The sequence below is a fragment of the Meles meles genome, chromosome 3, assembly GCF_922984935.1.
Source record: "Meles meles chromosome 3, mMelMel3.1 paternal haplotype, whole genome shotgun sequence".
Taxonomy (NCBI): domain Eukaryota; kingdom Metazoa; phylum Chordata; class Mammalia; order Carnivora; family Mustelidae; genus Meles; species Meles meles.
In genome coordinates, this window is record NC_060068.1 from 112167032 (window position 1) to 112308327 (window position 141296).

Genomic DNA, 141296 nt, shown 5'->3' on the forward strand with positions numbered 1-141296 from the left:
GACTCGGGGCATCGACGTCAGCACCGGGAAGCCGGTCTAGGGGGCTCAGGGTTCGATCAGACCCCGGCCAGGGGCGGACAGCCTGAGCCCCGTCACCTGAGCCCCAGAACCGGTAGATCCGGCTAGGCCCGTCCCCGCCCTTCCGAACCTCGGTAGCGGCTACGTGCACAGGAGGGTGTGATCTGCAGGCCGGGTCCTGCCCGACCGCCCTGCGCCGCGCGGCCACGGAACTCGGGCCTAAGCCACCCGGGCCGGTGCTTCCGCCTGTCCCGGGTCGTCCGACCCGACAGCCGCGCAAGTCACCGCCCCGTGTAGCCTCCCGTCACTGCAGGCCCCGCGGCCCCGCAGCCCCCAGCTTTTCTGGCGGGGAGGGGCGCGGCGTCGCCACGTGACGCCTCGCCCCCGCCCGGCCCTGGTCACATGGGTGGCACGGCCGCTGCGTCAGTCACAGTCCTGGCTGCGGGAGCCGAGTCGCCGTCGCCGCCGCCGCCTCCAGCGGACGGGGCGGGGATCCCGGTGCCAGGTCCTCGTCGGCCCGCCCCTGCCGCCTGAGTCGGCCGTCCCGGGCTGGGCCCGACCGTCATGGAGCGGGGCGGGACCTCCGCCTGTTCCGTGTGAGGCGCGTCGCCGCCGCCCCCGCCTGCTCCTTTCCAGACCTCCCGAACCTTCGCCTCCGCCCGGAGCCCCTTGCCCTTGGCAGCCTGTCGCCGCCCCCCGGGCGGGCTCGGATGCGCGTCGGGTGAAGGTGCAGGCCGGGTGCCGCCGCTGCCGCAGCTGGGAGATGGTTCGGGCCTAGCGGAGCAGGGATTGGAGGTGAGAGGGGCCGACGGAACTGACTGAGGGCCGGGCCTGGTTTGGCCGCCGGGTGGGGGTGGGGAGACGGAGAACCGGGTCCGCCTGGGGGCTCGGGGAGATCTTCCAGGCCCGGGCAGCTCGACCCGGATTCGCCTCTTTTTCCCGTTTCACCGCCCCCCTCCCCCGCCCTCGGACAAAAAAAAAATATAAGGCTAACCTATCCTAACAAAAATTCCCAGAAATCCATCTTTTCGCCTTTCTCCTCTACGCTTTCGTTTCTTAATCCATTCCTTTCCTCAGAAATTCCAGCGACTGATTTGTTACTTTTTAATACCCTCTTCATGGGAAGTTATTTCTAGTTAAAGAGAAAATAGGCCCAGATTCTAGCTATCATTACCCAACTAGTTCTCGCTTTCCTTCTCGCGATCCTGCGCACGTCTCCCCCCACCCCCACCTTCTCTGCAAAAAAAAAAAAAAAAAAGGAAAAAAATTTTCCACCTTCGTCTAGGGAAGGGGGTTGACTAGAAATGGGAATATGGGGGGTGTAATACTTGAGTACCCCCCATAACTTCGCAATCTGTCTGTTAGCTAGTTATCCCGATAGCCCGTATTTGGATATTGATGTTTAGGCCTTTCCTCCAGCTGCCTGTGCCCGGGGTTAATCTCGTAATTGACGTCAGTGCTTTGTTCCTTCCACTTTGCTGTTCCTTCCACTCTTTGAGGATGGATCATGGGGTATAGGACTTTGAGGAGTACCTTCATTGCTTTTTCTCTCACAATGGATATTATTTATAGGAAGTTGAAAGTACAGATCTGAAATGCTCGTGTATGGAGTTCAAGTGAGACGAAGAGTTCGATTTAGGGTTCTCGCAGTCAGTTGCAATTCAGAATTGTAGGATCTCTTTCCTGATGGCCTTATGGAAATTTTAACCTAAGGCCAGCCCCTTTTCCAGTGACCGGTATTTGTCTTGACGGCATCTAAGCTCTAAGTGTCTGTGAATAAGATGTTTGTAAATGTGACGTCTAAAATACGTGTTGATTTTTAGGACTCAGGTATTAAAAGCTCAGAGCTTTGTTTCCATATTGATTCTGCAAAGCTTTGTAAAGTGCTTTTTTTATTTAACTGTACTTAGACTTATCAAAATTGAAAATTTATGGGAATTTTCTTAATTTGGCATTTGGTAAAGAGTCTTTGTGGCCTGTGAATCTCCTTGGAATCATCTTTGGTCCTATATGCATAAAGAAGTGTTGGCAAGTGGCCACTTGGTTTTTAACAAAGCTGGCTTCTTTAAATTTCTCAGGTTTATTTTCCTTATTCATCACTGCATCCTTAATTCTCTAAATATTAAAAAAAAACCTCAAGAAGTTATTTTTACTTATCTTTTAGAGTCACTTTACCTGGACGCAATATATATACATACATATTTCTTAATGTCAGCAGTTTCATTCAGTTTGTGGTGGCTTGCATGCTGATAACTTTGGCTTCTTTGTTAGCTATGCAGGAACCGTACGCAAATTCTACTTTAAATAAAATTTTGAGTCAAGTGGGGACAAGATAGCAGGTCTGTGAATGACCCAACCTTTACTGCCTGACTAAAAAAAAAAAAAAAAAAGAGCTTAACTGTGTTAATTGGAAAGTGCTCGACAGTTTTGGGGTGTAAAGATGATTGTACAGTGCTTTGGTGAAGCTCTGTTATTAAGAATTACTAAAGATAGAATATTTTCTTTTTTTTTTTTTTTTTTTTTTTAAAGATTTATTTATTTGACAGATAGAGATCACAAATAGGCAGAGAGAGAGAGAGGAGGAAGAAGGCTCCCAGCCAAGGAGAGAGCCCGATGCGGGGCCCGATCCCAGGACTCCGGGATCATGACCTGAGCCGAAGGCAGTGGCTTTAACCCGCTGAGCCACCCAGGTGCCCCAAGATAGAATATTTTCATTTGATTCACTTTCTGCTTGTCAGATGACATAGATTATCTGTGTTCTTGAATTATTGTATGGCTTTTGTAACAGTTGGTATGTTCTTTTGTATTGTAATTTTCTTTTTTTTTTATTTTTTTTATTTTTTTTTTAAGATTTTATTTATTTATTTGACAGATAGAGATCACAAGTTGGGAGAGAGGCAGGCAGAGAGAGAGAGAGAGAGAGAGAGGAGGAAGCAGGCTCCCCGCCAAGCAGAGAGCCCGACGCGGGACTCGATCCCAGGACCCCGAGATCATGACCTGAGCTGAAGGCAGCAGCTTAAACCGCTGAGCCACCCAGGCGCCCCGTATTGTAATTTTCTTATAGGTCTCTTGTAGTGTGCTTAGAACAAGAACTATATTATATTTCTCCTGTCCTCCCCAGTATTTTACACAACTATTAGATTGAATTTGAATATGATACCCAACCTAAGATTGCACAAAAGTATAATCTAAAGAAAACTGTATGAACAAGTGATCAGTATTTGAAGGGGAAAATGTGACTGTCAGCTGCAGAAGACGACAGAAGATGAAGGCTTCTAAAAGTTCTTTATCTTACCTTTTTTGAAGAGTTAAGGTAAATGTCATGGCTTTATGTGTACCTGAGAGAAACAAAGAAAACAGGTATTTCTTCTTTTGTGGCCGTCTACTGGTTTGGAATGGAGTCCAAAATGTATAAGGTCTTCTCTTCAAAGTGTTTTTCATAAAATCAGAGAGGTGTTCTTATAGGTATAGAAGACACACCTGAACAATGATCCAGAAGTGCCATGTGGGTTATAAAAGTTGAAGTTTTATTTTTTATTTTAGCTCTATGCTCCAGGTAGCTTACTATTAAAACTTTCCTTGTGTCAAATATACTAAAAAAAAAAAATTTTTTTTAACTTTCCTGTATAATGTACAGGTTTCCCAGCTTTTGAACTCCCAGTCCTCATTATATTTACTCATTTTCTTTTTCATTTCCTCTGATAAGTTGGAATGATTATGCTTGATTTCTGGGAGGGTGTGTACCATTCTCCGTTATTGTGAAATAAGGTGTAGTCAGTGATTAAAGACTGCTTAAAGGCCAACCTCACTTTGCTACTTGCTTTAAGAAAAGCACCTCTACTTGTAGTAAGTTTTTATATTCATCTTGGTTGTTTGAAGTGATACTCTAGTACATGAGGAAGATGTAATAAACATGACAGCTACTGAGTTTTGGCTGATCATCTGCATTCCTGTTTGTCTTGATGTTCATTTTCACTGGCATCAGATCTGAAGAATTTTAATGGTATTGGCATACAGAAAATATTAGAACCTCTGAATTCATTTCCAAAGTATTCCGGAAGCATTTTAACATTGAGACTATTTATTGTTTTCTTTTATAGATTTTATTTATTTATTTGACAGAGAGAGAGATCACAAGTAGACAGGCAGGCAGAGAGAGGGGGGGAAGCAGGCTCCCCGCAGAGCAGGGAACCCAATGTGGAGCTGGATCCCAGGACCCTGCCTGAGATCATGACCTGAGCTGAAGGCAGAGACTTAACCCACTGAGCCACCCAGGCGCCCCATTAATTCTGTTTTTGAAGGAAAAAAAATTCCTTAATTTCTCTCTTCTTCATGTGGCTGAAATTCAAAAGTCAAGTGTTGGTGAGGATGTGGAGATGGATGAACCCTTGTGTGCTGTTGGTAGGAATGCCAACTGGTACAGCCAATTAAAAGTAGAACTATCCTACAATCCAGTAATCACACTATTAGGTATTTACCCAAAGAATATGAAAACACTGATTCAAAGAGAGATATATCTATCTATCTATCTATCTAGATATACCTATCTATCTATCTATATAGATATATATATATACCCCTAAACAAAGGGATATATATATATCTATAGATATAGATAGATATCTATAGATATATCTATCTATAGATATATCTATCTATATCTATAGATATATATATATATCCCTTTGTTTATTGCAGCATTATTTGCAATAGCCAAACTATGGAAGCAGCCCAAGTATCCACTGATATTCACACACACAGACACACAAACACACACAGGAGTATTACTTGGTCATAAAAAGGAACGAAATCTTGTCATTTGCAACATGAATGGAGCTAGAGAGGATAATGCTAAGCGAAATAAGTCAGAAAAAGACAAACACCATTTGATTTCACTCGTGTGGAAATTAAGAAACAAAACAAATGAACAAAGGAAAGAAAAAAAAGACAAACCAGAAGACTTTTAACTCTGGAGAAGAAATAGATGGTAACCAGAGGTGGGTTTCAGGAATGGGTAAAATAGGTGAAGGGGATTGGGAATGCATTTGTCTTTTTAAAACATTTTTATTTTAATTCCAGTATTGTTAACATATAGTGCACTTGCACAGTGCACTCTGCAAGAGATGTGCACTTGTCTTGATGAACACCTGAGTAATGTATAGAACTGTTTGATCACTTACTGTATACCTGAGGTTAATATAACATTGTATATTAACTGCAGTAGAATTAAAAAAAGAAAAAGAACTAGTTGATACAATCAAAAAATTAAAAAAAAAAAACGAAATCTACCTCCTTTATCAGTTATACTTTATTTAAAAATCTGTAACCTGAGGAATGTTCTGAGGGAAGGCATTTCATGTAACTTTATCTGTGTTGGAATGCCAAATAGACCATGGTGATGGCTTTTAGGCCAGTAGACAAAGCTTATTATTGGGTATCATTTTAAACTAATTTTTTCAATTATTTCCTAGGATGAGTTAAAGAACCTTATGCAGGGCGCCTGGGTGGCTCAGTCATTAAGTGTCTGCCTTTGGCTCCAGTCATGATCCCGGTGTCGTGCGATTAAGCCCTGCATCCAGCTCCCTGCTCTGAGGGAAGCCTGCTTCTCCCCCTCCCACTTCTCCTGCCTGATCTCCTCTCTCAATGTCTCTCTCTCTCTCTGTCAATTAAATAATTAAAATCTTAAAAAAAAAAAAAAGAAATTGTGCATTAGTTTTCCAAAGTTATGTGTGTGTGGCAGGAGAAATCAGGGATTGACATGAATAGAGTGCCCTGAAAAGCCACTATGGTTTCACTACCAGTTACTGTCATGATCTATCCTGGGACTGTGTTCCCTGTGGCTGCTTAAGGGCTGAATGGCTGTCATCATTTTCTTAAGTTAGAGATGCCTAGTGGGTTATGATTTTTCACTTTGACTTTTCCGTTTCTTGTCATCTTATGGTAGCACCAGTTTTATGGAGTGGTGAGTGCTCTGTATTGACAGGCCTTCCCACCTCTTTGCAGTTGCTTCCATTTCTTCAATCTGGAATATCACTTTTCCTTTCTTGTTCCATACCTGTTAAAATTTCACTGTTTTTTAAGGCCTAGGGCAGGTACTGTTGCCTTCCTAAAGTTTTGCTTGACTCCTCTTGCTACCCCATTTGGCACCTACCCTCTTTGAATCTCTGCATCACTTTTGTCATCTCTCTTGTTTGTTTTGTTAACTATGGGACTATATAGCCTGCTGGGTGACAGTCAGCACAGTGTCTCAGGGAAAACATCTTAGACTTTCTAATACTACTTCAAAATGTATTTCTAAAGAATAAGGATTAAAATAATAATCCCACCTTTCACTGAAGAGATTTACACTAATTCCATAGTCTCATCATGTATCTAGTCAGTGTGCAGATTTCCCTGATCACGGTTTTTAACAGTTTGTGTGAATTAGGATCCAAATGAAATTGTATCTTTTTGTTCTTATTCTTGTTTCTGTACAATTTGTTTGTTAAAGAAGGCACATCTTTGCCCTATGAGAATTCTCACAGTCCAGATTGTGCTCATTGCATCCCTGTGGTTTCATGTAATATGTTCCTCAGTCCCTTTTTTCCTATATATTAGTAGTTACATACAGAAGCTTGATCCGATTGAGGCTTGGATTTTTATTTTTAAGTAAACTCTGTGCCCAGCCTGGCGCTCGACTTCATGACCCTGATATCAAGAGTCACATGCGCTACTAACTGAACCAGCCAGGCTTGAATTTTTTTTTAATGGCAAGAGTACTTCATGGGTAGTGTTGTGTACTTCCTCTATACTCTTAAGCCTTCACCCTGGCTTCTCATCCTGCCAGTGAAGTTGCGTATCAAGGCCACCTGTGACTTCTGTATTTCCAAATTTTATAATCATTGCTTACTCCTTTACTTCTTCTCTACGTGCTTTTGTTTGTTTTGTTGTAAAGATTTTATTATTTGACAGAGAGCGAGAAAGAGAGGAGAGAGCACGAGTGGGGGGAGGAGCAGAGGGGCAGAGAGAGAAGCAGACCCCCACTGAGCAGGGATCCCAACGACAACCAGAATCCTGGGATCATGACCTGAGCTAAGCCACCCAGGTGCCCTCTGCTTGCTTTTGTTAACCATTTTCTCCTTGATACTGTTTTCTTCCTTGAGTTTTATGACTCTCTCCCTTTTCTGTCTTTCTGCCTATCAGTTGCTTTTTTACAGACTGTTAATTCTGCTAATCTCTTGATAGATCTGGCTTTTAGACTTGGCATTCTTGTTTTCACTCTTGCGGATGATCTCATCCATTTGTATTGCTTCAGGTACCATCTCTGAGTGTTGTTGTCTTTTTAAAGATTTTATTTATTTATTTGACAAAGAACACAAGTAGGCAGAGAAGCAGGCACAGAGAGGGGGGAAGCAGGCTCCCTGCCGAGCAGAGCGCCCAACGTGGGGCTCGATCCCAGGAATCTGAGATTATGACCTGAGCCGAAGGCGGAGGCTTTAACCCACTGAGCCACCCAGGTGCCCCGTCTTTTAAGTGTTTTGTGGGAACCAGAATGCTTTCATTCAACTGAATACCTCCCTTTAGGTTGCTTAGTAGGGACTTTGTTTTAGTTACGAGAGTGACATATGTTAAGTTAAACAAAAAAGAATTTGTTGAGAACATAATCAGATATCCGATGAATTCTAAGAAAGGCAATCAACGCAAAGGAGGACAGCTAGAACTCAGGAACAGGTAGATACAGGGGCTGCAGATGTGGTTAGGAATATCTCTTTATTGCTCATTAGATGCTCTTTGTGTGTTCAGTTTTCCCTTGCTACAGACCAGCTTTAACACTTAATGTCTTTTGAGTTGTAAATTTTACATCTTCTGCTATCAGAGAACAACTGCCTTGACTCTCAGTCCCAGTTCCAGGAGAAGAACTCATTTGGTTATATGTCCACCTCTGGACCATTACATTGGCTAGGGGGCTACACGATAATAACATGCTCTAACTGTAGCATTCCAGAGTTGTGGAATAAAAAGCACTCTAAAACATAGTTGTCATCCTCATTTATTCCATGGCTATTTAGTACACACACAGTCCTACTTTTTCTTATATTTAGTATTTTTATTATTTATTTATTTATTTTTAATTTTAATTTTTTTAAAAGATTTCATTTATTTATTTGACAGACAGAGATGACAAGTAGGCAGAGAGGCAGGCAGAGAGTGAGAGGGGGAAGCAGGCTCCCCACGGAGCAGAGAGCCTGATGTGGGGCTTAATCCCAGGGCCCCAGGAGCATGAACAGAGCTGAAGGCAGAGGCTTTAACCCACTGAGCTACCCAGTCGCCCCTAAATCTACTTTTAAATAAAGATTTATTTATTTAAGAGACAGGGAGAGAGACATAGAATGCGCACAGTGGGGAGGGGCAGAGGGAGAGGGAGAGAGAGCTCACAACACTGAGATCACAACCCGACCTAAAACAGCTAGATGCTTGGGGGTAGGGAAGGAAAAAAATGAAACAAGATGGGACTGGGAGGGAGATAAACCATAAGAAACTCTTAATTTCACAAACAAACTGAGGGTTGCTGGAAGGTTTGGGGGATAGGGATGGAGTGGCTGGGTTATGGACACTGGGGAGGGTATGTGCTATGGTAAGTGCTGTGAAATGTGTAAGACTGATGATTCACAGACCTGTACCTCTGGGGCAAATAATACATTATATGTTAGCAAAAATAATTAAAAAACAAAAACAAAAACAGGAGGGGCGCCTGGGTGGCTCAGTGGGTTAAGCCTCTGCCTTCGGCTCTGGTCATGATCTCAGGGTCCTGGGATCAAGCCCCGCATGAGGCTCTCTGCTCAGCCGGGAGCCTGCTTCCCCCTCTCTCTGCCTGCCTCTCTGCCTACTTGTGATCTCTCTGTCAAATAAATAAATAAAATCTTTAAGAAAAAAAAAAAGGAAAAAAATTTTAAAACACAGTTGGATGCTTAACCGACTGTGCCGCCCAGGCACCCCTCAAAATATTTTCTAATTCAGACTTGTAATATATTTAAACAGAATTCAGAAGGAATTCTGAAAACTTTACAATCCTGATTTTAAAACTTATCTCTTCAGTATAGGCCTATACTATATATAAAAATACATGTTAACATTCTAGTTCATTCAATAATTACTGAACAATGTGTATACCGTGCCAGACACTGTACTAATGTCAAGGATATAAAAAAAAATTAAAGTAATCCTCATGTCCAAGATTTGGTTGCAGCTAGCTTGACTAAAGAAAAATGGCCAGAGGGAAGAAGAAAAGCAAGGTGCGAAGAAGGGTATAGAAGGAGGGAGGTTGGTTCTAAACAGAGAACAAATGTACAGGCCAGAAGAGAGAGCACTGCATACACAGAGAAAAGAGGCAGATCAAGTGTACTTGGAAAATAGGGTTGGGAGAGTGCAAAATAAAAGATAAGACTGGAGAGACACATGGGATCAGAGTAGACCTGTGGGGTTTGTTTCTCAGATCTGAAAGTTATAAAGATACCTTTTCAAAGAAAATTAACTTTCCTAGATCTTGAATGAGGACTTTATTCTGTTAATAATAGTAAAATATAAAATTAGGTATGAACTCATTATGTTTATAGCTCTTATGTAACTATAAAACTGAAACTTTAAAAGTTAAATACACAATAAATTTAAAATAATGTTACTGTAACAGATTATGTTGTTTTGCAGAAACTAGACCAATGATACATTCAATCCTAGAAATATGACGTCTCAAGTCTGGTTCTACATTATTAAACCACTTCTATAACATGACTTCAAGAATACTAGTGCAGAAAATGCTTATAAATGTGTTATACTAAATGGATTTAAGAACTGGCTCAGTGGATTAGGCCGCTGCCTTCGGCTCAGGTCATGATCTCAGGGTCCTGGGATTGAGCCCCGCATCGGGCTCTCTGCTCCGCGGGGAGCCTGCTTCCTCCTCTCTCTCTGCCTGCCTCTCTGCCTACTTGTGATCTCTCTGTCAAGTAAATAAATAAAATCTTTAAAAAAAAAAAAAAAAAAGAACTGCAAATGTTTATTTGCTAGTTCAGGGAAATACAACCATATACTACCATACCAGCTTGCAGTCCATAAATGTCAATTTTAAAGAAGCTTCACTTGTTAACTCTGGCAAACTTGTCCTTTTGTAGTTTAGTACCTTATTAAAATCTACACTAGGGGCGCCTGGGTGGCTCAGTGGGTTAAAGCCTCTGCCTTCGGCTGGGGTCGTGATCTCAGGGTACTGGGATCGAGCCCCGCATCAGGCTCTCTGCTCGGAAGGGAGCCTGCTTCCTCCTCTCTCTCTGCCTGCCTCTCTGACTATTGTGATCTCTCTCTCTCTCTGTCAAATAAATAAATAAAATATTAAAAAATAAATAAAATCTACACCAAGTGTGTGCCTAATATGATCACTGCTGAGGTTTGGAACAAAACACTGACACTGGAAACAGACTGTTTCATATTGGTTAATTACATAGATGGGATCCAGCAGATACATTTCACACTGAAAACATGAGACTAAGTACATGCCAAGGTTCTTTTGGGTTTGGCCTACCTGTATTACCAACCTACTATGACATGATCCAGTTTTACTTAACCATCTTTTCTTGTCTGAGCCACTGCAAAATCATCAGTACAATGCATTATAACTTGGCACAAACACAATAATAAACAAAATTTAAACACAGCAACAAACTCCTAAGGGAGTAGCTGGCTACAAAGCACTGCTTCAGAAGTTACATAAAACTCATTAATGTTGGAAGAATCCCTAGTTAGAAGAAGACTATAGAAAATCAAACACTACAAAGGAGTTTTAGGAAAACAAGTGACAAAATCAGATTCATATTTTAGAGGAAAAAACTACTATGATACAGGGTGGAGTAGATTATTTTACTAGAAGTAAGGAAGCAAACGAGAGGGCTGTTGGAATAATCAATCCTGGTGAGAAATGAAAGCCTGGATTAAGGTAGTTAAAACCAGGAATGTAGATATTGTAGAGAAAGGGTTTAGATTCAAAGATGTTAAGGCTACTCAGTGGGGAGCCTGCTTCTCCCTCTCTCTCTCTGCCTGCCTCTCTGCCTCCTTGTGATCTCTGTCTGTCAAATAAATAAATAAAATCTTTAAAAAAAAAAATACTAAATAGGGGCACCTGGGTGGCTCAGTGGGTTAAAGCCTCTGCCTTCGGCTCAGGTCATGATCCCAGGGTCCTAAGGAGCTATAAACAATATAGAAACAAATGGGTATCTAATCTGTGTCCCAATAAAACTTTATTTATGGACACTGAAATCTGACTTTCCTGTAATTTTCACAGGCCACAAAATATTGAGATTTTTTTCTCACCACTTAAAAATGTAAAAACCATTTTCACCTCACAGGCCATACAAAAGGGTGTACAGGGCCTACTAACCATAGTTTACTAATCCTTATGCTAAGGCAACACAGAACTGCCTTCCCAAAAGACTCCTTCCAGATGTCCTCAGTGTTATAACTTAAGACAATACACAAGGAAAATAATCCTAGTTGACAGAACTGAAAATCTTCATTTGGCTTACCAAAGAACTCACTCCATTTGAAAGAAGTAGGTCAACAAATGAAAGCCCATGTAACTGGCTGCTTTTGCCATCATTTACCTTAACACTGTACCTACCCAGCAAGATATGGTACAAGTTTCGGAAAAATGATACTTTCCTCTCCCCTCCCATCCCCTCTTAAGATTTTTACTTTTGTTGTTGTTGTTGCTGTTGTTATTTCTTCCACAACTGTGTATCAGCTATGTCAGGGATGATTAAATTTAGTATTTAGCCCATAATTTTCAGCCACTGACAAAGCATATCTAGGACCAATTAACAAAGGACAGTCCCAGAGAACAATGATCTCTGGACGTGTTGGCCAAATAGAATTTGGGTTGTCTCCATCAAAGAGTTAGGTGTATTTGCTAATATATACAGATAGTTAGACTATGTTTTAAAAATACTTGGGGCGCCTGGGTGGCTCAGTGGGTTAAAGCCTCTGCCTTAGGCTCTGGTCATGGTCTCCGGATCCTGGGATGGAGCCCTGCATGTGGCTCCCTGCTCAGCGGGGAGCCTGCTTCCTCCTCTCTCTGCCCGCTTGTGATCTCTGTCTGTCAAATATAAATAAATAAATAGATAGATAGATAGTAGATTTACTCTTATCAATCACAATTTGATCTTTCAAAGTAAATATTCTTGGTGCCATAATAAATAACTCATAATTTATGAGTTTCTATTCTAGTGATTAAAGAGCAGTCATTTATTTAAATGATTAACCCTTAAATGGCCTTAAAGTTCTTAAAGCAGTGTTCCTGTGTATTTTAGTAGAACCTTATTAACAGGATATAGGGTAGTTGGGCCTGGGGCTGATTTAAATTCATAAGCCTTTAGTATTTTGCTTTCAACATTTTTATAGTATTCTGAGGAACTAAATGTATTTCAAGAAATCCAGGTACTGGGGCGCCTGGGTGGCTCAGTTGGTTAAGTGACTGCTTTTGGCTCAGCCCCACATTCCCACATTGGGCTCCCTGTGTTCGGGGAACCTGCTTCTCCCTCTCCCTCACCTCTCACTCCTCCTCTTGTGCGCGCGCGCTCTCTCTCTATCAAATAAATAAATAAAATCTTAAAAAAAAAAAAAAAGAAAAAGAAAAGAAAGAAATTCAGGACTTTGTTACCACCTGTCTTTCAGATGTGTGAATAATGATGAAATTATTGAGGTAATTCCTTTTTATTGTAAACTCTAAGGAACCTTTGCTGTATAGTGTTTTTAAACTTTTGTTTAATATGCTATCTGCATTTTTAAGTAGAAAAAATGCTTTTATTTTGCAGTTTGGATTTGTATTACTTTCTTTTGGCTTCCTTAGGTACTACAAATCTAAGTAGCCTCATAGTGCTCTGTTGAACAATAATTTCTTAATGGATTTTGTAGACTGAAACATTCAGTTTTTACACCTCAGTTTGCCAAGTATGATTCTGAGATTTTACAGTCTAGCACTTACATTTGGTGAACATTTCAGAGTACAGGGTTTAAGTAAAAATAGAAATTGATCATTTCTGTACATGTGTTTTTTTTCTTGAACATATGTTGTTTTACTTTTAGATAACTCCTGTACAAAAATTGCTTTCAGAGGAACAGAACTCATTTAGTATCAGTATTAATCCTTTTATTGGGTTGATAATATAGTGGATGCGGTAAAAAGAAGACCTGTTCTTTTCTTGGTACCAGATATAACCAAAGTCTTAGGGAGGAAATGGGAGACTGACTGTGGGTAGAAAACGAGGGGCAACATCATCTTCTGAAACCCAGTGTTTAGTGAGTATTCCCACTGACTGACTCTTGGGGCAGTAATACAAGATCACAGTTGTAATCTTTATAAAATTCATCATGTTTTGAGTATCTGTTGTATGCCTGCCACTGTGTAAAGCACTGGAGGGGAAACGGTAAGTCCAGCGATATCTATAGTTCTTACTCTCTGGAGGCTTATAATAAGGAGGTGACTAGGGAGAGCAGATGGAATAACAAAAAATAATCCTAATGTAAGGCAAGTGTTAAGTGCCAAATGAGATACAAAGAAATGCTTTGGGAAGTACATAACTTTAGTGATAGGGGAATCTTGGAGGGCTTTATTTATTTGACAGGCAAAGATCGTAAGCAGACCCAGGCAGGTGGGGGGGGGCAGGGGTTACGGGAGCAGGCTCCCTGCTGGGCAGAGAGCCTGATGCGGGACTCAATCCTGGGATCCTGGGATCATGACCTGAGCCGAAGGCAGAGGCTTAACCCACTGAGTCACCTGGGCGCCCCTTGGAGGGCTTCTTGAAGGACGTGGGATACGTGGTAGACTTTAAACGGTATGTATTTAGAAATGTGGAGAAGGAAGGACATTCTAATTAGAAGGACTAGTTTGAGTAAAGATCTGGATCTGGATGTGTGTAGGTTATTTTCAGGTTCAGGTAAACCCTGAAGGTTTAATAGAAATGGCTGAGAATTGAACTGTGTATAGTTTTACATCCTGGGATGAGAACTATGGACTTATATTTTTCATAGAGGTTCGAGTATTGATGACTTCTAAGCAGAAGAATGTCTTAAGTAGGTCTGTTTTATGAAGATAATAAAATTGCCAATGCATACGTTACAGAGGTTTCCAATAAGAGACCTTTGTAGGTTTTAGATATTTGCTTGCTTTTAAAGTAAGAAACTGAGTCAAAAGATTGTTTTCTTCTTTATAAAAAGAACTGTAAACTCTCAATTTTAACCATTCTCTCCATTCATATATTCATCTTCCAAGATAAAAATAGACGTCTCAATTTATTTATCCATATGCTTTAAGAATTTGTGGTAACAATTTTTGAGATAAGTTTAAACTAGTTAAATTTCGTTTGAATATATCTCAAATATTAGTAAAAGAACAAGAAGTATATTTGATTTGGTTTTGATTCTGAAATAGCTACATGGCATGTAAAACTGTGTAGGACTACTGGGAGGAGGAGCATTTAGTAGTAGTATTTAGAAACATTTTCTAAAAGGAGGCAGTTGTTTACAAGTAATATGAATACTCATATTCTTATGTTTACCCTTAAGTGTAAGTATATTTGTGTATGTAATAAACATTTATTTTCTTGAATTAAGTCTTAAATTTGTCTAATATTTTTATTTTAAGTAGGCACCACATCCAACATAGGGCTTAAACCCACAGCCCTGATATTAAGAGTCATAGTTGCTACCACCTGAGCCAGGGAGGTGCCCCTGTCTAGTGTTTCAAAAAGAACAAGTTTATTATTAATTAGTTTAAAAAATACTGTTTCAAATTAGTTGTTGAACAATCGAGTGTCTGTTTAAAGACATAGTAAACATTGATTATGGTATTGTTTGGTCCCTAAGGTGAGGAAATAACGTTTTGCTATATCAGCAAAAGTTTCAAGAAGAATTGAATTGAGTTATAGTTATAAAATCAGGTTGTATAGCTTGATAGATTAGTAAAGAAATGTGTTTCAATTTTGATCTAAAATAATGCAGATATGTTAAATGTCTACTGAATTAAAATTTGTTGCAGATGGTGTCTGATTTTAGTGTAATATGAGTATTGGTTATTCCAATTTTGAAATACTGATATTTTGTGGTATTAGGTAAAGACTGTCATGATCTTTAGGTATTATTTTGTAGTAAGTTAGATAACTCTTCCTTTCTAATCAGACTGTGAAGTTCATTAGTTTACCTACTGAAGTGATTGCCACTATGTTATATTCTAGGTATGCATTGCTGCACAAAACACACATTCCCTGATTTTCATCTAGTGGGAAAGGAAATATTAACGACCATCAAAAGAAGTGTGTAGTTAATTGTGATGAAGTACTATGAAGGAAAAGGCAATTGTCTACATGATTTTCCTGAGGCCAAAAAGAGCACGACAAGTTCCAAGAAGCCCCCCCCAAAATAATAATAATAATAATAAAGAAAAAATAAAGACCCTTGGTGGGAACTAGGAAAGGAGGGTAGTAAGATGTAAAATAAATATGATGAGATAGGTGGGAGTCAAATCAAGTAGGAAGTGAGATCGTTGCTTTGTAGGCCATACCGTATCAAGGACTTGAAGTTTATCCAAAGATAAATGGAAAGCTTATTTAAAAAATTTTTAAGCAGGGGTTGGGTCACAAGATCTGGTTTGTGTTTTAAAAAGATTACTTTGGCTGCTGTATGAAATATGGATTAGTGAGATGAAATACAGATTAGTGAGAGGACAGGGGAACCAAGACTCTAATTAGAAGGCTGTAGCCTTTGTTCAAGCTGTAGATAAAGTGATGACTTGTTTTGAACAGTGGCTGTGGAGAAAGTAGTAAACATATATTTAGTAAATATATATTTAGTAAAAATATATTTAGGGAGGGGACTCCTGGGTAGCTTAGTTGGTTAAGTGTCTGCCTTTAGCTCAGGTCATGATGCCAGGTCCTGGGGTCAAGTCCCACATGGGGCTCCTTGCTCGGTGGGCAGTCTGTTTCTTCCTCTGTCTGCCACTCCTCCTACTTGTTCTCTCTCTCTCTCTGGCAAATAAGTAAAATCTTAAAAAAAAATTCATATATGTATTTTTTTCCGGGTAGAGGGGAGGCTATGGTTATGGATTGGATGTGGAGAGAGGTTAAAGGGAAGATTGAACAAAAGCAGTTGGCTTATACAGTGAGGATTACTTTACCAGGAGTTGTTGTCAATAGGGGAAAACAAATGAGGGAATCAATTTGGGATTTATTCAAATTGAGATCCCTCAAAGAACACGAGCAAACAGGTTCTCTATCTCAAAAGAGAAAGTGTAATATGGTCCGTATTTGGGTATTTGTATTAGAGGTGTATAGATAGTATTTTAAGCCACGAGATTGTAGGGAAAGAATGTGGACTGAATCAGAATAAGACCCATGGCTGAGCATAGAGAATACCAACTTCTAAGAAGTCTGGTAGGTAGAATGGGAGGAGACAGAGGTGATGGGATAACTGGGTGGGCTAGAGTTACAAAAGCCAAGAGTATATGAAGGAGGGAGCCTGGGTGTTTACACCCTGCCTTTGATGCTTTGTTGTGGTCCAAGTTGAGTGAGCTTCAGAGGTATCCAGAGGAATTCCAGTGTTTGGTGCACTAACTTCATCAGCCTACCAAGAGGGTAAACATTTGACTTCCACTTGAAGTAAATTGGATTTTTTTTTTAAGATTTTATTTATTTATTTGTGAGAGAAGGAGCACGAATAGTGGAGGGAGCAGAGTGAGAAGCAGACTCCCCACTGAGCAGGGAGCACAGCTGGGGTGGCATCCCAGGACCTTGAGATCATGACCTGAGCCAAAGGCAGACTGTTAACTGACTGAGCCACCCAGGCGCCCCAAAGTAAATTGGATTTTTTGCATAAGGAATTTGCTGTACAAAATTATAGCTGAAGAAATGTATGATATATTTGGGAAATATGGACCTATTCATCACATTTGATTGGGGAGCACACCCAAAACTAGAGGAACAGCTTATGTAGTCTATAAAGATTTCTTTGGTGCCAAGAATGTGTGTGATCACCTTTCAGAATTCAATGTTTGTAACAGATACTTGGATTTGTACTATAATACCAAGGGCAGTTCAGACAATGGACACAAAAGAGAAGGAAGACCAGTTGAAGCTTCTCAAGGAGAAATATGGCATCAACACAAATCCACCAAATTAAACATCTCCTGCATTTTCATAAATGACCCCCATAAATGACCCCCATAAATGACCACTATCACCCCTTTTTTTTGTTTGTTTTTAATTAATACAGAATGTTACGATTTCTTTGAGTTTCAGAACAATGTGTGTGATCTTGGCAAAGTGGAGTGTGGGAAGTTGACAACAGAAATGTTGGGAAGTTGGAAAAATAGAATGTTGAATAGTGATTGGATACATTTTGGAAAGCAGTTTGTCTGTGTCTGTTATAATTGCAGATGCTCATATCCTGCACCCTAGTAATTCCACTTGTAAGTGTCTACTCTAGAAAAACTCTCATTGGTATAATGAAAAATGCACAAAAAAATGATCATTACAGCACTGTAGTGGCAGAAAAAGGGGAAACTAAGCTAAATATCCATCAACTGGAGAGTGGTTCAGTAAGTTGTGTGGATACACAGCAGTGAAAGTAAATGAACTATAGCAATAGGTATCAACATGGATGAACCTGGTAATGTAATGCTGGAAATTAAAAGGTTCAGTCTTTAGAATATACCCTTTTGTAAAATAAGCAGAACAGTTCAGTGTCTTGTTTAAGGATGCATACATAAATTATAAAAATATAAAGGGATTTATGAGAATGATTATTGCCAAAATCAGAAGAGCTGATACTACCAGTGAGGTAGAAGGAGCACAGAAGATGTGGTCCGGGGAGGGTATGCAGTAGCCTTTCCCTATGTTGGCAGTGCTGTATTTTGTAAGGTGGTTCATGGGTTACACAAGTGTTGACTGTATTGCTTCAGGTAACTTTTATACGAATTGTTGGAGAGAAGTAGAGAATCACCAAGAGTCCTTTTGAGAAGCTTGGCCATGAACAAGAGCAGAGAAGAGTTAGAGTGGTATCTGGAGAGAGATACAGGGTTAGGGAAGTCTTTTTATTTTTATAAAGAAGAATATGCTTCTTTTTTTTTTTTTAAACGAAGAATATGTTTGAATGCTCCTGGAAAGGATTCACTAGAGAACTAGAGAAGCAGAAGTTGAAGTTGCTAGAGAGAAATCAGTAATTGTTAAAGGTCTAGGAGAAGATAGCAAAATGGGCATTCTTGTTCTTTGACAGGAAAGAGGTAAGTTCTCTCTCTCTCTCTCTCTTTTTTTTTTTTTTTTAAGATTTTACTTATTTATTTGAGAGAGAGAGAGAGAGAGACAGCATGAGAGGGGAGAGGTCAGAGGGAGAAGAGACTCCCCACTGAGCAGGGAGCCTGATGAGGGACTTGATCCCGGGCCTTCAGGATCATGACCTGAGCTGAAGGCAGTTGCTTAACTGAGCTACCCAGGTGCCCCTAAGTTCTCTCTTTTTTTTTTTTTTTAAAGATTTTATTTATTTATTTGAAAGACAGAAATTACAAGTAGGCAGAGAGGCAGGCAGAGAGAGAGAGGAGGAAGGAGGCTCCCTGCCGAGCAGAGAGCCCGATGCGGGGCTCGATCCCAGGACTCTGGGATCATGACCTGAGCCGAAGGCAGAGGCTTTAACCCACTGAGCCACCCAGGCGCCCCTAAGTTCTCTTTTTTAACCAGAGGAAAGAAGAGAATGGATGCAGATACTGGTAGTTCCAAAGTTGATGGTTGATTGCTGAGAGGATTTCTCTCTTCCTTTTTTTTTTATTATTATTATTTTTTTAATGGAGAGAGAAGAGGGGAGGGGCAGATGGAGAGGGAGAGAGAGAAAATGTCAAGCAGGCTCCACATTCAGTGTGGAACTTGACACCAGGCTAAATCCCACAGACCTATGAGAGCATGACCTGAGCCTATATCAGGAGTCTGACACTTAACCAACTGCACCACCCAGGCATCCTTCTCTCTTTAATCTTTAATATTCTATTTTTAGTCTTTGTCCAGTAGGACAAGGTCATTTGTGGAATGCAAGTTAGGAGAGAGAGTGCTAGGACTCCATGAAAATATTTGTGAGGAATAGAAAAGAGCATCCATCTGCAAAAGATAGTATTATTTTGGGAAGCTTTGAGGGCCTAGTTGAGAGTGAATTATGAAAAATGATTATGGGAAATTCAGATAATATATAAATATACAATGCGGAAAGCACAAGTCGTTTGGAACTATCTTTGCTTCCATGTGTTTCCTGACGTTTTTTAAACCCAAAGGCTATGAAATTCACTACTGATTTGGGGGCAATAGTCCTGTGTAGTATCTTTGTTTCCCTGCCTTTTAGGAATTAACCTCTTCAGATTTGTTGTGGTCTTAGCTCAAGTCTCATTTAGACTTTTGGAGTTTAAATTATTTGATAATCTGGTAGTGGAATGACTGTGTTTGTCAGCAGTATAGTTGTTCTAAGACAGTAATTAAAAAAAAAATTGTCAGTTCTGAACACCACTTGTAAGAAGCAAGTGAAAAGTCACATTTTACTTTTTAAATTTTTCAAAATAAGAAGATTTAAAGAAAGCCTGGGTGGCTTAGTTGGTTAAGTGCCTGACTCTTAATCTCAGCTCAGGTCTTAATCTCAGGGTTATGAGCATAGAGATTACTTAAAAAATTAAATTTGGGGTGCCTGGGTGTCTCAGTGGTTAAGTGGCTGCCTTTGGCTCCAGTGGGATTGAGCCCTGCATTAGGCTCTCTGCTTAGCGGAGAGCTTGCTTCTCCCTCTCTTTCTGCCTGCTGCTCTGCCTACTTGTGCTCTCCCTCTCTTGTCAGATAAATAAAATCTTTAAAAAAAATTAAGCCTGGGTGGCTCAGTGGGGTAAAACCTCTGCCTTCAGCTCAGGTCATGATCTCAGGGTCCTGGGATCAAGCCCCGCATCGGACTCTTCTGCTCAGCAGGGATCCTGCTTCCCTTCTCTCTCTCTGCCTGCCTCTCTGTCTACTTGTGATCTCTATCTGTCAAATAAATACATAAAATCTTTAAAAACAAATTAAATTTAAAATGCTATAGACTAACACATGTATTTTTTAAGAGATTATAGAAGATGAACTTCTGGTTCATTGGGAATGTACATTAAAATTTTACTGTGTGCTTACTGTAACTTTTGTTGTGGTAAAATATAAATAACAAAATTTATTATTTTAATCATTTTAGGTGTACAACTCAGTGGCATTAAATATATTCAGTGTTGTGCAACCATCACCATTGTCTTTTTACAGAAAATTTTCATCATCCCAAACAGAAACTGCATTCCCATTAAACCTAATTCCCCATTTCTTCCTCTTCTTTTTTTTTTTTTTAAAGATTTTATTTATTTATTTGACAGAGACCACAAGTAGGCAGAGAGGCAGGAAGAGACAGAGAGAGGAAGTAGGCTCCCCACTGAGCAGAGAGCCCGATGCAGGGCTCAATCCCAGGACTCCGAGATCATGACCTGAGCCAGAGGCTCAGCCAAAGGCCGAAGGCTAACACTTTAACCCACTGAGCCACCCATTTCTTCTTATACCCAGCTCCTGGCAACCACAACTCTACTTTGTCTGAATTTGCCTTTTCTTTTAACCTCATATAAGTGGGATCCTATAGTATTTATCTTTTTCTGACTGGCTCATTTCACTTTGTGTAATATCCTTAAGGTTTTCCATGTTGCAGCATGTCAAAATGTCATTCTTTTTTAAGGCCGAATAATGTTCCACATTTTGTTTATCCATTCATCTTTCAGTGGGTACTTGGGTTACTTCTACCTATTGACTGTTGCGGATAGTGCTGTTGTGAATATGGGTATACAAATACCTGAGTCCCTGCTTTCAGTTCTTTTGAGGTTTTCTTTTATTTCTTTGATTTTATACTTTTCAGAGTATGGTTTCTTGTTTTTTGTTAAATTTATTTCTGAATATTTATTCCTTAAGATAATATCGTACTTAAGAAGAATGTATATTCTGTCATAGTAGAGTGTTGTATATGTATCTGTTAAGACTTGTTGGTTTATTATAATGTGTTCAAGTTCGATATATCAAATTTTGAGAGACTATAATGTTTGTCTTTATTTATATCCTTTATCTCTTGAGTAACACCAGATTTTTTTTTTTTTTTTTAGATTTTATTTATTTATTTGACAGAGAGAGAGAGAGGGAGAGCACAAGCAGGGGGAGTGGCAGGGAGAGGGAGACGCAGGCTCCCTGCTGAGCAAGGAGCCCGATGAGGGGTCTTGATCCCAGGATGCTGGGGTCATGACCTGAGGTGACGGTAGATGCTTATTTGACTGAGCCATCCAGGTGCCCCAACACCAGATTATTTTAATGATAATGAGACCTCATTTGTTTCTAAGAGGGAGAAGGCAGTTTAAGCAGGAGGTGAGGAGCCTGAATTATTTAAGGAAATGCACTGGTCTTCAGGCTATTAGTAAGGTCTTGAAGATAGAGGAATAGTTGACAAATGGTAGTAATCAAGAATCCTTTTCAGGCTGTTAATATTCTTTTATTCTTTCTTAAGAACAGCTTTATAGAGATAAAATTTCATAAAATTCACTTGTTTTTAAGTGTATAGTTGAGTGATTTTTAATCAGTTTATTGAGTATGCAGCTATCATCACAGTTTATTTTTAGAACATTTTCATCACCCCAGAATGATCTTTGTGCTCATTTGCAGTCACCCTTCATTCTTTGTTTTATAGAATTTTTTATAGCTTTTTTTAAAAGATTTTATTTATTTATTTGACAGACAGAGATCACAAGTAGGCAGAGAGGCAGGCAGAGAGAGAGGGAGGAGCAGGCTCTCCACTGAGCAGAGAGCCAGATGTGGGGCTCGATCCCAGGACCCTGGGGTCATGACCTGAGCCGAAGGCAGAAGCTTTAACCCACTGAGCCACCCAGGCGCCCCACCCTTAGAACATTTTTTTAAAAAGATTTTAATTTATTTGAGAGAGAGAGAGATCATGAGCACAGGAGGGTTAAAGGGAGAAGCAGACTCCCCACTAAGCAGGGAACCCCCTGCAGAATTGGATCCCAGGACCCTGGGATTATGACCTGAGCTGAAGGCAGACACTTAACTAACTGAGCCACCTGGGTGCCCACCTCTGGAACTTTTTATATAAAACATTCTTTTCTCATTGAATTTGACTTGTTACCTGTTAAAATTCCATGTATCTTTGATTCATTTCTGGTTTCTAATTTGAAGATCATTTTGTTGATTTCTTGTTGTAGTACCATGCCATTTGGATAATGATGATGGTTTTATAGTAAATATTAATATCTGCTATGACAAATTCTTCTTGTTCTCTCTCCAGTACTAAGTATATGATAGGTGCTTATTGCATATTTGTTAAGTTAACAAATAGACTTAATAAATATTAAATATTAAACCTTTCCTTAGTTAAATTTGGCAAGCCTCTTTACTTTAGGGAAGCTGAAGCTTGGCATGTTGCTGGTGTCCCCTGCTAGCCAAGAATGGTATTACACATTTTGAAGTGTAATACACAGTGACGTAGAGGAGGAGTTGAGAATTGGATGATCACTTTAAACATGGAGATAGGAAGGGACACATGTTAGACATGACAGAAATACTTTAGGCCCTGAGAAGAGACAGTTTGATAATAAATCCCAAGGCTGAAAAATGCTAGAAAGTACCCATAGTGCTCTACTACATAACCTTTATAACTCTTTTCCTTCTGTCTTTTATTTTAAGAAATTTCAAACTTGGGGTGCCTGGGTGGCTCAATGGATTAAAGCCTCTGCCTTCAGCTCAGGTCATGATCCCAAGGTCCTGGGATGGAGCCCCACATCGGGCTCTCTGCTCAGCAGGAAGCCTGCTTCCCTTCCTCTCTCTCTGCCTGCCTCTCTGTCTACTTGTAATCTCTGTCAAATAAATAAATAAAAATCTTTTAAAAAAATTTTCAAACCTATAATATAGTGTATGTCCATATTCCTTCAGTGGATATACCATTTGTCAGTATTTTTGCTGTAATTGTTGCAGCTGCTCCACTGTTCTCTTGTCTGTCTGTCCTCTCCCTCCTTCCTACTCTCCCCACCCTCTCTGCATGCAAGCACACACACATATACTCTTCCTCTCTTTCTATCATTCACTTACTATCTACACATACTAGATCTGTATTCAGATGGGTGCTGAACCATTTGAGAGTTGCAGATCTAATGATGACATTTTATCCATGTATGTTTTGTACATCCTGAGAACCCAGAACATTCTGTATAACCAAATAGAATTATCATAGTTCAAAAACTAAACATTTCATATGATTATCTGAAATACCGTTCATATTCAGATATCCCTGAGTTTCCCTATAATACCCTTCACAACCAGTTTTTTCTCCCCAGATCCAGTATGTGCATCATGCATTGCCTTTAGTTGTTGTTTCTCCTTGAATGTAGGAGAATATAGAAGTAATCCCTAGCCTCTTTTTTGGTTTGTTTTCATGATACTAGCATTTTTGAAGAGTCCAGGCCAATTTTTGCAGACTTAAGGTTGTCCACTTATACCTGATTAGATTCATTTTAAATTTTTAGCAGAAAGAATACCTTGGTGGTGATATATCTTTAGTGCATCTCATTAGAAGACATCATGTCATTTTATCCCATTACTGGTAATGTTAAGTCTGATTGCTTGATTAAGGGTATTGTTTACTGCACTTCTCTATTTTAAAGTTTTTTTCCTAATAGTCTGTGGCCTGATACTGAAGATTCCATTCCCCCCAACTTTTTGCCCAGTGGTTTTAGCATTTATTGATGATTTTTTTTTCTGTTAATGATTCTTGTCTCAATTACTACTTTAATGGTCACAAAAAAAGTGATTTTCTAATTTTTTATTTCTTCTGCATTTATTAGTTGACATTCTTCTCTAAAGAAGAACATTTACTCCCTGCTTTTTTTCTCTTTTATTTTTTGCTATCATCACTCTGAACTCAGGGATTTGTGTTTTTTGGAGTTTTTTTGTTTGTCTGTTTTTTAAGATTGTATTTATTTATTTGAGAGGAAGAAGGAGAGCGTGCACGAAAGAGTGAGCATGCGTGGCACGCCAGAGCACAAGAGCAAGGTGAGGGAGAAGCAGACTCCCCGCTGAACAGGGAGCTCCATGCGGGGCTCAGTCCCAGAATGCTAGTATCTTGACCTGAGCCAGAGACAGCTGCTTAACCTACTGAACCACCCAGATGCCCCTGTTTTTTGTTTCTTTTTTTTAACAAGACTCCACACCCAACATGGTGCTTGAACTCATGACCCCAAGATCAAGACTGGCATGCTCTACTGACTGAGGTAGCCAGGGGCCCCTCAGGGACTTTTTTTTACTCATTTGGTTATATTCCATTCTTGTCTTCATTTTGATGCTCATGTTTCCAAATCTGACTGGTGAGACTGGTTGGCATGCCCTTTTGATGCTGTCATCTGTTGTTGTGCATTTTCTTGCTGTTAAGATGTTTTAAGATCTCTTTGTACTTCCTCTGCTGCAGCCTTGGAATGAACTATTTCTCCAAGAAGCCCTATTCCGCTTTAATAGGAAATGATATTAGGAATCAGAATTTGAGTGCTGAGGCTGCTTCCTTCTTCTAGTATGTTGCTGCTCCTAGACTCTTTCATTGTACAGAAATGGAGAGTTTGTCTGTGTCTGTCTGTCTTGATCAGTAGACAGATTGATAGGTAGAGATTTTTTAAAAATAAAAGCATGTGTTCATAGTACTACTTCTAGGTCCTGATCCCCAAAGGTTCTTTTTCTCCCTATTTCTTTGTATATTTGTACCTCTCCTCTCTCATAGTAACATGCCTGGATCCCCCAGAATCTCAGTATATTTACTCATTTGCTCCATTTTGTAGCAATGAAATTGCTATACCATTATGCTACACCATAGAATGTTCTTAATGTATCAACTTAACATAAGTACTTGATGGGTACTTGAAACAGTTTACCGTAGGTAATTAAAAATTTTTAGGTGGAGAACTCTCCTTTCTACTTGTTAATACTCTTTTAAAAATTATTTTTTTTTGGCAGTCCCATGGATTTTGTTTTGATGTAGCAATTAGCTAATTTTAACCAAATTCTTTTTCAGTATTGCAAATGTCCTGAGGGAAATGCTGTGAAATAGGTTTGTCTCTACAACAAAGATATACTTCAAACTGGCTTATTTAAATTTTATGTTAATTTTAGGGGAGCTCAAATTGATTGCTGGAATTATTACCTTGGGGGGAACTTTTTTTTTCTTTATTTATTTTTTTAGCATAACAGTATTTGGGGGGAACTTTATCTTAGGCAGAGATACTGATGTTTAAAGACACAGGAGAAAAATGTGAATCTGATAAATTAGATGTGAAAATAAGGTAGAGCAGAAAGAAATTTAGAGAATGAGAGCTACCCACCTGGGATATTAGTTCTTATAAATAGTCATTTAATTTTTTTTAAAGATTTTATTTATTTATTTGACAGAGAGAGAGAGAGAGACAGTGAGAGAGGAAACAAGCGGGGGGCATGGGAGAGGGAGAAGCAGGCTTCCATCTGAGCAGGGAGCCATACGCAGGGCTTGAACCCAGGACCTCGGATTCATGATTTGAGCTGAAGGTAGATGCTTAACTGACTGAGCCACCCAGGCGCCCCAGCACTCATTTAATTTTTGTTTTTCTTCTTGGCAGTCTTGTTAAAAGGAAATAGATGACTTTCATTGTTTAAGAAAAGAAAACGCTTTTTTATTGGACTATAGGAGGAATTTTATTGTGGGAATCATATCTATTTCTACAATAAATGTACAAGTGTTTCTTGCATGATTATTTTAGTGGTTTAATTAGTATATGTGCTGCTGAAGTGAGTACTTTAGTGCTTTAATTAAATCATAGTTTAAGGAAGGTGTTTCTTTTTTTAAGGAATTAAATGTAGGAAATGTAAGGAAATTAGTATTTTACATACTCCTTAGACTCTTAGGATACAAATAACTTCATATGTAGCAGCACCATAGTTGTAGAGGTCTATCTGAAACCTGATTGTTAGTGATAGACATTTATTAGTTGGTTCAAGTGTACTGGAGGGTTATATAGGTTCTTTGGTTTTACTCTCTAAATACCAAAGTGTAGATATTTTTTAGTGTTTATTAAAGAAGGAATCAATCATACTTTTTAAAAAGATTTATTTATTTATTTTAGTGAGAGAGAGAGCATGAGCGCACAAGTGGGCATGGGGAGGGGAGGGAGGGGCAGAGAATCCCAAGCATAAGTGGGGCAGGTTTCACGAACCTGAGCTTGGATACCCAACCGACTGAGCCACCCAGGCACCCCGAAAGAATCAAATACTTTCTATGCTTCTTTTAAAAATATTTATTTATTTATTTATTTATTTGAGAGAGCACGAGAAGGGGGAGGGTCAGAGGGAGAAGCAGACTCTCTGCTGAGCAGAGAGCCTGATGTGGGACTCGATCCCAGGACTCCCGAGCCAAAGTCAGTTGCTTAACTAACTGAGCCACCCAGGTGCCTCACTTTCTGTGTTTCTGTGTGGTGCTAAGTACCAGGGAGACCAAAGAAAGCACATACTATTTCAATACCTCAAAATAGCTTATATTCTTGTCTAAGTTTGTTAGAATATTACACAAATAGAAAAAATCTGAACTTTTCATTTGGAACACTTGGAATATATATTTTTTAAGATTTTATTTATTTATTTGACAGAGATAACAAGTAGGCAGAGAGGTAGGCAGAGAGAGAGGAAGGGAAGCAGGCTCCCTGCTGAGCGGAGAGCCCAATGCAGGGCTCCATCTCAGAACTCTGAGATCATGACCTGAGCCAAAGGCTGAGGCTTTAATCCACTGAGCCACCCAGGTGCCCCTAGAATATTTTTTAAATACTAAATTGCTTTGATAGTAAATTTTTATTTTTGAATGTTTACTTGCACTGTTCTAACCACATAAAAATTCTCGAGTATATTGGTTTTGGTGTCCATTCTTTTTTTTTTTTTTTTAAGATTTTATTTATTTGAGAAAGAGAGGGTACATGAATGGGGTAGGGGTTAGTGAAGAGGGTCAGAAGGAGAGGAAGAAACAGACCCCCCACTGACCAGAGAGCCCTAATACGGGCCTCAGTCCCAGGATTCTGAGATCAGGACCTGAGCCCAAGGCAGGCCCTTAACTGACTGAGCCACCCAAGAGCCCCTGCTATCCATTCTGACTTTACAATTACAATTTCTTTCCAATCTTGATTTATTTTAACTTTCTGAATAGTTTTATGAATCATAAGGCTAGAAATGCTCAGCAAGTATAACCTTGTTTTTTCCCTTGGGTATCCAACAGAACTCTCTGCATCCCCATTCCCCACAACCCCCTCCCCAAACAAAACCAAGGTAAATGGTTTACTCTCTCCAGGGAAGAATGTTGCTGGAGTCCCTGGCAATCCCTTATCCCAGGGTTTAACAACCTTTTTCATTGTTATCCGTTTAACCATAAGTCCCTGCTGCTATAAAGAAACTATCTTCTTTGGTTTGTTCTTAGTAAAAATATGACATGCTGTAATGTTTATAGAAATGACACCCTTATTTTCCCCTCCATTCCAAAAGACTTTCTTTTTCAGTACAATTTCCACTACTATTACTAACCCAAGTTTATTTTAGATTCTATTATTGAAAGCCTCAGTTTTGCCATTTATTGAGGTATTAATTGAAATATTAATGTATTTAGAGCAGAAATGTCGTTTTTTAGGGTATCTAGAGCAACAGCAAAGCTGAGGTCAAACTGCCATAAGGATGGACACCAAGGAAGCTGTGTTTGGGACAAAAAGAAATCAAGATAAGGTAGATGCAAAGTAGAGAAAAAGCACTGGACCCTGGGGGGGCAGGGAGGGAGTGGTAGGCGGGAGTGGGTTTGTGCCCCTCTAATGGCAAAGAATAGTTAGATTTTTGAAGAGGAAGCCATGAAAGGCTTATAGGAAATCTTAAGGATTTGGGTTTAAGTACTACCTTCTATCTATCTGAATGTATAAGTTTTAACTCACTTTTAGCCAGGTGAATACCTTAAAAACTGGTAAGGTTAAATGTTTCAGTGGGGTGGATCCTTCCTACTACTGTGGGCTAGTGTTTACTGTCTCAATAGTTGTGCAAGACACTACTGGTATTAGTTGGTAAAACCATTACTGGTACCCAGCTTCAGCACTAATGTCTGTTACTACTTGGAAGTCGGAAGGGAATCTCCGAATGAAACATTAAACTCAAAAAATGAGTACAGAACGTTTAATTTTAACTTTCCTTTTTGTGATACAAATATTGTGTTTCTCTTCTTAGCAACATGAACCGTGAAGACCGAAATGTGCTGCGTATGAAAGAACGGGAAAGGCGGAATCAGGAAATTCAGCAGGGCGAAGACGCCTTCCCACCTAGCTCTCCTCTCTTTGCGGAGCCATACAAAGTTGTAAGTAGTCCTGTGAATGGTTTTTCCCTCAACAGTGTGGCATTTTTGCTTTTCAAGTGTTTAAACTTGAATTTTTGTAGTAGAAAAGAGTTACTCTTATATATACGATTTAACATTTTTCCTTTCCTCTAATTAAGAATGTACGATTTGGGGGTAAACTTATTTTTAGAGTATAACATACTTACAGAAAAGTACACAAAATGTGTGTTTCAGCTGAAAGAATTTTCACAGCATGAACAACCTTATGTAATCAGTTCCCAAATCAAGAAACAGTATTATAAAGCATCCTAAAGTCATCCTCAAACCCAAACTTACTCCCCTCCCTCTGTTGCTATTTCATATTCTTGAAGATGTAGTCTGAATTAGCTCAGACATCGGTCTCTATATCCCAGGCTCTAACAGTAACCCTGGGCAGGTATTTCACCCTTCTGAATTAAATTAAAATTTTGTAAATGGGTATGCATTGTGTATTGTTTCCTGGGTTCTTATGGGTATAAAGTCAATCAAAGACAAATATTTCAGAGATTCTTTGTTTTTTCTCCTTATTTCTTGCCATTTGCTTTCTTAGTTTACTAAGTATCAGTGACTACTACTAAATTTGAATAAAATGTATCTTCAGTATCAGTCTGGTTCCTTTGCTTTTTATGGGGCTTAATGAACAATATCCAATTTAGAGTAAAGGTAGTTGTCAGAGGGGCACCTGGGTGGCTCAGTGGGTTAAAGCCTTTGCCTTTGGCTCAGGTCATGATCTCACGGTCCTGGGATCCAGCCCCGCATCGGGCTCTCTGCTCAGCGGGGAGCCTGTTTCCTCCTCTCTCTCTCCCTGCCTCTCTGCCTACTTGTGATCTCACTCTCTGTCAAATAAATAAATAAAATTTAAAAAAAAATTTTTTTAAATTAAAAAAAAACACAAGAAAGTGAGAGATACTGCAGTACAGATTTCAAAAAAAAAAAAGCTAGTTGTCAGAGATGTTCAATAAAGTGAACCAATTGCTATTTTTTTTTTTTTAGATTTTTTTGTTTGTTTGTTTATTTGACAGATCACAGGTAGGCAGAGAGGCAGGCAGAGAGAGAGAGGAGGAGGCAGGCTCGGGGCTCGATCCCAGGACCCTGGGACCATGACCTGAGCCAAAGGCAGAGGCTTAACCCACTGAGCCACCCAGGTGCCCCAAATGATAACACTTTTGACAACTAACATGGCTGTAGTGGCCACAAGTGTCTCTGATGTTTGATTTGGCTTTCGATCATTTGATATTCTCTTACATTTTAAAGGCTTGTACTGTGTATAATGGTATTGCAGCAGTAATGGCCATTGTTGGTTTATGGTGTGAGACTGAGAGTGCATTAGACTTTTTCTGATAATATAAATATGACAGCATATTCTAAGTTTACCCTTATAACATTTGGTGTTTGTAGAAGCTATTTATGAGATCTGTAAAAAGCCATTTTTTTTTTTTTTAAATATTTTACTTATTTGACAGAGAGAAATCACAACCAGGCAGAGAGGCAGGCAGAGAGAGAGAAGGAAGCAGGCTCCCTGCGGAGCAGAGACCCCGATGTGGGCCTCGACCCCAGGACCCTGGGATCATGACCTGAGTCGAAGGCAGAGGCTTTAACCCACTGAGCCACCCAGGCGCCCCTGTAAAAGCCATTTTTTAAAATTTTATTTATTTATTATTTGAGAGAGAAAGAGAGACAACACAAGTGGAGGGGAGAGGCAGAGGGAGCGGGAGAAGCAGACTCCCCACTGAGCTGGGAGCCCAACGTGGGACTTGATCCCAGGACCCTGGGATTAGGACCTGAGCCAAAGGCAGATACTTAACCAACTGAGCCAACCAGGCACCCCTATTAAAGCCATTTTTAAAAGTTTTTAAGGATTTTCATTTAAAGGCAGTTAGTTACACTGACATTATTTATATGCATGTAACACCAATCACGCAAACCTGGGGTTTGGGATTAGATTAAAGGCATTCCAAAAAAACCCCAGGAGTTTGATCCAGAATGTTTAAGACATACTACCATTTATTTTGTAATTACATTGTAATGAATTGGATTTGATTCCTAATCTTGATGTTGTCTATGAATTGCTTTATATTTCTCACTCTTGTTTAATAGGGGCAGACTGATTTTCAGATAATCTAAAGTCTATCTGTTCATGCCAACCTCAAAATATGTAGTGGTTCTGTCTTGATTTTTTCTTTAATGCAATTAGTAAGCTTACTCTCTTCCATGTTTGTGAACATCAAAGAGTCCTAAAGCTTGTAGACATCTTGGACTTTCTTATTATCCCAGAATGATTTTCCAGACTTACAGTCTGTACCATTAACTTCAAAACTTGGAGTGTTTCTTGGTCAGAGTTAATAGAATGAATATTTGACACTATCAGTGGATTTTCCATTCTTAGTTTGTTGTTGACTTTTATTAACTTAATTAGTCACAGTAACAGAAGGAATTAAAATTTTTTAAAAAGTCATTTGGGTGTAACATGTTTCATTAATTTTTTGTTTCTCCTTTTTTTTTTTTTTTAAGATTTTATTTATTTATTTGACAGACAGAGATCACAAGTAGGCAGAGAGGCAGGCAGAGAGAGAGGAGGAAGCAGGCTCCCCGCCGAGCAGAGAGCCCGATGTGGGGCTCGATCCCAAGACCCTGAGATCATGACCTGAGCCAAAGGCAGAGGCTTAACCCTCTGAGCCACCCAGGCACCCCTTGTTTCTCCTTTTAGCTATAACATTGAACGCCAAGAATATAATGTTTTCCTGCATTGCCAAAATAATGAGTGTTGGCTAATCTGCTCACCTACAACTTAACTACATAAAGACACATTACTTTTCCCACTCTTTAAAAGACTTTTACTACTGTTTCAATATATTTATTGGTGAATTTTTTTTTTCTCCCTCTCCTGGAATCTTTTGTACATACATAAGATAAATATCTCATAGGATATTTGTTTTTCCATGAATGTTTTTCACTTTCAGTGCATTTTTTTCACTATAAAAATTAAATTTAGAGTTTGCTTTTTTTTTTTTAATATTTTATTTATTTATTTGACAGAGATCACAAGTAGGCAGAGAGGAAGGCAGAGAGAGAGAGGAGGAAGCAGGCTGTCCGCAGACAGAGAGCCCGGTGCGGGGCTCGATCCCAGGACCCTGGGATCATGACCTGAGCTGAAGACAGAGGCTTTAACCCACTGAGCCACCTAGGCGCCCCTGGAGTTTGCTTTTGAGATTAACCTTAATATATGAGATGAGGCCTCCCTTTGAAAAGTCCCTTTGCATTTGAAGGTTGGGAAGTCCATTTAGAAGCATTTTTTATTTCTTTTTTTTTAATCTCTTATTTCCAGTTCTGCTAATTGTATCATTTTATTTTACAATTTTTTATAGACTAGCAAAGAAGATAAGCTGTCAAGTCGTATTCAGAGTATGCTTGGAAACTACGATGAAATGAAGGATTTCATAGGAGACAGATCTATACCAAAGCTTGTTGCAATTCCCAAGCCTACAGTACCACCAACAGCAGATGAAAAATCTAACCCAAATTTCTTTGAACAGAGACATGGGACCTCTCATCAGAGTAGCAAATGGACTCCAGTAGGACCTGCACCCAGTACTTCACAGTCTCAGAAACGGTCCTCAGGGTTGCAGAGTGGACACAGTAGCCAGCGGACCAGTGCAGGTGGCAGTGGTGGCACCAGTAGTAGTGGCCAGAGGCATGACCGTGACTCATACAGCAGTAGTGGAAGCAGTAGTCGGAAAAAAAGCCAGCATGGATCGGAACACTCCAAATCACGCTCTTCCAGCCCTGGGAAACCACAGGCTGTTTCTTCATTAAGCTCCAGTCATTCCAGGTCTCATGGGAATGATCACCATAGCAAGGAACATCAGCGTTCCAAATCACCTCGGGACCCTGATGCAAACTGGGATTCTCCTTCCCGTGTACCTTTTTCAAGTGGGCAGCATTCAAATCAGTCTTTCCCACCTTCATTGATGTCAAAGTCCAGTTCAATGTTACAGAAACCTACTGCCTATGTACGGCCTATGGATGGACAGGAGTCCATGGAACCAAAGCTGTCCTCTGAGCACTACAGTAGCCAGTCCCATGGCAACAGCATGACTGAACTGAAGCCCAGTAGCAAAGCACATCTCACCAAGCTGAAAATACCTTCCCAACCATTGGATGTAAGTTACACATTTAGAGCCTTTAAAAAAAAAATTTATCCATTTATTTTAGACAGCAGGAAAAGGGGTAGGGGGAAGGGGAGAGAGAATCTCCTGCCACCCCAGGATCTGGACCTGAGCCAAAATCAGGAATTGGCTGATAAACTGACTTGAGCCACCCAGGAGCCCCTTAGAGCATTTAATATTAATACTCTATGAAGCAGTTTACTATGAAATTATAATTGAACTTGAATTTTGTCTGTTTAATAATAAGGTATATATAAGTTTTAAAAAAAGACTTGTCATTGACTCTGAAGTGGATCAGTAGACCTGTTCACTTCCCCTGTTGGGCAATAGAGAAAATGTCATTCACTGTTTTGAACTATTCCGATGACAGGTTATAGAATAAATAGAATAAAAGAATAAAATAGAATAAAAGCATGATCTGTGAAATTAATACCTTAGATTTCCTCCTTTGATTTTATGAAGGAATATGTCTTGTGTTCTTTTGTTTAAAAAATTAACTTGTATTCTCATTGTGATACCATGAATGTGATATGGGCTGTGGTTAATTATAGTAAATGTTGGGATTTTGGTGGGGGGGGGTCCATCAAGATGGTAAATGTTGTATGGTTTGGACTCCATGAGCTTTTTCTCTGTTTACACTTAAAGGTTTGAGACAGCTGCTCTAGATTCATAGTGGTGGTTTGACATTTACAGTATTAATAACTGCATATCAAAGCATCAGTAACTAAAGAAATTGAATATTCTCTGTGAAATAGTTTAAGTTTTATCTTCTAAGATAAAAAAATTTTAAAATGGTGTTTGTAACTGAAAATCATAGTTCACAGCTTAAAATGGTGGTGGAAGGGATCAAGAATAGGTAAAATGCTATTTTAAGAACATTTAAACATTTTTCCTATGGCCTTGGGAAACTCATTGTTCATGGCAGTTGTCATCTAATTACTCCTCTGAAGAGAACAGTGAAGCAATTGTTTTTTCTTCAAACAACTTGATCCTTGGAGATAGAGTTGAGTTCAGACTCTAGCTCTTCAATTCCTGATTGTGCTTTAGCATAAGCAACTTTTCTATGATTCAAGGAAAGCTGTGTAAAATGTCCACCATGTTCCAGACAAGTATTCTTTCAATAATGTTGGTTTTATTCTCTTTGTTAGTTTATGTGAAACATTGTATTTCAGTATCATGGTATATTTTTGTATCAATAAACTCAAATTTTTGACAAGTTGCTCCACCTGCAAAATAACGTTTAAAAATTTATTTCTAATCTAAGATTTTTCAAAACTTTTGATAAATACAAAGTTCTTTAAATCCTTGTATAGTTGGTGACTAAAATTTTTTAGAGCTTGAAAAATTTGCATTTAAGGAAATTTGTCAAAGATTAATTAATATTGCGGTTTAAAATAGATCATAATTATGCCTTTAAATTTAATTCATTTTCTAATAGTTTCATTGAATCTGTGCAACAAATGATAAAAATCTAATAATAAATTACCCCAAATCTAATGTGTGTTTCTTTTCCTTTTAAGGCATCTGCTTCTGGTGATGTGAGCTGTGTGGATGAAATTCTTAAAGTAAGTCACTGTTATTGTTTTAATACTTTCTATCTTTTTTGTTTATGATGCTCTGGTATCTTCTTATCCTCTTCCCCCCTGGTATTTCTCAAAGGATCTGGGGCAGCAGATTGCTTGTATGTGAAATGTCATTATGTCTATAAAAAATAATTGACTCTGTTATGCTTATTTTCATATTTAGTTTCTGAGTCATTGGGTTTGTTTACTACCTGCCCTCAAAGAACTGGTTTTGTTTGTTTTTCATTTTTAAGTAAATCAAATTCCAGTCATAATAGTTTGCCTTGAGAAGAGGAAGAAAGCAAATAAAACAGTACTTTGTAAGACTTATTAGTAATTACCAGTCAAACAGTTTCATTGAAAAAAAAAAAAAAAGTTTCATTGAAAATAGCTTGCTTTGTAATTCATTTATATCTACTGGTCAGTTCCTACAATGAAAGAACTCCTCTGAATACTGCTCATTCTGAGTGTTGGATGAAATATGTTTAAAATTGACACATGACCAAAATGTGTATTCCTCTTTTGGGAAAAGAGAAAGTTGCCAGCTCTAAAAAGGGAAGGTCTAGTGGATTAGTGAGTGACAGTGACTGCTTTTGTTTCAGTAGAGAAAAACCGTCAGTCACGTATTACTTGTAATTTTTGCATAAGCTCCTGATTTTTTGTGTCTGTACCTGCATTTCACTGTGGATACTTCTGAAAGACTATTGTGTTGCTAGTTCTACTTCATTCTCTCCTTTCTTTCTTCAGCCCAGTGCAGTCTCTCATTTGTCTCTGTCATTTTGCTGAAGCTGTTTCGCTAAGCTCATGATCTCCCTTCACTAAGGGCTTCATTTGAGTTCTCAGCTCTTTCTACCGTTCTCAAGAATTTTCAGTTTTTCCTTCTAGAAACCTCATTCTTCCTTCCTTGACTATTATTATGCTTCACTGTTTTTATTTCCATCTACCTTTCTTATCTCTCATTCTCTGCCTTTTGGGAACCTTGGTGTCTTCTCTTTTAAATATGGGTCTTTTTTCTAGCTTCTCTGTTTTTTTCTGCTCTATTTTGATTTTCCTCTATTGTTACAGCTTCACCTGTTAACTCTTCAGTCTTACTCACCTCTTTGGCCTCCTCTGAGTTGTGGTTTATGTCTCTTCCTTGCTGTGTGTCCATTTGCGTATCTCCCTGCTTCTTTAGACTCAACATATCTAAAGGCAGAATTATCAGACCTTCCTCTCTTAGTAGTACTACCAATCTTCTGTGCTTCTCAGCGTAAAATCCTAAATTTCTCTCATATTCTGTTTAATCACAAAACTGCATGTACGGTTTGAATTTTCCTTGAAAATACATTCCTTTATTTCCATTTCTGCCACCTTGAGCTTCAAGAATTGCAGTCTACAGTCCTTGCTTTGCTCATCTGTCTTTTGCATTGCTGGCAGATTCTTTAATCCACCGTCTTCATAAATTAATTTCTGTTTTCGAAATTTCAGTGGCTCTCTCTCTGAGCCCCATAGATAAAATAGTGTCCAAGTTCAACATTCTAGACCTTTCACAGACTGCTTCTACCTCTCTATTAATTCTCCACTTTTGTCAAATTGGTTTCACTAAGCCCTACACTTTCTTTCTGTTGTATCTTTTTAAATAAACTTTCATGAACTATATTTCTCCTTTGTCTTTAGTCATATACAGATTCTGTTTTTTCTTAGAATCCCAATGAAATCTTTCTTTCCCCTATGTCAGACTATCAGAGTACAATGATAACTCTTTCTTTTGAATCTCATATAGCATGCATTTTTCAGTTCCCATGTATATAAAAAGTGTAATGGAGCTTTATCTTTTCTCTTTGAATCCTCAAGGATACATGGCCTTGTAATACCTGGAAGAATTTTAGGTATTCTCACATTTAATTATCTCTTTGATGGTACTGACCATTTAGTCTTCATTTTATATATACAGGGCTTGGCACATGGCCTTGGGTGTAACAGGTGCTAAGTCATTTAATGATGGAGTTACATAGATTGTCTATTGAAAGTACTTTGGTATTTGAGGTGTAAAATGCCAACACTGAAAACCTAGAGTATCTGAGTTTGTTTCCTTCCCCTGTATGCAGTGCATAAGGAACTGCAGGTCCAAATTGCCTTCATGTTTTCTTGAGATTTGTAGTCGTACTATTTCTAGGAACTCCATCATAAACTTAAAGAAGAAAATTTTAATCTAAAAGTGGTAGCCATTTATTGTAAAAGAGTAGTTCACAGCCTGCCTGTGTCAAGCTCTTTGGATACAGTGGTGATAATGATAGTGTTGCACCCTTTGAGCTGACATTCTTGCTGAATATTGGAAATAATCAACTATTTAATATTATTTCAGAAAGTGAAATGCTGTGAAAAAACAAAGTATTATAAGTAGATAAAGAGCAATTACAGTGCAGGTGGCTATTTTACGAAGTTCTCATAGTAGAGACTGTATCAAGTGCCCAGGTCTCTTTCTCCTTCTGTCATTCTGTTGTCCAGAGGTAGCCAGAGATTTTTTTTCATGAATATTTTTTCATGTAAAGACATTTACTAGGACATAGACTATGATTTCTGTTTATCACTTTACAGTATATTGTGGACAACATTTCATATCAGTAGTTAAATTCCTCATTTTACTGTCTGCTTGGTGTCCCATTGTATGGCTGTCTGGTAATTATTTAATTATTTTGTGCTGTTGGATATTTAGGTTGTTTCTATTTTTTAAGTGTAGGCCCCTTGAACATGTATCTTTATGTAGCTGTGTGGGTATAGCTAAAAAGTAAATTCCTAAAAGTTAAACTACTTTTAATTTATTGTATTTTCTCAGTCTACCTAATGACTTACTTTGAACTAAATGCCAGAAATAAAACACTCCTTCTTTATTCTAAATCTGATGTCTCTCTTTCCCCTGCTCCTTTAACATAAACATTGTGATCTTATCCAAATCTCCACTTGAACATAGTTGACATGTGATTAAAATTCACTAAATATGTGAACAAAATCATACTTACAGCCTTGCTTGTCTGTCTTCCTTCTCATGGGCTTTTGATATCTCTCTTCTGATTTCCTCCACCTGACTAAAAACTTCTATCAGCCATTGAGCTCTGCAGCCAGACTTCCTGAGATGAAATTTGGTGTCCATTTGTGTCCACGAATGTTTGGCCTTTAATAAATAACTTTTGTGTTTCAGTGTCATCCTACATAGAGTTAGGATAATAATGGTATCTACCTCCTAATATCATTATGAGTACTAAATGAGTAACAGACCTGTAAAACAACACAGCATCTGGCCCAGTAAAGGTACACAGTAAATGTTAGCTCCTTTTCTTACTATTACCTGCCCCTCCCGCTCTCACAGCACGCTTTTCTTCAGTAGTGTTATACTGTGTACCTTGTATTTGATTATAGGCTGATTTCTGTGGCGATTCAGAGGTTTCATCTTAGCTCCACGCTCCTTGAAGCCAGGGAGTGTGTATTATTTATCTATTTCCTGCCCCATAGTGCCTTGCACACAGTTGTGCTTAATTAATATTTATTGATTAAATATATATACTTTGGAGGACCTATCATGAAACCAGCATTTATAATACAAATCTGGTTTTTAGCTATGTAATTTTTGTCCTTGAACTGGTTGAAAACAAACTGTAATAATTACATTTCAGGAGATGACGCATTCATGGCCTCCCCCTCTAACGGCTATTCATACACCATGCAAAACAGAACCTTCCAAATTTCCTTTTCCAACTAAGGTAAGTAAATAACATGTGTCTTTGATACTGTTAGAAAACTATAAATGGCTTGACTAAAATCACATGCATTCAGAGTTGTCTTGCCATTCCCATTCTAGTGGGAGACAGACAATAAATACATAATTTCAAATAGTGATCATTGCTATGAAGAAAATAAACCAAGATAATGGAATCAAGAGCGACTTGGATTAAGAGGTTCTTGAAAAAGTTTTGAAGGCAATTGGGAAGAGAATTAAAGTGTCAGTGTTTGTTTCGGTGTTCTAGGCTGCAGGTGGTAAGGGTTTCTCAAACTCTTACCTGAGGAACGCCTTTCCATTGGACTTAGCAGTCATACTGACGTGTGTGGAAAGAGGTTCCTCAGACAAAGGTTCAGGTTCAGCTACCATCAGCAGATGTGCTTTTTTTTTTAAAACATTAATTTATATTTACACTAATAATAGAAGAATATATTCTTCTTGTGGAAGTTTGACCAGGACCCCTAATAATAGCCTTTCCCAGTGTTGTCTCCTCCATCTCACCTCCATGCATACCTTTGCAAGTCTTTTCACATGCATTTGCAAACATACATATGTGATCATTACATGTAAGCACTCTCTCTTTGATTTTATTTCTGCCCAGATGTATTGTTCTGGATTTTCAATCAGCAACAGGTCTTAGAGACCATTCTATAGTTACTCTCTGTCTTTATTATATATAGATAATAGATTACATATAGACGTATTTCATTTCTTTTATATGCATCCATAGTATAAATGTATTTTAGTTGAATTATTTCCCTTTGATATTTAAGTTGTTGTAAAGTTTTCATTTCCATAGATATTGCTTGTGTGGGTATCTTTTTCATGCCTGTGAGTTTCATCATCATTAGTTTCATGCATATGAGTTTCTTTTGTGTAAAGTAGGAAGTAGAATGGTTGAGTATTGAGATGGTGTATTTAATATATTCTCAGATTCCCTCTTTATCGGTTGTACCAGTCAGTACTCCCACTTGTATTCCTCCTGATTCCTCACGTGCACATCACCATTTGTTATTTGAAGCACCAATCTTCTGAGTGCAGAATGGCGTTTCATTTCTTAGATTGCTAGCTAGGTTTATCATCTTTACACATTTGTCATCCATGTTACTTCTCTGTAGCTAAGTATACCTGTTTACTCTGCTCTTGGGGTTGCATCTTTCACCTAATGAGTTTCAGGAGGATTTCTTTTTGTGTTCTTTTGTTTGAATTCTGGATTATATTAATTTCTTCTGCGTGCTATAAACACATCTCCCAGTTAGAGTTCTGTTAAGTATTATGGTCTAGAAGATTTTAATTTTGATGAATAAGTAGATCGTTCTCTTCTATGAAGCTACTTTTTAATGTCTTTTAAAGAAGCTTTTTCCTTCCCTAGGATCATAATCATACCCTCTTATTTTTTTACTTTAATGTAATTACAATTTTGTTTTCTGTGTTTATCTTTAGCCCAATTTATTTTTGTGAATAATGTGAGGTAGGCCTGTAACTTTCTGCCTGTATGTGTGCCATCACACTCTTATACTTTTAAAATCAACCTACGCACACCTAAAAAACATACAGTTGGATTTGGTAGGTATATATACCTGTGTAACCACCACCCTAATCAAGAAATAGAATATTTCCGTCACCACCCAAAAGTCCCCTCGTGGATCTGTGCAGTCTACCTCACCTCCACCACTGGCCCCTCATAGTTACTAAGTTGTTCTATGACAGTATAGATAAGTTATACTTTTTCTAGAATTTCATGTGAATGGAATCCATACAGTGTGTACTCCATTTGTGTATATGTTTGCCTTCTTTTGCTCAGCATATACTTTTGGAATTCTTCTGTGTTCAGGAATGTATTGGTAATTTGTTCTTTTTTATTCCTGAGTTCTTTTTATTTCTGTTGTTTGAAAATATCAACATTTATGCACCCAGATACCTGTTAATGAACATTTGGAGTTTTTTCCAGATTTGGGCTAAGAAGAGAGTATCTGTAAATATTCACTAAAAAGCCTTTATGTAAACTTAAGTTTTATTTTTTCAAGAATAAATATTGGGTTATATGGTAAAAAGTAGAATTATTCAGTCATGTGTTGAGTTCGTACTACACTAAAACTATTTTCCTGAGCTACTCTGTCATACTCCTAGCTCGCTCCGCTCCCATCCCTCAGCGGTATATGATAGTTTGATTTGTTCTACATCCTTGTGTACATTTGGTATTATCAGTTTTTTTTAGTTTTGGCCATTTTCCTGGGCACATAAGGGTATCTCATACTGCTTTCAGTTTGTGATTCCTTGATGACTAATGGCGTTGAACCTCTTCTTATGACCTTATTGACCATTCCTCTTTTTGAATATCTGTTCAAATCTTAGGACTTGTGTGGGGGTGGGGGTGGGGGTGGTGGTGGTGTCAGGATTAGGAGATGTTACTTGTAGTTTTCTTGTCTTTGGTTTTGGTATCAGGGTAGCTCTGGCTCTTTAAAAGGAGCAGGGAAATGTTCTCTTCATTTATGTTTCCTGAACTGGTGTGTGGAATTTAGTTTCAATTCTTCCTTGAATGTGTTTGTTGGGTTTTTTTGTGTGCTTTTTTTTTTTTAGATTTTGTATTTATTTGAGAGGGCGAGGGACAGCAAGACAGAGCGTGAGTTGGTTGGGAGAGGCAGACTCCTTACCAAGCAGGGAGCCTGACACACAGGGCTCCATCTCCAGACCCTAGGATCATGACTGAGCCAAAGGCAAATGTTTAACCCACTGAGCCACCCAGGCACCCTTTGAATGTTTTAATATACTTCAACAGTGATGCCATCTGGGCCCATAGTGTTCTTTATTGAAAGTATTCGATTATAAATTCAAGTTTTTCAGTAGATATAGAGCTATTCAGATTTTCTATTCCTTGTGTCAGTCTTGTAATTTGTTCATTTCATCTAAGTAGTCAAGTTTATTGGCATAGAGTTATTTATAAAATAAATACTTATTCTTTTAATGTCTGTAGGATCTCTAGTAAAGTCATTTTCCCCCTGAAATTGGTGATTTGTATTTTCTCTTCATTTTCTTTGATTAATATACTAGAGTTTTGTCAGTTTTATTGATCATTTCCAATAATTACCTTTTAATTTTTTCAGTTTTCTATTTCCTTGGTTTTTCCTTTATTGTGGTTGTTGTCTTTTTTCTACTTATTGTGGGATGTAGGCTTAGGTCATTAATCGTAAACATTTCTTGTTTTCTGTATTTAAAACTATCAGCTTCCCTCTGAGCCCTGCTTTAGGTGTGTCTCAAAGATAGCGATACATTGTGATTTTATTACCATTTAGTGTATGATATTTCCTTATTCCCTGTGTGACTTCTTCCTTGATCCATGGAAGCACATGGTTTCATTTTCAAATACTTGAGGATTTTCCATTCTATTACTGATTCTAATTTATTTATGTTCTTGTTTGAGAATATAAGCTGTATAATTTGTTTTTAAAAATTTATTTAATGTTTTTATGGCCAGTTTCCATGTATGCTAAATAGAATATGTTCTTTTCTTTTTTTTTTTTAGATGTTATTTATTTAATAGAGACAGTAAGTGAGTGAGCACAGTAGGGAGGAGGGGCAGAGGGAGAGGAAGAAGATCTTGACTGGATCTTTTGTATCTAGCATGATGTTTTAAAGTTTCATTCATGTTATGTTACCAATATTTTCCATTTTATAGCTAAATATATTCCATTTTATGATTATATCACATTTTGTTTATCTGTTTACCAGTTCATTGACATTTGGGTTGTTTTCACTTTGAGGCTCTTATGAAATTTGCTGCTGTAACATTAGTATAGAGATGTGTTTTTGGTTCTCTTGGTTATTCCACCTAGGAGTGGAATTCTTGGGTCATATAGTAACTATTTAATCTTTTGAGGAACTGTCTGATGGTTTCCCACAGTGTTTGCTACATTTTGTATTTCCACCAGCAGTGTATGAGAGCTCCAGTTTCTTCAAATCCTGGCCAAGTTGTTGTTATCCTTCTTTGTGAATAAAGATACTTTAGTGGCTGGGAAGTGGTTTATCATTGTAGTTTTGATATTAATTTCTCTGATGGCTAATGATGTTGACAGTATTTTCATGGGTTTATGGGCCTTTGTATATCTTATTTAGAGAGAGATCTATTCAGATATTTTGCTGATTTTTTTAAAGTTTTTTTTGTTATTTTGCTGGTTTTTAAATTGGGTTGTCTTTTTATCATGAAGTTATAGTGTTTGTATATCTCAGAGTCCCTTATCAGATGAACGATTTGCAAAAATTTTCTCCCATACTGTGAGTTGTCTTTTTTGCCTTTTTTTTAAAAAAAAGATTTTATTTATTTGAGAGAGTGTGTGTGTGCACAAAGCAGGAGAGGGGCAGAGAGAGAGAGGGCCAAGACGACTCCCTGCTGAGCAGGAAGCCGACATGGAGCTTGATCCTTCTCTCCCTATCCTCACTTGTTCTTTTTTTCTCTTTCTCTCTCTGTCAAGTAAATAAAATCTTAAATTTTTTAAAAAAGATTTTATTTATTTATTTGACAGAGATCACAAGTAGGCAGAGGCAGGCAGAGAGAAAGGAAGGGAAACAGGCTCTCCACTGAGCGGAGACCCTGATGTGGGGCTCGATCCCAGGACGCTGGGATCATGACCTGAGCTGAAGGCAGAGGCTTTAACCCACTGAGCCACTCAGGTGCCCCAAATCTTAAATTTTTTTTTAAAAAATTCCAGTGTAATTATCATAGTGTGTGGTATTAGTTTCAGGTATACAGTATAGGGATTCAGCAGTTCTGTACATTACTCAGTGCTCGTCATAAGTGTACATACTCTTAAACCCTTTCATCTATTTTTACCTACCCCCCCCCCCCGCCACCTCTCCTCTGGTAACCATCTGTTCTCTATATTTCAGAGTCTCGGTTTTTTTATTTGTCCCCTTTTTCCTTGTTTGTTTGTTTTCTTAAATTCTACATAATAGGTGAAATCATACAGTACTTTGTCTTTTTCAGACTTACTTACTTCATTTAGTATTATACTCTAGATCCATCCCTGTTGCAAATTGCAAGATTTTACTATTTTTTATGGCTGAGTAATATTTTATTATGTGTGTGTGTCTGTGTGTCTGCTTGTGTGTATCACATCTTATTCTTCCGTTCATCTGTTGATGGACACTTGGGTTGCTTCTGTAATTTGGCTACTGCAAATAATCCTGTAGTACACATAGGGGTGCTTGTATCTTTTTGAACTAGTATTTTCATATTCTTTGGGTGAATACCCAATAGTGCAATTACCAGAACATAGGGTAGTTCTATTACTAATTTTTGGAGGAAACTCCATACTGTTTTCCACAGTGGCGGCACCAGCTTGTGTTCCCACCAACAGTGTATGAGGGTATTTTTTCTCTGTATCCTCGCCAGCACTTGTTGTTTCTTGTGTTTTTTTATTTTAGCCATTCTGAGAGGTATGAGGTGAGATCTCATTGTGGTTTTGATTTGCATTTCCCCGATGATGAGTGATGTTGAGCATCTTTTCATGTGTCTGTGGGCCAACTGTATGTCTTCTTTGAATAAATGTATGTTCTTGTCTTTTGTCCACTTTTTAAGTTATTTGCTTTTTTGGTGTTATGTTGTATAAGTTTTTTATATATTTTAGATACTAAGGCTTGTTGGATATATCGTTTGCACATATCTTCTCCCATTCATTGGGTTGTCTTTTTGTTTTATTGTTTTCTTTACTGTGCAGAAGCTTTTTATTTTGATATAATCCTAACAGTTTATTTTTACTTTTGTTTTCCTTGCCTTAAGAAACATTTAGAAAAATGTTGCTGTAGCCAGAGAAATTACTGCCTATGCTCTCTTCTAGGATTTTTATGACTTCAGGTCTCTCATTTAAGGCTTTAATCAGTTTTGAGTTTATTTTTGTGTATAAAATGAAACTGGTGTGAAAGTGATCTATTTCATTCTTTTGCATGTAGCTGTCTAGTTTTCCCAACACCATTTGTTGGCAAGACTTTTTTTCCCATTGCATATTCCTTTTTTTTGTTGAAGATTTACTTATTTATTCTAGAGAAAGAAAACGTGTGCAGGAGTAGGGGGAGGGGAAAGAATCTCAGGCAGACTCCCTGCTCAGTGCAAAGCCCGATATGGGACACAGCCTCACAACCCATGAGATCATGACCTGAGCTGAAACCAAGACACCCAGCTGATAGAGCCACTCAGGTGCCCCCTTTCATGCACCCTTTGTTGTAGATTAATTGACCGTATAATCATGGGTTTGGTTCTGCATTCTCTGTTCTCTTCCCTTGATCTATGTATCTTTTTTTGTGCCAGTGCCAAACTGCTTTGATTACTACAACTTTATGTAGCATATCTTGAAATCTGGGATTTTGATACCTCCAGTTTTTTTTTTTTTTTTTTTTAAGATTTTATTTATTTATTTGACAGACAAAGATCACAAGTAGGCAGAGAGAAGAGGAAGCAGGCTCCCCGAGGAGCAGAGAGCCCAAAGCAGGTCTTGATCCCAGGACCCTGGGATCATGACCTGAGCCGAAGGAGAGGCTTTAACCCACTGAGCCACCCAGGCGCCCCAGTTTTGTTCTTTTTTAAGATTGCTTTTCAGGGGGCACCTGGATGGCTCAGTGGGTTAAGCCTCTGCCTTCAGCTCAGGTCATGATCTCAGGGTCCCGGGATCGAGCCCCACATCGGGCTCTCTGCTCAGCGGGGAGCCTGCTTCCTCCTCTCTCTCTGCCTGCCTCTCTGCTTACTCGTGATCTCTCTCTGTCAAATAAATAAATCTTTTAAAAAAAAAAAAGATTGCTTTTCAGGGCCATTTGTAGTTCCATACAAATTTTAGATTATTTGTTTTAGTTCTGTGAAAAATGGGGTTGGTATTTTGATAGGGATTGCATTAAATCTGTAGATCGTTTTCCATAGTATGGACGTTTTAACAGTATTTGTTCTCCTAATTCATGAGCATGGAGTTTCTTTCCATTTGTTGGTGTTGTCTTCAGTTTCCTTCATCAGTGTTTTGTAGTTTTCAGAGTACAGATCTTTCACTTCCTTGGTTAAATGTATTCCAGGTATTTTACTGTTTTTGGTGTAATTATAAAGGGGATTGTTTTCTTAATTTTTCTTTCTGCTACTTCATTTTTAGTGTGTAGAAATGCAACAGATTTCTGTATCTTAATTTTGTATCCTACGATCTTACTGAATTCATTTATTAGTCCTAGTTTTTTGGTGCAGTCTTCTACAATTTTCTATATGTGGTATCATGTCATCTGCAAATAGTGAAAATTTGACTTCTTCCTTATCAATTTGGATATCTTTTATATTTTTTTTTTTTCTGTCTGATTGCTGTGCCTAGGATTTGTAGTATACTGTGTTGAATACAAGTGGTAAGAGTAGACATCCTTATCTCGTTCATGATCCTAGGAGGAAAGCTTTTAGTTTTTCCCATTGAGGATGATGTTCACTGTGTGTTTTCCATGTAGGGCCTTTATTATATTGAGGTATGTTCCCCCTAAACCTACTTTGTTGAGGATTTTTATCATAAATGAATGTTGTAATTTGTCAGAATCTTTTTCTGCATCTTTTGAAATGTTCATACGGTTTTTATCTTTCCTCTTGTTGATGTACCCCAAATGTTTCCTTATGATCCTTTATAATGTTCTCTTCCTATAGTCTCTGCCCTTCCCATCCCTAGGCAACCGCTAATCTGATTTCTGTCACTGTATATTAGTTTGCATTTTTGAGAATTGCATGTAAATAGAATGATAATACATGTATTCTTTTTGGTTTGTTTCTTTCACATAGCACAGTTACTATTTTAAAAATATTTTATTTAGGGGCGCCTGGGTGGCTCAGTGGATTAAGCCGCTGCCTTCGGCTCAGGTCATGATCTCGGGATCCTGGGATCGAGCCCCGCATCGGGCTCTCTGCTCCGCGGGGGGCCTGCTTCCTCCTCTCTCTCTGCCTGCCTCTCTGCCTACTTGTGATCTTCTCTCTGTCAAATAAATAAATAAAAAATCTTTAAAAAAAAAAATATTTTATTTATTGGGGCACCTGGGTGGCTCAGTGGGTTAAGCCTCTGCCTTCGGCTCAGGTCACGATCTTAGGGTTCTGGGATCGAGCCCTGCATTGGGCTCTCTGCTCAGCAGGGAGACTGCTTTCCCCCCTCTCTTTTTGCCTGCCTCTCTGCCTACTGGTGATCTCTCTGTCAAATAAGTAAATAAAATTAAAAAAAAAAAAAAGATTTTTAAAAATTTATTTGAGAGAGAGAGCATGAGCTATGGGGAGGGACGAAGGGAGAGGGGAAGCAGACTCCCTCCTGAGCACGGAGCCCACGTGGGGTTAGATCCCAGGACCCTGAGGTCATGATCTGAGCCACGCGGGCGCCTCTCACTCAGCACAATTATTTTGAGATTCATCTATATTGTCAAATGTATAAATCATTCTTTCTTATTGCTAAGTATTATTCAATTTCATAGTTATAGCACAGTTTATTTAGCCATTCACCTACTGATGAACATTTGGGCTCTTTCTGGTTTTTAGTTAAATAAAGCTGCTATGAATATTTGTGTACAAGATGGGGTACCTGGGTGGCTCAGTGGGTTAAAGCCTCTGCCTTTGGCTCTCATGGTCCCGGGGTCCTGGAGTCGAGCCCTGCATCAGGCTCTCAGTGAACCAAGGAGCCTCCTTTCCTTCCTCTCTCTGCCTGCCTCTCTGCCTACTTGTGATCTCTGTCTGTCAAATAAATAAAATCTTTAAAAAAATAAATTTCTAAATATTTGTGTACAAGTCTTTGTATGGGCACATGCTTTTATTTCTTTTAAGTAAATACCTTCAAGCATACATTTAACTTCTAGGAAAATCTCATACTGTTTTCCAAAATGATTGAACAATTATATATTCCTACAATAGATGAGATTTTCATTTGCTCCACATACTTATTAGAGTTTGGCATGGTCAGTCTTAATTTATTTATTTCTTTATTTATTTTTAAAAGATTTTATTTGTTTATTTGGCAGACAGAGATCACAAGTAGGCAAAGAGGCAGGCAGAGAGAGAGAGGGAGAGCAGGAAGCAGGGTCCCCACTGAGCAGGGAACCCGATGCAGGGCTCGATTCCATGACCCTGGGATCATGACCTGAGCCGAAGGCAGAGGCTTTAATGCACTGAGCCACCCAGGCGCCCCATGGTCCGTCTTTTTAAATTTTAGACCTTTTAGCAGTTGTGTGGGAGTGCTCCATTTGTTTTTAATTGACATTTCTCTATGACAGTTGATGTTGAAAACCTTTTCATGTACTTGGCATTTGTGTATCTTCTTTGGTGGACTATTTAAATCTTTTGTCCATGTCTTACTGGATTATTGCCTTCTCCATTTTTATTTTTTTAAGATTTTATTTATTTATTTGACAGACAGAGATCACAAGTAGGCAGAGAGGCAGGCAGAGAGAGAGGAGGAAGCAGGCTCCTGCTGAGCAGAGAGCCCTATGCAGGGCTCGATCCCAGAACTCTGGGATCACGACCTGAGCCGAAGGCAGATTCTTAACCCGCTGAGCCACCCAGGAGCCCCTGCCCTCTCCATTTTTTAAAAAAAGATTTTATTTATTTGAGAGAGTACAAGGAGAGGGAGCAGCAGAGGGAAAAGGAGAAGCAGCAGGCTCCCCACCGAGCAGGGAGCCCAACATGGGGCTCAATCCCAAGACCCCAGAATCATGATCAGAGCCAAAGGCAGATGCTCAACTCACTGAGCCACCCAGGTTCCCCTGTTGTCCTCTTCTTATTGAGTTTGAGAATTTATATTTTCAGGATGCAGGGCCATTATCAGATACAAGATTTGCACATTTTCCCCCTAGTAAGTAGCTTCCCTTTTATTATCTCAACTATCTTTTGAAGATAAGAAGTTGCTAATATTGATGAAAACTAATTCATCAGGGGGGTTTTTTTGTTTACAGATCATGTTTTTTGTTTACAGATCATGTTTTTTTGGTTACAGATCAAAATTTTCCCCTACCCGTGTTCTCCTCTGTTTTTTTTGTTTTTTTTTAAAGAATTTTTATAGTTTTAGGCTTTACATTTAGGTCTGTGATCCATTTCAAGGTAATTTTTGTATATATGTAATATTTGTATATATGTAATATTTGTATATATGTATATAGGATCCATATAAGATCCATATCACGGGGGTTTTTTTTGTATACAGATATCCATTTCCATCACATTTGTTTAAAAAGCTTGTCTCTTTTTAAACCGAGTGGCCCACTCGGTTAAGTGTCTTTTTTTGTCTCTTTTTAAACCGAGTGGCCCACTCGGTTAAGTGTCTTTTTTTGTCTCTTTTTAAACCGAGTGGCCCACTCGGTTAAGTGTCTTTTTTTGTCTCTTTTTAAACCGAGTGGCCCACTCGGTTAAGTGTCTGACTCTTGATTTTTGACTCAGGTCATTAACTCAAGGCCTTGAGATCAAACCCTGTCTCTCCGGCACTGCCAGGCTTCTTGCTGGGTGTGGTGCCTGCTTGAGATTTTCTCCCTCTCCCTTTGCCTCCCTTCCCCTGCCTCTTAAAAAAAAAGAAGTTTTTTTCTGCATGGAATTGCTTTAGCAATTGCAGTTGATCATATATGTGGTGCGTTTCTTTGCATTTCTTTTTTTTTTTTTCTAAGATTTACTTATTTTTAGTGAGGAAAGGGCAGAGGGGAGGGAGAGAATCTCAAGCAGACTACCCCACAGAGCACAGAGCGTGACAATGTGGGGCTTGATCTCATGACCTGAGCCAAAGTCAGGAGTTTGACTGAACCACCCAGGTGCCCCTTGAATTTTTCACTTTTATTGATCTTCTAAAAATCTGCTTTTTCTTCTCCATTGTTTTGGGGGTTTTGTTACGTTGGTTTCCACTGTTCTCATTTGGCTTAATTTATGCTTCTTTTGAAAAAGAAATCTACTTTCTTTAAATTCATTTTTTTCTTGGTTTAATTTACATTCCTTTTTAAAATTTTATTTATTTTATTATTTATTTAACAGAGTGAGAGAGATCACAAGCAATGGAGAGAGGCAGGCAGAGAGAAGGGGAAGCAGACTCCCAGCCGAGCAGAGAGCCTGATGCAGGGCTCGATTCCAGGACCCTGAGATCATGACCTGAGCCGAAGGCAGAGGGCTCAACCCACCTGACCCATTCAGGCACCCCTACGTTTCTTTTTTTAAAAATACAGGGTTTTTTTTAAAGATTTTATTTGAGTGGCTCAGTGAGTTAAGCCTCTGCCTTCAGCTCAGGTCATGATCTCAGGGTCCTGGAATTGAGCCCCATATTGGCCTCTCTGCTCAGCAGGGAGCCTATTTCCCCCTCTCTCTCTACCTGCCTCTCTACCTACTTGTGATCTCTCTCTCTGTGTCAAATAAATAAAATCTTAAAAAAAAAAAATTTATTTGAAAGAGAGAGCCAGAGAGAGAAGGCATGAGGGGAGGGGAGGGGCAGGGCAGAGGGAGAAGCAGACTCTTCACTGAGCAGAGAGTGGATGTGGAGCTTGACCCCAGGACTCTGGGATCATGACCTGAGCTGAAGGCAGAGGCTTAACCAATTGAGCCACCCAGGCGCCCTTAAAAAAAATTTTTTTTTTTTAAGAGGAAGCTAAGGTCATTGATTTGAGATCTTTCTTACTTTCTCATACAGGCTGTTAGTACTATAAACAGTTAAGTAATATTTTATTTGCATTCCATAAATTCTGAAATGTGTTCTGTTTACTGATAATACACTTTAGTTAGAAAGCTGAGGGCAAAAGAATGATTACAGGGCACATGGGTGGCTCAGTTGGTGGGACAGCTGTCTTTGGCTTGGATTGTGATCCCGGGGTCCTGGGATTGAGTCCCACATCAGGCTGCCTCTGCTGTGCAAGGAGTCTGCTTTTCCCTCTCCCTCTGCCTGCCACTCCACCTGCTGATGTGCACAGTCACGCTCTCTCTGTCAAATAAATAAATAAAATCTTTAAAAAAAATGTATATGTAAAGAATGATTACAGAGGCACAAAACATTGGAGACAGTGAGCATGTAAAAGATTTTCTTTTGAGGCATTATCTTAAAAGGAACAGAGTAAATGTGATGGTGCCATGAAGGGATAGTGATGTTTCAGGTGAGTATTTTTGTAAGATGAGAATATTTTATCATATATATATATTTAATTAATTTATTTAAATATAATTATACTTTCACATATATATTTATTTGTTACATAGTATGTATATCATATATATGTATGTATGTATATGTGTGTGTGTATATATACATATGTATATATGTATATATATATATACACACTGATCATAATGTTTTTTTGTGTTTTTTTTAATCTTTTTCTTTTTTTTTTTTTTAAAGATTCTATTTATTTATTTGACAGACACAGATCACAAGTAGGCAGAGAGGCAGGCAGAGAGAGAGAGGGAAGCAGGCTCCCTGCTGAGCAGAGAGCCCGATGCGGGACTCGATCCCAGGACCCCGAGATCATGACCTGAGCCGAAGGCAGCGGCTTAACCCACTGAGCCACCCAGGCACCCCTGATCATAATGTTTTAATAAGAAGGAAAAGCGTATGCTGCCTGGGAAAGACAGAGGGTGCCCTTGGGAAATCTCCGCAGGAGAGCTTGAGATTCAGTGCTCAAGTATAGGATATTGACTTTATTAGCTCCTTTCTTGTCATAGGAGGGAAAGCAGATGAGGTGGGTATAGTTGGAGGTAAGCTAGTAGATTTTCCAGTGATAGTTTGAAGCATACTAAAGCTTTGAACTGCCCTTGAACATAATTCAGTGTATGTTTGCAACAACTCCTAGCAGTGTTCTAGGTGCTTCACAGGTGTGACACTGAATCATTTGCATGTTACCCTGTTCTGAGATTGGTATTTAAAAAAGCAATTAGAATAATCTGTGCCAGTGCCTAGACTAGTTCCTGGCACCTATGGCTGTTCAGTAAATGCTTGTTTATTGAATTTGGATATAAATACTTGGGTAATATGTTTAGATTTTTGGTTTTTCTTTTTTTTTTTTTTTTTTTTTTTTTTTAAAGATTTTATTTATTTATTTGACACAGAGAGAGAGAGAGATCACAAGTAGGCAGAGAGGCAGGCAGAGAGAGAGAGAGGGAAGCAGACTCCCTGCCGAGCAGAGAGCCCGATTAGGGGGCTCGATCCCAGGATCCTGAGATCATGACCTGAGCCGAAGGCAAAGGCCCAACCCACTGAGCCATCCAGGCGCCCCAGGTTTTGGTTTTTTATAGCTCATCTTGTTCTCTGTCTTTTCAGTGAGTACACCTTCATGTGTAATATAGTTTAAAGCTTTATACGAAGCTTTTATAGGTATTTATTCCCTGTGTGTGCTAACCATATGAACTAGGTCCACTGAGAGGACAGAGAAGGAAGAAAATTTTGATACTTAGGGAATTTGGAGATGACATCCTAAAGATGATGATAGTACCTGGGCTTAGAAGGAGAAGTAAAGCAGTGCCAGAAGCACAAGGGAAGGTAAAGAGCCCAATAGGAAGGATTTCACACTCATTAGCAAGTCTGAAACACAGTTCACATGTGGCTCGTGGTGGATGAGAAGTTGAGTTTATGAATATGTTTGGAGAGCTGGTTTAGTGAATCCATATCATTGGCCTATACATCGTTGATCTGACCCATTTAAAAACAAAATACATACATATATAAAACAAAGCAAATCCCTCTGTTCCATGTGATTCTCTGCCAGTCTTCCTCCTTGGAGTTGAACTTCCTTAGAGTGGTTCATATTTGAGATCTGTTCTTCTTTCCTCAGGCACTCCTCATGCTAGTCTGATGGATCTTGCTTCACATGATACGTCACCAAAACCAATATCATTATGACCACTATTGGCCCATTTTGTAGATCCAGTTTACAAAATCTAGAATTATCTTGCTTCTCTGACTTCTCCTTTTTCTCTTCTATCTTTGCCTCTACCAATTAATGTGAGTTTTCCAGGCATTGTGCTCGGTGCTGCCTCAATCTGCCCAACGTTTGGTTGTGGAAATAAAATAATACAAAAGAATGAAAAAAAATTACATATTAGTGTTTACATGGATGCATAGTTCTACACACCATGCTTAGACCTAGAATTGTCTTCTCTTTATATCCTGTTCCTCTTTACATAGGTGTTCTACACATTTTTCTGTTAATAAAAATGTTTATCTTAATTCCAGATACATACATCCAGCTGCATAGTTGAGACTTCTTAGATAATGAGTTTTAGGTGACTTTGAGACATCTTCCAGGGAGAACTTGTGATTCTCTCTGCTAGTTCCCAACCAAAAAGCAAGAGAAAACAAGCATAATCTTCTTTTACTATTTCCTGTCTTAATGAATCCCGAAAAACCTTTTTGGAATTATCTTTGGTACCTCCCTCTCTGTCATACCCAGTAAACAGTCACCAAGTCCTAATGATTTTTACCTCCTGTAATGTGTTTTAATTCCATTCCTTTATCTCCATCTTTATTCTTACCTTTATGGTAAGTCATTACTCTCCAAAGTGGAAAGCATATGTATACTCCAGTGTTGTGTGTATTGGAGATTGGGGGCAGGGGAGAAATGGGATGAAAACTTTATTTCTATTTTTAGTTTGAAAAATTCTCCATTCTTATGTCTAAGAAAACAAAATCAATGTAGTATTGCTTCTCTTGATCTGAATTGCAGATGATCACATTTTATTTCTGTGGTATTCCAGGAGAAGTTTAGGTCTTTTCGTTATGGAAAAGTTGGTAGAATTCCTCTCATTCATTTGCTCTTAGTGGCTCTAGCATATTACAGTTTTAAATTGGCTCAGTTAAGATGATTTACAGATTATATTAACTGGTTTTAATTCAACTAATCTTCACTAGTGGACAAGCAGCTTAAAAGATACACCTGCCGGGGCGCCTGGGTGGCTCAGTGGGTTAAAGCCTCTGCCTTCGCCTCAGGTCATGATCCCAGGGTCCTGGGATCGAACCCCACATCGGGCTCTCTGCTCCGCGGGGAGCCTGCTTCCTCCTCTGTCTCTGCCTGCCTCTCTGCCTAGTTGTGATTTCTCTCTGTCAAATAAATAAAAAATATTAAAAAAAAAAAGGTACACCTGCCGTGAAACTACAGAGTGAAAATAACACTAAAATGCGTTTTTGAGCAAATAAGAAAATGACAGAGCTGAGATTTTTCCTCTTCTGGTATGAGCTCTCAACTGTCACTGTACAAAGTAGAAACAAGGGTGACCTAAAATAAAAAAAGAAGAAAATATTCAGATTATCTACGGTAGTTTGAATATGCATTTATGTCATTAATCTTGCTTTTAGTTTAAAATGTACCTTGAGATACTAACTAATAAAACTATGACAGTGTCATGCTTCATACTCTTTGGTATTTTGAGTTGTGTGATAATTCAATCCAGTCCTTAAATATACAGGCTTAGTAAATTATATTAAAAATATGTTTTGAGAGTTCTCCCAGTGTTCTATACCCTTGTCCAGAAACTTGGTCTTTCTGCTCTACTTAAAAATTAGTAAAATCCAGTAAACAGAGAATATACTAAAATGCATTTCTTTGTCAGGAAACACTTTTGAGGCAGGGTTAGAAAACACAGCTGAAGATTCAAAAAACAAATATTAGAATAAATCATTCATTGTACAAAATTAGCTATATTGAGGTGGACAAAAGTATAGGTGCTTTAGTTATCTCAGTTTATGGTTTTTTAAAAGGATTTATTTATTATTTTGTGGGGGGGCGGGTGCACAGTCAGAGGGGAGGAGAGAGAGGGAAAGAGAATTTCAAGCAGACTCTGCACTGAGAGCTTGGAGCCTGAAGTGGAGCTGAATGCCAGGAGCCTGAGATCATGACCTGAGCCAAAGGCAGAGGCTTAACCAGCTGAGCCACCCAGGCACCCCACAATATATTATTTTTGTTAGAAGTTCAGATCTTTTACATTAACTTAGAACTTCACTGTTTGTTTCGTGACATGTTATCTCATGTAAAAATGAATTATACCTCCTCCCCAACCCCCTTCTTCTCTATCCCTCCCGCAAATCTCAAATTTTACTAAACAGATGTGGTTGTGTATGTGTGTTCTTTAATATAACCTATAAAGTCTGCATGCTTTATGATCCACCTTTTGAGGTCTTGGGTCTCATTTCTCACCACCCTTCCTTCTGTACCTTTGGTGCCCATGAACTGCCTTAAAAACCTTTATACTTAACGTTCTCCTGCCTTTCCTGCCTTTACACATGCTGTTCTCTGTACCCTGAACACTTCTTTCCCAGTTTACTTGCTACCTACATTTTAGGTCTTAACCTGAATGGTGCGTGCTCTGGGAAGTCTTTGCTCATCTTTCTGGCTAGATCTGTGCATCTTTCTCCCTCTCTCCCCCTCCCCTTCCCTCTGTCAATCTCACTAACTCACCCATTCACTCACATGCTCATGCACACACAATTGTAAGCTCTTATATAATATTGTGTATGTATTTGCCTTTCGTTGTACTTATCACAGTCAACCATTTTACCTTTATGTGCATGAGCAGTTGCAGAGATAGTCATTGACATTATACAGATGAGAGTTAAGTTCCATGTTATAAGCTCCTTGTTTTTATTTATCATTCTGTTTTTCCAGTACTTAGATATATGAATGGATATCATGTCAGGGAGTTTGGCTTTCATTCCTAGGAAAAACAAAGAGCCATTGAAGGCTCCATAAAAGTAGTAGTAATGACTCATACTAGAATTTGGGCTTTAGGAAGATTAACTCAAGACTATAGTTTAGTGAAGGAGAATTGATTGAAGATTAGAGCCAGAAGAAAGATGCATTAGATGGCCCTTGTAAATTGAAAAATGTGAGGACCTGAAGTCTTTGTAGTGTAGATGGAGAAGAGATGTTGCATTTAGTAAATATTTTAGAGACAGAATCCACTAGCATTTGGAGACCAACAGACTGACTGTTGTCAGAGGTGAGGACAAGGAGAGATGACTTGAAGTTCAGGCTATTAACTTTTAGGTCATTTATCAGGTAAATAAGTATAAGATACTTGGCAGTTCAAGGGGGTGGAGGATTATTTGCATCTTAAAACAATTCACAGGCATGACCTTGGCCACTGCTCTATAGTTTTTTTAATAGCTTTATTGAAATACAATGCACATACCATGCCTTCTGCCCATTTCAAGTGTACAATTATGTGGTTTTGAGTATATTTATAGACATGTACAACTGTCACAACAGTGAATTTTAGAACATTTTTATCACCTCAAAGAGAAACTCCCTCTTCTTCATCTATTACCCATTTTCCCTCTCCCTCCCAGCTACTTAAAGCCACTCACCTTGGGGTGCCAGGGTGGCTCAGTGGGTTAAAGCCTCTGCCTTCGGCTCGGGTCAGGATCTCAGGGTCTTGGGATTGAGCCCCACATCGGGCTCTCTGCTCTGCAGTGAGCCTGCTTTCCCCTCTCTCTCTGCCTGCCTCTGCCTACTTGTGATCCATCAAATAAATAAAAAAGTAATAAAAATAATAAATAAATAAAACCACTCACCTATTCTTTTTTTTCTGTAGATTTCCTTTTCTGGACATTTTATGTAAATTGAACCTTACCATATATGGCCTTTTGCAACTGTATTCTTTCACTTAGCATAATGTTTCCAAGGTTATTCCAAGTTGTAGCAGGTGTCAGGACTTCATTTCCTTTTGTGGCCAAATAATATTCCATTGTAGGGATATCACATTTTGTTTATACAGTCATCAGCTGATGGACATTCAAGTTGTTTTGAGCTTTGGGCTATTGTGAAGTAATGCTGCTATAAACATTTGTGTACAAGTTCTTGTGTGGACATACTGTTTCTGTTTCACTTGGTTATGTACCTATGAGTAGAATTGCAAGGTCATACAGTAACTATATGTTTAACCATTTGAGGAACTTCAGAATGTTTTCCAAAGCTAGTTATACCACTTTATGTTCTTACTGGGCTTTCATTTTCTGTGCATCCCTGTCAGCACTTGCTGTTATCTGTGTTTTTTATCCTAATCATCCTAGTAGGTGTGAAGTGGTGTCTCATTGTGGGTTTGATTTGCATTTTCCTCACAACCAATGATGTGGAACAACATCTTTTCATGTGCTTATTGACCATTTGTATATCTTCCTTGTAGAAATACCTCCTCAGATCCTTTGCTCATTTTTTCATTGCTTGTCTTTTTATCGTTGAGTTGTAAGAGCTCTTGATGTATTGTAGATAGCCATCTCTTAAAAGGTCCATGATTTGCAGATAAATTTTCTCATTCTTTGGGTTGTCTTTTCACTTTCTTGATGGTGTCCTTTGAAGCACAGAAGTTCTTAATTCTGCTCAAGTCCATTTTATCTATTTGTTTCTTTTATGTTTTATGCTTTTGGTGTCATATGTAAGAATTCTTTGCCAAATCCAAGATCATTAAAGTTTGACTATAAGTTTTCTTCTAAGAGTTTTGTAGTTTTAGCTCTTACATTTGGTCTTTGATCCATTTTGAGTTATTTTTTTAATACTGTGTGAGGTAAGCCTCCAGCTTCATTCTTTTGCATATGGCTGTTCAGTTGTCCCAGCACCATTTGTTAAGAAGCATATTCTTTCCCTGTTGGGTGCTCTTGGCACACTTGTTGAAATCATTTGACCACAGTTGTTTTTTTACAGTGTTTTGGTTTTGTTTTTTTTTTCAAGATTTTATTAATTTATTTGACAGAGACAGACACAGCAAGAAAGGGAACACAAGCAGGGGGAGTGCAAGTGGGAAAAGCAGATTTCCCGCTGAGCAGGGAGCCCAATATGGGGCTCGATACAAGGCTCAATCCCAGGACCCTGGGATGATGACCTGAGCCCAAGGCAGATGCTCAACGACTGAGCCACCCAGGTGCCCGTACAGTGTTTTTTTTTTTTTTTTTAAAACAATGAAACTGTACTTTTAAAAATTCGTACTATGTGGATTTCTCTTTCACAGATGTTTCTGTCATTAAAGATTGTGCTTATTTTTTTTTTTAAGATTTTATTTATTTATTTGTCAGAGAGAGAGAGAGAGAGAGAGAGGGTTCACAAGCAGGAGAGCTGTAGGCAGAGACAGAGGAAGAAGCAGACTCATTGCTGATCAGGGAGCCCAATGTGGGGCTTGGTCTCAGGTCCCTTGGATCCTGACTTGAGCTGAAGGCAGATGCTTAACTGATAGCCACCCAGGATCCCAGATGGTGCTTGTTTTTAAGTAGGCTTTTAGGGATGTTTGTATAATTTTAGTACTACACTGTGTACTACAGACTCAACCTAAAAAAATGCATAATTTGCACATGTGAAACGGGGGTTGTGATCATGAAAGATGAGTTTGGAAAGCCATGTTTCTTTCCCTGAGAGTGACATTTTGTCTTCCTTTTTTATTGGTGCTTCCTGAGTGCTAGACACTGGACTCTAGTATACAGCTTACAGCTTAAAAAGAGCATATGACAATCTTTCCTCAACTTGCTAATTGGTTGTAAGATATTGGGAACAGGAAAAGGAAGGTAATAAAATGATGTGTGAATACCATGTGAGGTTTTTAGTTCATAAAGGTGGTATCTTTTGAGTCCATACAGGTTGTACAGCTTTTTTTACTCTAGTATAGATTGTTTGTTTGTTTTAGAGAGAGAGCATGTGCCTCAAGCTGGACGTAGGACCTCCCCCACCTCCAAGGAGAGGGAGAGAATCCTAAACAGGCTCCACATCCAGTGCAGAGCCTGACACAGGGCTCGATCTCACAACCCTGAGATCAGGACCTCAGCCGAAATTAAGAGTCAGACACTTAACCAGCTGAGCTTCCCAGGTGCCCCTATTATTATTATTATTATTATTATTATTATTATTATTATTATTATTATTATTTTTAGTTAAACATTTTCTTAAGATCAAGAATCTTAAATTGAAGTCATTTGCTTTCCCAGGGCTCTAAATTAGAATATGAGTATCATGGATGCTGCTGAAAAGAAATGAAAAATAAAGAGGAACTATTAGGTAGCTTGATGCTTTTTGTAGTGAGTTTTGGGAAAGTTCATTATTGACCACATGATTACTGAGGCCCATCATATGTGATCATTAAATTCTTTCAGTGTTTTTTTCTTTTCTGTATTCCTAGAACTCAACAGATCTTTCATTGAATTAGCTGGAATTGAATAGTTTATTTTATTTTTATTATTATTATTATTTTTTTAATTTGACAGAAATCACAAGTAGGCAGAGAGGCAGGCAGAGAGAGAGGAGGAAGCAGGCTCCCTGCGGAGCAGAGAGCCCCATGCGGGACTTGATCCCAGGACTCTGGGATCATGACCTGGGCTGAAGGCAGAGGCTTTAACTGACTGAGCCACCCAGGTGTCCCATGGAATTGAATAGTTTAATTTGAAGCATTTGTCACTACGAACCTTTCTCTTAATGCCTCTACATAATTTTCTGTCCCCTTTTCCTTAGGAATCTCAGCAGTCCAGTTTCGGCCCCGGAGAACAAAGTGAGTATTTCTTTTCCTCTTAGTTCTCAAGTTAAGCTGAGCATTCATTTCTCATGGTCTTATTGTACACTGCTTTTACAGTCCCTTCACATGTCTTATCCCAGTTTTTATTATCTGTTGATTAGTAATGAGTTAAACCAAATCTTGGTTTAAATTAAATTTTAAAAATGAAGAATTATAGATTGATGGTGATCAAAATTAACTATTTTTATTAAATATTTGAAGTTCAGAGTTCATGAATTCAGTTTGATGGGTACCTCATAAACCCAAGGACCATTCTTCTGTCTTCCTGTCTCCTTTGTGAAGGTAATTGGTTCTGTGAGAGTTAAATTATAAGCAGGAAGGGGTTGTAGCTTACTGTAGCTCTTCTCTTTCTGTGTCTGTATTTATTCTTTTTTTTTACTATGTTAGGTTAGTCACCATACAATACATCATTAGTTTTTGATGTAGTGTTCCATGATCAGTGTTTGTATATAACACCATGTAGTGCTCCATGCAGCCTGTGTCCTCCTTAATACCCATCACCAGGCTTACCCATCTCCCCACCTCTCTCCCTTCTAAAACCCTAAGTTTGTTTCCAGGAGTCCATTGTCTCTTGTGGTTCGTCTCCCAATCTCATTTCTCCCCCTTCGTTTTTCCTTTCTCCTAATATCCTCCCTGCTATTTCTTACGTTCCACAAATAAGTGAGACCATGTGATAATTGACTTTCTCTATTTGACTTACTTGACTCAGCATGATTTCCTCCAATCCCATCCAGGTTGATGGAAAAGTTGGGTATTCATCCTTTCTGATGGCTAACAGATACATGAAAAAATGTTCATCATTAGCCATTAGGGAAATTCAAATCAGAACCACATTGGGATACTACCTTATACCAGTTAGAATGGCAAAAATCGACAAGGCAAGAAACAACAAATGTTGGAGAGGATGTGGAGAAAGGGGAGCCCTCTTACACTGTTGGTGGAAATCCAGATTGGTGCAGCCACTATGAAAAACAGTGTGGAGGTTCCTCAAAAAATTAAAAATAGAGCTACCGTATGACCCAGCAATTGCACTAATGGGTATTTATCCCAAAGATACAGATATAGTGAAAAGAAGGGCCATATGCAGCCCAGTGTTCATAGCAGCAATGTCCACAATAACCAAAATGTGGAAGGAGCCAAGATGCCCTTCAGCAGACAAATGGATAAAGATGTGGTCCATGTGTTTATTTTTGCTGGGTCTTTAGGTCTGGGAAGAAAGTCTGCTGTTGTAGAACCCTCTTTAATCCCGTCTTAGTTTCTGAGAAGAACTTGAGGGAATAATAGCCTTAGGGAATTTTTTTTTTTAAGATTTTATTTATTTTAGGAGTGTCTGAGTGGCTCAGTGGGTTAAGCTTCTGCCTTTGGCTCAGGTCATGATCTCAGGGTCCTGGGATTGAGCCCCACGTCAGGCTCTCTGCTCAGCAGGGAGCCTGCTTCCCCCTTTCTCTCTGCCTGCCTCTGCCTACTTGTGATCTCTATCTGTCAAATAAATAAGATCTTCTAAAAAAAGATTTTTTTTTATTTTGCAGAGAGAGGGCACAAACGGGGGAGCGGAGGGCAGAGGGAGAGGGAGAAGCAGGCTCTCCATGGAGCAGGGCGCCTGAGGAGGGGCTCCATCCCAGGACCTTGGGATCATGACCTGAGCCATCCAGGCACTCCAGCCTTAGGGAATTTAAGTCTGGTCCCAAGAGACGTTGGCTATGTGAATTGATACTGATAAGGTCAGGAACCTTGGAGATGTCTAGGCTTCCCCATATAGCTCTACAACAAAATAAATGGACTTTTTGCCAAGAACAGTAACTTCTTTAGTAAATAGATCTACACTGGTTCTGCCCTAAAGCCATAGTTGTGGGAAAAAGGGACCCACCATTGTTGATATGTAGAAAATAGCTATAGGCCAGAAAGTTGGTTTTTTTTTAAGATTTTATTTATTTATTTGACAGAGAGAGATCACAAGTAGGCACAGAGGCAGGCAGAGAGTGGAGGAAGCTGGCTCCCTGCTGAGCAGAGAACCCAATGCGGGCTCGATCCCAGCTCTGGGATCATGACCTGAGCTGAAGGCAGAGGCTTTAACCCACTGAGCCACCCAGGCGCCCCCAAAAGTTTACATTTTCTATCTTAAAATCTTCTAAGAATGTCTCATCTTGGCACGCCGGAGTGGCTCAGTTGTTAAGCATCTGACTTCTGCTCAGGTCATGATCCCAGTGTCCTGAGATCGAGATCTGCAGGGAGCCTGCTTCTCCCTCTCCCACTCCCTGTGCTTGTGTTCCCTCTCTCATGCTCTCTCCCTCTCTCTCTCAAATAAATAAATAAAATCTTTAAAAAAAAAAAAGAATGTCACCTCTTTAGTTCTGTCCTCCTCCCCCCATAACTAACTTTTGGCAAATGGGATCATAAGCTTCTGCTCTTTATTACTGTGTTTTTTACTTAACCATGTCTATATCAGTATAAAAATTCTAGCTCATTCTTTTTCACATGAAAATTGTGTTATATTGTATTAATGTACCATAATTTGTTTAACTAGATCCCTCTTTTTTTTTTTTTAAAGATTTTATTTATTTATTTGCCAGAGAAAGAGAGAGAGAGAGCATAGGCAGGCAGAGTGGCAGCAGAGGCAGAGGGAGAAGCAGGCTCCCTGCTGAGCAAGGAGCCCGATGTGGGACTCGATCCCAGGACGCTGGGATCGTGACCTGAGCTCAAGGCAGCCGCTTAACCAACTGAGCCACCCAGGCGTCCCTAGATCCCTCTTGGTAGACATTTGTTTCTAGTTTTTGCTGTTACAAATCATACTATGATAAACATCTGTGTGTGAGTGTGTCTTTATGTATTTTTCCAGATATACCTGTAAGGTAAATTTTTCTTTCATCATAATTGCTACATCAGTGGATACATGCATTTCCAGTATCAGTAAGATAATATTACCAGATTGCCTGCCAAAGAGATTGTATGAATTTATAATCCTATAGACAGCTTCTGAGCATGCCTATTTCCACCAGTATCTTGTATTTATTGGACTTTGAAGTGTTGCCAATTTGATGGAGGGACAAATTCCATCTTGTGTTGATTTACATTTCTTTGAAGGTATACTGATATATATTTTATGATCTAAATGGCCACACTGTAGTTGTTAATTTCTGCATTCTTTCTTTTGTTCTAGAAAGATACAATCCTTCTTCTAAAACTTCAAATGGACACCAGTCTAAATCGTAAGTTTATTGCTTAATAAGTTTTGTCTGTTTTGTTAAGAGTCTGTCTGTAGTGTGTATATATTAGCCCAACACTTAAATATGTGTATTTAATCTTTTAAGGAAGGAGTAAGCAAACTTATGTTAAAGGGCAGACAGTGAAATAATTTAGGCCTTAGGGGCTTAGATGGTTTTTGTCCCAACTAGGCAGGCAGCTCTGCTGTTGTAGTATGAAAGCAAATATAGATTGTGGGTGCGGTTGTGTTCCAATAAAACTTTTAACTTTTTAACTTGCCTTAGTTTGCTTACACCTCCTCTGAGATTAGTTTTTCTTATCTCTTAGAGATAAGGCTTATTTGTGTTTGTGGGTAGGTTGATACTTTGTTTTTAATAAAGAAGACCAAACAATACAGGATTCTTAGTAAGCCCTCCATTTAACTGCTTTGTGTAGAATATTAAGTCAGCATAGTTTGTACTGTCTTTAAGTTTTCCTCCTCCTGTAGGTAGACCCAGGAATACATATCAAAATGTAATCAGGCTAATATGTTGGATGATAATAAATTCCAGCTCAAGAAATGGACTCCTCAATTCCTAAGACAAGTTAACTCACTGATTAAAACAAAATTCTGAAGAAGCTATGGCTACAGTGCTGGCTTTCGAAGCTATAACCTGTAATCTGTACTAAAAACCTCAGCTTCTTAACGCTGAACAAAGGAAAAACTGAGAATGAAGTTATGTGAATGCAAGAAACCCCCCCCCCACACTACTACAGAATTGAAATTATATTCATATTTATCATATTTATTTGTATGCAAAGAACCAGTAAAAACCTACCATATATATGCGAATCACTTTGGTTGCTGAGGGAACAAAAACATGTAGGACCTTGAGCAGTCTTGTAAAAGCTTTGACATCTCCATGTGTGTGAACAGGTTCATTGAGCTGCCATTATTAAATCATAAGGGCTGAGCGAATTCAGAGTAAGTACATTTCCTTGCAGGATATCAGTCATAGAGATGCACTAAGCCCTTGTCCAAATGAAAACTCTTTTTTCTGTCCTGCTTAACTGGGCCAGCCTTTAAACACTGTTCATAGTTCTGTAATCATCCGGTTACTTTGTTTCAAGGTGATCTTTTAGGGGATAATCTGAATTTGGGGTCAGATATAGACACTCAGGGTAAGCTTTGAGGGGAAAGTATCAGTAGTTACTGGAGTGAAAGAAGATTTCCTTTCCACTGATTGGAGACTGTCATGAGATTTTAAGAAGAAAGGTAATAGAACTACTAGTAATGAGAAATTAAGCATTTTTCTAGTGGATTTCCCTAAGCTTTGTATTAATTTTTGTTCTCCTATAAAAAGGCAAGGAATATTTTATGGGTCATTACTCAGATTCTTTATTTTAATGTTGATTTTATGACCTTAAGGAAAATTTAAATCTGTAATTTTACTTTGAAAAATTAATTTCAGAAACTATCAGTTTACGGAATTTATTTGTGTTTTTTTTTTCTTTTTTTTAAATTTATCTGAACTTTAATCAAGGAAGATTTAGAAGCTGGAGTTTATTTTTAGTTCATACGTGGTCATTCCTATTTTATAGCTAAGTTTCTTACCCCAGATTGTTACTTCTCCAGAGAGCAGTCGTCTTTCATACCAAGGCGTTTATGAACTAGTGCTTGGATTTTGTGTTCTGGTTTTCACAATTACGAAGATGTATCAATCTCTTCGTGGAACATGAGGGACAGTGAAAGAGAATTGCTGATACTTTGATTTTATCTTCCTTCTTTTTAGGAGTTTTATCTCTAGTGGACTGTTGGGTATGAGTATGATCATTTGTTTTAATATGAATGACTGGGTGTGGATGCAATTAGAAAAATAGAGATAACACTGAGTTATAAGAGTTTGTAGAGGGTGGCTTATTTAATTAGAAAAGAAGGTTACATGTTTTACTTATGGAAAAGTGAGAGCTTTTGAAATGTTCACTTCCTCCTTTCTCAGTTTTTACCCTGGCTGTGAAGCACACCAGAGTAAGACTTACTGGTTCTTTCTTTGTTTTTTTGTTTGTTTGTTTGTTTGTGTGTGTGTGTATGTGTGTGTTTTTTTTTTTTATTAAATCTTTGTCTCCCACCATGATTATTTCTAGAATGATTCGTAGCTATTTAATACTCTGGTGTGCCATGGTATACTGTTAGAAAATTACTCTTTCTGCCTTTTCCCTCTAGCATGTTAAAAGATGACTTAAAACTAAGCAGCAGTGAAGACAGCGATGGGGAGCAGGTGTGTCTACTGCTTTATGAATTTCCAGTTTCATACAGTATTGTTTGTATTGTTGTGTTTTTTTTTTTAAGATTTTATCCATTTATTTGACTATGCTCGCCTCTATCCCAGGACCCTGAGATCATGACCTGAGCCGAAGGCAGAGGCTTAACCAACCCGCTGAGCCACCCAGGCACCCCTACATTGTATTTTATAAATATTAGAATCAAATGATACATACGTGACTCATTTATTTCAAATAAGTTCCTTACTGCTTTCTGACAGTGGAATGTTGTTATGTTCTGCTCTGTCTTTAAACCTTTTTTTATTTTTAAATTGGCTTTTCCTTACTACTTAATCATAGATCAGAATATTCTCATGAAACGTGAGATTGTTGGCAAGAAGAACTTTTAACAAAGCTTTTCATCTTAGCTGGGCAGTTAGTTATTCTTTAGATAACAACAGTGTGTCCCAAGTGTTATAGGTAAACATTGAGGCTACATTAGAGCTGCTGGTGTTCTATTAAGAATTCAAATATTGGGTGCCTGGGTGGCTCAGTGGGTTAAGCCTCGGCCTTCGATTGAGGTCATGATCTCAGAGTCCTGGGATCGAGTCCACATCGGGCTCTCTGCTCAGCAGGGAGCCTGCTTCCCTTGCTCTCTCTCTGCCTGCCTCTGTGCCTGCTTGTGATCTCTGTCAAATAAATAAATAAAATCTTAAAAAAAGTTTTAATAAAAAAAAATCAAATATTATTCACATTAAGCAGATAGAGTGCTCTTTATTCATTTGCATTCCCTCTCATGTTTTACTTTAGGATTGTGATAAGACAATGCCAAGAAGTACACCAGGAAGGTATGCATCCTTTTATTTTTTGTTTTACTTGGAGGGGTAGGTATCACCTGATAGCATTATAGTAATATTATAATTGACCTTATAAAGTAAATATTATTGTAGTGGCGATTGTACAGCCTTGTAAATTAACTAAAAATCATTGAATTGTACACTTAACATGGGTGAATTCTGTGGTATATAAATTATACCCCAGTAGAAATCTTTTTAAAAGGTAAGAGCTAATGGCTGAGCAGCATGTTAGAAACTTGGTAAGAAAGTATTTCATTTATAAATGACAATCTGGATTCATAGACCTGTAACAGCATAACAAACAGTAAACATTTTAAATAAAGTTGGTTGTCAGATTTGGGTGTTTTCCTGTTGTCACTGTAAAACAAAACAAAAAAACTTTTGGTCATTTATATGTTTTATCTCTTTTTAGTAACTCTGAACCTTCACACCATAATAGTGAAGGAGCTGATAACTCCAGGGATGATTCTAGCAGCCACAGTGGATCTGAAAGCAGCTCTGGATCTGACTCAGAGAGTGAAAGTAGCTCCAGTGACAGTGAGGCAAATGAGCCGTCCCAGAGTGCATCTCCTGAGGTGAGAGGGAGGCAGGGTGTCTTCTGTAGGCCTCCCATGGCCCCTGGTGATGGCCACATAAGACCTATTCCAAATATAAAAGGTGAAGGGAAAGAAGGTTAAGAAATTTAACCTGGATATCTTAGAGGAAGTTTAGACACTTAGTTTCGTTGTTATTTGAACAGACATTCAGACTAGATTAGGAATTACTTGAGGTCATATTTCGGGTCCCTAAAATACTGGATTGTTTTAGTTTGGGCTTTCTTTTTATATCTCAGCATGGTAATTCATGTTATGTAGTTATTGTGAATAAAAGGAGTCTTATATTTTATAATTTTACTATAGGTTGATAAAATAAGGTTAAAAGTCTCTATCAGTACCTACATCATTTGTTTACTTTTTGGAATTAAGTATATCCTGTGGTCATTTGTAATTTTACCTTTGAAGTTAGGTTCTTGATAGGAATCTTTAATGTATGTTTGTTTGTTTGTTTGTTTATTAAGATTTATTTATTTGACAGACAGAGATCACAAGTAAGCAGAGAGGCAGGCAGAGAGAGGGCGGGGGAAGCAGGCTCCCCGCTGAGCAGAGAGCCCGACACGGGGCTTGATTCCAGGACCCTGAGATCATGACCCAAGCCGAAGGCAGAGGCTTTACCCACCGAGCCAGCTAGGCGCCACCTATTTGTTTATTTTTAAAGATTTTATTTATTTATTTGGCAGAGAGAGACACAGCAAGAAAGGGAACACAAGCGGGGGGAGTGGGAGGGAGAGAAGCAGGCTTCCCCACCAAGCAGGGAGCCCGATGCAGGGCCTGATCCCAGGACCCTGGGACCATGACCTGAGCCAAAGGTAGATGCTTAACCACTGAGCCACCCAGGTGCCCCATCTTTAATGTTTAAGGACCCTATGTAATATCAGGCTTATCTTCTCATTCAAGTGATGAGAGCTCTGACAGTCAGTATTCAGCCCTTTGCTTTAGTTCAGTCAAAACTGTGAATAGCAAATGCCATTGTGGTCTTAGACGTGCTTTTTCCTCTTCCTTGAGATTGTTGAGGAGGGAAAAAGCTTCATTATTAACAAAAGCATATTTATTTCTCTGTTTTTCAGCCTGAACCACCACCAACAAACAAATGGCAACTTGATAATTGGTTGAATAAGGTGAACCCACATAAAGTGTCACCAGCTTCTTCTGTGGATAGTAACATCCCATCATCTCAAGGCTATAAAAAGGAAGGCCGAGAACAGGGCACTGGCAATAGCTACCCTGATCCAAGTGGACCTAAAGAAACGAGTTCTGCTACTCCTGGACGAGACTCCAAAACTGTACAAAAGGGATCAGAAAGTGGGCGAGGGAGGCAGAAGTCCCCTGCACAGAGTGACAGCACAACACAGAGGAGAACTGTAGGCAAAAAACAACCCAAAAAGGCTGAGAAGGCAGCTGCTGAAGAGCCCCGGGGAGGCCTGAAGATAGAAAGCGAAACCCCTGTAGACATGGCTACCAGCATACCCTCCAGCAGACATAAAGCAGCCACCAAAGGCTCAAGGAAACCCAATATTAAAAAGGACTCCAAATCTTCCCCTCGACCTTCTGCAGAGAAAAAGAAATACAAGTCAACGAGTAAATCTTCCCAGAAATCAAGGGAAATCATAGAAACAGATACCTCATCCTCAGATTCGGATGAAAGCGAGAGCCTTCCTCCTTCCTCACAAACTCCTAAGTACCCTGAGAGTAACAGGACTCCCGTGAAACCCTCCTCAGTGGAGGAAGAAGATAGTTTTTTTCGGCAACGAATGTTCTCTCCTATGGAAGAGAAGGAACTTCTTTCACCCCTTAGTGAGCCTGATGACAGGTATCCACTTATTGTGAAGATTGACCTGAATCTCTTGACCAGAATACCAGGAAAGCCTTATAAAGAAACAGAGCCACCCAAGGGGGAAAAGAAAAATGTGCCAGAAAAGCACACAAGAGAGGCTCAGAAACAAGCCGCAGCAGAAAAAGTTTCCAACAAAGGCAAGAGGAAACATAAGGTTTGTAAAGAGTTTTTGTTGTTTTGTTTTTAAACATCGGAATCTGAAATGCAGTGGAAATCTCAGTAAGCCAGAAAATACCTGGTTGAGTCATAGCTAGAAGAGAAAATAGAGGTTGAGCCCGAGACCCTGGGAAGGCTCCAGACCGAACAGTCTCTGGAGGACCAGTGAGCCTCTGCCTGGCTCCTTTAGTTTCTCATCCAGTAGGAGATGAGCCAGTGCTTCTGTTTAGCATATGTGCTGGCCAGGGTGGAGGTGAAAGTAAAGCAGGAATTGCAAACTGGCCTTCACAACATTCTTAACGTTTTGATTTTAAATGTCTTTAGTTGGGATATATATTTTCCAGATTGTGACAACCGTTAACATTCCCTTCTCTTTTATGCCCAGACCAAGTCACACCTTTTAAACTGCTAATTCCAGCTTCCAGATTGATTCACCAATTTGGACACATCCTTAGGAACTTACCAGTCCTCTGTACATATCTGTGCTTCAGCTTATTTCCCTTTTCGAACACCCGTGTCTACAACTTCAGGACTAAACACATTTGCTCACACATGGCCAGCTCTTGTCCTAGATTTATCTAGGGTAATTTGGATTTAGAGGTGAAGCTTGGTATATGTTGAAGGTCAGCCTTTTTAGACCCAGGAGATGTGAAAACCCACAGATGTCTACGATGGGAAGATAAGGGACATGTAATGAAAAGAGCTGAACAACTTTCATGTATAGACAGGGATTCTTTGGGAAAAAGAGTTTGATCTTTCAGCTCTAGTGAGAAATTTTTAGAGGAAAGTAAATTTTAATGATTTATATTGAAGAATAGTATGATTTCTCCTGATATGTATGTGTGAATATGATCATATAATACCAAAGACGTGATCAGGTGGACAGATAGGTACCAGAATAGTTGTACCAGGTAGACTCAGAGCAAAACCCCAATCCCAGCTGACCTTGAGAGTCTCACATGAGAAGATAGGAATAATAAAGCATTTTCTTAAAATGAAGTGAGCTGAAGGTCTTTCCTCTTTTTCTTAAGACCACAGTACATGGTGCAGATGATGAAGTACATTTGAGCAAACTAGAATAATACCCTTCTTTCTTAGACTCTTCAGAAATTGAAGATATTTAAAAATTTGGATTTATACAAAACTGAAGCTTACTACTTTGGGTGATATACCTAATGTGTTTCCATTATTGTAGTATAGGGAAGCTTTTTTGGCTGGTAAGTTTAGGCTGCTGGCCCCTCTAGAACTACAACCTCAAGTTGCTGGACATTGTTGCAGGATTTAATTCATAGACTTACTTGAAGTAAGAGCTTATAAACGATGGACTATGCTGTTTAGAAAACTAAGGAGCTTGGGGCGCCTGGGTGGCTCAGTGGGTTAAGCCTCTGCCTTCGGCTCAGGTCATGATCTCAGGGTCCTGGGATCGAGCCCCAAATCGGGCTCTCTGGTCAGCGGGAAGCCTGCTTTCCCCTCTCTCTGCCTGCTTGTGATTTCTCTCTCTTAGTCAAATAAATTAATAAAATATATATATTTAAAAAAAAAACAACTAAGGAGCTTAATGGAATTAAGAATTGGTCCTCTGGTGCTTGAAAAGTATTACATATTCTTTATAAGATTTTATAAAATATAAATAAAGTCTTAAAAAAAGACTTTATAAAATATAGAAATACAATATAGAATGCCCTTTTTATTCTTTTGTTTAAAATTCTATAGTATATATCTTAAAATGGAAAATCCCCTTCTAAAAGAATTGCACCATACTCTTTCCCTTTCCCACATCTCATTGGCATGTTTTATTCCTCCCATCCTTAATCAGGATCAAGTCTGGAAACTTGGTAATGATTTTTGAGATTTATGGGCTTTGGTAAAACTAAGTGTCAGGGACAGTTCTTGAAGATAAAGCAGATGGTACTGAGAGAGGAATCTCAGCCAACAGTAATGAAGGATGTAGATTCTTTTGTATCATGTTTTTATGTGTCCACTTTCAATCATTGGTGTAGAGGACAGATTCTTTTGTTATGGCAGAATGTTTTGGATTCTTGAGGTCTGATATTTAAAGCAATAGGAAAACTTAGACTTAGTCAGGATGGTAGCTTTGGCAATTTTTCACAGTCGTTAGGCTTGGCTATAATAAAAAATAATGGACAGTAACAAGTATTGGCGAAGATATGGAGGAGTTAGAATTTTCATACAGTGCTGTGGGAATATAAAATGATAGGTAGCCGCTTTGGAGCAGTTTTGGCAGTCTTTAAAAAGTTAAACACAGGGGCACCTGGGTGGCTCAGTGGATTAAGCCGCTGCCTTCGGCTCAGGTCATGATCTCAGGGTCCTGGGATCGAGCCCCGCATCGGGCTCTCTGCTCCGCAGGTGAGCCTGCTTCCTCCTCTCTCTCTGCCTGCTTCTCTGCCTACTTGTGATCTCTCTCTCTGTCAAATAAATAAATAAAATCTTAAAAAAAAAAAAAAAAGTTAAACACAATGTTACTTTATGACCCAGCAATTCCACTCCATTCCACTTAGGCACATACCCGAGAGAAGTGAAAATACGTCTACACAAAGACTTACACTTGTATGTTCACAGCAGTATTATTTATATTAGAGAAAAAGTGGAGACAACCATATGGCCATTAACTGATAAATGGATAAAAAAATGTGATACATGCATACAATGGAATATATACAGGTATAACCACAAATGAAATCCTGATACATGCTACAGCATCAATGAACCTGAAAAATATTCTCCTAAGTGAAAGGAACCAGACACAAAAGGCCGCAAATGTGATTCTGAACTGTTTAGAATAGGCAGTTCCATAAAGACAAATATATAGGTTAGTGATTACTAGAGTCTGGGGTCGAGGGAATGGGGGGAATGCCTGCTGAAGGGCACAGGTTGTCTATTAGATGATGAGAATGTTCTAGAATTGTTTGTAGTAATGGTTGTACACCTCTGTGAATATACTAAAAGTCATTGAATTGTGAACTTTTAAAGAGTGGATTTTATGGTATATGAATTATGTCTTAATTATAATTTCACATACACACACACACACACACCCCAAATCATTAGGATGAAAAGATGTCACCTGAAAGACTGTAGGAAATGTGTTTCAGTGTTTGGACTTTTCCTCAGCCTTGAAATTCAGTTTACTGAGCCTTATTTAAATGAATTCTTTCATTTCATATTTATCTTCTTTCTGGAACTTATCAGGGATAAATTATTTGAAGGTGACTCCTGCTGGAAACTGAAATTAGATGAATAAAAATCAAATATAGTAGTTGCTTTTCTCTGTTTTTCATCCAGAATGAAGATGATACCCGAGCCAATGACAGCAAGAAACCCAAAACAGAGGACAAGAATTCGGCAGGTCACAAGCCATCCAGCAACAGAGAGTACGTCCCCAAAACATGTCACGTGTGTTAATATGTGTATGTCATTTGCCATTGGGTACTTTGTAATGTGCTCTGTATGTCATGTCCATGTAAATGTTGTATATATACCAACCAGTAGTAGAGGAGGGAGCTGTTAGCTAATTGCTGTTAGCTAATTACATTGGAAAGTTTTTAAAATTCAGTCTCTTCCTTTCTTCTTTCTGTAGTGGAGTAAGGTTGAGTACAGGATAAGTATTTTTCTTTTTAATTTTTTATTTATTTCTTATTTTTTTATAAACATATGTATTTTTATAGGATAAGTATTAAAGTAAAGTTTTACCACTTTCTGGCTAGATGATAAGCTTATCTGGATCTGTCAAGAGACAAGTTTCTAACTTAGGAACTTCGTATCTTCATCAGTCATCTTCTCATTTATGTAATCAGTATTTATTGAATACTTGTGTGGCAGACCAACATTTAGGCACTGGGTATACATACAGCCAGGGGGTGGAAAACAGGTAAGATACCTGTCCTCATGAAATGTACACTCTTACTTTGTTTTGTAGAAATCATATGTCATAATACTTAAATAGGGAGAAATAAATTTGTCTTGAAAGCAGGCAGAGAGAAATAGAAAAAAATCCATCACCCCCATATGATGGTGTTAGAGAAATGAAGGCTTTTGTTTGATTTGGCAGGTCATCTAAACAAAGTTCTGCAAAAGAAAAGGATTTGTTGCCGTCTCCCACGGGGCCTATTCCCTCAAAAGATCCAAAAACAGAGCATGGCTCTCGGAAGAGGACTATTAGTCAGTCATCTTCTTTAAAGTCAAGTAATAATAGCAACAAGGAGAATAGTGGCAGCAGCAAAAACAGTTCCTCCACATCAAAGCAGAAGAAGACTGAAGGGAAGACTTCCAGTAGCTCGAAGGAGGTCAAGGTAAGGCAGTGGGAGTGTGAGCCTTTTGAAGAGCAATCTCATTGCCCTAGGAATTCTCTGAGGTGGCATTGTGCTTTGACAATTGTGTAAATCTCTCATTAAATTTATAGGCCTGTGCATTTTTACTCTCAAAATGTCATAATCTTGATAACTAACATACGTAGTTGACCTGAGACTGTGAAAGCAGTACTTCACCTGGCCACGTGCATATTAAGACAGAAACCCATAATTGGAAAAGTTGATTTTGGAAGAAAGTAGTTGATTATGATCTAATTATAAATTGCTCCAGTTCTTATGATTGAGTTGTCTGTGATTTGAAGTTGGCTTTGGATTTTTTAGAATTAGATTTTACAAGCAACTGTATTACATAAAGTGATAAAGCAGCCAATCTGGCTTTGATTCATGGAGAGAAAATTCTTCAGCTGAGCTAGTACTGGAACTATTCCTGGATCATGATCTTAATATAGGGGCCTGTTCTTCATGTTTTATGGGTGGAGAAGTGGATCATAGAAGTTCTTTCAAGGCTGTACTTAATTAGACTTTATCTACTGGATTATTTACATTACTTTCTAAACTGATCAGGAGCAAACTCTGACAAAATTAAGAAAACACCTAGATTTTTAAGGATATAATTCACTGGGTTGTTAATTGTGACTTGAGTAAGCAAAGGTTTGAGAGTTGAAAAAATTGACCATTAAAGATAGTTACTCATGCTTATTAAATGTGGCAGTTTAATGAAGTCTTTAAAATTGAGGTGATTTTAACTGTGAACAATGGCTCAAATTGAGATATACAGATGGCTTTTTCTCCACATGTACACCCTTACGTAGTAGTTTAGAGGGTTAGTCCTAGTGTCCTTAAGGAACCTGAGTGTCCTCTTGGCCTCCTTCACCGTCCCAGTTCTGTGTCTACCTGCTAACTGGCTCTTTCTCCATTTTCCATATTTCACCTATGGGATTTGAGGCCTGAATGCTTATTTCTTAAAACTCCATACCATTCTCTCTCTGTCTTTTTTAAAGATTGATTTATTTGTGGGCATCTGGGTGACTTAGATGGTTAAGCACCTGCCTTCAGTTCAGGTCATGATCCCAGGGTTCTGGGATCAAGCCCTTTATGGGGGGGGGGGAGGGTCCCTGCTCAGCAGGGGGCCTGCTTCTCCCTCTGCCCCTCCTCTGCCTGCCATTCCCCAGACTTGAATGCTCTCTCTGTCAAATAAATAAATAAAATCTTTTTAAAAATATATTTATTTGAGACAGAGGGAGTGTGTGCCTGAGTTGGGCCAGGGGAATATTTCAGGCAAGCTCCCTGTTGAGCACAGAGCCCAACATGGGGCTGAATCCCACGACCCCAGGATCATGACCTGAACTGAAATCAAGAGTCAGAGGCCTAACTGAGCCACCCATGCGTAACCCTCTTCTCTCTTTAAGTGAGCTCACCTGTTCGTTTGTTTTTTTTGCTGTCATAGGTAAAACTGTGTCTCCTCTTTATTGGTCTGCCAGGTCCTTGAAAGCAGGGATTTGTATCTTGTTTTGTGTTTTCTCCATTGCTGCTTAGCTTAGTGGGTAATCAGGAAATATTTGTTGGATCAAATGTAGTTATTTGGTACTCTGTTGTTATTGACAGAATATAAAATATAAGCCCTGACCACTTTGATTTCAAGATCTTAGGGCTTTTAACAATTACTAAAATCATAATGTTAGTCTTGGCAATTTCCAGTTTAGGCAATTATAAATGGGTTTATTAAAGAGAATCTGTAATTTAGTTGGAAAATACGCTTTTTCTTATTTTAGCTAAAGGAAAATTACATATAATGGAAAACCAAAATTACATATAATTTTTATTTTTTTTCTGCATATTTGCTCATATTATCAGATATCTGAAATATGTTTCCATAAAGTTGTTTGTTACAGTCTCTTACTGTGCTTTTGGTATCTCTAACATCTCTAATTAGGTCCCCCTTTTGTTCTTAAAATTAGTTCTCTGTGCCATTTCCCTTTTCCTTGATCAGTCTCATCAGAGGCTTATTAGTTTTACTTGTCTTTTCAGAAAATAGCCTCTGTTTTACATGTTGATTCTTTGCAGTTTATTTTTGTTTTCTATTTCATTAACTTACAATCTTTATGATTTCCTTTCTTTTTTTTCTTTTTAAAGATTTTATTTTTAATTATTTGACAGAGATCACAAGTAGGCAGAGAGGCAGGCAGAGAGAGAGAGGGGGAAGCAGGCTCCTTGTGGAGCAGAGAGCCCAGTGTGGGGCTTGATCACAGAACCCTGGGATCATGACCCACTGAGCCACCCAGGCACCCCTATGATTTCCTTTCTTATTCTTTCTTTTTGTTTTGCTGTTCTGTTTACTGATTTTTAAAAATGGATACTTAGCTCATTAACCTTTAAATTAGTTTTAAGCCCTTTTTTCTTTCTCTAATATAAGCAGTTAGGCTGTATTATTTCCTCTAAATACTACTTACATGCATCCTAGAAGATTTGGTGTGTTTTTATAACTCCATTTAAAATCTTTTCTAGGGACGCCTGGGTGGCTCAGTTGGTTAAGTGGCTGCCTTCGGCTCAGGTCATGATTCCAGCGTCCTGGGATCGAGTCCCGCATCGGGCTCCTTGCTTGGCAGGGAGCCTGCTTCTGCCTCTGCCTGTGCTCTCTCTCTCTGACAAATAAATAAATAAAATCTTTTAAAAAAAAATAATAAAATAAAATAAAATCTTTTCTAATTTCCAGGGTGGTTTTATCTTTGACCCATGAATTATTAAAAGCATGTTAGTCAAAAAAAAAAAAAAGGTTGGCAATTTCCAGACATACTGAGATTTACTAGGAGTCTTCTGATTCATGTTGCTACCTTAATTGCATTGGGGCTTGAAAGTAATCTTCATAGTAACAGTCTTTTGAAATTTGTTAATAAGATTTGTTTTATGAGAGTATGGTATATGGTAGATTTTTGTAATGTTTTGTTAGCAAAGAGTGTATATTGTGCATATATTGTAGACACAGAATCTATGTAATTCAGTTAGATTAATCATCTTTTCAAACCTTCTTTATGCTGCTATTTTTGGTGACTTTGTCCTTTTGTTCATTTTTCCACAAACATGCAAGATTTGTCTTTTTTTTCCCTCTTAGTTCTGCCGGTTCTTTTTTTTTTTTTTAAAGATTTTATTTTTATTTATTTGACAGAGATCACAAGTAGACAGAGAGGCAGGCAGAGAGAGAGAGAGGGAAGCAGGCTCCCTGCTGAGCAGAGAGCCTGATGCGGGACTCGATCCCAGGACCCTGAGATCATGACCTGAGCCGAAGGCAGCGGCTTAACCCACTGAGCCACCCAGGCGCCCGACTGCCGGTTCTTTTTAACTGAGATATATTTGATACATAACACATTAGTTTCAGGTGCACACTGTGATCCAATAAATGATATATTGTGAAATTCCCACTACGGTAATTTTAGTTAACTTCCTTAACCACACAGTGATTTTACAAATCCCATGCATATAATTTTTATATAAGAAAAGTGTGTTAAAATACGTAGACAATTTCTGAACGTAATTTTAGTAATTTCAGTTTTCCTTCAGCATAATTAGGCAATTGTGGAAGTACTTAGAAAACATAGAGGGAAAACTGGCCTAGTAATGTTACATTCCATCATAATATGCAGGAAGCCATTTCAGAAACATGGGAACTTTAGAGAGCATAGTATTTTCTCAAATCCCGAGGCTTTTATTTCATTCCTTGAGGTAAGCTGTATTGGGTAGAACTGAAAAGCTGTTATCATTTAAGAAAAGAAATGGTTTATGGTTCCTTTTCAGTAGATTTTTGAGCACAAGCAGTAAAATTATATATTGATTGGGTTTTTAATGTTGAAACATGCATTCATAGGATGCATTCTGCTTACTTGTGTTTTGTTGTGGAAAATGTATGTAGGGAAGCAGTTGAAAAGACAAGCTCTCAGTCCCCACATAAAGGGCTATGTTGATAGGAGATGCAATAAAGTTTAAGAAAGTGTCTAACCTTTTAAAATGTGACAGATCTGGATTTAAAGTCCAAATTCCAGGAATGTCATTTAAAAGCTGTTCGAGGGCGCCTCGGTGGCTCAGTGGGTTAAGGTTAAAGCCTCTGCCTTCGGCTCAGGTCATGATCCCAGGGTCCTGGGATCGAGCCCCACATCGGGCTCTCTGCTCAGCAGGGAGCCTGCTTCCTCCTCTCTCCTGCCTGCCTCTGCCTACTTGTGCTGTCTGTCAAATAAATAAATAAAATCTTAAAAAAAAAAAAAAAAGCTGTTCGAATTTGGGTGAGTTACCCTCCTTGACATTGCTTTTCATGTTGTTCCCAAAGCAATATACCTTCCATAAGGTTGTGGAAGGATTAATGACTGTGCTAAGTACCTAGTTAACTTAGTGCCTGGTAAGTAGTAAGCACATAGTAAGTGTTAGATCTTATTATTACTGTTTTCGTTGACCAGTAATTATCGGTAAATTTTGTCTTAAGCAGTACTCCTGTTCTCAGAGTAGGTTGTATCTTCCTTAGGTTTTACGTAGTGTCTAGTTCATTGCCTGGTACATAGTAGACCTCTGTTATTAGAATGAATATTTTTGGTTATATAAAGTGGACCTGTTCTGTAAAAAGGGCTTTTATATTCTGAAATTCAGAAATTTTGTAACAAGGAAATTAATTACTAAAGGCAGTGGAATTTTGTTCCCTTTCTACTAGTGGCTCAAAAAATACTTTCAGTTTAATTTTAATCACCTCAGAATTTTCAACATGCATATTTTTCCAACATTATGTATTTTCAACATTATATATTTTTTTGGTCAGGAAAAGCCTCCAAATAGCTCCTCTAACTGTCCTTCATCTACACCAACTCCTGATGCGTCTAAGCCTCGGAGAACAAAGCTTGCCTTTGATGACAGGTAAGAGAAATGTTTTTTTTTATGCATTGGAGAAATCATTCCAGTCAGCATTTAAGAAACTGGTATAAATTCCTGTCAGTAACCAGAAGAATTCATACTGTGGTGTGCTACATAGAACATTCAGATTTTAATTTGAAAGGCACTCTACTAGTCCAGGTACAATTCCTTTTAACTGAGGTCTATGACTCCTAGGGGATGTGAGTAAGGTGCCTTCAAGTAGAACCTGACTGCTGCTGGTACCCTGTTTAACATGGGGGCTTTCTTAAATAAGTAGAGGAGTGTTGGGGGTTTTCGTCCATTTTGTTAAAAGGTTATTTCTCTTACCCACATTCCTTTTACTCCAAATCTTTCAAACAACTTGGGAAAATTAGCATTTAATACTAAGGAGCTTGACCTCTATTTTCCTAAGTAGAAAATTTGTCATGAGTTGGCCAACACAAATTATGCACTTAACCCAATAAAAACATTTGTCAGAAAACCTGGAACTGAATGTTTAGTAATGGGTCATTTTCTTGAAGACACGAAAACTGAGGGATGCTAGAGAGGAAAGTGAACAAGTAATATCTTATGAAAACATTTACTATTTTATTTACTATAAAAATTTACATTGCAGAAATTATTCAGCAGACCATTATTTACAAGAAGCAAAAAAGCTAAAGCACAATGCCGATGCATTGGTATGTAAACATTCTGACATTTATTTATTTAATCAAATTAACTTAAATTTTCATTTATTGTTTGTTCTCATAGTACCTCAGTGTATCTCTCATTACCCTTATTCTTTCTTCAGTCTGATAGGTTTGAGAAAGCTGTATACTATCTTGATGCTGTGGTATCTTTCATTGAATGTGGGAATGCATTAGAGAAAAATGCTCAGGAATCCAAATCCCCATTCCCTATGTATTCAGAAACAGTGGAACTCATCAAGTAAGTGGGAAAACTTGGCTGCCACGTCATTGGCACTATTACTTCTTTGGCTTATCTAGGAAGGGGCTGATACAGCTATATACAGTAAAGCTGTGAAGGATCTTAACCCTTTATTGTCCTGGGATAAGGAGAATTAGATATTTCAGTGGGTATTTATGCCTTTGTTTAGGTTGGTTTCTAATGTTCTGAGGACTAAGGAAGTCCTAAGATCAAGGTGAAGTACTACGTTTTCTGTAATTTGTTTGTTGCTTTAACTCACAGATACACTATGAAGCTAAAGAATTACTTAGCCCCTGATGCTACAGCTGCAGATAAAAGGCTCACGGTACTTTGGTAAGTGTTGTGTTCCAGCCTCTGCTAGATGACAGGCTGTTCCCTAAGAAATTATGCTGTTTTTGCCCTTCTGAATGTTATCCTTGATTCGGCTTTCATAACTTAGACATAAATCTATTTTTGATGGGTAAAGCAGAAAATAAGTCAAAATTCCTACTGAAAGACTTTGAGTTGTTGTCAGTCTCTGGTCCATTGCACTCATGGCAAAAGCCTTGGTACAGTAGGACTGATGGTAGAACTCCCCATGTCTCACATGGTCCCTTTTTCAGGCTTTTCTTTCAGTATCCTCTCTCCTTATTCACATATTCTATGCCTTCCCTTAGGAAACAAATGTTTAGCTTATTCAGAATAACGAATGTGGCTTGTTGGCTTAGTCCCAGGGCGATATTATCAGATCGTTTTTTGAAAGTATTTACTTTACCTGGCACTGGCTTTAACAGCTAGGAATGTAGCTGTGGGTAAACTGACATGGTCTTTTTTGTCATGGCGTCTAGTATCTAGTGTGAGGAGACACAAATTAATCAAATCGTCACACAAGTATATGCATTCAGCACTTTGAAAGAAAAGTATAATAACTATAAGAGAGTAGAGTATAGAGACACCTGGTCTTCAAATAGAGGGGATATGTGCAAGGGCTGGATGGTGGAAAGAAACTGGCAACTATCAAGGAGCTAAAGGAATCACACATAAAGACCAAGGAGAAGTGAAAGTGACTGGAGAGGTAGGCAGTGGTGAACGTGCAAAGCTTTTGCAAGCCATTGTAAGGTTCCCATATGTTGCCTCAGAGTTGTACTATGCATAGTTGAGTTCCCTAGTTTTTGTTGTTGAATTTTAGATATTTATAATTTGATCTAGAGATTCTGCTCCTCAGTGATTTCTTCGAACGCATATGTTATAATGACATGTTGGTGTCTTGTGGGTGAGGTTTTGATTTTTGATGGTCAACAAAAAGGAGACTAGTCCTAAGGCTCTTCCCCTCCTTTTGGTATGTACCATAATCAGAACACAGCTTCCAGTTTTGCATGGGAATTAGTGTCGTTGACCTTACACGTGGTCTGTTCACATGAGCCAGTCCTGTGCTTTTGGACAATACAGAAGTTGTCTATGCATATGTGGTCAGAGTCCACTGTGCTGGTAAATAAGCTACCCTTTTCCATTGACTAGCCTGCGATGCCAGTCTTTGCTGTACCTGAGGCTGTTCAAACTGAAGAAGGAAAATGCTCTGAAGTACTCAAAGACACTGACAGAACACCTGAAGGTAAGTGTAGAAACAAGGAAGGTGCCTGTCCTAGGGGATAAGATTTGTTGGTGAACTTTCAAATAGGTTTGAAACTTCTTGGAAAGTTTCTAAATGTACATATATCTGATTGTAGAATCTTTGTAGCCATATGCAGTAGCTTTTCCTAGTATTTTAATAGGTGGAGCCTCTTTCTGTCATGAGACCTAGTTTCTAATTCGCAGATGGCCTTCTGTTTTCACTACCACGCTTCCTCAGACTGTTCAGTTAGTTTCCTAAAATGTCTATGCGTTTTCCTCACACCCCCACATCAATCTTCTTAAAATCCTGCCCTGGTTCTGAGTTCAGACTCTTCAGTAGCTTACTGTTGCTTGCCATGCTTGCCAGGTCAGGTCTGAGCTTCTTTTTTTTTTTTTTTTTTTTTTAAAGATTTTATTTATTTACTTGACAGAGAGAGATCACAAGTAGGCAGAGAGGCAGGCAGAGAGAGAGCAAGAGAGAGAGAGAGAGAGAAGCAGACTCCCTGCTGAGCAGAGAGCCTGATGCGGGACTCGATCCCAGGACCCTGAGATCATGACCTGACCCAAAGGCAGCGGCTTAACCCACTGAGCCACCCAGGTGCCCCCAGGTCTGAGCTTCTTACCCGGATCTCAAGTCATTGAGGTCTCTTTCTCCTGTTCCTTACCTAAACCTCTGCTCCCGGGAAACTGTATGGGTCACATCCGTCCACAGCCTTTGCACAAAGTATGACTCACCTCTTGTCTGTCTGTTACTGATTCTCTGTCCTTCCATTTAAGTCTTCCAGAACTCCCAGTTCTCACCTAAATAAGGTCTTTCTGTTGCACATTTACACACACACACATTTTCTTGCTCTCGTGCTTATATTTTGGGTTCTTAAATTTGTAAAGCATCTTAAGGAGCAATTCTGGCCCAGTGTGCTCTTGAATATATTTAATACTTCAGAAGTAGTATTTTTTTAATTATGTACATCTTATTTTTTCCACAGAATTCTTATAATAATTCTCAGGCACCGTCACCTGGCTTGGGAAGGTAGGTAAATTTTAATCTATAAAATATTTTTTGTGACAAAATGATTTATTTTTGTGTAAAAGCAGGATGGGTAGGGTCCAGTTTCCAGAAATGAAAAGATAACAATTAAAAAAAATTAAAACCATCTCTAATAAAGTATTTTTTAAAGTCTTCATTTTTCCTCTTTATTTTTTACTAAGTTGAAAATACAATGAACACAGGAGTAGGCAGGGGACATGTCACCTGTAGAAAACTGAGTTTTTTGACAGCACCTCAGTCCTTTTCAGAGTTTAATTTATACAGCTAGTTGGGTTTTTATCATTGAGCTTATCTTTATTTTACTCAGGTCTCGATACTGACAGAAATTAGTAACAGTGGCATGATTGTGGTTTCTCCTCCATCCCAAATCACTCCCCGAAAGGAGGACAATTACCACGACAGCTTTTGTTTTGTAATTTTTTCTGTTCCGTTATTATTTTTATGTTAAACGACTTTCTGTGTTTGCCCTTGTGTATTTTCTGAACCAAATTTATAGTGCTGAAAAAGAAGATAAAAAAATATTCACAACAAATAGCTTTTGTTCCCCCAACTTTTGTTTCATTTTCTTTTTTTTTTTTTTTATGGTCTTGGGCACTTCCACAAATTTTAGTACTGCTGAAATGAGCTCCCTGATTTCAACATGTGTCTCCTAAGAAATATTTAATGGACAGGAAGACTGAGATAATTGCAGTTGAATGAAAAAGCTGAACCTCTTTGTCAGCTTTGAATAACTTGGTTAAACTAGGAAAGTACCATAAATAATGGAGTTCAAAATAAGACGTCCCTATCTACTGCCACAATTTTCTTGTGTTAAAATGCAAATTCCTCCCAACTTTCTACGAAACAACTTGAAAAGTACCTAATTACCTGCCAGCATAGATGGAAAGTATGTCCAGCTGGGAGTGAGGTGAACTGCTGCTCTCAAGGTGTGTGACTTCCTCAGTTCTTTGCTGTCTTTTGTTCTGTTGCCATTCATTAAAACAAAGAGTCCAGATATGATGATTCACCATGGGCTTTAGTGAGCTAAATACTTAAAAGAGATTGTACTTCTCTGCAGGCTCTTCTAGTTTAAAAAAGTCTTTAAATTTTAAAAGCCTTCATGGATGAAGAGCCAGTAGAACATGGGTTTCATCATGTTCACCATATTCACATGAGTTTCCTGTTTCTCTCTGTGTAGCAAAGCTGTTGGGATGCCTTCCCCTGTTTCTCCAAAGCTGTCGCCAGGCAATTCTGGAAATTACTCTTCTGGGGCCAGTAGTGCTACAGCAAGTGGTTCTTCAGTGACCATTCCACAGAGGATCCACCAGATGGCAGCCAGCTATGTTCAAGTTACGTCCAACTTCCTCTATGCCACTGAAATTTGGGACCAAGCTGAGCAGCTTTCCAAAGAGCAAAAAGGTAAGAAGGTCTCTGGAGAAACTTTGAAGGATGAAATTGTTGAAAGAGCTTTTATGATCTAATTAAGTGATCTGCATTTATTTTATTAGGTAGTCTAGAGTTGACAGTAAAACGTTTCCTAATCACCATTGCTTACCAGTCATACCGAATGTATGGAGTTTGGTCAGAAATACCTCTCACTGTACCAGTGATGCACACAAAACTAAAAACAGCTTTTGCTCTGGGACATATGTGCCTTTGTTCTCAGCACATTAAGTGCAGCTTCAATTATAAATAATAAAATACCTGTTCTATTTTAGGGTGTTTAATAGTCCTTGGCTTAGGCATACAATTACATACAAACATCTTGTACATATGAGATGTTTAATATATAAGAAATCACATTCAGGGGCACTGGCTGGCTCAGTTGCAGGAGCATGTGACTCTTGGTCTTGGGGTCATGAGTTTGAGTCCCATGCTGGGTGTAGAGATTACTTTAAAAAAAAAAAATTCATGCTGGAAAATTGGAAAACTTGTGTGATAAGGAGACAACAAAAAAAATCAGTTTCTAGCATTCTTCAATATTAGGTTATATGACGCTTTTGAACCTTAAGTTTGTTATCTCCCAAACTAAGAACATTGATAATTATAAAGTATTTAAAAGTCCCAGAGAAGAATCACTATATTGTACACCTGAAATAAATGTAATACCATATGTTACCTATACTGGATTTTATTTTATTTATTTTTTTAAAGAGCGTGCACACATGTGAAGCGTCTCGGGGAGGGAGAGAGAGGCAGAGGGAGAAGGAGAAAGAGAATTCCAAGCGGGCTCTGCATTGGGTGGGGTTTAAGCCCCACTTGGGGCTTAAACTCATGACCCTGAGATCATGACCTGAGCCAAAATCAAGAGTCAGACACCTGACCGACTGAGTCACCAGGGTACCCCAATTATATTAGATTTTATTTTATTATTATTTTTAAGATTTTATTTATCTGCTAGAGAGAGGCAGTGAGAAAGGGAATATAGGCACAGAGAGTTGGGGGGTGGGGAGAAGCAGGCTTCCCTCTGAGCAGGAAGCCCGGTGTGGGGCTCCATCCCAGGACCCTGGGATTATGACATGAGCCAAAGGCAGATGCTTAACTGACTTGAGCCACCCAGGCGCCTCTATATTGGATTTTAAATTAAAAAATAAGTAAATAAAGGATCCTAGGTAAAAGTACTATATAAACACCATCTTATTTTCATAGTTGTTATTAGCGAATGTGTGTGTGTGGCAGCTATTCAGGTAGACCCTTTGCAGAGAAACACTATGCTGGTCAATCAAGTGTCCTTTTTTCACAGAGTATATTTAAATATGTGTAATATAAACGGGTAATGAGATGAAGATTCTTATCCCTAAGGAATGATAATGGTGGGAGGAAGGTAGAAGAGGCACCCCAGCATCTAACATAAAATTGTGTCCCTGAAAACCTGATTCTTTCCTAAAATTTTAAATATTGTCACTATTGCTCAGGAAAGGTTACAAAAGCAGGGATTCTTACTAAATCACTCCTGCTTTACTTTCCATTTTTTTTTCCTGATGCCAGTTTTCTAGCCTTGTTTTTCTTTGTCCTTTCATTCTCTTTTGTCCTTTCACTTTTACTTTTTGTGTGGTACTTTTCAAATGTTGACTAAAGGAAAGATAATGGCATAATGATCCCTGCCCATCTTTCATTCAACACATTTTCCTAATCTTGTTTCACCTCGCCCTCTCTCTGAATCATACTTTTCTTGCCCCCCCCCCCCCCGGAGTATTTAAAGCATTTCCCCTGAACATACTTAGGTGTATGCATCCTTGGGTGATAACGGATTTTTCAAGAACATGATCGTCATGCCCTTTTTTTAATTTTATTTATAGATTTTATTTATTTATTTGACAGAGATCACAAGTAGGCAGAGAGGCAGGCAGAGAGAGAGAGAGAGGAGGGGAAGCAGACTCCCTGCCGAGCAGAGAGCCTGATGCGGGGCTTGATCCCAGGACCCCAGGATCGTGACCTGAGCCAAAGGCAGAGGCTTTAACCCACTGAGCCACCCAGGCCCCCGATCATCATGCCTTTAACACAGCCACCAAAATTAGCAGAAATTCCTTTCTATCACCTAATACCGAGTCTATCATCCAATTTTCCTGTTATTGCAAATATGTCTTTTTTTTTTCTTTACTGTTTGTTTTTAACAGGATCCAAACATTCCTTCATCAGTGTCCGAAGTCTGTCTCCTTCTTCCAGTTTTTGGTATTTGGAGGAGTGGGGCACTGTGCCATTTATGTTGAGGAAGAAATGAGTCCTATTATGGATTTGACTGATTGCTTCCTCTTGGTATCGTTTAGCTTGCTCCTCTGTCCCCCTTATTTCCTTCATACTGATAGTTACATTTTGAACTTAATTAGATTCAGGGTTTTGTTTTGTTTTGTTTTGTTTTTTTGTTTTTTTGTTTTTTTTATAGATTCAGGTTTTTAACATAGGTGCTGCTCTAGATCTCCTACTATATGATATTATTGAGGCATTTAATTAATGGTTATCTCTTGTTTAGTGATACTTGGATTTGGCCATTGACACAATCCAGGTGGTTTCAGCCTGACCCAGTTTGATGTAAAATTCCCTATTAAACTTTAACTTAGGTTATTACTTATATCCATTACTTACATCCATTATTGCACTAGGAAATAGGAATTTTCAGGGCACCTGGGTGGCTCAGTCGATTAAGTGTCTGGCTCTCAATCTCAGGTCAGGTCATGATCTCAGGGTCATGAGTCCAGGTCCCACATTGGATCCTACTTTAAAAACAAACAAAAAAAGGAAACAGGAATTTTCTATTCTGATATTGCACCTGCATTTATTAATCTGGAATTCTATAAATACCCTTTTCTCCTCTTTGATTGCTTCTATTTGAGTAGGCCCAGGTGTTTATCATGAGAATGATCCCTTTTTCTCTGCATGTATAAAAACTCTCCTTTCTGAGTCCTACATCCCTCTCTGTTCTCCCAAAATTGCATCGGGATCAAATGTTAGGACACTGTCCTTCCTCCTCTCTGCACGCACGTCACATGCAGATCAGCCTTTATTTGGTCACACAGGAAGAATCCTTTCATTTCCATCCTTTGCATTTTTAAACTATACTGTCTTAAACATGAGATAATTTATCAGTGTTGCATGGCATATGATTACAGCAAAAAGTTTGTCATAAATGTCTAATCTCACAGGAGCTCTTATGGGAACCGTTCAAAGAACTTTTTGTATCACTTGCTTCTTACACAAAAACAGTACATAGAGACTGTTTCGAGTAATAGTACAATGTAGTACATTGTCTCTATTTTAGTAATGTGTACTCCATATTAGCAATCGATAATTTCCATCAGTGGAATTCTGCTTTTATGTATAACACTTAATTCCTAACCATACAGTCTGTTTGAAGTTTCATGACTTGGGCAAAATACTAGAACTTGAAAGACAGATTGTGGGTTGCTTTGTTCTAAAACATGGATGGTCATCATTGTAGTGCAGGAGGGAGTGTTTATTTTACTTCATTTGACTACTGTTTTAGAATCTAGCCTAAAACTTTCAAAGCTGCATTTCAGGAGACTGTGTACATCATTTAATGACTGTTTTTGGTTTTCTAGAATTCTTTGCTGAACTGGATAAAGCGATGGGCCCTCTCATCTTTAATGCGAGCATCATGACAGACCTCGTTCGATACACCCGCCAGGGACTGCACTGGCTTCGCCAGGATGCCAAGCTGATATCTTGAACTAAACACATTCTCGTTGCCTCTGATTTTCTCCACAACACTGTGTCACATCATAAAGGAAAACTGCCATAACATGCCACCTAGTCGACACTAAGAATGAGGAATGGTTTTCTCCTCCCTGGTTCATGTGTTGTTGTTATTTATAATCCAAAGCCACGATGTCAGTTGACCCCTTTAATATTCCCAATATGAAAAGTTACTTAAATGTTTTTAAATCTGCAGCACATTGATAAGATGGTTTCAGTGATCTGTAATAAGATTGAAATTCCAATTGCAATTCCTAACTAATCAATTGAAATTCTATTTATTTTATTTTTTTAAGTTCCCAGATTGGGGCTAGTATAAAATTTAGTTGTTTCTGCCTATAAATTTACTTTGTTGAACATTAAGTGTAAATTTAAGGTAGGCATTTTTTATTTATATGCTTGGGGAGCTTTGTTACCTAATGTCTTTTTGTGGTAGCTCTTCTAAGAGTAAGAGTTGGTTCATCTAAAATATGGACATGTTCTTTCTGTACCTACTACCTGATATTATTTTAAATCCTAACTACAGTTTTATTGCAGAATTTATGCTTAGTATTAAGGATATTCTACACATGAAAAATCATTTAAATATGAGAAGATGGCATTCTACAGATAGAAGATGAAATGCGTCTGAGTTGGTATGCATTATGTCAAGAACTGTGAATGTGTTAATAACACTATACCAATCACAAGGTGACTATAGGTTGCATTTAATGCATTACAAAAGAGGACAGGCAAACTTTCTAGGAGAAGGATATCATGTGAAGGGTTTCATAAAAGGACAATCTTGAACTTCATGGATTGTATTAAAACCTTGTGTTTTTTTATTGCTAATAATTTGACAGTTAATTGAAAAAGAGTTAAGTTACTATGGAACAAAGGATGATTCCCCCTCCTAAGGATTGCTGCTTACGTCTCTTTCAGTGATGATGTTTGAAGGGTTGACTCTCTCTTCAGAATTCTTACTTGTAAACTGTTTTTGCCACACTAGATCATGATGCTGTTATGGGAGCATGCAGTGACTGATGCAGGAGTGGGCTGGAGCTTTGCTGTGTTTGCTTTTGCTATACAATTTAAGGTATAATGCCCGAGCTAGAGATGAAGTTCTCCTTTTAAACTTGTCTTGTACTGACTCCCTTTGTATTATGAAGACCCTCACCTATGATTTATGTTTCTGATGGGATGAGAAAATTCACACTAGAAAAGTTCCTAATTTGGTTCAGTGTTAGCTCTTTTGGGAAGGGAAGGGGAGGGGAGCAAGGGTAGCGCTTAAGCCAGCTCTGTAAGAGTTGTATATCAAAGTACCTTTCCCTGTAAGGTGCATATTGGAGTCAAAGGTGAGAAATGTACCCTCTGTCATGCCCCTGTCATGTGCCCCTATCATGTCTGGTGTGCCTTAAATCTACCTTTGAATGAAAACTCTATGGATTGTTTACAGATATTTTACACTAGGACCAGATCACCCAGTATGGTTGGTCTTTGGCAGTAGTAATGTTCAGTTCTCTTTCTTTTTTAATCTTCCTTTAGGGTCACATAAAGATGAATTAGTTTAGAAAAGCTAACGCCTTCGTACATGACTTAGTCTAGTTGGGTAATGGCTGCTCCAAAAAAATTGTTTGTCTTTCTCCCCATTCCAAAAATGAATTCATCCAATCAGAAAAGAAGATTGCCCTGCTGTTTATAGATGATTGCTAAGGTTTGAAGTAGGAAAGAAAGGATAGAACATCTCCCAAGTCCAGTGGTGCAGTGAATCCTCTGTATCTGAGTCTTTTTTACATTTATTTCTGAAGCTAATGAACCTTCGTTGTCCTGTGGCTTCATATTTACAGAACTTTTTCACTGCCCTGTACTTCAGCTGGTTTTTGCATGTCGCTGGGGATTAGAATCCTGAAATTAATCTTCTTCTCTTGGAGACATTGCCTCTGAAATCTTGCTCTAACTTATTAGTATGTTTTAGAACAGTATTCCTTAAGAGGACAACTTCTCAGTGTCCTCAGGGTAGTTATTCGATGAGAGACTTGACCCTGTTGATCGAGTAGCTGTATGTCCTGTCCTCTCATTGCTCTTACTCTGATTCCTTACTTTGCAGTGATGTCTTAGAAGTGGATAAAGCTTTCAGCCGCAGCAGCCAGCAGGGCACCTCTGAGTTCCAGTGTATTCTAATCTCTTGTGTGTCCTGAAAGGCAGCAAGAGTGTTTCTGGGGTCACACTGATATTTTGTTAAAACATAGTTTCCTGCATGTTTTATGGTGCTGTTGTATGTTAATTCTCTCTCTGGAACTGTGTTAATTCTTTGGGAATGAATTTTTCAAGCTTTTCATTGTGGAGGGATTTTCCCACCAGGTGGTAACGGGCAGTGGATCAAAATCCTGTCCTAAATAATTGAATTTTCGATGTCATAGTCCATGGAAACACCACTCTCTTTCCTCTGTGTCCATCTCCTCAAAAGTTTTCTGTGTCTTCATCTGCTCCAGCGCATACTTTGGACTCCCTTTGTAGGCCACCATTCCTCTTTCCTCAATAAGTGTCTTCACTGTTCTCTGACCATTTAAAACTGAATTTGACAAGTGGCTAAAAACTTACTTCGTCTTAGACTTGTACTTAATATATAGTTAATTATAGAAATAGCAGCTATTTAAAAAATCACTCTGTTGACTGCTTTTTAAGACCACACTTGTATGCCAGAAGGCAGGAGCCTACGCCCCCAGACTCTTCACAGGCAGCCGGTGAACAGTGGATGAAGTCACATAGTAATATTGCCCAGTCTGGGCTGGGCTGTGGGGAGCACTCCCCTCCAGGTGATCCACCTGCCACAGTCCAGCCAGATCTACCTGGGAGCGTTCACCCCGTTTCTTGCCTCAGTGCCACCTTTTCCTGGGCAAGTAGCCAAGAACTAACTTTAAAAGCGATGAGTACTCCAGATAAAACTTCAGCTATAGTTGCTGAAGAGTGGAGAAGGTTGACCATCTCCTGATTTAATTGGAAGTGAAAAGGTGGTGTGGAGTAATGTGTGCATGTGCCCAACATGCCTGTGCTCTGGCTAGCTCTCCCACTGGCGGGTCCATAGGTATCTGGGCCGCACTTTGCATTCACTTGTGGCTTTATTAGATTCACTGTTGTTGTTGTTTTTTTTTAATTGTTGTTTGTTTCTTTTTATTAAAGAAAGGTTTAATCAGCTAAATCAGAAAAGCATCATTTTGTATTTAATGACAGAAACTTTGGGAACTTACTTCATTGAGTGAGCTTGCATTGTGAAGCAAGAGCCTACAGAAGGCACCTGTTCTAAATGAAAGTTCTGGTTCTGGAGGCTGGCAGCACCCTGGAGTTTCAGAGCAGCCAGTGGTCGTTCCAGTCAGTGATGCCTGATTGTGTAGAGGAGAGGTACACTGTGCACTCTTCTAGGTGTGAGGGTATGCAGCTTTGGATTTTAAAATTATGTACACATACACACTTTATATATATGTATGTATGTATGAAAACATGAAATTAGTTTGTCAACAATGTGTGTGTTTAGTATTTTAGCTTAGTGCAACTATTTCCACATTATTTATTAAATTGATCTAAGACACTTTGTTGTTGACACCTTGAATATTAATGTTCAGGGGTGCAATGTGTATTCCTTTTAGATTGTTAAAGCTTAATTACTATGATTTGTAGTAAATTAACTTTTAAAATATATTTGAGCCCTTCTGTAGTATAATAGGGCTCGTACAGGGTGGGAAGGATTTTAATTTTCCAGTTGCTAATTGAATAAAATGGCCTCATTATGTATTTTGAATTTTAGGAGTTTGCCTCTGGGTCCCAGGAACATCTCATGGGAATGACAGTTTTAGGCAGATTGTGATGATTTTTTTCTTTAAGTTGGGAAGCAAAGCATTTCACATCCATATAGACTCCTATCACCTATATTTCCTAATTGTGTGGAGCACAGATTTCATTTTGATTTTACATATTAATGTGTTGAGAGAGGCAGATATTTTTCCAGAAACAAATAACACTGCACTTCTAAGGTTGCTATTCAGTAAAATAAAGAGAAAATCAAATGATTTGGAATATGTAGAGGAAGAGGCCAAGTTGGTCATGACTTTTGCGTGCTTATCTTTCACATACTCCTTGATGGAGAAATTCAGTTTAGACTTCTAGACCTTAGAATCAAGCCAGCAAGTGACCAGAAGTAATTACTAGTAGGTAAAGCACATGCTGATTCTCTTCATTTGAACTGCATGGTTAGTTAAAAAGTCACTTTCTCTAGAAAAGCAATGGGAAAAATCTCTCCACCCCTTCCTTTTGATGGAATCTGGTCACAGAATAAGGCATTATAGTTAAGTCTAAACTGAGTCTTCTCGACGTTTGAGTATCCTGAAATAGCAGCCTAAAAGCAATCATTATGTAATGGAGTTGACTTTAGGAATGTCAGCATTGACCTCTCTGTGCCACCATTGCTCAGCTAAGCATAAATTGCCATCCTTAAAAAAGAAACAAAAAAGCTCTCTAAATGTGCATGGGGAAGAAAAGCTCCCACCCAGAAATTCTAGTAATCTGCAGTTTTGACCTGTTACCGCTTACACGTGGGGTTTCTTTTCAGCTTTTAACCACTGGAATTTTCTACCTGCTACGTTCCTCCCTGGAAAATATGTTTGGAAATGCTGCCTTTCACATCTCTGCCATGGTTATCCATACTGTTGAGTTTGTTGTTGCTGTTCAAGAAGTGTCCCCATTTTATAACTTTATGCACACACCTGGCAAATCATTGACATGAGCGTTCAACAGTACTGGGGTTGGGGTGAGGCAGGGCAGGGCTCACCACCAGAGCTGGCCCAATTGGCAATGCCTGAAAAGGCACTACCTTGGAGGACCAGATGTGAGGTTGGTTAGCACGGTTATGAAAATTTCTATCTAGCCTCCGTTTTGAATGGTTTTATGAAATTTTGTATATGGAGGATGGAAATGCTTATATATTTATTGAATCCTTTTATTTGAAATTAAAATTATTTGGTGAATAACGGTTTGATATTTGGGGAGGGCTTTGGAGGGGAAGTAATGCCGCTGATAAATTAAAAGCCTTGTTGATTTTGCAGAAAGGTACTGTTAGTGTCTGATAGGATGCCTTTGTTTTTGTACATGATCCAAATCTTTGTTTTACATTTCTTTTATCCAAAATATTTAGGCATCTGACATTTTCAACCAAAATTTCAATTATATACTGTGATTTTTATTTGTTGCAATACATTAAAATTTCAGAGGTACTTTGGGGCTCAAAAGCTAGGATTTCTAAGTATGTGCATTTCACATAATAAAGCTGTTAATGGTGAGCAAAGTATTATATACTAACTAGATTTTTCCACATCTGTATAGTATATTATATGTATTTTGTGGTATTGAGATTATAGAAAGTTTAGAGTGTCAAACATGCGTTTAATGTGTATTTTTAAACAAATTTATGGCGATTAAAATATTTGGAGACAAGGGTATCACATTTCAATTTGTAAAGATCTTTTTAACTCTACTGTGTCATTAAGATGCTTTGTATAATGCCAAACCATAGCTGGAGAAACTAAGTTTAATAAATATCAAATAGATTTTCTGTATTAAAGTTTATAAACACTGTGCTCTTTAAACTTCCTCAACTCTTACTTTGTCTTTTCAATGTATTTTCTGTTTTGTACCTTAGTGTCCACTGCTACTCTGCCTGAAAATCTGGACCCCCAGTCCAGCTCTCCTTTACTGATTGTAGAAATTCTGAACTTGCTGGCCATGCATCCTTTTGCATAGATCACAGTTCGCCCTCCTCCGGCAGAAATCCAAAAAAGTCTTTTCTGCTGTTCTTGGGGGCTTGGGTTTTTATTGTTTTATTAAACTAGATTCTTCTTCCAGTTCTGCCTTCTGTTAAGTCCTAGACAAATGTGGGCACATCATCAGGTCACAAATGCCAGTCCATCTCTGACAACTCACTGAAGAGTTCTGACACGGAGTGAAGGACTAGGATCAGGGCCAGGGCCACAGCATGTGAACTTGCCAAGGCTAAACACGTGGCTATTAGGAAACTGGTCTTTCAGCCTCTCATCGTGTTCTTTGTTTCTTAAATGTTCACTTTCACTGTGTTTTACAGACTGCGAAGTCTGCTCTTAGGCAATGCTGGGTTTTTTTCTGTAGCATACAAAATGAATTCTTTTCAAACCCTCAAAAGTTTGAATTCCAGACTGCAAAAATTTTGAGACATTTAATAGTTTACATAGAAAAATAAACTCTAAATTGACAAGTTTAGTAATGCTTATCTACATAACATTCTAAGAAGAAACGGAGACCAGTTTAAAGCGTACATCTGTCTTTAAATATTAAAAATACAAGACTGCTTCACTTAAGTGTCTCCAGCCAAAATACAGTTAATATTCCATAGAACGGAGCATTGTTGTAGGTGGGCGCTGTCCTCTTTTCCCCTGGTTTGTACATCATTCCTGGGCCACACTTAGGGAACAGCGTCTTTTTCTAAAGGAAAAGAAAGGGTGGTTTTTAAGACAAAGGTCTAGCAGTGCCCAGAGCCAGCCACCTCTTCACATTTCCTTGCTCTGCTTGCTCTAGCCAACCTCGGGGTAAACTGCAGAAAGCAAAGGAACCACTCTCTCGTGGTACCTGTATGGAGCTGTTCTTGGTTCTTGAATCCCGAGGGATTCACCAGGGAGTTCCAGGCTACAACCTAGGCAATCGCCTGTTCCACTTTTATTCTTAGGTAAGTGTGTGTGCTGATCCATCCTTGGCCTGTGCTCAAGTTTGCGGAATACCTGCATAGCCTTGTGATACACTCGGAATCGTCCCGGCAAGAGGATCCAATGGGCCTGAGGGAGACCCCTCTCCAAAACGGGGTCATTCTCCGTGACCTTCTCTTTGTTGAACTCAGTTCCAGTACTGGGGAGCCATCTGCCTGTAGGGCAAAGACAAATTAACCTCAGGTATGGAAGCGCTGGCACCCATCTGCACACCATGGGCGAATGATGCTGTAGACTCCAGAGCAGAGGGACCCTTCCTCAGGGCTGAGTCCCATTCTGAAGGTCCGCTTACCATTTCCCCACCAGCACAGTCCCTGCACTTCCACTTCCTACCTGGTTCAACAGCAGCAAGCAGATCATGAGCACTGCAAAGAGCTTGAGGTGCCGCATCTTGCCAGAGGGAGGTTGTTGGAGCCCAGAATCCAGCGACAGTTCCCACTTGCTTTTATAGACTGAAATTCGCCTCTTTTATGGTTGCCAGGTGAGATGGGGGCAAAGTTTATATTTGCAGTCAGGGTTGATTTAATAAGTTAATGTCTACCAGAAGAATGTGCTCAAGGCCTGCCTTTCAGGCATGTTGTATTTACTGATCCCTCATCTGGACTTTGAATGATTATGTTGCTGGCTTGGACCCTTTTACCAAAAGTCAGCACCACCCCCTCCTTCCCTTTGAAAGCCACGTGAAGTCACTGAGGGAAACCAGGCACCTAGCCACATTTTGATTCCAAAATAGCTCAGTGAGATCACTGTAATCAAAATAGAAGTCTCACAATGAGGTCTTCGTGTTGACGCCTTTCAACCTTGTCTGGGAAAGAAGCACCAATCTGGTGTTACAAGCAAATTGGATAAGGCCCTTATCTCCCTTCTGTGGGAAGCTGCTTCAGCAAGTGTGACCCAACAGTGCCCCAGATCCCCCTTCTTCCTAGATGATTTGTCCTACTTTCCTGCTCCAGATCATCTCCCTAGAAGAATGGACCGAACTGTGGCAAGTTCAAAGTCTAGCCTACCTGCCTTCTCCCAGGGCGAAGGCAATCAAAACTGATGCAGGACTTGAACTGTGGTTGAATAGAATGGAATATAGGTTTTTTGTTTTGTTTTTAAATGTGTAAATGAAGAGTTAGCAGGGGCTCCTAAGCCAGTGGGATTGCCCGATGGTCGTGACAAATCACACTGCAATCTTTCAATTAATGGATTTTCCTCACAGTAGTTGACTAGGTCCTTCTGCAGAGCATAGCCTTCCAGCAGCCTCAGGGGAACAGACTGAGCACTGAGATGTCGCTAGAGCCCAAAACATCCATCAACTTAGGTCGGAACTATTGCAAATCGCTAGAATAAGAAAGGGCACGTGCCTAAGTTGTGAGGTATTGTGGGTAATCATTAAATGACCTGGGCATTTTAATAAATTTGGGGGAATAGGGTAACTTTTGAGTATGAATTATAGGACTTAAGAGCTTCCTATGACTGGAAGGATGAGCCAACAAGATGAAGGTAACAAGATTATTTCTCTGACTGGTGTCTCTGTAAAAAGGTGACTGATACCTCTTCCCAAGGTCCATATCATTTTCGGGGGTTGGATATTTGGTTTGAGCCTGCCTGTTCCACAAGTTAGAGTGGAGGAGATGAGGCTCAGCTGAAGGTGGAACAGGATGGTGGTCGCCAATCCTCTTGTCAAGGGAGAAGAGAGTGGTAAGGTGAACCTCAACTGGGACAGGAGAAGATGGGGGTATGACTCCACAGATCTGTCTGTCCTGGTTCGGGTCAATTGAGGACCATGGAGCCAAGCCCAGAGGGAGACACCACTGCTTGCACTTGAACATGGAGAAGCGGACTAGTCAGCTGCTTCTTCCCTTTATCCCTGTGCTTGGATGTTGAATCACCCCATGTAGGGGCTTAACTAGGAACCTCGGTGGGGTGGGGAAGAAGCTATGTGATGACCTAGTGAACATTGGGTAAGAACACAAACCTGATTAGATAAGCAAGAGACTGAACAAGGTGATGTCCTAGAGACAGCTGGGTCTGGTGTGGCCTCGGTGCCAGCCTGTTCTTAAGAGAAGGATATGCCAAATGGGATTTGGAAACTGCTAGTTCCAAATACGGGTACTTTCTCCTAATCCTCCATTTCTGCCTCCTGCTACAGCAAGCAAAATCGACTTAGCCTTTTGTGTTAATTTATTATACAGCCAGTACCCCAGCCAAGGAAAGGGCCTGAGGCTCCAGTGTGCATAGGGGAAAGAATAAACCATTCATCAACATGAATGTGACAACCCTGCAGAAGCCTTTAGGGCTTGAGCCTCTAATTTTGTATGCCACTTCTCCTCCCTAAAGAAAAAAGCCCATTAGTTACTGCCCATGGAAGGGACCACTGCTAGGAAAAATATTTCTTTTTTTGTTGTTGCTGTTGTTAGATAGAGAAAACAAGCAGGAGGAGCGGCAGGCAGAGGGAGAAGCAGGCTCCCTGCTCGCCGGACACAGAGCTCAACAATCCCAGGGCCCTGAGACCTGAAAGCAGATGCTTCACCGACTGAACCACCCACCCAGGCATCTCAGGAAAAGTATTTCAACGTATGTCTACATTACCTCTGTCACTGTTTTAAATCAGCCATGGAGCAAAAATCAGCTTTGAAGCGAAGTGGCATCCAGACAGCATTAGCTGAGGTGACAGCAATTGTCCACAGCCATCCCACAGTCCTTGAATAGTTGTGAAATCCTACTCCTGAAATTAATAATTTAAAAAAATTCGTGGGCTCTCTACAGTCAAGTATTTCGCTGAATGAATAAACACACAACTCCATATTCCTTCTTCCAGCGTAAAGGTCTAAGCAGCATTTACTAATTTTAACCATAGAAAGAACAATTGGCTGGGAGGCAGGAGCAGGGGTTCTACATTAACCACAAGCCAACCTTTTCCCTTACAGCTTTATTCTTTTGTTCTCCCAATGAGATGGCTGAGGCCTCTCAGCCACTGACATTTGGGGGTTCAAATGATTAATTTACAGGAAGAAAATGAGAAGCATGTTTGATAGCTGATTGCTTGATAACAACTCCCAGGGATTTTCCGCCGCTGAGGTTAAGTGTGGAGGATGAAATGGGAGAAAGTGGGTGTAGCTCCATGAGCAGTTTAAAACACATTCCAGGGGGAGAGGAGACCATGAAGGCTAGGCAGTAACTGGAGACTTTTCTGCTGTCCCTGAGTAGGACGTGCCTAATAAAAAATGAAAGACTCTGAAATGGAGAAACTTCCAGGTAAAACTGCAAGGGTCAAAGTGTATTTGCTTTTCTGCTGGCTGGACCTGGCACAGACTTCACAGCCTACACTAGATAGGCCTGCATCTCTGGGACTTGGTTGGCAACCTGGAGTCCACTTTGCCACATTGTACAGCGCAGAGATAAAAGCCCTGGTGGGGGCAGGGTCCTGCTGAGGACAGCAGAGTGAAATGAGTGGCTGTGCTCTGGAAGCAGAGGAAGGCGCCACACCCAGGGCTGGAGGCTCCACGTGGATGGTTACAGGCATTGCGGCCCACAGCAGTGGGATTTCACTCATGTTTTCCTTTTCTTTGTAGATTTCGGCGGACAGAATGGTCCCTAAAATCATCCCAGATCCCGTGTCACATACAGGAGCACTGAGCTATACAACTCACCACATCCCAGCCTCCCCACCTACCTCAGCACCCTGCTACATGGGGCTCTGTGTCCCCCAGCTTAGAGAAGGAAGCCCTTTGGGAAGAGACAGGCTTACAGCAGACTTTCATAATTTCCTTCAAAGGCAGAAGCTCAGCAGGTAACAGGGCTTACAGGAGGGTCTTCTCAGAGGCTCCTGGGATAGAAAGGATTCAGACCCATACTTGGTGCCTGGTCACCTGACCTGAGCTGAGAAAGGGTTCATTTGCCTTTCAGCTGTTATCTCCAAAGGAGCCAAGGAACCAGGAAGAAATAAAGTCTTGAGGTAAAATGAAGCCAAGAAGATGGGAGAGAGTAGCCATCTCCTCAAAGCTCGGGGCTAGCCAGAGGGAGAAAGACGGATGAAAGGCCTGTCAAGGAAGTGGCTTTCGCTGGTGCTGTTCAAACTATGTAGTTGGTTAACTGCCTGCCTGTGGCTCAGGTCTTGATCCCAGAGTCCCAGGACAGAGTCCCATGTCCGAGTCCCTGCTCAGCGGGAAGTGTGCTTCTCCCTCTGATCCTCACCCACTGGGCACCAGCCCCCTACCCTGTACTGTCCCTCTCAAATAAAATCTTAAAAACAAAAACTATGCAGAATGAAGGATGGGTGGTGCATTTACATCTTCAGGTCCATAGCTTCATCGGATCCTCAGCAGTCTATGACCCTAACATGTAACAAACCCTGAGAACAAATACAGAGAGCCCAGGAAAACTGGACCATGTTGGGTGAGGCAGTTTTCATCATAGTTGTTCTCTGTTAAGCCTGCCAGACTCCTACAGATCACTCATTCCACCATTACCACAACCCTATGGTTTTGTATTAATACATCGTCTTACCAACAAAAAGGTCAAAGCTCAGGAACACAGGTTTCTTTCTTGTGTCATACAGTTGAAGCAGCACAGGTTAAGGGTACGGGCCTAAGTTCACCAGACTCAGGTACTTTATCCTGCCTCCCAATCAATGCAATTTATATTACCTTTTTTGTTTGTTTCGAAGTATGTTAACTTCAGTTCCTAACAGATGAGAATAATCATTAGAGTAAGAAAAAAATTACAGCCAGAAGCTGAACTACACTGTAAAAGTTACTGCTCTGGACAAGCAGCAAGTATCCTTAGAAGTGAGGAAATTTCTGAAAATGGAGCAGAGAACCAGAAGCATAAAACTACTAACACCTACCTCTACCATCTCCGGGTGGAGGAAGGGTAACTTTCTACTAAAAAGATAATTTAAAGGCTCTAAAACAGGGATAAATTTTTCAGTGAAGGGCCAGAGTTAAACATTTTAAGCATTATGGCCCACTATTACCAACCTGGTACAAACACAGGCAGTTTAGCTCTAGAGGCCAAGGGGTGACCTCACCCCCTCCCCCCCCCCTTTTTTTTTAAGTTTTTATTTATTTGACAGAGAGATCACAAGTAGGCAGAGAGAGAGGAAGGGAAACAGACTCCCCTCTGAGCAGAGAGCCCGACATGGGGCTCTATCCCAGGATCCTGGGATCATGACCTGAGCCGAAGGCAGAGACCTTAACCCACTGAGCCACCCAGGCGCCCTTCACCCCCTCCTCTTATAGCTGACTTCCTTCCCCTCGGGCTAAGGCAGGCCTGTCTTAGCAGGAAAGGCAGTCTAGTATAGCTTTAAGAGCAAAAACTTTAGTGCCAGACTCCACCATTGATTAGCTGAGTCATTTTGGTCAGATTACTTACTCTCACTGTGCCCCCGGGTCCTCATGTGCAAAATGACTACAATAACGATACCTAATTCAAAGGTAGTTGTGAAGTTTACAAGTACTTATTTGTGTAAAGGGTTAAGTACCTGAAACATAGTAATTATAGTTACCAAATCTTACTGTTATTATGGGAGGAGACCACTGGGAACCAACCCCACAGTTCATCCCACACACAAGTGAAAAGCTGCAGGAGTAGCTACCGCTAATTTCTTGTAGATTATAGAACAAGCACCGAGTCCAGTTCCTTTACCAGACTCTCAGACCAGCCAAACTGTTCAGGACTCAGGCTAGGAAGGGGAGGTCATGAACTTAAGCATCAGCAATCACACCAGGGACTTGCTCACAAAAATGCAAAATCACAACAGTGCAGTCCATAAGAAGTTTATTACGTCTTCAAGACACTACAGTGTAGACTCCTCTCCCAGAGAAGGGTCCCTCATACACCAGTAATCACTATTCCGATGAATGGCTCATTTGTCGTTTTCATAGGCAGCTGGATTCTTCCTCTTGGATTTCTCAAACTCCTGGGTCCCCCAAGTGTAGACAAGATAAAACGCTACAAACGCTTTAAAAATAAAAAGTGAGAATAAGTAGCAAGCCCATGGAAGACAACAGGGTCCCCAGTCTTCTTTTCTGACTCACTGCAGGCTCCGCCCTACTGTCTCTAGTTTCCAAGAAGCCACTTTTAAACCAGATGATCAAGGAAGGTTACACCACACTCCCATTTTACAGGTGACCAAAAGGACGGCCCATTCCAGGAAAATCCATCACTAAAAACTTCCCTCTCTCTCCCCAGATGCACATTTAAAAAAATGTTAGTGAGACAGATGAGATGTAATGCACGTAACATATATTTCACCCTTTAACACGCCAGTGCACACTTCTTTGGGGTTTGGAGGGGGTTTTTGGCCAATTCACAATGCTCTGTTACTATCATCACTATCTGCTAGCCATTTCACACAGAACAGTTCATCGCTACGAAGTGGGTAAAGATGACCTCAGAGGGAGACGCCGGAATCACACAAGTGACCTTGGGCCCGGTGTTCGTGACTCAGCTGGCTCCTCTGTGAGATGGGGAGGATACACTTGTGCAAAGGCTTTCAGGAACACCGAAATAATGGAAAACGTGTGTGTGTGGCAAGCAGAGGGAGCTCAATGAGGGGGCCCGCTGTCACTGAGTGTCTAACCGGAGTCCAGCCCCCCAACCGGGCCAAGGCACTCACGGGGCACGACGCGAAGGGCGCACGCCCGCGTGCGGCGCAACACGTTGGGGATGCCCTTGCTGAAGTAGTGCGGGAAGGCGCGCTGCTCGAAGGGCGACAAGCTGTAGGTGATCACATGCCGCATGTGGGTCAGATTCCCAAACGTGCGGCCCATGGTCGCGGCGGCGTCTGCAAGACCGAGGGTGGACGGGCGCTTGCCTCAGTCCCGGGACGCGCCGCCCTGGACCCAAGACGCCCTCCCCAGAGCTCCTCACCCTTTCCCGCCCAGGCGGCGCCCCTACCCTCCCACGGACTCCCACCACCGCGCGCCCGGACCTCACTCCCGCGCGGGGGTCACCTCGCCCTCCACAGTCGCGGGAACCACCGGCCTCCGTGCGTCACTTCCGCTAGGTTTGGAAGCCGCTCCAGGAAGCCGTTTAGTCACTTCCGGGGAATACCATTTTCTGGCCGTCTCCAGGGGGAGGCGCCGTTGCTCCCCCTTCTGCAGGGAAGTGCCCCGGCCGGTCGCGGGGGCCCGGGAGGGGGCGGGGCCCAACCCGAGGCTCCGAGTACGCAATGGGATTCGCGGCCTTGGGCCGCCGCGCGAGGCTCTCCTGCTTTCCTTCCCGGCTGTGGAGCCGTAGGAAGCTGCCGGGACTGGGAGGCACGGAGAGGTGTAGAGAGAGGGGCCAGGGGGCGTCGAGGGCGCGTTGTCCCGGCGGAGCCATGAGGGCCTGCGAATCCAGCGCCTGTGGAGAGCGCCCTGAGGCCGGAGGAGGGGCCGCCGCTCGCAGCCTTCTGCGCTCTGGTCCAAGCGCTAAAGGGGTCGGTTTTTTTTCAGAACATCAGCGACCCAGTACCAGGATCAGGGACGTGCATCTGGGGCTTCTCTCGGGCGTCGCGGTCCGAGAATCCACTGGCGGGGCTCTTTCCCCAGGGTAGAATAAAAGCGTTTCCTCAGGTTGCGCCCCAGGAAGAGTCCCCAAGGACGGGCAAACATTTGATAACCGGCCGTGGGGGGCGGTAGGAGAAACGAGGCGACCACCACAGTCGCCCGCTTGCCACCACCTCCCACCCAGGTCTGCCCGGGGGCAGGCTGCGGGGCCGGGTGGGGCGTGTCTGTCGTCCACGCTTCTCCATTGCAGCGGGGGCGTTCTCGGAGTTTCCGAAAGCACTTTCTACCGAAGGATGCTGCGGGCCTGGCCTTTCTGCCTGACGCAGAGCGTCTGTAAATGTTTTGTTCATGGAATTGCCAGCCATATGTGATGTTGGAGTAAGCTGTCATTCAACAGTCTGCGTGTGTTTTATGGAATCCTGCCTCCAAGCCTGGGGCCAGAGAGTCTTGGCAGGCAATGAGCTTAAAACGTGCAAAACGTCCCTCAGTTTCATCAACGTAGGTACTGCATTGACTGCTTCTGAATCTTGTGCCATGAGTGTGGGTTGACTCCCAGCATGGTCTCCTCACGGGGGTGCACTGGATATGTCCTCAGTTCAGTCTGTCATGGTGCACCTCGTTTTCCTAAAACATCATCTCTAGCTTTGTCTCAGCTCCAAGAACATAAGTCCTATACCAAGGACAAAAACACCCTAGCGAATTAAATTAATTTTTAAAAAAACCGTGAAACCCTGCAAACATCTCTAAACCTTTCAGCCAAAATATATACAGATAAATGCAGAGCAAAGCAAAGGATCAAGATATTATATTTAAAAATGAGTCAAGGTTCAAAGCGATGTCCTTTTTAAAGAATATTCCAGTATTCCAAGTACATATTCTATGGAAGCTCCCCGAGAACTGGGCAAACCTACAGTTCTCTGCTCTCTGGAATTTCAATGCCAATGGTGACTTTTTCTCACTCTCCAAATCAGCATGCAACAAGTAATTATTCTAAGCACCTGGAAGCCAGAGAGGTGATGAGGATGAAAGGAGAGGAAGAGTGAATCCAATACACTGCATATCAACAGATCTTCCTATTATCATGAATAGCTTTCATTTGCTTTGGCAGTTTCGGCAAGCACCTAATGGATATTTTAAGAATCTTAATCTCAAAAAATGGGTGATTTCGAGATCATTTCTCAATTCTCTTGGCCTTTTGGCTTGCATAACTAATCCACTGGCGTAACAATAACTTAAAGAGTTTTTAAAAATGCCCCCTTTATCATGATCCCATCGAGCCCCCGCCTCGCACCGGGCTCTCTGCTCAGCAGGGAGCCTGCTTCCTCCTCTCTCTCTGCCTGCCTCTCTGCCTACTTGTGATCTCTGTCTGTCAAATAAATAAATAAAATCTTTAAAAATAAAATAAAAGTGGGGGAGAAGAAAGAGAAATAACCAGAATGCATCCATATCTAATGAGGACAAATTGGATAAATAAAACGTTATCAGCAGTTAGATGCACAGCTGACAAAAATTATCTTCAGCTAGGCATCCTTGAGGTCTGATTACAGAAGTTGACCCTATCCCACCTACACACCTAAAATTTATTTAAAAGATCGACCTAGGCCCTTCCTGGCTTTTTAGGAAGAAGACTGGTAGGGGGAAATGTATCCCTTGCTAGTTCTTCCAGGCCATGGCGCTTCTCAGCAACTTCTTCCTTTGGTTTTTCTGCTTTTCCTGGCTGTGTTTTCCTACTAGGCTTGGTTCTCAGGCTTCTAGAGGAGAAACTCAGATTGCAGCTGGTGCTGAGTTGGAGTCTGAGGCTGAGCCTTGGTCCTTGCTGCGGCCTCCAGATGAAAGAGACAGATCTGGCTTCCTTTCTCCTGTTTTCAAGGTTCTGTATGATGGGCAAGGTGGCACCCCTAGGCTGCAGCCGGACTCCAGAGCTTTGCGCTACATGAAGCGGCTCTATAAGGCATATGCTACCAAGGAGGGAATCCCTAAATCCAACAGAAGTCCTTTCTACAACACTGTTCGGCTCTTCACATCCTGTGCCCAGCGCAAGCAGGCTCCTGGGGACCAGGCAACAGGTATGTAGAAGCAGATTGGTTAATGGGTGGTGGGAAGATGATACAGTTGTCTGTATTTCAGTTACAGAATGGAGCTGGGTCTTGCTCCTTGAATTACTTCTTATTTTGCATGGTTACTTTTTATTTTGTATGAATATTTTTTATTTTGTGTGATACTCAGTATCCACACTGAAACAAATCTGGTAGTTGACCTGTTTCTTTTTCATGCCCTCATGGATTAACGTGGGTTCATATAGTAAAAGTTTATATTTTTTTTTGACATTTTATTTATTTGAGAGAAGGGGAGAGAGTTAGAGGGAGAAGCAGGCTCCCCACTGAGAGACTTGATCCTGACGCTCCTGTATCATGACCTGAGCTGAAGGCAGGCGCTTAACCAACTGAGCCACCCAGGCGCCCCCATATGGTAGAACTTTAGAGCTAGAAGAGACTTACTGGCTCTAAAGACCGAGCAGAGTGTTGCTGGAGGTCAGCATCTTCTCCAAGGTCACAAAATCAAAACTGGAAACCAGGTATTTTAACCTCTGTTTTCTTATTCTCATTCTATCCATGCTGACCTGGAAATATGTCTAAAACGTCTCTTAGCTGCTGGTGTATTGTGTTAAGTAGAATGTTTTCCCCTTGTTTGTTGCTTTCTGTGTGAGGAAAGCAGAAGAACGCATTTGTAACAGTTGGTCCTCCCAAGAACAAAGTGTTAGTCATCAATCTGACCCAGCACCTTGAAGTCCTGTGTATGTGAGAGAAAGGAGAGGTGCTTTAAAACAAACAAACCTGGGGCGCCTGGGTGGCTCAGTGGGTTAAGCCGCTGCCTTCGGCTCAGGTCATGATCTCAGGGTCCTGGGATCAAGTCCCACATCGGGCTCTCTGCTCAACAGGGGGCCTGCTTCCCTCTCTCTCTCTCTCTGCCTGCCTCTCTGCCTACTTGTGATCTCTTTCTGTCAAGTAAATAAATAAAATCTTTAAAAAAAAAAAAAAGAAAGAAAACAAACAAACCTGGATTCACTAGCTCATGACCAAAACCGTTCTAACTCAGTGGGTCAACTGTGGCTGTTTAAAGCCCTCCCATATTCCTTGAGTGGTTTACTAGAGTAGTTTTAAAGCTTCCATTTGTTGTCAGTCTCAAGTGTCCCAAATTAGACCATTAAGTTCTTCATTGACTCCGTTCATTAGGTCTTAGAAAGTTTTCTTAACAAGGCTAGTAAATGGGTTTATTACAATTACCTCTTTAGAGACTCTCCAAGAGAAAAATAGAATTTACTAGCTTCTTCTATGTTTGGAGCCAATGACTGAGCTTGGGAAACCAGAGATTGGGAAATGTAATAATTCTCCATTGCTTTTGTTCACCACCAAAACTGTTGGGAATTTCTGGTGATAAAATAGCCGGTCATACTTGCTGGCAGTTAGTTACGTCTGTTTCCTATATTTTCTCTAAAACTGACCGCCCCCCCCAACTCCCTTTCTTAAGGCTGGAGGAAGTGGGAAAAGAGAAGGGAAAAGCATGATGAAGGACACATGCCTTGATAGGACTTGCTGTTTGGTTTTCGTATTAAAGCACTGCTGGTGGGTTGTTTTTCTTCTCAGGATCCGTTCCATCAGTGGATCTGCTGTTTAACCTGGATCGTGTTACTGCCGTTGAAAACTTACTGAAGTCAGTCTTGCTCTATACTTTCAGCAACTCCATTTCTTTTCCCTCTGCTGTTAAATGTGTGTGCAACCTGGTGATCAAAGAGCCACAGTTTTCTAGCAGGACCCCCCATAGAGCTCAGTCCTCATTTAACTTTAACTTACAGTTTGAATTTAAAAAGAAATACAGATGGTTTGAGGTTGATGTGACCACTCCTCTTCGGCCTCTAGTGGCCTCCAACAAGAGAAGTATTCACATGTCTGTCAATTTAACCTGTGAGAGAGGCCAGCAGCGGGATTCTTCAGCCCAAGACAAACCATTTAACGTGACTCTTCTGGTGCCCCCCTCACTGCTTTTATACCTGAATGACACAAGTGCTCAGGCTTATCACGGGTGGTATTCCCTTCACTACCAACGGAGGCCTTCACAGCGTGCTGACCAGAACGGTGGTCTGTCTGTCTGCTCCAAGGGAGAAGGGTGGGCTGAGGGTGTAAGATCTTCCCATCACCGGAGAGGTCGGGAAACTGTCAGCCTGGCATTGAACAAGCCTCTGGTTCCAGCTTCTTTGAATCTGAGTGAGTACTTTAAACAGTTTCTTTTTCCCCAACACGAGTGCGAGCTGCATGACTTCAGGCTTAGCTTCAGCCAACTGAAGTGGGACAACTGGATCGTGGCCCCGCACAGGTACAACCCTCGATACTGCAAAGGGGAGTGTCCCAGGGCAGTTGGGTATCGGTATGGCTCACCAGTTCACACCATGGTGCAAAACATCATCCATGAGAAGCTCGACTCCTCGGTGCCAAGACCGTCATGTGTCCCTGCTAAATACAGCCCTCTCAGTGTTCTGACCATTGAGCCAGATGGCTCAATCGCTTACAAAGAATATGAAGACATGATAGCCACTCAGTGCACCTGTCGTTAACATACGGTTCTGTAAGCTAAAACCTTGAGCCTCTTCTGCAAAGGACACACTGTGTGCCTCTCTGTGCCTTCGAGGGAGAACGCTGTGTCAAATGGCTATAACCCGCTCTGTGATGCATAAGGACGTTGTGAGCACATCCTGGGGCCTCCGTCAGTGTAAAGTAGTAACATCTGCCTTCATTTTCAAATGTAAGAGAAATTTCTTTGGAGGGCTTTAAATTTTTGTTCCTGAGCAATTTTTTTTTTCTTTGCATGGAGTCTTGTTTTTGATATAAGAAAAATAATCTTAATGTAAATCTTGGTTGGAATTGCAGCTCTAAATGAACAGTTCAGAGGGCTGTAGTTTTATTTAATGGAAGAATAAATCCCTCTCAGTGGCATTAATTGACCATGTGTGTGCTTTTTTTTTTTTTCTTTTTAAAGATTGCTTTTAAATGGTCTTTGGGGAGGGAGAAGAAGTATAATCTGTAAGCTAGACTTGGCATAACTTTTTAGTTAAGAGAGGTTAGCTTTTCTACCTAAAACCTGGTGAAGGACATTTACTGGGACCGGAAGCATGTAACCCATTGTATTAGTGTGATAGGCTAATTCAGCTCTTCAGGTGGCATGTAGAAATAGCGTGGCTCACATCAAACAAAGTAACATTTGTCCCATTTATTTAATGGAAATTGCCTTGCAGATTTTTACAAGAAGATTTTTTGAATATTTTCTCCTTTATGTATTTAAAACCTCTGACCCTACGGAAGGAAGTCAGGGAACATTTTTTTCCTCTTTTCATTTTTGTTGTTTTTGCAGATTTCCCTCAGCTCCCATCACTCCACCCCCACAAATTTTTTCCAGGTGGATTTGGGAGTGTTGCCATTAAAGGAACCTGGCAGTGATTAGGTTACATTACAGAACAAGCCTGGTTTGTATATCAGGGCTTACATGCGAGTTTTCAATAAATCCTACCTTGGGAGAGTCCTAGAGGCCAGAGATAGGACTAATGCAGTGTTGCTTGTTACAGGTTCATAACACCCTAATCTATAAAGTAACTCCTAAATGTAGAAAAGCTGAGTTCAGTTGCACCCTTAAAAAGGGGAAAGTGGGGGCGCCTGGGTGGCTCAGTGGGTTAAAGCCTCTGTCTTCAGCTCAGGTCATGATCCCAGGGTCCTGGGATCGAGCCCCACATGGGGCTCTCTGCTCCGCAGGGAGCCTGCTTCCTCCTCTCTCTCTGCCTGCCTCTCTGCCTAGTTGTGATTTCTCTCTGTCAAATAAAAAAAATTAAAAAAAAGAAAGAAAGGGGAAAGTGGGGTGCCTGGGTATCTCAGTCGTAAAGCATCTGCCTTAAGTTCAGGTCATGATCCCAGGATTCTGGGATCGAGCCCTCATTGGGAAGCCTGCTTCACCCTCTCCCACTCCCCCTGCTTTTGTTCCCTCTCCCGCTGTGTATCTCTCTGTCAAATAAAATCTTTTTTTTTTAATATTTTATTTATTTGACAGAAATCACAACTAGACAGAGAGGCAGGCAGAGAGAGAGGAGGAAGCAGGCTCCCTGCAGAGCAGAGAGCCTGATGTGGGGCTCAATCCCAGGACCCTGGACCATGACCTGAGCCGAAGGCAGAGGCTTTAACCCACTGAGCCACCCAGGCGCCCCCAAATAAAATCTTAAAAAAAAAAAAAAGAAAAAAAAGATGGCTGTTTTTAAATGGACCACATGAAATGCATATTAAGTTAAAGTATTCCTTGTAATTCCACTAAACTGAAAGTTTTCTCCCCCAAAACAGGAGTTTGTTTTGCTTTTTTTCATGGCCTAGTTCTGGTTGAGTATGGATATGGTCTGCAGTCTGAAGGTTTAGAAAAGAAGAAAAGGAGTTGTTCGGATGGAAGTTAAGTATTAGGGTCAATGCCAAAATTAGAGGCAGAAGAGAGTTCATCTTTACAGGTAATTTCTAAAGTTGACTTGTGACTAGTACTGAGAGTCTATAGTTGTGTAGTGATAACATGAAGAACTGTTAAGTTTGGCCTCCCTGTTATTTTAGTAGGTTTTTTTTTTTTTCTCTTTAAGCTTTACTTGTTAATCTAGTTTCTTCATTCATAGGAGAGTGTTAATATTAAGAGATTATATACTTTCTAAATTTAAGCCCCAGAGATTCTTTTCTGCACAACAGAGGGGGCTATATGAGTCTCCCAACTGCCTCCTCCAAATGAAACCTGTTTTTCTTTGGTGACTCTTAGAAATGCTGCCACTTTAGAAAAGAAATGAGAAAGAACAATGGTGATACAAATCTGGAAATTCAAGGATGAGGCTACATGTGCCTTAAAGAGATGCATTCAGCTTTGGTATTTAGTTCAGATGAGATAGGAGGTCAGCTAATGGGATGACCATTTAGTATGCCAAGGAACAATGGGGCACACCAAGAGCTGGTTTTACCTTCAGCTCTGAGTTTCCTGCTCCTTATCTGTTTAAATCAACTCCTGTGTTAAATTGAATACTTGGTATTCAATTGAACTAACCAGATTCAAGGACAGCAGCCACTGGACTTGGTTTAGAGCTCAGTTTGGACAGTCTGTGGGGAAATGTGAGGTAAAGGAGGAAGCGTTCATGGTTACATAAGTGATCAAAGAAAAACGCTCAGAGCTTGATATAAGTCACCAATTTTAATTTGTTATCTTTAGGATTGTAAGTGATAAAATGATAAGTGAAATTAAAATAATTTAGATACTCTTTTAGAGGATGTTAGTCCCCCAAACGTTTCTTAATATGTCATTGGCTGAAGGGATTGATAAAATAGAAAAGTATTCTGTTTTATCTATCAACTGTTCTCTAAATAGAAGGAAAAAATCAACACAACCAGGAGACTGACACTTCAACCTTGACCAGAATTGATAAGTAGGTACTCTTTGTGTAATTACTTCCTGATGCAGCTGTCCTTCCCAAACCACAAATTTACTACTTAATGTTTGGAAAGGGCCCTAAGATGTTAGACCAGGGCTATTTCAGTAATTAAAGAATAGGATTTTTTAAGTGGTCTGACAGTATTTTTTTGTCCTACCTTTTTTTTTTTTTTTTTTAAGATTTTATTTGACACAGAGAGAGAGAGATCACAAGTAGGCAGAGAGGCAGGCAGAGAGAGGGGGAAGCAGGGTTCCCGCAGAGCAGAGAGCCCAATGCAGGGCTCAATCGCAAGACCCTGAGATCATGACCTGAGCTGAAGGCAGAGGCTCAACCCGCTGAGCCACCCAGCCGCCCCCTTTGTCCTAGTTTAGTGTGTAGTGCAATTTGTAGGGAACAATTGAGAAATATATGTGGGTAAGGGTAAACTGTGCATTTTGGGCATTTTGTTGCTTAAGCATAGTGTTACGTGACAGTTTAGAGTCGGTGTCTTTCCGTGTTGGAATGCTGTGACAGGCAGTGTTAGGAGTTCACAGCCTGTGCCTTGGTCATTTTGGCTTTCTCAGAAATAATTAGCTCACTGAATAAATATTTATTGAACACCGACTATGGACCAGTTGCTATGTGTGGTTAAGAACGGAGTCTGATGTCCTGAGCTGCAAGAAAAATATATCACGTACCGGAAACAGAGACTTCCTTTATTACTCTAAATTCCAAGAGTGAGCTTTTATCACCAGAGAATATTCATCAGATGAATACATTTTGAGGTGGTACTACAGAAGCAGGCTGAATGAATAGTATCTTTAGATTAGAATTTTTTAAAAATAAACTTTATTTTAGGGTAGTTGTAGATTAATATGAAATAGTAAGAAATACCAGAGAGGTCATGTTTATCTTCTGTCCAGTTTTTGCAGTGATACTACCTTGCAAACCTGTAGCCTACTATCATAATTAGGATACTGTCATTGATAGATTTTTTTTTTTTTTTACATTGAAACCTCCTTGGTCAAGGGAAATGTTAATCCTAACGTCAATAAAGTTTTGCTAGGGGTGCCTGGGTGGCTCAGTGGGTTGGGCCTCTGCCTTTGGCTCAGGTCATGATCTCAGGGTCCTGGGATTGGGGCCCCCTCATAGGTCTCTCTGCTCAGCGGGGAGCCTGCTTCCTCCTCTCTCTCTGCCTGCCTCTCTGCCTACTTGTGATCTCTGTCTCTCAAATAAATAAAATCTTCATTTTTTAAAAAGTTTTGCTAGATTCTGGTGCTTTGATAAATTAATATTTTGATATTATTTAATGGTTTAATATTTTTTTCATCTTCTGCCATTTCACCCTTACCCTTAAAACGTTGAGCCCTTTATGCTATAGTTTTATTAATTCGGTAAGTACCTCTTGGGCGTATACCACACATTAGATACTTTTGTAAGTGGTGTAACAGCAGTAAATAAGAGAAACATGGTACTTGTTCTCATGGAGCATTTATATCAGTGAGGGGAGACGGACAATATACAAATACCATGAGCAGCCAAATCCAGGAGCCTCTAGGCTGAACAGAGGTGAGAATGAACTTGTGTTCTTTTTTTTTTTTTAAATATTTTATTTATTTGACAGAAATCACAACTAGACAGAGAGGCAGGCAGAGAGAGAGGAGGAAGCAGGCTCCCTGCAGAGCAGAGAGCCCGATGTGGGGCTCGATCCCAGGACCCTGGGATCATGACCTGAGCCGAAGGCAGAGGCTTTAACCCACTGAGCCACCCAGGCGCCCCGAACTTGTGTTCTAAGAACAGAAGGAACTGGGTGTGATTGGCAAGTAGGAAACAAGGAGGAGGGGGTGGAGTGCCAAGTGGAGTAAAAGGACAAGAGCTGGAAGAAGCTGACAGACCAAGACAGATGGTGAAAGACCTTGTTAGGCCAGCACAAGGGCATTGGCTAAGAAGCCATGAAGAATGTTAAATCAGGGATTGGAAATGGATGGATTCATTTTTTTTCTTAAATATCTCTCTAAATATTACATGTAGAGTTATTTGGCAGAAATTAGTCTGGGGGCGCCTGGGTGGCTCAGTTTGTTAAGCATCTGCCTTCTGCTCAGGTCCTGATCCCAGGATTGAGCTCTGTGTTGGGCTTCCTGCTCAGCAGGGAGGCTGCTTCCCCCTCCCCCTCCTTCCCTCCCTTACTCTCCCTCTGCCCCTCCCTACTGCTCCTGTGAGCATTTTCTCTCTCTCTCTCTCTCTCTCTCTCTCTCTCTCTCACTCTCTCAAATAAGTCTGAAGACTGTCTGGATTCTAGGGGGCTGTTGTCAGGGTCCAAGGGAAAGATGCTGACTTGGATTATGTCAGTGGAGATGGGGATGCAGAGAGGTGAAGAACTTGGCATGTATTTTCATGGGTTCTTGGTTTTGTTACTCAGCAGATCTCTGAGGTTGTAGATCTTGAGGTTGTCTGAAAGGATGGCAGCCTTTTAGACAGAGTAGAAACTGGTTCACATGAACTGCCCCTGCATTACAGTTTTTCTTTGTTCTGTTTGTTTTCTTCTTGAAAATTTCCTAGGAGTTTAATTTGTGTGGGGGCGCCTGTGTGGCTAAGTTGATTAAAAGTCTGTCTTCTGCTCAGGTCATGATCTGGGGGTCTTGGCATGGAGCCCCAGTCCAGCTCCCTGCTCTGTGGGGAGTCTGCCGACCTTCTCCCTCTTCTTCTCCCCCACTACTCAGGCATATGTACACTCTCTCTCTCAAAATCTTTTTTTTTTTCCTTAAAGATTTTATTTATTTGACAGAGACAGTGAGAGAGGGAACACAAGCATGGGAAGTGGGAGAGGGAGAAGCAGGCCTCCCACAGAGTGGGGAGCCCGATGTGGGCCTAGATCCTAGGACCCTAGGATCATGACCTGAGCAGAAGGCAGACACTTAATGACTAAGCCACCCATGCTACCCTCAAATAAAATCTTTAAAAAGAAAAAAGCTTTTTTAAAGTTCGGTTTTGGTCTTTGTCTTTTATGTTAGAGGCATTAAAAAAAAAAAAATCTTCTGTTGTGCATCTGTAGTGTATGGCCCTAAAAAACAGAGACAATGTCTTCTGCATGAGAGGGCCAGAGGTGTAAATAGGTTCTTGGGTTTGAGGCTGCTTCTTCTTTTTAAAATTTTTTTTAAAAAGATTTTATTTATTTATTTGACAGAGTGAGAGATCACAAATAGGCAGAGAGGCAGGCAGAGAGAGGGGGAAGCAGGCTCCCCGCTGAACAGAGAGCCCGATGTGGGAGGACACGATCCCAGGACCCTGAGATCATGACCCGAGCTGAAGGCAGAGGCTTTAACCCACTGAGCCACCCAGGGGCCCGGGTTTGAGTCTTCTAACAGATGCTACAGGTTTCTGCACAGAACAATTACTGTTATTTTTTTTTTAAGATTTTATTTATTTGACAGAGAGAGACACAGTGAGAGAGGGAACATAAACAGGGTGAGTTGGAGTGGGAGAAGCAGGCTCCCTGCTGAGCAGGGAGACCAATATGGGCCTTGATCCCAGGACTCTGGGATCATGACCTGAGCCAAAAGCAGACGCTTAAGGACTGAGCCACCCAGGTGCCCAATTACTGTATCGTTTGGTGTGAGGAAGAGGGAATAAAATACAGACTTAGCAGCTGGTGGTTTTAGACCCCAGTAATGCAAGAGGCTATGAGCTTTCACCAAATCTTGTTATCCCAATATATCAGCTTCTTCCAATCTCCACCACACCTGCAGTTGAGTGCTCTGGAGTCTCTTTGATTCTGTACTTCCACAGAATTCACCTTCCTTCTCCTCTATTGGGGCAGAGTTGGTCACCTAGCTGTTTGGGATGGGGACAGTGTACATGGGGTCTAATTATTGACAGATTCTGTCAATACCCACTTAGGATCCTAGGGGACACCATTGCCTTCCATGGTACATGGACTCTTCATTTCCTGAATTTTTCCTGGCTTCTGTGTGCTCCTCAAGTAGCTTCTTTTTTTTTTTTTTAAGATTTTATTTATTTATTTGACAGAGAGAGATCACAAGTAGGCAGGCAGAGAGAGAGGAGGAAGCAGGTTCCCTGCGGAGCAGAGAGCCCGATGCGGGGCTCGATCCCAGGACCCTGAGATCATGACCTGAGCCGAAGGCAGCGGCTTAATCCACTGAGCCACCCAGGCACCCCCCTCAAGTAGCTTCTTATTGATAAGCTCACCTATAGCAGCTTTAGGTTTCCTTTTTCATGAGCTCTGCTCACACATGAGGCCAGTTTCCACCTCCCAAAAATTTGTTCACACTCATCTGCTAAACTCTCCTCACCTACTCCTTGCCTTTAGGGGGTGTATTTGATGATCACTTGTTCTAATGGCAGTGGAAGGAAGTAGAAATGAAGGCATGTGTTCAATGCCCTACATCAAGAAGAGGTACTTCTTCAATGTGTACATCTTTTTGCTTTTAGACATTAACACTTAAAATAGCAGAGTAGTTAGAGTGCTTGGAGGTTATCTCTTGTTCTGTGTATGAAGACCTTGGGAGGGCAAGAATTGGCAGTGCCAGCAACAACTGTTAACTTTGTGTGTGTATATCCATACATACACATACAGAGAAAAGTTCACATGCCATAAAATTCAGCGTTACAAACTATATTTAGTGATTTTTAGTCTGCTCACAAGGTTATGTAACTATCACCACTACCTAATTCCAGAATGTTTCCATCATTTTCCCCAAAATCTTCATACCAAATAATACTCACTTCCCATCCCTCCTCCTCCCAACCTCTAGCAACCTACTAATCTGCTTTCTGTCTCTATGGATTTGTCTATTCTGGACATTTCCTATAAATAGAATCACAATATGTGGTGTTTTTGTCTGGCTTTTTCCATTTGGCATAACCTTGTCAAGTTTCATTCATGTTATAGCATGTATCAGTACTTAATTTCTTTTTATGGTTGAATAATAATCCATAGTCTGGAAATACAACATTGTTTATACATCTCTTGAAGGCCATTTGGGTTCTTGGTACTTTTTGGTTATTATGAATGATGCTGTTATAACCATGTGCAAGTTTCCATACGAACCTGTTTTCAGTTCAGTTGGTTATATACCTAAGAGTAGGCTTGCCGAGTCATAGGGTAACTGTTTAATTGTTGGATAAACTGTTTCCAAAGCAGCTGTACCTTTTACATTGCCACCAGCAGTGCGTGAAGATTCAGATTTCTCTGTTCTTGCCAACATTTGATGAACATCTTTTTTTTTTTTAAGATTTTATTTATTTATTTGACAGACGGAGATCACAAGTAGACAGAGAGGCAGGCAGAGAGATAGGAGGAAGCAGGCTCCCTGCCGAGCAGAGAACCTGATTCAGGGCTCGATCCCAGGACACTGGGATCACAACCCAAGCCGAAGGCAGAAGCTTTAACCCACTGAGCCACCCAGGTGCCCCTGATGAACATCTTTTTGATTCTAGTCATCTTAGTGGGTGCTAAGTAGTACTTCATTGTGGTTTTGATTTGTATTTGATATTGAACATATTTTCATGTGCTTATTGGCCCCTTATATATCTTCCTGGGAGAAATGTCTATGCAAATCCTTTGCCCACTAACAAAAAAGCTGGATTATTTGTCTTATTATTGACTTGTAAGCCGTTAAGCGTATTACGGTAAATGTAATTTAGATAAAGCACTCAGTGCTCCAGGAAGACCAGATGGCTGCAGTTTGGCTTTATCTTTAATTCTTTGCAGGCACGTGTTAAGTTTTTGAAAACACCATTGTTTTGATGTTTTTCTTTTTCTTCTTTTTTTTAAGATTTTTATTTGTGTATTTGAGAAAGAGCACACACTCACATGCTCATTACTGCATCCTGGAGGCCAAGGCCATACTTGGGACAGGGAGAGAGAAACAAACTCCCTGCTGAGCTCAGAGCTCAGAACGCAGGGACCCTGAGATCATGACCTGAGCCGAAGTCAGATGATTAACCAACTGAGCCACCCAGACACCTAAAAATAACCCTTGTATAGAGACTATCTGTGAAATAACACCTACTGCCATCACTAATAAAGATTATTAATTTAATCCTAAGAACTAATGCAAAGCCTTTGGAAACGCTATTGAACACTTTTGGAAATCCTTGATTCCATCCTTGGCAGCAACTCCCCAGACTTCTTTTGGTTGTGGCCAAGCAAGAAACTGAAGCAACTCCTCTGAAAAGACAGTAGTCCCTTCTAGTATGGTAAGTCACATCTTTCTGTTAAAACTATCAAAAGAAGAAAGTGAGGCAATAATGGTAGAGACCTGAAGGAAGTGACCAGTCCAGGATCACATGTTGCTTTAAAGTTTGTTCCCCCAGAGAGCAGAGAGATGATACAAGACCCTGTTGGCCAGCCCAAGGGGAATGACTAGGAGTCCAACCTTCACTGAACACTCCTCACACCTCCCCACAAAGCACACACACACTCACATGCTCATTACTGCATCCTGAAGGTCAAGGTCATACTTTGGAGGCTGCTGCCAGCTGTGAACTCCCAGAATGGAGGAATGGCACAGCTGTTTACCCAGGATCAGGTCTCCCAGAGGCATTCATTCAACAAGCACTGGTCATAGTTCTGAATCTGGTAGGCCAGACATCCTTTGTTTCAAGAGCTCAAAATCTGTCTAATGGGGCAGACAAATAAATGACTATTCTACAATGTAACATTAGATGGGGCAGGGAACAATGAACTCTGCCTAGATTTTTTTTTTTTTAATGTATTTGACAGACAGAGACCACAAGTAGGCAGAGAGGCAGGCAGAGAGAGGAGGAAGCAGGCTCCCCGCTGGGCAGGGAGCCCAACTCGGGGCTTGATCTCTGGACCCTGAGATCATGACCTAAGCCGAAGGCAGAGGCTTCAACCCCCTGAGCCACCCAGGCGCCCCTGAACTCTGCCTAGAGATACCAGAGAAGCTTCACCGAGGAGAGGATGCTTGGCTCAGCGGTTGTATAACTCCCTGTCAAGATGGGTCCTTACTGGGTCATTTGCTAGTGGGGGAGGGAGAAAAAGAAGAAACTTCAGCATATGCCCAGCCCTCTGTAGGAGGTAGCTATGTGATGGGAGCCTATGCTTCTGGGTCTCAAGACAGGCCCACCTTGGCCTGACATCTGCTTTGACCTTTGGTCCATGCTGGTGTGAAGAAACAGGTGGAATTCAGGTCAACCCTCCTTAGTTTAGGAATCGGAAAAAAAAACTGATTGCGATTTTCCTGTCTTTGATTTTATGTTTGTTAAGGGAAATCTTGTTTGCGTTTTTATAGCAAATGTTTGTGACTTTGAACCAGGAACTTGCCTGCCTTGTGTTTCTTTTGTGCTGCTTTATCTTGCTTCCTGAGTTGGTAGTTTTGAGGTTGTGTAAGATCTGCTCAAGGGTCTCCAGCCACATCAAAGGGATGGGACAGCAGCCCCTTAGCCCCAGGGCAGCTGTGTGAGATCTCTCTTGCTCTTGTGCCTAGTAGTTAATACTTCCAGGGATAGAGTAGCTTCCAATACCCAAGTCTGGCTAGATTTTTCCTGGCTGATGTTGGAATCCCAGTGTTGAAGAGGTCTTGGCTCTATATCAGAAACTTGTTAATTTCAAGCAATAGCAACCAGTGATGCCTGACTTGCTCAACAAAAGGACTGTATTGGAAGGAAGTACGGTAGTTCATAGAATTGACTAGAAAACAGGAGGACCAGACTATGAAAATAGACAAGAACCAGAAAAGAGTGGCCGGCAAGAACAGGAGACAGGTGGTTCTGACCTCCACTGTTCACCGTACCCCCCAGACTTTTGGTAGTTTCTCTCCTGTCCTTGTGTCTTTCTGTCACTCACATCAGAGTCTTGGCAGGGGCATCAGATTGGTCAAGCCTGAGTCTCAGACCTAATCTGTGGCTGTTTGGCTTTCAGAGTGGGAGGAGGGGCCCTGCCTCTCTAACACAACACGAGATTCCTCCCAAGAGGGAAGTGTTTGGAGGTCCACAGCAGCCCTGTTTGGGGGCGTAGTAAGCAAGGTTGAGTAGTAAGCTACCAACAGCGTGACTGCCACCCATAGGAAATCTCTGGTGTATAAACCAACCTTTAGAGATACAATTTGAGACTGGGAGGGATGCCTGGGTGTCTTGGTTAAGTGTCTGCCTTCGGCTCAGGTCATGATCCCAGGGTCCTGGGATGGAGCCCCATTTCAGACTTCCTGCTCAGTGGGGAGCCTGCTTCTTCCCTCTGCTTGCCATACTCTCCCCCTTTCTCCCTCTCTGACAAATAAATAAATAATAAAATCTTTTGAAAAATTGAGGGTAGGAAGTGGGTGGTTGGGTTATGGACTTTGGGGAAGGTATGTGCTATGGCGAATGCTGTGAAGTGTGTAAAACTGGCGATTCACAGACCTGTACCCCTGGGGCTAATAATACATTATATGTTAATAAAAATTTTTTAAAAAATTGAGGCTGGGATTTAGGGGAGATTGTACTCCCCACAGGGGAGGTTGAAGTGAGGAATAATAGCCTGCCATGGAATATGTGTGATGAAATCTCATGTCCTCTCTACCTGGTAAATCCGTAGTCCTTTCCCAGTTCTACAGATGAGGAAATCGAGGTCCAGGAAGGTTGGGGTTTCTCCGGGGTCCCCCCGTGACTGGCGTTCACATATACTCTGCCAGGCTGTGAACTCACGCTCTTCTTCCCACTGCGCTGCTTTTCCTACACCTGGGACACGTGAATTGGAGAACACATCCCTATTCTGTGGTGAGAAGTCATAGGGTGGCCATAGGCCTGTCTCTGAAGCCACATCTGCTTCCTCTAGGCAATTGCTGTTGTTATTGAACCCCAGAATTCCTCTGGTGTCACCCAGTAAATAGGTACCTTCTCCCTTGACCTTGTTAGCTGACTGGCTAGGAAAGTCAAAAGTGACTTCTATACCTTGGTTTTCCTTCCCTTTTCTCTATTTTTTTTCCTAACTTGATCCTTCTCTGGAAGCACAGAGAGCAGCCAAATAGAAAGTATGTGTTACAGTCACCCCTGGCAGGGTCCTGAAAATGCAGGGACTGTGATGGATGCTGGACATGGGCGCCCACAAGTTTTAGGGCAAAGTCTCCTTTGTGCGAGTAACTGAGATACATCAGTTAAAATCAATATTTCCTACCTGAATGTCAAGTAGCTGCATGATTTGCTTTCAGAGCCAGCCACCACCACAATTCATCCCACATAGCATGCTCTGACCTGGTCCTGCCCCCAGGCCAGCACGCGGCTTTTGTGTGCAGTTCTGGGCCCAGAGCTCTAGAATTGGATTGCTCTCTCCTTAAAAATGCTGAACAGGTGACTTCTTGGCAAACAGAGACCTGGGAGATTGAGCTCACACAGAAGGCACTTTTAGGAGAGGGACTTTTGGAGAGTATCTCGTTACTCTGTTAGGGCCCGAGCACAGAAGAGGCAGTGTGGCCAATCCTGGGCTTGAAGCAGCTGTCACCCTTTCTGGGCCATGACTTTGGGGGTCTTATTCAGAGTCTGAATTTATATTCTTGAAAACCAACATGAAGCTTAGCTGACAGTTTTCATCTGGGTCCCAGGAGGCCAGAAGAGCAAAAGAGAAATTCTCACTTCACCACCACTTACCTCTCCTGGGTCCCCTGGGTAGAAAAAGAAGACAGACTTCTGTCCATCTATCTCATTTAACCTCTCTTGCCCAAGGATATGTAGGTAACAGTTGAACGAAGGTAGACTAGGAAGATGGAATGGTCCCAGACCTGAGGCTTGGGGCCAGGCTAGAGAAGAAAAGCTGAATTATTTTGGTTATAGCAAACAGAGGTTGAGATATCACCCAGTGTCTGTAGGGAAAAGGTGTTATACGTGTATTCGATAGGAATGTGACAGCGCAACATTCCTTCCCAAGGACTGCTGATCTGAAAGGGAACTTTTGTTTCATCCCATGACAGCCAGTCCCTACCCAACCTTGTCCAGGGCCTTACCTGTCAGAAGTCCCCACAGGAGGGAGTGAGCTCCATTCTCCATTCGCTTGATTCTCATGGCCGTCTTCCTGTGAAGTCCAATCTTTAAACAAGTGTGGCGAATTCCAGTGCAGAATTAGAAAGCAAACAAATTGCTTAATTTAAGTAGAGATTTGTTTATAAGCAATGACTCCTATTTTGTTGGATTTCTAAAAATAGACAACATGATTTTGATGAAAGCTTTCTAGTCTCTACTACTCTGTGACTATCTCTGAATTATTATGATATATGTATATATATATATATATAATGATATATGTAGCTGCTGTCTAAAAGAAAGATAAATCTTTTGATTCAGCTAGGGATTATAGATTTATTGCCACCACAAATTCAAAAGACATAACCTTGGGAAAGTATTTGTCACACATAAGAAAAAAAATTAATTGCCTCAATATATAAAGAGATCTTAAAAATAAATAAGGAAAGACCAATAATCAATAGTAAAATGGGCAAAGGGAATTGACAGGTTGCCAAAGTGAATACAAATGGCTTTTAAATGGACAAAATGATGTGCAATTTCATTTATTAAAAGTGTAAATTAGGGGCACCTGGGTGGCTTGGTGGGTTGAGCCTCTGCCTTTGGCTCAAGTCATGATGTCAGGGTCCTGAGATCAAGCCCTGCATCGCATTGGGCTCCTGCTCAGTGGGGAGTCTGCTTCCCCCTCATTCTCTCTGCCTGCCTCTCTGCCTGCTTGTGATTTCTGTCAAATAAATAAAATCTTTTTAAAAATGTAAATTAAAGCTGTGAGATACTATTCTTGCCTTTCAGATTGCAGGCATCAAATTTTGATAATACTCTGTATTAGTGAGGATGTAGGAAAACAGTCACTTTCCTACATTGATAGAAATGTAAATTGGTACAACCTCTTGGTAAGAAATTTAACTATCAACCAAAATTGAAGACTTACATACGTTGTTAAATTTATCTATTATGGTGTAACAAACTACTCCAAAACATAATGGCTTCATTCATAATTATTTTGCTTGTGGTTTTGAGGGTCAGAAATTGAGGAAAGTCTAGGTTGGGTGGTTCTATTCTGATATGTCAGGTGTCAGCTGGGGTGACTGGGAGGATCCACTTCCAATTCATCTTTTAGGAATTTATCCTAGAAACAAATGTAAGCAAAGATATATGACCAAGGGTATTCATTATAAAATTACAAATAGTAAAATGCAAGATTAACCTAAATGTCTACCAATAACCCAATTCATTTATGCCCATGTAACAAATAACTGCATCTATTAAAAAGAATGATGATACAGCTCTATGTATAGATAATGAAAGAGCTCCAAGATATAACTTCAAATTAAAAAATCAAATTGCAGGGGTGCCTGGGTGTATCAGTAGGTTAAGCATCAGACTCTTGATTTCAGGTCAGGTCCTGATCTCAGGGTTGTGAGATTGAGCAACCTATTGGCTCCACTCTAGGTGTGGAGTCTGATTAAGATTCTTTCTCTCCTTCTCCCCCTCTACCACCATCACCCTTCTCTTTCTTAAAAAAAAAAAAAAAAAAAAAAAAAAAAATCAAGTTGCAGAACACCTTGGAAATGTACCTCTGGAAAGAAAAGTTTTTATAAGCCCTTTACAATAAACCCATGGAAACCATATATGAAACTTAGCCCAGGTGCATGTCAGCCTGTTGAGGACACAGAAAGAAGAAATTTCTGATTGGGGTTATTGCTGCTACTCATTTCTCACCTTCCCCATTTACTTTCTAGTCCTGCTCAGTCTGTAATTCTGCTCTCCTGTATGGGCCCAAAGGCTGCATGGACATCCACGTCTTGCAATTCTTTTCACTGGTTATGTGAAAATGGGTTTTGAAACTAACCATCATGGTGTTATATTTTTACCTCTACTTCTTATGAGCTACTTGACCTTGACAAGATATTTAATCTCCCCAAGTCTCAGTTTTCTCACCTGTAAAATGGGGGTATAATGATACCTACTTCTCAGGAATAACAGGATTAAAAATTTAAGTAGCAGATTTACCACAGTGCCTGGCAGCAAAGACATGGTCTTTAGTATTTATACTATTGTCACATAACACCCAAATCCAACAGTGGGGGGCTGGTGGATCAAAGCAAGAAACCACGGAGAATTATGAGGTGGGCAGTGACTTAGGTATGTTTCAACAGTTCAGATTACAAGTGCTAAGCCACGTGGAGTGAGGCTCACCACCTTCCCACCCATCAGTTCCTTGAGATCAGGCCTGGCCCGGCACAGTGAGGTCTGTGGCTGCAACCCTTGCTCAGACCAGTCACAGAGGAGGCTCTTTAAAAAAGACCTCTCCCGGGGCGCCTGGGTGGCTCAGCGGGTTAAGGCCTCTGCCTTCGGCTCAGGTCGTGATCCCGGGGTGCTGGGATCGAGCCCCGCATCGGGCTCTCTGCTTAGCTGGGAGCCTGCTTCCTCCTCTCTCTCTGCCTGCCTCTCTGCCTACTTGTAATCTCTATCTGTCAAATAAATAAATCTTAAAAAAAAAAAAAAAAAAAGACCTCTCCCAAGCCTGGGAAAATACTGAGATCCTGAGGGACACAGGCATCTGTTTTTTTATGTTGTAGAAAAATGTGATCAGTATGCGCATATCTCCACCTCCTTCAGGGCCCCTGCTTCCCCCCCCCCCCCCCCCCACCACCACCACCACCACCACCACCACCACCGCTAAAGGTGAACTTGAACTTGGCAGTTTTTTCTCCTCCCCTCTGCCCCAAGATTCTTGGAGGTTTTTTTTGTTTTTGTTTTTGTTTTGTTTTGTTTTTAAGATATTATTTATTTGTTTATGAGAGAGTGCACATGCACATGCACACTGGGGCAGGGGCAGGGGCAGAGGGGTAAGGGGAGGGACAAGCAGACCTCCTGCAGAGCTTGGTGCTCTGTCCTACCACCCTGAGATCAAGCCCTGAACTGAAACCAAGAGTTGTCCACTTAGATTAACTGACTGAACCACCCAGGTGCCCCTTCTTTTTGCTTTTATAATAAAGAGCTAGGAGGTTTTGTTTGTTTAACATAATACCATTCATATTAAGCATGCACAGCAAGAAAACAACAACACACACCTTAGAATAAATGTGAGACAATACACGCTGAATACATCAGAAGTGTTGCTTGTTGCAGGGAAAGGAATGGTGTAAAGAGGCATTTCTGTATCTCAGCACTATTGACATTTGGGGCTGTGTAATTCTTTTTGTGGGGAACTGTCCTGTGCATTGTAGGATGTTTAAGCAGTGTCCCTGGTCTCTTCCCTAGCTCTCTTCCTTAGATGAGAGCTAGGAAATCTTAATGCTCTCTAGTCAAAGACCACCAGGAACATACCTATATATAGTTGGACAAAGTGGGTGTATTGATTGCTGCAGTGAGGGAGGAACACAGAGCACGGGGAACCACTGGGCATGTCAGCAAGAGGGCATTGGGTTAAGCCGCTGCCTTTGGCTCAGGTCATGATCTCAGGGTCCTGGGATCGAGTCAGGCAGTGGGCTCTCTGCTCAGCAGGGAGCCTGCTTCCCCCTCCTCTCTGCCTGCCTCTGCCTACTTGTGATCTCTCTCTGTCAAAAAATAAATAAAATCTTAAAAAAAAAAAAAGAAAGGACTTACAGAAATTGGTCTTGTGTTAGTGACTTTGGAGAGCATTAAACAAGATTTTGCTCAGTGTTTGATGCCTTTGGGAAGGGGGAGTAATTCCATGATGAGGCATATCAATAAGACTTATCCAGAAAGAGGAATAATGAGAATAAAGCTAAAGGCACAATTGGGAAAGAAATAGGAGTCATTCATATCAGCCAGGACAGAAAGATATTTAGTCATTTTTATGATGTGGACAATGTTCATGGATTATCTGTGCCCAGACAGGATTACAGAATGGTTACAGATGGCCTTGTCTAATATTGATGTCCTGTGAAATCGATTATGTGCAACAGACGAAGACCAAGGCCTTGGCTGTGAATGTCAGCTCAGCTCCTGGCAACAAGTCAACTTCCAGATGTCAGGGGCCCGCTTTTCTCTTCTTTAGAAGACAGGAGGCAAGGAGAGAAGTGGGTGGACAGGATTTCAGATTTCTGGGAGTTAGGGAGAGCTTCTATAGAGTGTGTAAGAGAAGTAAGGGAGCAGGAAGGTTGAGTGGGTTTATAAGAATTGCTGTGGAAACTGTGTCCACATTGTTGTTTTCAAGATACTTTTTCAATATAAAATGGAAAATACAAAAACATGGGCAATTTTGAATTGGCTTTTGGTTGCTGAATTGTGTTCCCTCTATTGTGATATTACTCTGAGCCCAACCAGTTCAGAAACTTCAAAGAGGCAGGTTTTCAAAGCCAAGAGGTTCTACGCCACTGTCTTAGAGGCCAGGGTTCCAGCTCCACCTGAAGCTGATGCCTGGGTGGGCATGGTGTGTAAAGAAGAAGCAGAGACAGGAGGGCACCAATCAAAGGCCAGGTTCAGGTGCCTGCTGTCTCCAAGACCCAAGCAGACAGAGTTCCCCAGGCTCCCAGTGCCCCAGAGAGTGGTAGCTTTGATCCCTGGTCTGCTTTCTGGGTCCCTGTTATTGCCACCAACAAAATTTGTCACCCAGTATGCCAGGATGGGGGGACCCAGTCCCCACCCTCTGGCATGCTGATTTTGTGGGAGATCAAGGGATGCCCACACCAGTAGCAGAGGAACTGGAGAACTGAAAGGGCTCCGCAGAGGGCCCCATAATCCCTTCTGGGGATGGAGCATTTCTTGGTGGAGCCAGGACTCGATGGTAGAAGTTTGGGAAATGGGGCAGGGAAGGCTGAGGACATGGCAGGGAGGAAAGCACAGTGCCACATGAATTTAGAGCATTATCTGAAGTCTGAAGGAGAACCCCGCAGGCAAAGCCCTTGAGAGCCAGACTCCCAGGCTGGAATGAACTCTATCCAAGCCACAGGGGATGTGCTTACGTGCGGCACCTAACGGACCCGCCAAAGGCAGCAGGAGTGGATGCACAATGCGCTCGCTGTGGTTCAGGGGGCTGGCCAGAAGGGCCTAGACGATGCGGGATAGTGGGAGAAATGGAGAAAAGGGGGGCAAAAAAGGGAGATAAGAGCTCCCGGTAGGAGTCAAAGAGCTGGGAGAGTTTTGGGAATGGAGGATCTGGAGGGAGAGTCGGTGACTTTATCTAAACTGTACTCAGAGGGATGGGACCAGAGGCACGAGCCGTAGGCGCCTCTGTTCACTCGGCCAAACTTGAAAGGAATTGTGGCCGTCTGGAGCCCTTGGGGCCCGGCCAGCGCTTCCCCATCGAGGGGGCTGTCGAGTCCCCTGGGGCCCCGAGGCCGCGCTCCGCGGGTGCTGAAGACACGCCGCGTCACTGGCATCGCTGGAGGCGGGCGGGAGAGTGCCGCGGTCGCCCTTTCTCCTCCTCCTCTCCCGCTTCTCCCGCCGGGAGCGGGAGGCCAGTGGCCGGCGGGAGAACGAGTGTCCACCCCCTGGATCCGGGGCTAAGGCCGGAGAGCGGCCACCACGGGGCTGGGGGTGGGGCGTGGGCGATCCTCCGGGCAGCGCCGCCGCTCCGCTCTCCCGCCCCCTGGCCGGACGTGGCACCTCCCCTGCGGCGGCCGGGGCCGGGAGGTGGGGTCCGGAGCCCCAGCCCCGGGCTCTGATGTCACGGCGCGGCGGTCGGCGCCCAGGAGCTCGTCTGGGCCAGGAGTTCAGGTATGCTGCGGGGCCAGGTGATGGGGAGGGAGGGGGCGGGGGCAGGGCGACCCGGAGGGGGGCACAGCGAGCACCGCGGCCAGGAGAGGTGGGGGGGTGGGGCACCAGGGAGGAGCAGGCGCGTCATTCCTCTGGGTGTTCCGCCCAAGCCTAGACTGGCGGGCGCGGGTCGAGTCGGGCCCTTGCGTGCGGGAACTTTTAGCAGGACGGCGGGGCAACCAAACCCACCGAGTGGCGGGGGCTGTCGGGGGAGGCGCCGTGTGGGCAGCGCAGGCAGCGGGATCTCTCTCCGCGACCCGACCCCCCCCCCCACCCCCCCACCCCCGCCCTGCTCCTACCTTGCGCCCGCCGAACCGGGGAAGAATCCATGCGGGGCAGGCCCCCACCCAAGCTCGCGCTTTCCCTGCACGCGTCTGAACCCTCCTCTGACCGTGAACCCAATAGGAAAGGCCCCGAAACGCGCTGGCCAGCGGCCGTGGGCCCCCCTGGCATCCCCAGAGTCCCGCTGTCGCGCCACACCGCGTGACTCTGCCGCCCCCTGCGGTCGCCAGGCTAGTGCCTCTCTCACGCCTCGACTTTCAAGAGCCTGAAGCCCCAGGTATGTGGTCCGCCCACGACCGCGGCCTCCTGTCCCCGGGTGCAGCTAGCACCCTGCCTTTTCTGCTCGCCTGGCTCGGCATGGAGCTCCAGTCTCTGGGGACTACATCTGGGCTAGAGCGACCGAGAGTGGAGGCTTCGCGGGCTGCACTTTCCCTGTGGACAGACCGGGACAAAGGGCCCCGCAGGGGACTGGGAGGGCCATGCAACTTCCCGGCATATCTGCCCAGCCAGACTCGTCTGGGGTGCTGGCATTGAAGACAGAGCCCAGGACCCCAAAGCTCTGTGTGGCAGGGACAGGCAGCACCCCCACAGTGAGTGCTACTGAGGGAAGTCCATCTGGGAGTGGTGGCCTGAACACATTCTTTAGAGGTCGGATGTGAGGTGGCGTTGGGGGAGAGTATGCTTTAATTCCTAGTCACTGTGATTCATTTGAGGTTGTCTGCCTTTCTGGTCACCTCACCTGGATCTGCTCCCAGTGTCTTGGTGTGGTTTTACCAGCTGGAATCTGTCTTTATCAATTTCCCCCAAATCGATAAAACTAACTAAAAATCTGAGTCAGCCTGCTTGCCTAGTCCAAACTTTCTGCTGACGTTTAGACCCACATCCCACCTTCCCAGACTTGCCACAGACACTCAGAGCCTACAGGCCCCAGACTGAATGAGCACTGGACCCTGGGCCAGTCCCCATAGCAGCTTCCTCCTTCCTGAGACTGACACCTCTACCTCCCTGGCCTCCAGCTCTGAACACTGAAGTCATCTTTGTCTCCTTTTCCTCTCTTGTTGCTCTTTCATTCAGGGGACATGTGACCTCCCCGCATCCTAATCTGGAGCTTTTCCAGCAGAGATTCCAAGCTGCCCCCTCTGCTCTGGCGAGGCTTGGCCAAAGGCCCGAAGAGCTCCTTGGGCTCCAGCCTCTGGACTCCAGTTCTTGGTAGGTCCTGGCTCTGCAGCCCAGCCCACGGCTGACACCAGTGCTGAGGCTACGGCTCCGGGAGTGTCACTACCCCCAGCCACAGTGGCTGGCTGGACTGCAGGAGCCAGACATGTATGCAGTCTCCTTGCTCTTTGTGTCGAGGCCCCAAAACACACTGGAGGAGCTAGCTGCCCCCTCTGAGTGTAGCAGGTTCTGCAAAAGGCACAGAGTGAGCATCTGCCTGGTTATTGGTCTACTGGGGCCAACACTGCAAAATTATCCTCAAGACAAGTTAGGGGCAAACAGCAAACATGCATACACACAGTTTTATTATCTGTTAAGTTTTTAGGTGCTGAGCTCGGAAGTCTTGGTGAACACAGTAACTCACAAGATAAAATTTTTGAGGAAACTTCTTCGTATGTGGATAGTTGCTGGTGTCTATAGATGCAGGAAGCCAGCAATGGGCAGGCATGGGTGGCGTGTGCCAGGGAAAACAAGGCTCCCAAGCTGGGCTCAGACTAGGAAGAGAGAAGGCTAGTGCCTGGGTGCCTAGGGCGGCTTTCCTAGAGGAGGTGACTGTCCTCCCAGGAGTTGCTACTCAGAGTGGCTGCTCGTCTTCCTCAAGTCCAGAGAGTGGAAACACTCTACGGAAGAGGTCCCCAAACCTGAGTGTGAGGACCAACACGCAGGGCCAGTGTTAGTGGGCATAAAGATACCTCCAAGTAGGCACTGGCAAGATGTTCTGGTTCCAGATCGCCTGTGAGCCCCTCCCGGGGATACTGTAGATAGTGCCTTTCCTTTTTAGGAAACATCATATCCTCACACACTAACCTCCCTTCCCTCTTCTCACCTGCAATCTGTAGCATCTCTGGCCTTGGGGAAGGGGGTGGAGGGTGACCCTGGTTTCCAAATAGTATTCAGGAGGCTCAAATGAGCCTGCTTTTCAGTTCCCACCCCAGCTGCTGGTCACCCTCCTCTGCACCCCTCCCCAAGCCAGCTTAGGGAAAGCAAGCTCTCCTACCTCCCCAAAGTCCCCATACTTATTTGGAGTCCCAGCTTCCTAAGACTCACAGCTGCTCTCACCCTTGACCCATGCACACCCACCCAACTCCTCCTGTCACTCACCTTGCTGTCCTCTTGGCTCTGGGGAGGTACTAATTTCTGGCCTGTCCTGCTCCACCTGTGCTTGCCTACTCTTTTGTTTCCTAATAATGCATGAGTAACCTGGACAGAGTCCACGGTGTCAGCTGCCTCATTCATTCTGTCCCCCTCACCAGAAAAGACCAATAGGGAGAAAAGACTGGGCAGAAGCCAAAGAGCCCTCTTCCTTCTCCAAGAAAGCCACCCCCTATACACTTGTTGCAAGTTTTGCTCTTCTCCTTGCCATTCTACAAATATTTCTTTAACACTAACTTTGTGCCAGGTACTGAGGGTACAGAGATTACTTAGTACTGGGCCTGTTCTCAGAAAGTTCAGGGCTGGGAATGGGAAGAGGGAATCACAAGCAAGCCAACAGTTATGCTGCATGCAGGGTGATGAGTACTGTGTGGGGTGTGAGTTTGAGGGGGGTGGAGCTCAGGACACAGTGTAGGGGGTCCCAAAAGGTCAGAAGATCTCTAACCTGGGCCCAGTAGGAGGAGCAAGAGTAGCAGAACAAAGCTGGGGTTTGAGGACTGCAAAGCAGAGATCATATTGTTGTGGTATCCGCTAGTATTTTGCAAGCAGGTGGGAGTGACTTTCCCAGAGCTGGGTTTAGGCTTTTGGGAGGCAGCTGGGGGAGGGGGCGGGCAGAGGGGTGGTGGTGAAGGTAAACTTGTTTTCAGCAGGGTTGGCTTCTAGGAAATTGATTCTGGCTGCAGTAAGCTTGGAGGCAGGCCCAGATGCCAGACAGGGGTCTGCTTCTTAGCAGCTATGTGCCCCTGGGCAAGTCATTTCCCCTCTGAAAACCCCTCATCTGTAAAATGCAGATAGCAGTTGTAGAAGATCGAGATAGTTATATGAAGCACCTGGACACGGGGGTTGGGGGGGAAGGCTGTGAGGCTGCCTCTGACCTAGGTCTTGCCCCCTCCTTTCTTGGCTCCCCTGTGATCTCAGAACGTTCTTGGCCGTTGTTTATTAGGGAAAGATCACGTGGAGCAGCTAACAAAGCCGCCAGGAAGCCGCCTGGGCGGGACTGGGTTGGGGAGGGTATGCGTATGGTACATTCTTGGTGCTTCTGGAAGTGCTAGGGAGAGACGGGGGGCTGCCAGCCTGGAGAACCTCACGGGGGAGTGGGCTAGTCATCAACTCCTTCCCCGGAGCTAAGGGGAGTAGCTAACGCCCTCGAACTCCAGAGTTGCTCCCAGGGGCTGGCCCTACCCGTGTCATCCCCGGCCTGGGAGGTGGCAGTGCTAAAGGCCGCGTGACCCGGGAAGGGATGTTCAGTAAGCACCTGGCTGTCCGAATTGGAGGGACCAGCCTGACACGGGGCTCCTTCGCCACCACGCCGTCTGTGTCCTTCTAGGCCCGGCGGAGCTGAACTGAGCACTCACCCGCGCAGTCATGGAGGCCCCGGGGCCGGGGGGCGACCGCGCCTCCCCAGCCTCGTCCACTCGCAGCCTGGACCTGCGGCGGCTGTCCGCGCGCGCCGACTCGGCCTACAGCTCTTTCTCCGCGGCCTCCGGGGCTCCTGAGCCGCGCACTCCGTCTCCTGGGACCGACCTCCTCCCTTACCTGGACTGGGACTACGTGCGTGTGGTGTGGGGCGGCCCGGCCCCCGCCAGCAGCCTTCGCGCCTCCCCGCAGCCCAGGCCCGCGGCCACCGCGCATAGTGGGCTGCGGCCCCCGGAGGCCCGGGGGACGCCGGGGACGCTCAGCCGCCAGGCCACTCCGCTGCTGTTTGCGCTGGCGGCCGAGGCGGAGGCGGAGGCGCGGGCCGCGGAGCCCCCCAGCCCACCCGCTTTGCGGGCCGCCTACCGTCAGCGGTTGCAAGGCGCCCAGCGGCGCGTGCTCCGGGAGACGTCCTTCCAGCGCAAGGAGCTCCGCATGAGCCTGCCCGTCCGCCTGCGTCCCCCGGCCCCCGTGCGGCCCCCAGCGGCGCACCCGCGCTCGGCCTCGCTCAGCCACCCTGGCAGCAGGGAAGCAGAGCCGGTGCGCTCCGGGGCTCCCTCGAGGGGAACCGTTGGCCGGGGCCGCCTAGCCACCCAGCAGCAGAAGTGTTGTTTCTCCGAGCCGGGGAAGCTAGACTGCGTGGGTCGGGGCGGTGGATCCGCAGGGGAATGCTCGAGGGAGGCTGGCTCCAGTTCTGGGGTCGTCAGGCCTGACCCCCAGGAGCATAAGGTGCCCGCAGAATTTGAAGGTCACCGGAACAGATGGCTGCCTGAGACCCAGCCCCAAGGCGTGGAGGACCCAGAACCTCGGTCCCAGAAGCTCTGTGACGCCTATAGGTCTTCCAGTCGGAGTCAGAGCGCTTCAGGGGAAGTCTTGGCTCTTTGGGGAGGCCCAGGAGGGGTCATGCCCACTGTCCAGGTGTGGAAGATAGGGACTGCAGGCTTGGGGTGGGGGACAGCTGGGAGACTGAAAACTTGAGCTACATTTCAAGCAACTGTTTGCCTTTCCAGACTGTTCTCCAAGGAGCAGAAACCCCCAGACCATTGCTTCAGACCAAACTTGCTAGGTGAGAGACATGGACCACTGGGGCACTGCAAGTTTGAGAAAAGCAGTTTTCATAGCTCTTGCCCAAGAAAGAGAGGGCCCCTCACCCACCCTCAGTTTGAGCCTTCTGATTTTGTCTTTTGCAAACTACATCCTGGAGGGCCCCCCTGCACACCCACCCCACCCCACTGTGTCTCTGGTGCAGCACCAAGAGTTTCCTTCCTGGTCACTGTGGTCAGTGTGGGGTCCCTTCCTCCAGGTTCCTGACCCAGAAGGAAGCTGCAGTGGTGTGTCCTGCAGAGTATCCCCAGAGCAATCCTGCTGACTGGGAACAGAGGGTTTCAGAGACATGTATGGGGTCTGCCCGGCTCCCATCCCTTCCAGATGATGAGGTTTTCCTGGAAGATGTCCCCCTGGTCAGAAGGAAATCACCTCCAGACATCCAAGCCTCCCCGGGAAACCCAGCCAGGTGAGTTGCCTCTTGCTGCCAAGCAGAGTGAGACATCCCCTTCCCACACATATCAACAAAATGCTAGAGAGATGGGGAGCCCTCTCCTAGCTGGAGCCTGGGAGCCTCACTGGTGGGGATGGGGACAGGTGGCCCTTGGAGGCCACTGCTTGTCTCTGGACAGAGCTTTTTCTGATTCAGTGTCTCTTCCACTTCTAGTGTCCATGTCTCTGAGCAGCAGTATGGAACTGGCGTGGGCCAGAGTGCTGATCAGGCTACAGTCCCCCCGGAGCACCCCCTCCATGGGCACCCAGGGACTGCAGGGGCAGATGACTGCTGGCAGAGGATAAATGGTTCTATGGGGGTCTCTAAGACTGTAAACTATAGCCCCCCCGGGATTGCAAATGGTGACACTGCAACCTTTGACCCCAATGGACTGCTGACCATTGACTCACTTGAGAGTGACCCTCTCAAACCTCTCTCAGTTGATGCCCCAGGACCTCCAAGCAACAATACCCCAGGTGCTCCTGGCCATAATGCCCTGGCTTGGGGCACTGGCCAGCCTGGTTCTAGGCCAATATGGCCCAGTCCTCGCCTTGAGGAGCTGGTTCAGGAGCTGGCCAGCCTGGATCCCTCTATGAGTGACACTCTCACTTCCTGTCCCAGCCCAGAGCCACGCCTGGACCTGCTAGATGGGCTGATTCCTTTAGCAGAGGTCTGGGCTGCAATGAGGCCACTCTGTGAGGAAGCTGGAAAGGAGGCTGGTTGTAGTCCTGAGCCAGGGTGAGTGAAGGGCACCAGGGACGCAGGGGATTCTAAGTCCCTGCAATGTGGGGCAGGACAACCCAGGGAGCTCTGGCTTTGTCCCCAGGTTCTATCTATTTAGCTCCAGCCAGCTCCTGCCAACTTCTCCAGAGGAGAGGAGGTTTGAAAACCATACCACCCACCCTGTGCCTGACCAGGCCTGTGGCCAGGGTCTCCCTGATCCAAATAACAGCATCCAAGCCAAGAAAGTGAGTGCGGAGGTTCTGGTGGAGATGGGGTGTGGCAAGAGCCCAAAATATGGGCTGAGGTGTGGGGGTCTGGCCTCACCCTTAAGTACCTGCGCCTTTCCTGCAGATGGAGCTAGCCGACCTCCTCCAAAAGATGCTGCGGAACGTTGAGGCTGAGCAGGAGCAGCTGCACGGGGCCGCCCAGGCTTGGGCCAGGCGCGGGGCTGCTCTGGAGGCGGTGGTGGGCCAGTCGTGTTCTCCCCGAGACCTAGAGCGGTTCAGCAGGTTCATGGCCGACCTAGAGCGCGTACTTGGCCTGTTGCTGCTGCTGGGCAGTCGCCTGGCTCGGGTGCGGCGCGCCCTGGCCCGGGCGGGCGTAGACAGCGACCCAGACGAGCAGGTGACAGAGGTTGGGGCTGGGGAGAGCGGGGCAGTGAGGGGTCTGCCGGCTTGGGCTGGGACGGTTCCGGCAACGGAGGCCCCCTCGCCCCGCTCATGGCACGCTCTCCCTGCCGCTGCAGGCCTCTCTGCTGCAGCGACTGGGGCTCCTGCAGCGGCAGCAGGAAGACGCCAAGGAGCTGAAGGAGCATGTGGCGCGGCGCGAGCGGGCCCTGCGCGAGGTGCTGGTGCGGACCCTGCCCACCCAGGAGCTGAGCGCCTATCGCGCCCTGCTGGCGGGCAAGGCCGCCGTCCTGGCCCAGCAGCGCAGCCTGGACGAGCGGGTCCGGTTCCTTCAGGACCAACTGGACGCCGTCAGGAGCGACCTAGGTCATTGTCCTCTGACTCCCAGCCTGGCCTGGCCTCCAGAGACCCGTCTTCCAGATAAACCGCCCTTCTTTCCGCCCCTCCTCTAATTACAGGTGGTGGCAGGGGGTGGGGGAGAAACTGCCTCTGCCCCTTATCCAAATCACTCGGGATGGGGTGAGGCTGATGGATTCGGTGCTTTTCCCTTGCCGGGAGAGGGAAGACCCAGGCGGGGTCTTCCCAGGATCCTTCTAAGTGTTTTCTTGTAGCCTTACCCAAGTATTGTGGGTTATTTGTTTATTAATTTATGGATTTTTAAAACTGCAGTATCCCTCCCCTTTTTGTGAGGAGAGAGGCTCTGTGTTGGTGGGAGGGAGAGGAGACAAATCAGAGGAGCATTTCTACTTAATATGCAAAATTGTCTTTTTTTCTTTTCTTTCTTAATAATAATTGATGTGAGAAGTGTGTGTGTCACCTGGAGCCTCGCTTGGGGGAGAAATCTTGTTTACAGACAAAGTACACCAGCCTTGCCTGACTACAGCAGAAGAGGAATTTGCTGGAGGACCTCAGTCAGGTCTGGGAATCTCTGGGAAGACTGGGATACAGGCTTGAAACCTGGAGAGACCAAGGGGATGCCAGGCCTTGTGATTCTACTGCTACCAGTAATCCCTACAGTTCTGGGGCGTAGGCCTACCACAAAGGCCTAGGCCTGACTGGTCGACCCCAGGTCTTCTTTGCTGGTTTTCACCCAAGCCTCCACCCTCAAAAGTACAAGTGAGGCAGCTTCCCTTCAGGACTCAAGGGATAGGGAATTTTCCTCGCATATACAATAGGTTCAGTTGTTTTGCTGCTTAAAAACCTTGATGAATTCAGGGACAATTATTCCAAGTCTCAGCAAGAAATATGTTATCAAAAGTGAGTTTACCAAGAGACCCCATGGGATCCACCATGCTTGAGGAGGACTGTTGGGCATGGGAGCTGAAGGGAGGAGGCATGGTCTGGAGACCTAGAATGGGGGGCTGAGGGCCTGGAGAGACTGTTCTGCTTGTGTGCTAGAGGAGATAAGCTGGGGGTGAGCTGGGGTTGGGAGTGGAAAGTTAGGTGCTGGTGTGGAATGAAATGGAGGAGACACACACTCCCTTCTGTTCAGGCATCAGCCTCGTGTGCACAGAGTCAATGTTAAGTTCTCAAATATACATGGGAAAATGTGCTTTAGTATTTGCAGCTGCACACGCCAGGGCCAAGAACATTGTTGATGCAAACGCTGAGTGTATTTTTGGAAGTTGGGCACATTTAAAGGCATGTGTATGTGTATTTAAAGCCAACTGACCCCAAAGTGAGAAAACTCTGCTTCTGGGCTTGTTTTTTGATGCCTATTGTCACTAAGTGCAACTGGTTGGGAATTTTAAATGGTCATATTCATACCAAAAGCATTAGTTTTAACAGTCGGGCCATTGAGCGCAGAACAATGCTAACATTGTGCCTCTTTATGAAAAACATATGGGGCTCCTGCTGAGGCAGTTGCGGGTTCTAACATTATGCTTTGCTTCTCTCCTTTGAGCCCTGTGGAAGGGGCCTCCACTCCAAAGTCCTCATGCTAGCAGGGCAGCTGGCTTATAGTCTGGATGAAATAAACTTATTTCTGCCTTTTGCCCTGTACAGCACCCCCTGCATTCTCCCATTGTGCAATTCTTAGAAAAACACTTAACAGTCACCAGTTAGGCCAATGGAAATTGTGTGCTGCTCAGACAAAGCACTTCCAGCCCAAGATGTGCTTGAGGATCAGTGCCTGCTGTGGTCCCGTTAAAGTGCACTTTGGTTCTGTGCTGGGTTTTCCCATGGGGAATTATGAGGCTCCTGTGCTTGTTCTTACCAGATGGGGAGTAGGGTCACACCTCCTGCACCCATCTTTTCATCTTGCCCCTGTGTTCTTCCTGCCCCATTTTATGTCCCTTTCACACTGTTTTTCTGTCAGAGTGCAAGAATGAGCACCATAGGTGTTCAGTATTGGCATCACAGACTTTTTTTTAAAAGCTCTTTATTTGATAAAGATCATCAAAAGAGACCACAGGGAAGAACAGAGGGAGAAGAAGAAGCAGACTCCCCACTGAGTGGGGAGCCTCACAAGGGGCTGGGTCCCAGGATCCTGAGATCATGACCTTAACCCTCTGAGCCACGTAGATGCCCCCAGATTAAGACTTTTTTTTTTTTTTTAAGATTTTATTTATTTGACAAAGATCACAAGTAGGCAGAGAGGCAGGAGGAAGCAGACTCCCTGCGGGGCAGAGAGCCCAATGCGGGGCTCGATCCGAGGACCCTCAGATCATGATCTGAGCCAAAGTCAGAGGCTTTAGCCCACTGAGCCACCCAGGTGCCCCTCCAGGCTGACTTTCGGTGGTGGTGTGTGGGCCAGTGCTGACGGCCCGGTGAATTCCACCGCCAGGACGCTGCCAGCAGAGGGCACTGTTCGCCCTGTGATGACGGCTACCTACACCATCGTAGCCTCCTCCCCAGGCAGTAGGCCCTCTGATCTCAGTACAGGGGCTTGGCCTTCCTCGCAGAGCAGTACTTGTTAAGCCTGAAGCCTGGATCTGAGCCTTTTTGTTTCTGTCTGGAAGAAATTCTGGCCGGCCAGCTACGGGAAAACTGGCTTGCTTTTCTTGCTACCAGGCGTTGATTGAAAAGTTGTTGGTTAATGAGAAGTGGAGAGGAGGGAAGCGGGGGTGTTGATCTCGAGTATCAGTATCAAAAAGAGCCTTATTTAATCTCCCGGGGTGGAAAAGAGGGTTTCGTGGGTCTCTATTGGGATTTCTGCCCCCACCTCCTCAAGTCGCCAGCGCCCTTGACTGTCGGTTCTGCCCCCAGCTCCGCTGCCTGCGGCTCAGTCCTTGGCTTTTTGCAGAGAGCTGGCTTCGACTGGCGTTGTTGCTAGGCAACAGACAGCCTCGCAGCCACTTCCCCCGCTCGCCTCGTCCCGCCCCCGCCGCTCCTCCTATTATGGATTTAATTAGTCTACTTTTTACCTTCAGACTGTAGATTGCAAGCCGAACAGGGAAGCGGCGTTCCGCGGCGCCCCAAAGCCGCGCGCATTCTGTCTGGAACAGCCTGCTCGGCACACCGCGTACCTCGGCGAGCCGCCGCTGTAGACCTCAGGGATCCTCGCAGAACAGATCGCGGTGCTGTTCATTTACATGTAAATCAGAAGCTTGGGTGGAAATTTAGGTCAAATGTGCTTGAGCACCGCAGAGAGAAGAGGTGAAAGAGCAATGTGGGGGCGGGAGGAGGAGGTGGGGCATCTGCTATAAAGCAATCTTCTCCAAGACCCGCAGTGTTCCTGTCACAGCCTAGCTACCGGTTAGACCCACAGGGTAGGTGTTTACCTGTTGTTGAAACTTAAATCAGCACCACCTTACCCCAAGGAAAACCCCCCCACCCCCACCCAGGGGTTGTCTGGACATATCCCCACCCCCACTCCCACCACACCCTCAGGCCTTGTTTCTCTGTCTCTTCCTTTTTCCCACTTCCCTGCAGAAACACCTGAGGCCTCCCGTGCTTCACAAGTTCAAGTTCAGAGGTGTGGCTGTTCTGGAAGGGTTAGGCCAGGGCGAGAGGGTCAAGGCAAAAAGCTATCTGGAGAGCAATTAAAAAGTCTATCAAACTATTTTAAAAGGTCAAATAATTTCTAACAGGAAAAGGTCAAAAAAGGCAGAGAATATGGGTTCTGAGTGAGCTCAGCTTTAGAACTGTGTTGAGGAGTGCTTCAGTCCAGCTGGCTGGATGACATTAGGTCTGGAAGACAGGGCCAAGGATGGTAAGGGAGTGTGCATTAAGAAAGACATCGTGGTGTCTATTTTTAACATTCTGTATGATATCATACAGAATGTGAGATAATCTCCCTTTGGTGGGAATACATTTTTCCCAGCAGAGTCCATTGTTATTTATTTACACATACTAACATAGTTAAAGAATGGTGATCTGGTAAAGCAAAGCCATGAATGAGAGCTATTTGGTTTTGGAATGTAGCCAGATACCCTGTGGGACCAACCCGGCACCCCTGGTAATCTTTCAAGATGGTGTTGCAGTTCCCAAGGAGCTCTACCTACTCCTTCCCTAGGGTCCACCCTCCTCGAAGCCTGTAGGATAGATACTGCCAGTCTTACAGCCCCAAGAAGGAGGGAGAGAGTGCTTGGAGAACTGGGTGACTTGCTTAAGGTCTCTAGATGAGTAAGGGCTGAGATGAGACCACTTGCTTTTCTGTAGCAGGACACTGATGGAAAAGAGCACCACGAGGCCATCCCGCAGCTCTGATAGTTATAGCTGTGAAGCTGGGACAAGTTATTTACAGTTTCTTGAGGCTTCAATTTCCTCACCTTAAGTTCAAGATACTAACAGAAATTACCTTGTAAAGTTGAGGTTAATACCTGCACAGGGGTTAAAACCGTGCCTGGTGCTTAATAAACACAGGCTGTATGTGCATCACGCATATCCTGGTCTCCATTAGGTAAGTGAGACACGTTCTAGAACAACCTTCAACCTCCTTTAAAGGAAGTATAAACCTTTATTTAAAAGCTTGCTCTGGGTGACTCATACACATCTATATAACAATTAACTTCTCCCCCATTAAAAGGAGTGATTCTCCTCCCCATGACGATTCCAGCCAGCTAAATTGCCATGACTTATAAGCAACTTTTTTTTTGTCACTTATTGAAAATACCCCTCATAGGTGTACCTCGTGCTAGGCAATATATGGTTCTTGAAAACTTTCCATATGCATATCAAAGTATAATTTCCTACTGACTTATAGTTTCAGAAAGTCTTGACCTGCAAGGAATAAACAGTGGTTTCTAACACTTTTTCAGTTTTAGGCTTATTGATCCTAAATTCTTGCCAAATGTTTTATTTCACTTGGAAGGCTTGCAGCATGCCTTTCTGAAACACAAAGATTCTTCTGGGAGTTTAAGTAACCCTTCTCTGATTTAAGTGTGTAATAGACATTAGTTATTATTATTACTACTTTGGTCGTTTAGATTTTGTCTTTCATAAGGCAGGTCATACCTGTGTTTGTGATCTTTGTTATCCTGTCTCAGTCAAGCCTCTCTTTTACCATGGAAAATCTCTAATATTTTATTCTGTCTTCTAGACCTTCAGCAACTGAGATTGCTGTAATTATTGCCTCCCACAATTTTTCTGCAGAGGCAGATTTAATTTGCATTTTAAAATAATTTATGCAGCTTAGCTAGAGTTCCAGGCAAGGAAGGTGGGAAGGTCAGATCAGGGCCTGCATTCATTTGTTTGTTTGTTTGTTTTTAATATCCATGTGTGGATGCAACCTGCATTTAGCTGATCAATCCAAACTCTTTCAATAATAGAATGCCTGGAAGAGGCAGAAGAGGATGAGGAGAAACTGAAGAAGTAAGTAGATAAAAAGACAAGAAAAATAGGGTAGCAGGAGCTGGAGAATGTTTAAGGGAAGTGCATTATCACACAAGCAGGAACAAAATGGGAAACTTGTTTATTTCATTGCTTAAATCAAAACATTCCATTAAGGACGGCCTTAAATAATGTCAGAGACCTCACTGATAAATATATATGGAGGGGAGAAGCTACACTCCCCTGTGCCACAAAAACTATTTGCTATAGCTAATGACATGCAAACATAATTTGCAAAAGCAGAGCATTACCACAATATGATATTTTAAAAAGGCTGGTTGAGTAAATAGAGTCCCCAACTTTAAAATAGAAAAAGAGACATTATAGTTACAGTGTGTTGAACCTGGGACCTCCTGGTAAGTAGCTACAAACCTTCTCAATTACAGATAGGAATAAAGGTCTAGAGAAGTTAAGCCATCCCTCTAAGGTCACTGAGAGAAGAATTCTGCATTTACTATTTTGGAATAAGTTGTTTGCTTTCAGATGGCTTTTAAAGGTGGATATAACATAGTTTTTGCTTCTATAGAATTTTCATATAAAATGGTTGCTGTTTAAGTATCCCTACTTAACCAGTTATTTTTCTGGTGTAATGCTATGACATATTTTTCTTTGAATATTCACCTACTGCATTGAAAGGCTCAGCCAGAATGGAAAACCAGATTCAGACACATGGCACAATGGTGCATTCACAGATAAATCACACTTAAAAAATTAAGTGTTCATTCCAAATCAAAATAACCACCCACCAGTGCCGAAGAGGCTGTTTATATTTCATCATAAAGACAACCAGAAATTGAAAGCATTTGCCAAAATGTCTCTTTTCTCTCACTGTTAAGTCATTCTCATTCCCAAGATGCTCGTTTTCTAATATTGAGCATTCACAGTACAACTGCAATTAATTACATTCACAATGGTCACATTCTGTGTTCAAGTCTCTCTAGAATCTTGAGTGTCTAAAATGAGGTAGATGAACGTTTAAGGGTTTTGTTGTTGGGACTAATTTCCTTTAGATCCTGATCATCTTTTTTTTTTTTTTTTTTTTTTTTTAAGGTAGAATTCTAAAATACTTAGCAAAAGATTGAAAATGAGCATTTTGCCTAAAAATGGAAAAATATAATTTCAAAAGGTTATTATGAAAGTTGTTTTACCTCATTTTAATTTAAAAACAGGATAAAAGCATCAAATTACAAAACCACTAGTATCTTAAAGCTGACAATCCAGCAGCACACTACATTTAAAGAGATCCTTGCTCTAGTTCTGGCTTGGGAGTGTGTAGGTGGCGGAGGTATTGGGTTAACTCATTCAGGGCCCTTAACTTTGATCCTAAAATCTGAGCCTCCAATGTTCAAGCCTGATGTCTGGAGTTCTTTATAGAAGGTCCTCACTGAGATCTTGACTACCATTTCAGAGACAGGTCAAGCTTCAGGGAGAAGCTAGAGGTGTTCGCCCATGGGGGTAGCACAGGCTTCAGTGGGCAAAGCTGGGAACAGGATGGAGCCACAGGTGCTGAGCTGCTGTTTTGGCCAGGCTTAGACTGCGAGGGGCAGGCCGGGTTACATCAACCAAGCTGAGCTTCACGGACCCTCAGGTTGTGGGGGGTAGGCTGGGCACTAGACCAGCCAAGGGTCCTGGAGAAGGTCGACGAGAGATTTCTGAAAAAGCCGGCAGGCCACTGCGGGCTTTAGTCTTTTTACGTGGAGCCATGGGCGAGGCACCCAAGAACTTGCTAAAGGAGCCCGACTTCCTCATGCCTCGAGCCAGGTCTTGGAGCATCAGATCATCGGCGAGGACACCCAGAAACGCGCTGGTGGTGGAACTGAGGATGGTGGCGGCCACTTGCACTGGGCGCCGGGCCGCAAAAGTGCCACCACCACCACCCGTGGCGTCTGCCTCAGAGCCTCGAAGGCAGGGGTCGCCGAGGAGGCGGCGAAGCGCGTACGAGGCACCGGGCGGCAGGTACTGGTAGGCGCGCCGTCCGCTGTGGTCACGCACGTGCACCTGCGCACCTAGGCGCACCACCAGCGTCACGGCGGCGTCCTCGTGGCCGTGCAGAGCCGCCAGGTGCAGCGGCGTGTAGCCGCCATGAGAGCGCGCGTTCACGTCCACCGGCGCGCCCCCGCGTCGCGCGACCTCCACCAGCTGCAGCGCCATCTCGCGGTCGCCGGTCTTGGCGGCCCAATGCAGGGCCGTGAAGCCAGATATGAAGTCGCGCTTGGCCGCCAGGCCGCTGTCGCGCAGCAGCAGCCCGTGCAGCTGGTGGGTCCAGCAGCCCCCAGACGCCCGCACTAGCCACTCGTGCTCGGTCGGCTCCAAGGGCACAGCAGACGGTGGCGGCGCGGCGGGCGCTTCGTCCGCGTCTGGACTTAGCAGGCGCGGGCCTGCGCGCGACAGGCGCCTCAGGTGCGGGGAGCGGCCCGGGCCCAGGCTGAGGCCCAGGCCAGACTCTTCCACTGACAGCCGCCGTAGCAACAGCGGGGAGCTCCGCGGGCTCGGCTCTTCCGACAGCTGCCGGCGCAGGCCCTGCTCCTCGGCCCGGATCCGGAGCGCGGCGGGGCCCGGGACGCAGCGCACAGGCAGCATGCAGGGCTTCGGCGGCGGCTGCGCGTGCCGACGGGGTGCTGGCGCTTCTTTCGTCGCCCCACGCCCAGGTTCCGGGGCCCGCGCCTCTGCATGGGGCAAGGCCTCCACTGACCGCGACCTAGACGGCGGGGCCACGTCTGTAGGGAGTCCCTCGGGGGGCAGGGTCAGCTCAAAGCCTGGAATCTGGGGGTCTGCGGGCGCCCCTGACTGCTGAGCCGGACCTAACAACTGCTCCCCGGCCGGCTGAGTGGGCTCTGAGGCTGGAGCCCCTGGCGTGTCCTGTGGCTCTAACGGCGGGGCCAGGTCCTCAGGTGGTTCCACTGCCTGCTGCGCCGCGGCGGGGGATGGAGCCTCCGGGTCAGCCGGTTCCCCCTGTGAGACCGAAGTGATCTTCGAAGGCAGGGCTGGTGCCGCGAGCGTGCTGGGGACGCACGAGGGCAGGGGCTCCGGGTCCCCTCCGGGCCGCAGCTTCTTCTTCAGCACCACGAACTTGACGCCGTCGAGCTCCTTCACCACAGCCACGTCGTTGACAAATTGCTTGAAGCGGTCTCTGCGGGCGGCGCGGCCGCGGGGGTCGCCCGCATCCAGCAGGGGCTTGAAGCGGCTCAGCAGATCCGAGTTGCGCACCTTGCCGCCGTGCTCCAGCAGGAAGCCCAGCACCGCAGCCTGGCTCACTCCGGCGGCGGCGGCGGCCGCCGCGGCGGCTAACGCCATGGTCCAGTCCAGCCCCGCAGGGGAGCCGAGGCCGCCCCTTCCCACGCGCCCTCGGTACCTGGCTGCCGGGGCAGGTGCACGTCTCCGCGCCTGCTGGGACGAGCGGGAGCGGGGGTTCCGGGAGCGAGGTCTTCCTTTGCCAGGCTCACCTGATCGTTTTCACCGAGGTGGGACGGGAGTGTCCCTGAAGCTGGACCTTGATCACGCCCGCGCCGTGGAGCCCGGGTGTCTCCCGGAGGAAGGCGCGGGGGGTCGCATCGCGAGCCCACCGCCTCCGGCTTGCTGGGCCCCCAGACTTCGGGGTAGGTTTCTGCCTTTGTATTGTGTCCAATAGGCGCCAGGCTCCATCCCCCGTGCTCGGCTCTCGCTTTACAGGTGACAGCTGCCACCCGGGCCGCGGAGGGAGTGGAGGAGCGGAAATTATCCGCCGCCCTCCTCCCCCACCCGGGAGTTAAAGGCGCAGTGCCATACTTCAGCTGACTCCCGGTTGCTAGGTGGGTGTGTTCCCCAGGCATACCGCGGTAGACCCGGAGAGGCAGAAATTTTTATTTCTCTAAGGAATAGTTCACCACCACAAAATATTGGGAGATTATTTAAGAGCAATAATTTATTTAAAGACCATCAATACCTTTCCCCTTGTGGACTGCGTTTCACAAGGAAAAGGGCTTCTTGTATTTGCAGCAATGACAACTCGCTGCGCATGGCAAGGTAAGTTACCCGAGATTTAGAAGAAATGTTTTGAAAGCAATTATGTCATAGTAAAATAGTACATTTTCACATGAAATTTTGAAAATAAAACCACAAAAAACAAGGAGACATATCACTTGTAGCCACCATTAAATTTTGAAATATTTTCTTATCCCCCATGTACATGTGTATACTTGTTTCTGTCTTAAAATGAGAAGGCGAAAATCATGCTGTATTTTATTTTATTTATTTGACACACAGAGAAAGATCACAAGTAGGCAGAGAGGCAGGCAGAGAGAGAGGGGGAAGCAGGCTCCCTGAGGAGCAGAGAGACCTACGCGGGCCCCAATCCCAGGACCCTGAGACCATGACCTGAGCGGAAGGCAGAGGTCCAACCCTCTGAGCCACCCAGGCGCCCCTCATGGTGTATTTTAAAAGCTTTATTTAATCCATACATATTTGTTGAACACCTGGTTTTTGCCAGTACCTTTCGAGGCTGTAATATCCCAGTTAGCAAGACAGATAAAAACTCCTAACCTAGTGGAGATCACATGGTTGGTGGGAGGGGGACAGAAATAATATGGCGAATCTGAAAATTGTATAATATGCTAGATCAATACTCGGAGAAAATAAAGTAGAGTAAAATAGAGGAGGGGCAGATTGCAATTTTGCACTCTGTTTTCAGTGTAGGTCCTAATTATACCAGGATTTAAAGAGATCAAGTACTTATGCAGCTAGGTAGGAGAAGAAGCTTTTTGGGTGAGTAAACCACCAGGGCAAAAAAGTGGGATCAGGTTCTTAATTTACAAACACCATACTACAAGGGGTACCATTTCTTTGTAGTTAAAGAGCACAAGCCTGGAGTCAAAATTGTGCCTCTACCTTGGACTACTTGATCGACCTCCCTGTTCTCAGTTTTCTTAACTGTAAAGTGGGATATAATAGTGCTTACCTCATCGGGTTGTTGGGAGGATTAAATGAGAAAATAAACACCAGAGACTTAAAACAATGCTTGGCCCACAGTAAACATTCACATTATTATTAGTTGTATAGCAACTGCTATACCATTATTACTGACCCAAAGAAAAAGAGAACAGTAAAATGTGAAAGCTATCCTCTTTCCCCAATCCTATTTCCCAAGGCTGTCTTCAGTCCTGTTTCCAGAATGCATACAATTAAATCATTTTTCTCCCACTTTGTATTATATTGTGAACATTTTCCTCAATGATGATATCCTTTAAAGATATGTGATTTTTACTGTAGCATCAGATAAATGTAGTAGTATTACACTTGTTTTTTTTTTTACAGTTGGTAGTTTATAGTTTCCAGTTTTTATTTCTTAGGAATGGTGGTGCTCATATGTAAAACTTTGTGTACATTGTTGATTAATTTCTTGGGATAGAATCCTTCAAGTGTAAGTACTAGGTCCAGGGGATTTATTTTCAAAACTCTTGAAACTTATTTCTAAATTGTTTTCCAGAAAAGTTACAGCCCCATGAAAGTACTTTGTCTTCCCCCCCGCCAATGATATTGAGTAGCATCTTTTAATTTGTCAGTTTGGAAGGTGAAAAGTTGTAGCACACACTAGTTTCTATTTATTTTATTACTAATGATCTTAAACTTTCCCCTGATTATATATTGTCCATTTGAATTTGTTCTTTTATGAATTGCCTTTTCCCCCCTTTACCCATTAATAGTTTCTTGTTGATATGTAGTTATTAACTCTCTAATATATATGTTGTCAAGATTTTCCCAGTTTGCCATTTGCCTTTTAATTTTTTATTAATGACAACTAGTTTTTAATTGTAAATATTGTATCCTTGTAGCTTAAGAATGGTAGTGCAAAATAAGAAGGTACATCTCCCTT

The 141296-nt window shown here is 42.1% G+C and overlaps 6 protein-coding genes and 1 long non-coding RNA gene across 18 annotated transcripts; 4 read left to right on the forward strand and 3 right to left on the reverse strand.

Moving 5' to 3' along the window:
* Positions 1–462: 462 nt before the first annotated feature.
* Positions 463–90938, forward strand: AFF4 (AF4/FMR2 family member 4). 2 transcript variants are annotated; one of them, XM_046000257.1, is made up of 21 exons: positions 463–813; positions 28365–28491; positions 31875–32669; positions 34196–34240; positions 37888–37974; positions 58401–58437; positions 61619–61667; positions 63866–63920; positions 64714–64751; positions 65173–65335; positions 66424–67344; positions 70650–70738; positions 71416–71656; positions 76470–76564; positions 77178–77241; positions 77355–77491; positions 77753–77824; positions 78989–79082; positions 80068–80111; positions 81307–81527; positions 85166–90938. In XM_046000257.1, exons 2-21 carry the CDS (start codon positions 28369–28371, stop codon positions 85291–85293), a joined length of 3498 nt encoding a protein of 1165 aa, XP_045856213.1. In that variant the 5' UTR covers positions 463–813; positions 28365–28368; the 3' UTR covers positions 85294–90938. The 2 variants fall into 2 exon arrangements, with proteins under 2 accessions (XP_045856213.1, XP_045856214.1); XM_046000258.1 differs by lacking the exon at positions 463–813 and adding an exon at positions 27785–27878.
* LEAP2 (liver enriched antimicrobial peptide 2) lies at positions 83995–92536 on the reverse strand. 3 transcript variants are annotated; one of them, XM_046000267.1, is made up of 3 exons: positions 92414–92536; positions 92096–92235; positions 83995–84319 (listed from the first exon to the last, which is right to left on the reverse strand). In XM_046000267.1, the coding sequence occupies exons 1-3, from the start codon at positions 92468–92470 to the stop codon at positions 84274–84276; spliced, it is 243 nt and encodes an 80-aa protein (XP_045856223.1). In that variant the 5' UTR covers positions 92471–92536; the 3' UTR covers positions 83995–84273. The 3 variants fall into 3 exon arrangements, with proteins under 3 accessions (XP_045856223.1, XP_045856222.1, XP_045856224.1); XM_046000266.1 differs by having other exon boundaries at positions 83995–84322; XM_046000268.1 differs by lacking the exon at positions 83995–84319 and adding an exon at positions 91510–91802.
* Positions 92127–96289, forward strand: LOC123938668. The gene is made up of 4 exons (XR_006817758.1): positions 92127–92263; positions 92387–92561; positions 95641–95858; positions 95975–96289. It is a non-coding gene; the product is annotated as an uncharacterized LOC123938668 (long non-coding RNA).
* Positions 96290–97829: 1540 nt separating this feature from the next.
* Positions 97830–99117, reverse strand: LOC123938665 (cytochrome b-c1 complex subunit 8). Of its 2 annotated transcripts, none has more exons than XM_046000265.1 (3): positions 99025–99117; positions 98688–98855; positions 97830–98029 (listed from the first exon to the last, which is right to left on the reverse strand). In XM_046000265.1, exons 2-3 carry the CDS (start codon positions 98839–98841, stop codon positions 97935–97937), a joined length of 249 nt encoding a protein of 82 aa, XP_045856221.1. In that variant the 5' UTR covers positions 98842–98855; positions 99025–99117; the 3' UTR covers positions 97830–97934. The 2 variants fall into 2 exon arrangements, with proteins under 2 accessions (XP_045856221.1, XP_045856220.1); XM_046000264.1 differs by having other exon boundaries at positions 99003–99107.
* GDF9 (growth differentiation factor 9) lies at positions 99101–104307 on the forward strand. Of its 4 annotated transcripts, none has more exons than XM_046000260.1 (3): positions 99101–99491; positions 101432–101627; positions 103206–104307. In XM_046000260.1, the coding sequence occupies exons 1-3, from the start codon at positions 99243–99245 to the stop codon at positions 104168–104170; spliced, it is 1410 nt and encodes a 469-aa protein (XP_045856216.1). In that variant the 5' UTR covers positions 99101–99242; the 3' UTR covers positions 104171–104307. The 4 variants fall into 4 exon arrangements, with proteins under 4 accessions (XP_045856216.1, XP_045856217.1, XP_045856218.1 ...); XM_046000261.1 differs by having other exon boundaries at positions 99366–100059; XM_046000262.1 differs by having other exon boundaries at positions 99367–99491; positions 101296–101627.
* Positions 104308–122441: 18134 nt separating this feature from the next.
* On the forward strand, positions 122442–130814 carry SHROOM1 (shroom family member 1). 5 transcript variants are annotated; one of them, XM_045998677.1, is made up of 10 exons: positions 122442–122689; positions 123134–123287; positions 124085–124219; positions 126705–127708; positions 127801–127856; positions 128094–128303; positions 128502–129065; positions 129154–129295; positions 129402–129674; positions 129796–130814. In XM_045998677.1, exons 4-10 carry the CDS (start codon positions 126743–126745, stop codon positions 130126–130128), a joined length of 2544 nt encoding a protein of 847 aa, XP_045854633.1. In that variant the 5' UTR covers positions 122442–122689; positions 123134–123287; positions 124085–124219; positions 126705–126742; the 3' UTR covers positions 130129–130814. The 5 variants fall into 5 exon arrangements, with proteins under 5 accessions (XP_045854633.1, XP_045854634.1, XP_045854637.1 ...); XM_045998678.1 differs by having other exon boundaries at positions 124131–124219; XM_045998681.1 differs by lacking the exon at positions 124085–124219.
* A 4699-nt stretch (positions 130815–135513) lies between these two features.
* SOWAHA (sosondowah ankyrin repeat domain family member A) lies at positions 135514–139162 on the reverse strand. The gene has a single exon (XM_046001058.1). The coding sequence runs from the start codon at positions 138740–138742 to the stop codon at positions 137033–137035; it is 1710 nt and encodes a 569-aa protein (XP_045857014.1). The 5' UTR covers positions 138743–139162; the 3' UTR covers positions 135514–137032.
* Positions 139163–141296: the final 2134 nt, after the last annotated feature.

Coding starts and splice junctions, on each gene's coding strand:
- GDF9 (XM_046000260.1), top strand. CDS start 99,243: ATGGGATTCGCGGCCTTGGGCCGCCGCGCGAGGCTCTCCTGCTTTCCT. Junction 99,492..101,431: donor CTGGTCCAAGCGCTAAAGGG/GTCGGTTTTTTT, acceptor CCTGTTTTCAAG/GTTCTGTATGATGGGCAAGG. Junction 101,628..103,205: donor TCCTGGGGACCAGGCAACAG/GTATGTAGAAGC, acceptor TTTTCTTCTCAG/GATCCGTTCCATCAGTGGAT.
- AFF4 (XM_046000257.1), top strand. CDS start 28,369: ATGAACCGTGAAGACCGAAATGTGCTGCGTATGAAAGAACGGGAAAGG. Junction 34,241..37,887: donor GTGTGGATGAAATTCTTAAA/GTAAGTCACTGT, acceptor ATTACATTTCAG/GAGATGACGCATTCATGGCC. Junction 61,668..63,865: donor AATGGACACCAGTCTAAATC/GTAAGTTTATTG, acceptor TTTTCCCTCTAG/CATGTTAAAAGATGACTTAA.
- LEAP2 (XM_046000266.1), bottom strand. CDS start 92,470: ATGCGGCACCTCAAGCTCTTTGCAGTGCTCATGATCTGCTTGCTGCTG. Junction 92,236..92,413: donor GCTTGCTGCTGTTGAACCAG/GTAGGAAGTGGA, acceptor TTTGCCCTACAG/GCAGATGGCTCCCCAGTACT. Junction 84,323..92,095: donor TGTATCACAAGGCTATGCAG/GTATTCCGCAAA, acceptor TTGTTTTTAAAG/TAGGATCCAATGTGGGACCT.
- SOWAHA (XM_046001058.1), bottom strand. CDS start 138,742: ATGGCGTTAGCCGCCGCGGCGGCCGCCGCCGCCGCCGGAGTGAGCCAG.
- LOC123938665 (XM_046000265.1), bottom strand. CDS start 98,841: ATGGGCCGCACGTTTGGGAATCTGACCCACATGCGGCATGTGATCACC. Junction 98,030..98,687: donor CGCCCTTCGCGTCGTGCCCC/GTGAGTGCCTTG, acceptor TTATTTTTAAAG/CGTTTGTAGCGTTTTATCTT.
- SHROOM1 (XM_045998677.1), top strand. CDS start 126,743: ATGGAGGCCCCGGGGCCGGGGGGCGACCGCGCCTCCCCAGCCTCGTCC. Junction 128,304..128,501: donor TCCCCGGGAAACCCAGCCAG/GTGAGTTGCCTC, acceptor TTCCACTTCTAG/TGTCCATGTCTCTGAGCAGC. Junction 129,296..129,401: donor ACAGCATCCAAGCCAAGAAA/GTGAGTGCGGAG, acceptor CCTTTCCTGCAG/ATGGAGCTAGCCGACCTCCT.